Source organism: Schistocerca americana, chromosome 4, assembly GCF_021461395.2.
Source record: "Schistocerca americana isolate TAMUIC-IGC-003095 chromosome 4, iqSchAmer2.1, whole genome shotgun sequence".
Taxonomy (NCBI): domain Eukaryota; kingdom Metazoa; phylum Arthropoda; class Insecta; order Orthoptera; family Acrididae; genus Schistocerca; species Schistocerca americana.
Window position 1 is genome coordinate 408,422,968 of NC_060122.1, and position 144,179 is coordinate 408,567,146.

Consider the following 144,179-nt stretch of genomic DNA (forward strand, 5'->3'; position numbering starts at 1 on the left):
AAATGCAAGACACTAATCTCTGTTCATCAATTTCAGTAAGAAATGGTGCGTGTAAGAAATAAATTCAACAGAAATGGGAATTTCACCTACGGAATAAACGAAAGAAGATGCAATAACTTTATGAGGAAGAGTAAATGGATCAGGATTAACAAGCATTAACAAGAATATACTATACTCATCGTAGAATAGCAGTCTTAACTAATTATTTCTTTCAGAATACAAGGTGATTGATGCAGGCTGTCAGACTGAACTACACTTCTTAGTTTTAGTGATGAAATATGCTAGAGATAAGGAATAGTTGTATAATGAGTAATGAAGTGATTTTTTTACAGATGATAATGAATACTGATGAATAATGATGAAGGATATGGTATTATGAATAATGAAGTTTTTATTTACAGGTGATGATAATAGTGAAGTTATGATAATATGGATAATGAAGTGATTGATAATGAAGTTTTTTCTTTACAGATGAGGATAATGTTGGAGTTTTATATTTATGCTATGTAGTTATTTAAGTATTTGTTGCAGTTTGTTTTGACAGCAGGTGTTATATTGCATAGTAGGATGACGGAAAGTTTTGGAAAGGACAGCTATGGAACACATTTTATACACATTTCACTACCTGTTAATTCGAAGTTCACTACTTTTCAGCATAGTGTGTGTTTCTTCTTTCAGGTCAATAATCCATTTTGTATTTTTTCCAGGAGATGCTTGTCATGATACTTACTAAAACTGTTACTTATTATACCTGTTCTAGTACTTGCATTTTTATTTTTTTTACCCATTTGTGTTTACCATTTATAAGTGTAATCACATATACTGCCTTGTTACATAACCTTGCTACAGCTGACTCATGACGAATGACGTTACCTATCCTCATTGGCAGCAATAGGTCAAAAGCAAAAAGTGTCATGCCTCAGCAATTAATTATCGATCCCAACGCAATGCATTGCTAACAAAAAAAAATGTATTAACAGTCCCAAATAGTGATACCAGTTTGAGAAAATTCTGAATAATACTGATTAGCTCTGAATAGTATGTCACTTGAGTAATGACTTCTTAATGAGACAACAAAAATACACATATATATAAAATAATGCTTAGTAACTGGCTAGTAATTGCCACTGTTATTGTAATGAGACTACTTATAATCCCCATGATTATTAATGCTATGACTATAATTAACTGATTTTTAATAATGACTTCGTAATGATCTGAATAATACTGAATGAGGAACAATGCTTTATACTATTCGATACCTGATGGCCACTGAGTGCCAATAATTAGTGTCACTTAATGAATTGTTATTAATTATGCCATTAATTAGCTCTTGTTTTCAATGTTCATACTTCGTAATTGGAAATGAATGTGACTGTTTAATAATGCTTTGTAATTAGAAGAAGGCTAATGATTCTTACTAGATTGGAATGACACATAATTAATTAACTATGCTATTGTTTAATAATGCTTTGTAATTAGGAAAAAGCTAATGATTATTACTATTGGAAGACAAATGATTAATTAATTATGCTATACTTTATAACTGGAAATGAATGCAATTGTTTCATAATGCTTTGTAATTAGAAGGCTAATGATTCTTACTACATTGAAATGACAAATGATTAATTAACTATGCTTTATAATTGGAAATGAATGTGACTGTTTAATAATGCTTTGTAATTAGGAAAAAGCTAATGATTATTACTAATGGAATGACAAATGATTAATTAATTATGCTATGCTTTATAATTGGGAAAGAATGTGATTGTTTAATAATGCTTTGTAATTAGGAAAAAGCTAATGATTATTACTATTGGAAGACAAATGATTAATTAATTATGCTATACTTTATAACTGGAAATGAATGCGATTGTTTCATAATGCTTTGTAATTAGAAGGCTAATGATTCTTACTATATTGAAATGACAAATGATTAATTAACTATGCTTTATAATTGGAAATGAATGTGACTGTTTAATAATGCTTTGTAATTAGGAAAAAGCTAATGATTATTACTAATGGAATGACAAATGATTAATTAATTATGCTATGCTTTATAATTGGGAAAGAATGTGATTGTTTAATAATGCTTTGTAATTAGGAAAAAGCTAATGATTATTACTAATGGAATTACAAATGATTAATTAATTATGCTATGCTTTATAATTGGGAAAGAATGTGATTGTTTAATAATGCTTTGTAATTAGGAAAATGCTAATGATTATTACTATTGAAATGACAAATGATTAATTAACTATGCCATACTTTGTAACTGGAAAAGAATGCGATTGTTTCATGATGCTTTGTAATTAGGAGAAGGTTAATGATTAATACTATATTGGAATGACAAATGATTAATTAACTATGCCATACTTTGTAACTGCAAAAGAATGCGATTATTTAATAATGCTTTGTAACTAGGAAAAGAAGATTACTGATTCTATGTAAAACAATTAATGAACATTTTTCTGTAATACTACATACATGGTACAGAAATGTTCAATAACTGGGCTATGAATGCCGCAAACTACTACTGTAATTGACAATATTATGTGACTTAATGTCCTTCACCTTATGAGCTAACTACCCTGAATTACTGCAGTTCTCAGTCTGTCGGTCAGTCGTTGCGAGTCTGTAGCTCTGTCTAGTTGAGGGCAGTACTCAGTCAGTGGTCGTCGCGAGCAGTAGCTCTGTTCAGTGGCGGGCAGTACGCTAGTAGTCGTCATGCAGAGCGGTCGGTCAGTGGTAGCAGTCCAGTGGGATTGCGTGATGTGATCTGGCGACAACACTGGTCAAGATGCTGAATGAGGTATACTGTTAATTAAGATAATCATCGGATAATGTAAAGTTTAATTATTGTAACTAATTTTCAACAAGTGCCCCCAATAATAACTTTGATTTCAAAAGCAATTTTACATAAAATTTTCATTTAATTGAAGTAACTATTTCGTTCCACTTTCCCTAAACAAAAGTTTCAGTTTTCAATTAGATTACAAAAAAAAAAAAAGGAATATTATTATTTGCAATGCAGTTCCTCCAAGCGGTGCGCAACAACAAGAGCAGAAATTTGACTAGGTGTTGCAATGAGGTAAGAATTTAATTTTGATTTTTGCACAGGGCCAAAGACCGATATTTCGGTTTAATTGAATTATCATTATCACTGAATGGACTTTAATTTTTATGAAGAACTTATATTTGAGTCAGATCGCGATTCTCACTTTTATTGTCATTAAATTTAATTGCTAGGGAGGTTACGTTTGGCTCCTATTCATTTATTATTTCTGTCTTTAAAATTTCAGTGGAGAGGTTACACTTAGCGCAATGTCCATTGGCATTCCTAAATAATATTTCTGTCATGTAAAATTTTGTGGGGAGGTTACAATGTCATCCCATCTAATTGTCTTCTGATATAAACGGGCACAAAAAAAACCTTTACACTATTGTTCCGGTCAATCCATCAATCACTCTTATACGAGAATACTCTCTTATTTAGACGAAACCAGTGAAATTTTTTGTATCCCTTCGCTAATGACGGTTTATAATTACTTTTCGTTCAACGACAAATACTATAGGCTAACCGACAGCTGGGCTGCGGGTAGCTCCTTAGCAGCTTTCATAGACGATGTATTTATTAACAGTTTTAATAATAACAAAGAGAATTCCAAACAAGTCCTTTTTTATCATCAAAGTGTATTTAGATTTGCAGGTACAACCCAATGGAGGTAGCATACAGTTTGATATTTACCGAGAACGTATTACGAGCGACATGGAGGTACGTGATCTTCTTGTCACCTGTTCTATTAGAAACTTACTTTCTTCAAGGTTATGATTCACTGGATTTGTGAACTGCCATTATCTCCAGCCTTCGCAGCGAAAGAGCTATGTATTCTTAGGTACGTCGCCGTTCGCAAAGGCTATAACCCGTTGGTATTTGATAAACCGTACAGAAAAAAATACTACACTTAATGAGAACATCTCTCTTACATCTCCATCCGCTAGCTCAAAATTATTGAAAATCTCTTTCGTAAAAATTCTTTCGCACGACCTAGTCAAACTCTTTCAAAAATTCTGTATTAATATTGCATATTCATCGCCTAACAAAAACTGTTACCTCCATAATGAACACCCACATACAGACAAATGTAGCGTTTCTGGGGTATAAATGATTGACTGCAGAGACTGTGATGCACCATATATTTGAAAAACAGGCAGACGTTCAAGAAGAGATTCCGCGAACATTTATTGAACGAAAGGGGTCAAATGATATATCACTCAGCATTCATTGAACACCTAAATGCTAGTCGTCACCATCCCCCGACCTTAAATACTTCAAGTGAACTTCATTTTCAAAAAAAGGGAAAAAATTGAACCTACTCGAAGAGATGGAAATGTCTCTACATTTAACTTGTAGTACTGGTGGGCTTCAGAATGATCAGTTGTTCAAAAAGAACCATACTTTTTATGAAATTGTGATACCTGTCATAAAATGTCAAATTTGTTCCCAGTTTTTTTCCTTATTTTCCATAGCGTACTAATACGATTTTAATGCACTGGAAGTTTCATGCTCATAATTTTATTCGTTATGTTTTATTTACACTCGTTTGAAACTGCTTGAAATCCTTTACTGTTTTCGTGGCAACATTTCTGTTATTATATTTCTTAATGTCAGTTTCCTTTAACTTTTAAGCATTATGAATTTTCATCCTACGCGCCATCATTATTTCAGTTAGGGGGCTAGCTTATCACTTTCACTTATTGCATGTAGCCGCTTCTTCTTACACCTTAATTAGTTTAAGTTTTACCGACACTAGAGCCTTCTATTGTTGTACTGCCCTACTAGTGCCTGAAACGTGGTTTTCCTCCCTACTAGTTCGGGAAATGTGGTTTTCCTCTGAGGCTGAGGAAAACCACGTTTCCCACGCTGGTAGGTACTCTAATTTCAATGTGGCCGTCTGTTGGACTGTTTAATCACCTGATATCCAAATCACTCAATGTACGTGTGACTCTATGCTGCGTTCACCTGTTCGCTCTGACTGTTTTTAGTTATTTCTCGTTCCTCTGTGCACTTTCCTCCCATTTATGTTCGTCTTGATACATTTATCTCCAATTTTCATCCTTTTAAGTTTATGCACTTGGTTTGGTTCCAGTGCACCTTGTTCGATCGTTCTCCCTTGAGATGGTTTGTTATCTCAGTTCTGACTAACCGCCCTACCAGCGGGTAATACGGAACGCTTTGCTAGTCTTTCGTGAATGTTAATTTGCTCTTTTAATTTTATTAAAATAATTTCTAAAAGTTTGGCGCAGCTCAGTACCGTTCCCATTAACTTGCACTTTTATATAATTACATTCTCGCTTTTCTTTTTCTTCTAGAATATCCGACGAACTTTAATCAGGCGAAACGTATTATTTGTGTTAAAAATAACATTGCAACCGTGACTGTCTTCTTTAATACATTAATAGGAGTATGATCCTTAGACACTAATGTGTAGTCAGCTTTGTGAGTTTCATTTCTTAAGACTCCGGTTCACTCAACTGTGTCCGTATGTTAGCGTCAAGCTTCTACGCGTGATCTAAGTAGCTTTAAATTTAATCTGCTACAGCATAATAAAGTACAAGATCTCACATTCCTTATTACGTAGCCGTGCGGTCTGTGGCGTCTTGTCACGTTTCACTACTCCCCCCTCTCCCTCCCCCTTCCGCCCCCGGTCGGCGTTTCGAGTTCTCCCTCGAGTCCTCATTCGGGCATGGGTGTGTGTGTGTGTGTGTGTGTGTGTGTGTGTTGTCCTTAGCGTAAGTTAGTTTAAATTAGATTAAGTAGTGTGTAAGCTTAGGGACCGATGACCTCTGCAGTTTGGTCCAATCAGACCTTACCACAAATCTGCAGATGTCCTTATTACGTATCAGTAGGGAGAGGCAATATCAACGCCCACTCTGTGCCACGCCCAGATTTGGGATTTGCTCCCCGTTGGAAGCTCGGATTTGCTAGAGTTCACAGTGATGTAAATACTTCCCTGAAACGTTCTTTTTTTAACATTGTTAAACAGTGGAAATGTGTCCTACAGGGCACCCTGAAAATAGCTATTTATCGAAAAGTAAAACAGGAACAAGAGGGAAATGATGAAAGGAGATGAGGAAAGAAATGAAAGCCTTTTGGAAGAAATCGTGTCCACTAAGAGCCACTTAAATGAAATACAAACTACAAAATGATAAGGTTTAATAGTTGTGTTCGAATTAAGTGAAGGAGTGCTCCTAAGGAGATATACGGCAGTATTCTTAAGATAATACGCATGCGGGAAAAGCGAGTAACAGGAGAAACAGTGCGTTTGCTAGGCGCAGGAACTAATGGCAGATTTTACGCCCAGAGATCGGCATCATTGGGGTTAATCGTGAGAAATGATTATCCGATGGTCTACTTGCTGGGATAGATCCACCAGGGCTGAGTGCGGCGGCACAGTCCCAGTACGAGAGCTCTCCGGTCAGCACTCCACTGGGCGACGATCCACTCCAGCCTCCTCGCGCCATTGACAACACTTGACGCCGCCCTTCCCAGCGCAAGTCAACGAGCGAGTCTATTGTGCCGCATGTGTAGCGGCAGCTAAAGCACTGAGACATTGTGCAGAATATGACGTCCTCACTCTAATGGAGCAAATACGTGTGCGTAAACTTAATAGAGAACGCCAGGATTCATATTGATAAATTTTTGGTACAGACATAGCTTAATAAATTAAAGATAAGTGTGTAGTCTCAGTTTAATTCGATCTTCCAATAGAGCCGTATAGGTAAATGATCGTCTCAATTTTGTCTTTTTGAGCTAGGTCTCTGTACGTTAGCATCATCCCTAAACATTTAATCCACTTGGTATTTTCCTTTTCTTTCCATTTTTTAATTTTTATTTTTTCGAGTCACCAGTCTTCTGACTGATTTGATGCGGCCAGCCACGAATTCCTCTCCTGTGCCAGCCTCTTCATCTCAGAGTAGCACTTGCGACCTACGTCCTCAATTATTTGCTGGATGTATTTCAATATCTGTCTTCCTCTACAGTTTTTGCCATCTATAGCTCCCTCTAGTCCAGTGGAAGTGATTCCCTAAGAACTTAACAGATGTCCTATCATACTGTCCCCTTCTCCTTGTCAGCGTTTTCCACATATTCCTTTCCTCGCCTCGCAGAATCTCCTCGTTCTTTGCCTTATCAGTCGTTCTAATTTTCAACATTCTTCTTTAGCACCGCATCCCAAATATATCGATTCTCTTGTGGTCCAGTTTTCCAACACACCATGTTTCACTACCACACAATGCTGTGCTGCAAACGTGCATTCTCAGAACTTTCGTCCTCAAATTAACGCCTTTGATTGATACTAGTAGACGTCTCTTGGCGAGGAATGTCCTTTTCGCCGGTACTAGTTTCCTTTTATGTTTCCCTTCCTCCGTCAGTCATGGGTTATTTTGCTACCTAGGTACTACTTCGTGATCACCACTCCTAATTATATGTTTCTCCTTCTTCTCATTTCTGCTACTTCACGTTACTTTCATCTTTATTCCATTTACTGTTAATCCATATTCCGCAAGCATCAGACTGCTCATTCCATTCAGCAGATCCTATAATGCTTCTACACTTTCGCCGAACCGAGCGAGGTGGCGCAGTGGTTAGCACTCTGGGCTCCCATTCAAGAGGACGACTATTCAAACCCGCGTCCGGCCATCCAGATTTAGATTTCCCGTGATTTTCCTAAATCGCTCCAGGTAAATGCCGGGATAGTTACTTGATAGGGCACGGGCGATTTCCTTTCCCATCCTTGACGCAATCCGAACTTGTACTCCGTCTCTAGTGACCTCGCTGTCGACGCGACTTTAAGCCCAATCTTCCTTCCCGTTGTTTCTCACTTTCGCTGAGCATAGCAATGCCATCAGCAAATCTTACCATTGATATGCTTTCTCTTTAAATTTTAATCCCACTTTTAAACCTTTCTTTTATTTCCCTCATTGCTTTTTTAAAGTATAGCTTGGCCAGTGGCTGTGAAAAACTACATTCCTGTCTTGTAGCCATTTTAATCCGAGCACTTCGTTCTTGGTCTTCCACTCTTATTGGTCCTTCTTCACTCTTGTACATATTGTATATTAACTTATCTCCGCATATCGTACCACTATTTTTCTCGGCATTTTGAATATCTTTCAGTATTTTACATTGTCGAACGCTTTCTCGAGGTCGAGAAATCCTATGACCTTGTTTGGACTCTTCTTTAATTTTGCTTCCATTATCAACAGCAAAGTTTCAATAATCTCTTTGGCCAAACTGAGCTTCATCTACTTGCTCTATGATACCGTTTTCTATTACTGTTTTTGTTGCTATTGGATTTTTTGCACAGAAAGCGATGACTTTTATTTTTTCTATTGAAATCTGCTTGTTATATACCTGATATACTTAATAAATATTTTGCGTACTTCATGGCCAGTCTTCTGTAGCGCCTCTTCACCGATCAAGATTAAAACTTGATCATCTGCAAATAGCGTCATCATTAGATTATTTTGTTGGTTAATGTCATATGCGCAATTCTGGAATTTAAGTTTCGATTGCTGTACAGGTTCGTCATTGCATGAACTATAAATTAATATGCCCTGTTCGCGCAGAAAAGTGGTAAGACTTTACCTTCCTCGTTAGGAAATCCAGTATTGCACGTCAATTTATCTGTGACTAAAATGCTCAGCTGTGAAGGCCGCAATCTCATTACATCAGCCGACAAAACGGAAACCGACATCACTGCCCAATCCCAATATCGAGTATCAGTCCTTTTGTTATTCTGATTTAGTTACGATCCACTAACCGCGATCCAGTATTAGAATTTAAAAGCGCTTTGGGAATACTTAAGATGAATTTAGGGAAAAAGGATCGCGGACATTCCACCAGAATTTCTAAAATCATCGGGGGAAGTAGCAACAAAACGATTATTCACGTTGGTGTATAGAATCTTCACAGGTGATATACCATGAGACTTTCGGTAAAACGTAAGCTACACAATTCTGAAGATTACAAGAGCCGGAAAGTGCGAAAATAATCAGCTTAACAATTCAGTTTAACAGCTCACGAATCCAAGTTGGTGACAAGAGTAATATACAGAAGATTGGAAAAGGAAATCGAGGATCTGTTATATGACGATCGTTTTGACTTCAGGAAAGGTAGTGGGGCAGTTATAACGTTGCGATTGATAATGCAAGCAAGACTAAAGAAAAACCAGGGAACATTCATAGGCTCTGTCGAACTTGAAAAAGTGTCTGACAATGCAACATGGTGCAAGGCGTTTGAAATTATGAAAAAAATGGAGGGAAGCTTGGAGACAAATGGGTGATATACAATACGTACAAAAACCAAGAGGGAACAATAAAACTGAAAAACCGAGAACGAGGTGCTGAGATTGAAAGGGACAAGGATGTGGTCTTTCGTCCCTTCAGTCTACATACCGAAGAAGCAATGACAAAAAATAAAAGAAAGAGTGAACAGTAGGATTAAAATGAAGGTGAAAAAATATCACTGGCAAGATTCGCAGGTGACATTGCTATACTCGGTGAAAGAGAAGGAGAATTACAGGACACATTGGATGGAATGGACAGTCTAAGGAGTACAGAATATGTGATGAAAGTGAATCGAAGAAACACGAAACTAATGAGAAGTAGCAGAAATGACGACAGTGATAAATTTAACATCAAACTGGGGACCACGAAGTAGACGAGGTTAAGGTACTGTGCTACTTAGGCTGCAAATTAACCCAAGATGGACGGAGCAGCGGGAACATAAAAATTAGATTATTATTGGTAAAAATGGCATTCCACACCAAGAGAAGTCTACTAGTATTAAAGACAGCCCTTAATTTGAAGAAGAAATTTATAGCAATGTGCGCGTCGACCACGGCACTGTATTCCAGTGAGACATGAACTGTGGAAAACACAGACAGAAGAGAATCGAAACATTTGAGATGTAGTGCTACAAAAGAAGGTTGAAAATTTTAGTGGACTGACGAGGAATCAAGAGGTTCTGCATAGAACCGACAAGGAAACGAATGCATGGAAAACAATGACAAGAAGAAAGGATAGGATGATAGGAGGTGTGTTAAGACATCGCTGTATAACTCTCATGGTACTAGAGGGAGCTACAGAGGGTAAAAGCTGTAGAGGAAATAAGATATTTTAATTCATCCAGCAAATAATTGAGGACGTAGGTTGCTACTCTGAAATGAAAAGGTTGTCACAGGAGAGAATTCGTGGTGAAACCGCATGAAACTAATCAGAAGACGTGATACAAAAATACGAATTTACGGGGAAAGGGAATACGCCAGTTTAGTTCTGGAGCACTTGAGATGTCTGTCATCAGCCCTCCTCCATCCCCTCCCCTACCCTGCCCAGTCTCTGTCTCCGTCCGCTGGCAGCGAATCGCGAGGAGAGCTACAAGGAGGGGGGGGGGGGGGGGGGTGGCGGTGCCTTGCCTCGGTGTCTGCCTTAGTCCCGGTTACGACCAGGGCCCTCATCAGCCCGCCGGCGCGGCAGACCCGTGACCGGCGGCCAACGAGCGGCCAAGTGCCGGCGCGCGTTTTACGCCCTCGCCGGAGTCGCCTGCTCGCCCGCCCGTCCGCCTTCCCCGGTCGCAGAGACGCTGATGGACGCCGAACCGAAGCACGCGCCGCCGCCGTAAAGCCGCTGCGACTACACTGTGCTGCGAGCGAGCGGAGCGGGGGCCTGCTGTTTGCACTGCAACGTAAATACGTCCCGCCGGGAATAAACAAGTCCGAGGGCTGTATAAAATGAAAGGCGGAGTGGCGGCGGGGGAGCAGGCGGTCTGGCAGGCGAGTGAAGAAGTCGCGGATGACGAACGAGGCGAGTACCGGCTCTGTCAAGTTACTGAGGAAGTGAAGCATTCTGCCACAGCAGATGGGGGAGATCGTATTTTTTGGACTCAAACACCACTGTCGTTACGAAATTTTCCTGTCGCCCTTATTTATATAATTTCTCTTCCTCTTTCTTTTTTTTTTAGTTTTTAATATCTATTTCACATGAAATACCGGGTGGTTATAATTAAAGTGCTGCTATTCACAGAGGTCCAATGTGGGCTGTAATTATCGTATGGCAGCGAAACTCGGTAGATATGCTAATCCGTTAATGCAGGGCCGATTAACGCTGGAAAGCAGTTAAGTTCCAGTTTTGGCCACCAAGTGCAAATCGGCCGCTGTAAACTCTTCGTATGACCTATGACATTCACGCTACCATATGACAAGCCATAACGTGAGTGAATAGTGGCCGGCCGTTGTGGCCGAGCGGTTCTGGGCGCTTCTATCTGGAACCGAGCGACCGCTACGGTCGCTGGTTCGAATCCTGCCTCGGGCATAGATGTGTGTGATGCCTTTAGGTTAGTTAGGTTGAAGTAGTTCTAAGTTCTAGGGGACTGATGACCTCAGATGTTAAGTCCCATAGTGCTCAGAGCCATTTGAGCCAGTGAATAGTGTTTATTTTATTTATTTATCTTATTTATTCCAGTCTGCTGTAGTATGTTGCCCATAATTTAAATACAGTCTGTATTTATTTTTACAGAAATCATGCAATATACATTAATACTTCATCCTCCACATTTTACCCCCGCCACCAAAACTATTTCAGACATTACGGCTATCGAGAAGAGGGACGATGTGCTATACGAATTACGTTGCTGGACAGAGTATCGCCGAGTGAAAGGTATGAGGAGAGCTACGACGTCATTAAATTGTTTAAAGAAGATCACACTGAAATTCCAAACCACGGGTGAGCTTGGTGTCACATCTGGAACACGAAGCCACCCTATCGTGGTGGAAGTTATTGACGAGATTGCTGTAGCTGTAACTGACCATGCAGCATATGCCCCGGGTAGCACTAGTACTCGAGCAGTGTCACGAGAATTGTCCATCCCCTGGAGAAGAGAAACTTAGTACTCGAGCAGTGTCACGAGAATTGTCCATCCCCTGGAGAAGAGAAACTATGTCCTATAGTGAAACTGTTTTACGTGAATGGCAGCAATTACACTGCTGGAATCACAGAGTATCGACGAGTGAAAGATATGAGGAGAGCTGCGATGTCATTAAATGCTTTAATGTAGATGACAATGAAATTCCAAACCACGGGTGAGCTAAGTGTCGCCCTGGAAGAGGTAGGCGTCTTATCCCAATGCAAGGTATTGAGGACGTTGCTGTAGCTGTAACTGACCATGCAGTACGTGCTTCAGTAATTGTTAGTGCTCATGCAGTGTGACGAGAAGTGTCAATCCCATGGGCAATGGTACAGAAAGTTTCGAGGTCTATTTTACACTGGCATCCGTACAAGATCCAACTGAAACGTCATGATTCCCAGCAATGTCCCGAAATTGATCTTCGGTCTCTGGCACCGACCGACGTTGATGACTTGTGGCCGCGCAATATTCAGTGGAGTGACGAGGCACATTTTACACTAGAGGTTGCAGTGAATACACAAAGCTGCCTTATTTGGGGTGCTGTTACTCGCGTGTTGTGCACGAAGAGCCATTGCACTCGCCGTATGTAACTGTGTAGTGCGCATTCACGAACAACTTTATTATCGGTCCATTTTTCTTTGAAGAGAATACACCCAGAGGGCGTGTCAAATATACCGTGACGTCTGCACGTTTCGAGACCTCCTTGAACAGCATATAATTCCTGATTTAGAAGGGCACAACAACAAGAGTAAACAGAAATTACTTTGTGGACCACGAAACAAGTATTTGAGGAAAAGACTTGCCAAATGTTACATCTGGAGCGTTGCACTATATGGTGCGGGGACCTGGACACTGAGAAAGGAAGATGGAAGAAGATTGGAGGCACTAGAGATGTGGATATGGAGAAGAATGGCAAATCTGAAGACCGAGTAAGGAATGAAGAAGTATTAAGAAGAGTTGGAGAAGAAAGAAGCATGCTGAAATTTATCAGAAAGAGAAAGCTGGATTGGACACTGTTGGAGGAGGGACTGTTCATTGAAGAAAGAAATAGGGGGAATGGCGGAGGGAGGGGGGGGGGGGCAGGAACTCATTCCTCAGATTCCACCAAAACGGCTGCGAGAAACTGTTGATCACTTCGTTTTACGGTTGCAGCATCTCCCGACGTCTTCGGTGCTCAAAATGAACAAATTGTGCAAGCAGCAGTTAAAAATAAAAATCAACATTGTGTCTTCCTCACTTGCTTCACCTTTTCTGCCCATATCCCCTTCGATTACAAATGGAAATATTTCTATGTACTTCTTGCAATCACAGCACCAGATCTGCTCCTAGCGGCCAAAATTGAAACTTTTTTTTCAGCATAAATCGGTTCCGCATTACAGCTTTAGGATATCTACCAAGTTTCGCTGAAATATGATAATTACAGTCTTTCCAAGAGAAGCTATGGTTTAATTTTGACTACCCACTGTAAGGTGCGTCTCAAAAGTTTGCTGAATGGTCCCATGTTTTAAGAGCCGCGCTGGTTTAGAGGAAGCGCCCGCGCAAATGCATTGAAAGACACGTAAACAAGCACTCTGTATCGCGCAAATCACCGAACTTTAGAAGTGGGACACGATGCGAACAAGCTAAACGAGTCACAATGAAAACTATTGTCACTGCAAGATGGACAGCAAAACGTAAACGTTGTTATCGTCGTCGCCGACGATTGCTTGTTTACAAAACACTTGTAAATGTGGACGGCACTCTTGGTGCTTCGACATCTTCCTCGAAGGGGAAAAAGAACGAAGTAAGGGGAGTAGGTAAAACTGCTCAATTTCTTCTTATAAATGGACCTACTTTGTTTTGTGGCGCGAGGTTTAATTTCTCTTTAATGAAGAGTTCTACTTCTTCGGGTTTAGGTAATGGATGGATAACAGTTGCTTTCGTTGCATGTTACAGTGCAGGGAGAGCTGGTTTGGAATCCTTTGAAACTAGGGAAATCTTAGCTTACAGAACTATACCTGTTTCTGAGATTATTATCCCTGATGAGATAACATAAAGTTCAAAAATGTTCAAATGTGTGTGAGTTCCTAAAGGACCAAACTGCCGAGGTCATCGGTCCCTAGACTTACACACTACTTAACCTAAATTATCCTAAGGACAAACACACACACCCATGCCCGAGGGAGGACTCGAACCTCCAGCGGGAGGGGCCTAACTTTTGCTTCAAATTAGAGAAAACGGTGATGGAGGTTCATGGAATGTTAGTGCAAGTGTGGAATGTTAGTGCAAGTGTATGGTATTGAAACAGTGAGTAGAAAGTGAGTTTTTGAGCGGTTTAAACGCTTGAGAGAGCAGAAGGAAAGTTTCGAGAATGAGCCGAGTTCGAGTCAACAGCCAATACGTACAACCTCAGACTACGTAGAACGAGTGCGATGAGTGCTTGCAGGTGATCAGCGACTGTCTCTGATGATGACAACAGAAGACTTGAATGTAAGCAAAGACAGTGTAACCGTTACTGTTCACTAACATTTGAAAAAGTGGAAAATCTGTACCGCACACGCTACCAGACGAGCAGAAGCCAACTGGAATGGAAACTCCTGGAGATTTTTGGGAACCATCATTACGGCTGGTGCTATAACACGGTTCGGATACGAAGCAACAGTCAGTGAGATGGCGTTAATCGTCTTCCCCGACTCCCAAAAAATTCGGCTCACAAAATTCCAGGTTAAGATGATGTTGATCGCCTTTTCCACAGCAGTGGCTTGATGCATCGCGAATTTCTACTCGAGGATCAAATTATAAACGCGGAAGTTTATGCAGGAGGTTTGAAACACATCCGGCGGGTTCCTCGGGAAATAAAACGTAGTCGTCAGTCCAAGACAACGCCCGTCCGTAAGTCTTGTTTCCTACGTTTTCTGAGACCATTCGCCCAACTTTTCAGTCCTACCTTGAATACTAATGAACCAAAACATAATGGCCGTCTTCTTCAGAGCATGTTTGTCAGTCTTTTGAACGGTATACATAATTCATTCGGGATATCGGGAATCCGACAGTTTGGTAATATGTTTGTGGAGGTATGTGGTATTAGTTGTTTACGCGCAGGTCACTTAATTCGCGTGAATAACTGACCGCTGATTCGCGTAGGCGATGATGCTGCCCGATAGCGACCCAGATGGGTTCCGTAGGGTTTACATTAGGCGAATTAGGTCTCCGAGACATCGACGAGTGTTCACTATAATGTTCCCCAAACCATTTTAGTAAGGTTTTGGCTCCGAGACACGGACCATTATAATGCTGAAAAATGACTTCGTGGAAGACGTCAAGCGTGAAGAGACGCAAGAGGTTCTCAGCTTTCGGCTTGTTTTGGGTTACTACCTCAGGTCCCATGGAAGCGCAGGAGAACGTCTCCCGTAGCATAATGCTGCTCTCACCATCCTGCGTCCGTGCGGCGCTGCACGTTTCGAGGCACCGATCACCTTGATGACGGCGTTTGTGCAAACAACCGTCGACCTACTGTAGCAGAAATGTTGTTCACCCGAATAGTCGAGACGTTTCCACTGATCGACGGGCGAACAGGAGTGGTCTGCTGCGAAGCCCCGTGTTCAACAAGGTACGATGAACGGTGTGCTCCGAAACACTTGTGCGTGCATCAGCTTTATGCTCTTACGGCAAAGATGTCACAGATCACCATCTATCCTATTTTTCAGACCAGACAAGCCTCCGAACCCCACGTTCTGTGCAGAGTCGTGGCGTTCAACCATTTAGCATGTAGTGGTAGTTTTACTGCCTTTCACCTCTTTTCGTAGACGTTTACAAGACTAGCGCGTGAACATTCGACCAGCTGCCCCGTTTTCGACGTACTCATGTACACGCTCTGCGTAATAATAATCTACCCTTCGTCAGAGTCGCTCATCTCAATGCGCTTCCCCTTTTTGAGCCCATATCTCCGCTAGGGTGATCCACCTTCCGTGCCCTCTCCGCTTACGTACTTCTGTTACGCGTCACGTGCTCGCAACGTCGCCAGCTGGCAATCAACTTCGTATTGGGGAGTTATTATAATATTTTGGTTTATCACTTCACACAAATGCATGTAAGTATTGCACAAGTATATCTTCTTGTATGAGCTCTATGCCCAGAGATTTTAAAATATGTGTAAAATCTGAGATATACGAGGGCAGTTCAATAAGTAATGCAACACATTTTTTTTCTGAAACAGGGGTTGTTTTATTCAGCATTGAAATACACCAGGTTATTCCCCAATCTTTTAGCTACACAACACTATTTTTCAACGTAATCTCCATTCAATGCTACGGCCTTACGCCACCTTGAAATGAGGGTCTGTATGCCTGCACGGTACCATTCCACTGGTCGATGTCGGAGCCAACGTCGTACTGCATCAATAACTTCTTCATCATTCGCGTAGTGCCTCCCACGGATTGCGTCCTTCACTGGGCCAAACATATGGAAATCCGATGGTGCGAGATCGGGGCTGTAGGGTGCATGAGGAAGAACAGTCCACTGAAGTTTTGTGAGCTCCTCTCGGGTGCGAAGACTTGTGTGAGGTCTTGCGTTGTCATGAAGAAGAAGTTCGTTCAGATTTTTGTGCCTACGAACACGCTGAAGTCGTTTCTTCAATTTCTGAAGAGTAGCACAATACACTTCAGAGTTGATCGTTTGACCATGGGGAAGGACATCGAACAGAATAACTCCTTCAGCGTCCCAGAAGACTGTAACCATGACTTTACCAGCTGAGGGTATGGCTTTAAACTTTTTCTTGGTAGGGGAGTGGGTGTGGCGCCACTCCATTGATTGCCGTTTTGTTTCAGGTTCGAAGTGATGAACCCATGTTTCATCGCCTATAACAATCTTTGACAAGAAATTGTCACCCTCAGCCACATGACGAGCAAGCAATTCCGCACAGATGGTTCTCCTTTGCTCTTTATGGTGTTTGGTTAGACAACGAGGGACCCAGCGGGAACAAACCTTTGAATATCCCAACTGGTGAACAATTGTGACAGCACTACCAACAGAGATGTCAAGTTGAGCACTGAGTTGTTTGATGGTGATCCATCGATCGTCTCGAACGAGTGTGTTCGCACGCTCCGCCATTGCAGGAGTCACAACTGTGCACGGTCGGCCCGCACGCGGGAGATCAGACAGTCTTGCTTGACCTTGCGGCGATGATGACACACGCTCTGCCCAACGACTCACCGTGCTTTTGTCCACTGCCAGATCACCGTAGACAATCTGCAAGCGCCTATGAATATCTGAGATGCCCTGGTTTTCCGCCAAAAGAACCTCGATCACTGCCCGTTGTTTGCAACGCACATCCGTTACAGACGCCATTTTAACAGCTCCGTACAGCGCTGCCACCTGTCGGAATTCAATGAAACTATACGAGACGAAGCGGGAATGTTTGAAAATATTCCACAAGAAATTTCCGGTTTTTCAACCAAAATTGGTCGAGGAAAAAAATGTGTTGCATTACTTATTGAACTGCCCTCGTAGTTGAAGGAAGGTGAATGGAGAAGAGAGAGAACAGAGAGCGCTGACGTGAGATTTTCTCGACATCGCATGTAAGAAAATATGATCGCGCCGTTACAAATCTATATCGGGCACTGCGATCAAATATGGCTGAAAAGCGGCGATTGTGAATAAATTGAAATATTAACCTTATCTTGATAATTTACACTTTACAGAAAAAGTTGTTTAAGCCAAGCCATTTCGTCGAACAAATTCGTCTATAATTATTTTTTTCTATTTTCCGCACAGCATCAAGACAGACGCTAATCTATCTACGTAAAATCTGGAACTGCAGCATCCCTCGCTGTTTTCATACGGCACGGGACAGGAGAGACCTTAAGCATCGAGAAACATTGACAGCAATAGTAAACAAAATAAAGTGTCACATGTACATGGCAAGGACGAAATTAAAGCTTTTTTTTCTTTAATGATACAAACTCGCAGGCGAAATAAAATGGACAATGGATATATACATTTGGTTTCTGAAATAATTGGATTACTTGTTGATGATGCTGGATGCCTCGCAGCCCAACAGATGACCACTGAAGGAGTTAAGTATTGTCCATGGGAAATTGCTAGTGCGTGACGAGGTTTAATGTCACGATATTTAGTCGAACGTCGTCATAGGCGATCGTACATGACTTCATCATCCGAACCGAAACAGAAACTACAATCCATGAAGTAGCGCCGCACCACACCTCCGAGGTTTCATCTGTTTGGCCCAACGAAGGTGCACTCCCCGGGAAGCAGTACGTGGTTGATGGGAAGGTTATTGATACAGCAAGACGGCTACGAAATCGATCAGTTGAGTGGTATAATGGGATCATACAGGATCTCCATCAAGTTGGTGTAAGGTTACCGCATTGAACGAGAGTGATACTGAGAAACAGGTTTTTGTAGTCAAAAGTGGGGAATTATATAGTGCATTTGAATCCTGAATAAAGCCAACCAACTGTCAGAAAAAAATGTGACGCGTTACCTATTGGACGCCACTCGTAATTACGTCACATCACTCAGGTGAGCTGCTGCCGTCACATCGTTTTATATATCTCTTCTGCAGTTTTTGGTCTTTCGTTTGAAGCGTTTAAGTTATCAAGATCACAATCTGAGCAAAAATGGACAAGCTGCGACACCAAGTAGTTGTAATTTGTCTCTCGTGGTGTTCATGGCATCACAAATGTAATTAAAGGTTCAAAGTACAGAGGGTACCAAAAAGAATCATCCGATTCGGCACGCCTATATCTTTTTTCATGCCATTTCATGGAAAAACTGGTAGAAGCCGACCACGGGGAAGATCAGTTTGGATTCCGTAGAAATGTTGGAACACGTGAGGCAATACTGACCCTACGACTTATCTTGGAAGAAAGATTAAGGGAAGGCAAGCCTACGTTTCTAGCATTTGTAGACTTAGAGAAAGTTTTTGACTATGTTGACTGGAATACTCTCTTTCAAATTCTAAAGGAGGCAGGGGTAAAATACAGGGCGCGAAAGGCTATTTACAATTTGTACAGAAACCAGATGGCAGTTATAAGAGTCGAAGGGCATGAAAGGGAAGCAGCGGTTGGGAAGGGAGTGAGACAGGGCTGTAGCCTGTCCCCGATGTTACTCAATCTGTGTATAGAGCAAGCAGTGAAGGAAACAAAAGAAAAATTCGGAGTAGGTATTAAAATCCATGGAGAAGAAATAAAAAGTTTGAGGTTCGCCGATGACATTGTAATTCTGTCAGAGACAGCAAAGGACTTGGAAGAGCAGTTGAACGGAATGGACAGTGTCTTGAAAGGAGGATATAAGATGAACATAAAAAAAAGCAAAACGAGGATAATGGAATGTAGTCGAATTAAGTCGGGCGATGCTGAGGGAATTAGATTAGGAAATGAGACACTTAAAGTAGTAAAGGAGTTTTGCTATTTGGGGAGTAAAATAGCTGATGATGGTCGGATATAAAATGTAGACTGGCAATGGCAAGGAAAGCGTTTCTGAAGAAGAGAAATTTGTTAACACCGAGTATAGATTTAAGTGTCAGGAAGACATTTCTGAAACTATTTGTATGGAGTGTAGCCACGTATGGAAGTGAACCATGGACGATAAATAGTTTGGACAAGAAGAGAATAGAAGCTTTCGAAATGTGGTGCTACAGAAGAATGCTGAAGATTGGATGGGTAGATCACATAACTAATGAGGAGGTATTGAATAGGACTGGGGAGGAGTTTGTGGCACAACTTGACAAGAAAAAGGGACCGGTTGGTAGGACATGTTCTGAGGCATCAAGGGCTCACAAATTTAGCATTGGAGGGCTGCGTGGAGGGTAAAAATCGTAGAGGGAGACCAAGAGATGAATACACTAAGCAGATTCAGAAGGATGTAGGTTGCAGTAAGTACTGGGAGATGAAGAAGCTTGCACAGGATAGAGTAACGTGGAGAGCTGCATCAAACCAGTCTCAGAACTGAAGACCACCACAACAACAACATTTCATGGTGTTCAGTATGTCTCCCTTGAGTTGCACAGCTTATCTCAATGCGGTATTCAGATTGTTCCCATACTGCAGAGAGCATGTCTTGAGTTACAGATTCCACAGCTGCTGTTACGTGATGTCTCAGTTCATTCACTGTTGTTGGTAACGGAGGCACATAAACAGAGTCTTTTATAAACCGCCTATAAGATATAACCACGTACAGTCAGGTCGGGTGACCTTGGAGGCCAGTAATATAAGGCAGAATCATTTGATCCAGTACGACGAACCCATCGTCCAGTAATTCTTTGATTTAAAAATTCCTGCACCTCCAGATGCCAGTGTGGCGGTTCCCCATCCTGTTGGTAAATGAAGTCGCTATGATCAGTCCCCAACTGTGAGAATAGAAAGTTTATGCTGAGCTATCGAGCTGCAGGTTGAAAGGATTTCTGCGGACTTCTTGTGAAACTACAACGGATGCGTTCGACGTCTGTGTCAGACACTCGGGTACGGCCCCGCGATCTGCCTTTACACAAACAACCTGTTTCTCGGAATTTTTCATGCCATCATATAATGTACTCTACGCTGTGGGAGGATCCACACCATACCTAGTACAAGAGTCAAGCTGAACTGTAATTACTGAATCGCACTGCACAAAACGTAGAACACAAAACACTTTCTGTTGTCCCGACACTATTTGTACTAGAACTGAAGAGGGAACACACTGCTGCTACCTAGCAGCAACCATGTAAAACTCGACATTTTGCTCTTGTTCACGAACATATCTAAAATAACATAATAGTTACGAACTTTTTTTTTAAATCGGATGATTCTTTCTGATGCATACCGTGTATGGGCTGCAGATCTAGTCTGTTGCCACGACCAATATGGACAACAATGGTGACAGCGCAGGCGCTCGAAGCATTCTTTCAATGGATACCTGTTTGATAAGGAAGCATGAAACTGCTGTTTCTCTACAGAATTTTGATACCGTCGATTAAATGTTCAGCAGATTGTGGTCACGTATTGAACACATTCGTAGACTTTCTCCAAATCCTTGAATACAGAGTGAAATGGTGCCTTTCGTAACGGAGAGTAGCGATTAAGGCGTAAGCTGTATCTCATAAACGAAAGCACGGTAGTTGGCACAGCGTTGTTTGGCGGCGTGGTTGCGACAGTCCAAAAATGTTTCTAATATTCCGCATATTCATAACACGAGAGGAGGAGGAGGAGCAGGAGATTAGTGTTTAACGTCCCATCGACAACGAGGTCATTAGAGACGGAGCACAAGCTCGAGTTAGGGAAGGATGGGGAAGGAAATCGGCCGTGCCCTTTCAAAGGAACCATCCCGGCATTTGCCTGAAGTGATATAGAGAAATCACGGAAAACTTAAATCAAGATGGCCGGACGCGGGATTGAACCGTCGTCCTTCCGAATGCGAGTCCAGTCATAACACGAGGCGGACAGTATGGTTGCTGGTGCATTCAGCTGGGTTATCAGTGATCCCCTCGGTTCCACAGTGATATAACAACATTAGAGATTCGCGTTGATATGCGGAAATTCTGAGCTACGTGTACCGAGAAATTTCTGTGTAAGAGTCTGGTGTTCACTAAAGCTTCAGCTAAAGGTTCTCGAAGTTGAACACCACGCATCTTTTAGGCACCTGTGTACTGGAAAGCATTATTCCAAGTGGCCATCAGCGATATTGGTAGTTTATCACGGCCGTCCTTTACATGACCGCTTATCGAGGTCGATAACGCACGCTAGTGTCGCGGCAAGCGATGTGAAGACAGCCTGTTCGAAACCAGGTGGCAGAAGTTTACATTCCCAGTATGTCAACGTATGAAATGCTTATGAGAAACAAGTGTTATTGAGAGGGGATGGTTCTGGAAGATAAATCGTAGGCTTTAACATCGCATCGATGGTCATGTTGCTGGAATGTATCACAAGCTTGTGACGTACAGTATTTGTCATTTCATGTGACATTTTGCACGTGATTTTTGTCAAGTTTTATACATATTTTATCAAGTTTTATCCCTTTAATACCTTTTACCAAGTTTTATATACCATTTTGAGCGGACAGGTTTTGTATAGCCAAAATAAAGTCCTATATAAACCGAACCTAGTTGCAGAATAACAGGTAAAGAAACACGTTCAGCTGTTGTACGTTCAATGATATTCCTCTAATATCTTACACTTGTCAGCGACCCCTTACGCAAAATCTTATATTATTTTATAAATTAGATAAACATATGCAAGCTGTATGCTAGTATAGTAAAGGCAACACACACTTACGCTAGCCACTACTTTAAGTTAACTTAAATAATGGAGGTGCTGCCGGATTTCAGTGAAATGTTTATATTTTATACACTTAATAGCCAAAGAAACTGGTACACCTGCATTATATCGTGTTGGGCCCCATGAGAACGCAGAAGTGCCGAAGCATGACGTGGCATGGACTTGACTAATATCTGAAGTAGTGCTGGAGGTAATTGACACTGTCAACTCTACAGGGCTGTCCATAAATCCGTAAGACTACTTTGGGATGGAGATCTCTTCTAAACAGCGCGTTGCAAGGCGTATGCTCAATAATGTTCATGTCTGGGGAGTTTGGTGATCAGCGAAAGTGTTTAAACTCAAGAGAGTGTTCCTGGAACCACTATTTGGCAATTCTGGTAGTGTTGGGTATCGCTTTGTCCTGCTGGAATTGGCCAAGCCCATCAGAATGCATAATGGACATGAGTGGATGTAGGTGATCAGACAGGATGCTAACGTACGTGTCACCTATGACAGCCGTATCTAGTTTTATCAGGGGTCCCATATCACTACAATTGCACCCCACACCATTACAGAGCCATCACGAGCTTGAACAGTCCCTTGCTGACATGCAGGGTTCATGGATTCATGAGGTTGCCTCCATACCCGTACACGTCAATCCGCTCGATACAACTTGGAACGAGACTTGTCCAACCAGGCAGTATGTTTCCAGTCATCAACAGTCCAATGTCGGTGCTGATGGAGCCAGGTGAAGCGTAAATCTTTGTGTCGTGCAGACATGAAGGGTACAAGAATGGGCCTTCGGCTCCGAAAGCCCATATCGAAGATGTTTCGCTGAGTGGTTGGCACTCTGACACTTGTTGATGGCCCGGCATTGAAATCCTTGGTCCCATTCTTGTAGGAATCTTTTCCGTCCGCAGCAATGTCGGAGATTTTATGTATTATCGGATTCCTCTTATTCACGGTACACTCGCACCCCACTTCATCACTACGTCGGAGATGCTGTCTCTCATCACTTGTGCGCCGACTATGATATGACGTTCAAACGCACTTAAATCTTTATAACCTGCCACTGTAGCAGCAGTAGCAATTGCGTCAGACACTTGTTGTCTTATATAGACTTGCCGACCGCAGCGCTGTATTCTGTCTGTATCTCTCTATTTGAATACGCCTGCCTATACCAATTTGTTTCGCGCTTCAGGGTATTATCTAAGGAAAAAGCCTTCCGATGAAGAAATATTGTTGCGTCAGATTCTCAATTCCATGAACCAAGTTAAGAAGCTCCCCCCATTGTTACTTCGCTGTCTTTCTTCACAAGAACTGACCAGTCCATCCTGTCAACAGTAATGCTGAGAAACGTCGCGAGTAATATTTCGTCAGGCAGATCGGTCAGTGTTACTTAACATTTATCAACCACTAATGACAATAAGCCGGTTGACAATGACAACAACAATATATTGTTAATCACAGCCATTCTTGCTGTCACTCAATTTCAATCAAGCTCTCGAAGTCATTTCAAATATAGTGACTTCGGCATTCTAGGGCGTGTTCAGTGGCAGTAGTTAACCAGATTTAAAATAAAGTGATAAAAGTTCGGCCACTTTCGTGGATGTGTTACTGACGCGCAGTGGTAACAGGGGATTTCATGGGACTGATTCACGGAGTGTCTCTCCTCCTTCGAAATAACGCAGTACAAGTAAGGGTAAAGATCTGGATTTAATCAAAGTATATACACTGTTTTGTCGCATTTTGTCTGTTACTCGAGAGTGTGGGTGGGAGGTGCGGAGGGGGTGTGTGTGGAATAACACACTTTGTTTCAGAAGGGGGCGCGATGGAAAACTTCTGAGATAATCTGCTGCTATAGGATATCATCATAGTATTTGCCCGTTAATGAACACAGAATTACAAACCAAAGTCTACGATCTTGCATGAAAATAGCATCATATAATGTTGTAAACATTAACATGGCGTCTGTTCACGCAGATGTGTTTACACGGAATGGATTGCGTCCTCAGGATGTTCGTCTACTTGCAGATGATTTTCAGCCATTGATGGATGTCATGTTTCCAAATAACGATGAATTCTTTTATGAATGTGAATGCTACATGTCGCCGGATCACAATTGTTGGCGATAGAAACGAAGAGCGTTCTGGACTATCCGAGCGAATGGTTTGGCCGCCCATATCGAACATTTATGGGACATAATCGAGAGGTCAGTTTGTGCACAACCTCCTGCACCGGCAACACTTTCGCAGTTAAGGTCTGCTATAGAGGCAGCATGGCTCAATAATTTTGAAGCGGATTTGCAGTCAGTGCCACGTCGAGGTTGCTGCATTACGCCGAGCAAAACGAGGTCCGACACGATATTAGGAGGTGTCCCACGACTTTCATCACAATGTATTCACAACTGGCTGGAAGTCATTTAGAGTGCGGTGCGTTTTCTTTAGTCACCACTGAATTTGTTTACTGAAACGTCACCGTTTGGCCGGCCGTAGTGGCCGTGCGGTTCTGGGCGCTACAGTCTGGAGCCGAGCGACCTCTACGGTCGCAGGTTCGAATCCTGCCTCGGGCATGGATGTGTGTGGTGTCCTTAGGTTAGTTAGGTTTAATTAGTTCTAAGTTCTAGGCGACTGCTGACCTCAGACGTTAAGTCGCATAGTGCTCAGAGCCATTTGAGCCGTCACCGTTTGTTTCCGGTTACGGCCACGCATGGACATGTGCAATAATATCGTGGCCAGGAAGTAACGTCAACATTCATTTAGTGAACACTAGACGGGCATTGTATAGAAAGATACGTACTACTCAGCAAGTTGTATCATCAATAGGCTTCCAGCAGAATTGTGTAACTTGAGTGTCGCGCGGGGTAGCCGCGCGGTCTGCAGAGTCTTGTCACGGTCCGCGCGGCTACCACCGTCGGACATGGGTGTGTGTGTGTTGTCCTTAGTTAGTTTAAGTTAGATTGGGTAGTGCGTAAGCTTAGGGACCGATGACCTCAGCAGTTTGGTCCCATAAGACCTTGCCACAAATTTTTCTTGTAACTTGATTCGTAAGTCCCTTCTGTTCAAATCCAAGTTGAAAGGTTTCCTTCTATGCTGTCCAGACGTTCCTTGCGGTAGTTGAGGACTTTTCCTTTTAATGCGTTATTTACGCCATCTTGGTGAAAGTTGACAATTTGAGAACCGTGACTGTAGCACGATTACAAGATATATAAATTGAAACTAATTTAAGAATGTGGAGCAGCCACAAGTAGCATAGAATTCTTCTTTATTTTTACAAATGTCGCTCGTCAGACGAGAGTCCGCGAGCCTCTTGAGAAATTTAGTAATCAACGGCCACGGGTTAAACGTTTCTGACTTCGGCGCTGTACACACCCAGAAAAATTAAACGCGTGGCCTTTGCCTGCTAAATTTCTGAAGATGCTCGCGTCTGACTACCGAAACATGAAAAATAGAGGAAAGCTGTGCGTGACTTGCGGCTGCTTCACAATCTTATTTTCTACGGTCGCTGGTCTCCCTGCAGGCGATGCCCGTGCTCACTAAAGGTAAATATTTTTTTTTTTTTTTTTTTTTTTTGTACATATTGAGCGTGCGTGCTGCCATAAAAAGTAGAATGGTGCGTGGTCAAACAGGTCGCCGAGGAAGTTATCACCACTCTCATGGTGCACGTGGCAAAATGTGAAAACTACGTAAATGTGAAAACTACTGTATATAAATATACACGATATAAGCTTTTGCCACATTTCAATTTTGTTAACCTTAGCGGCATTTCATGTATGTTTCTGTAAAGGCAAAAAAGGAAGGATAACATCACTCATAAGTTATCCGAATTTTGAAGGAAAAGCTTTTGTTTGTCTTAGTACAACAAAAGCAATAATGAATACAAAACGAGGCCCTAGCAAGAAAGCAAAACGATGTGTGAGAATCATCTGAAGGTAGTTTTGTTATAGATCCAAAATCGTTAATGGTTTGATTTAATTAAACTTTTCCAAATAATAGTTGTGTGGTTGCTCCTTCAAATTACAAATCTTATAAAGTATCAGTTTGCTGTACAATCTCAAAATTTTCTGTGTTTCATTATTTATTTAATAGTTTTATTGATAAATTTTCTGACCATAATTGTAGGCTACATACTGAGCCGTTCCGTGACCATATAGCTGTTATTTGCATGGATCCTGGGAGCCTATACATAAATAAATATATTACAATCAATGTATGGAACAAGAACACTGTGGAAGTAGTTAGCACTAGCAGGAACGTTAAAATAGCCAATTAACCTTCGCGATCTAGAAAATTTCATTAGATACAGAGGAAGAACTCCGAGAAGTACGAAGCAGTATTGTACGCCATTAGCGAAATTTGGAAGACAAACTGAAGTAAAAAAATAAATTACGTAATGCAGAGTAGGTTTCCTTTGCAAAAGAATCCTAGCTATGTAAACATACAGTGCTGCCTTGTACTGAAGAAAAAGTTTCTGAATGCTGGCTTCCGGTGTATTGCACTGTGCTAAGGGCAAAAAATTATAGAAATAAACAACTCCTGAACAGGTCTCAAAGACCCAACGGTACCGACCGGCCGCCGTGTCACCCTCAGACCTTAGGCGTCATCGGATATAGATACGGAGGGGCACGTGGTCAGCAGACCGCTCTCTCAGCCGTTGTAAGTTTTCGTAGCCGTTGTAAGTTTTCGTAGCCAGTGCCGCTACTTTTCAACCAAGTAGTTCCTCAATTGGTTTCACGCTTGCCAACAGCACTCGGGAATCACGGACGGTGACCTATCCAAGTTCTAGCCAGGCCCGACAACGCTTAACTTCGGTTACCTGACGGGAACCGCTGTTACTAATGCGGCAATAAGGTTGGAGAGAAAATTTGTGGGAAATCTAAATTTAGTGCGGTAGAGACATGTTAAAATATATCTGTACCGGTAAACTTGGAAATCTCGTAATATTGGTAACAGTAGGTGACCCGAGTGGTCAGTATAACTATTAAAAAGTAGCCGTAAGCTGTAGAATGTTCTTTATTAACTTCAGAACGGAGCATTTCACCCGGATAGTGCGTCATCAGGTTGTGTTAAAAGATCAGAAACTGTCTGCCAAAAAGCATCCGTCAAGAAGGCATGACACCGCGTTCATTCTTGACGAATGCTTTTTGGCAGACAATTTCTGACCTCTTAACAAAACCTGATGATGCCATATCCGGACGAAACGCGTCTTTCTTAAGTTAATGAAAAACAATCTGCATCCTATGACTGTTTTTTTTTTTCATAGTAACAATAGAATGTTTGCTGTACCACCATACCAAGACGGAATGGAATAATTTTTATGTACAGTATGACTGATTACAACAAGGAAAAACCTAGTTCGATCCCTGGTGTCACCAAAGGACATTTTCTCTGTAATACTAAGACGAAGCATTTATTCTCGTTGGAGGAAATAGTGGAATGGATAGCGGAGGAAAGCTGATCAGTAAAAATGAAATGCTCCTTAAAACGTACACGGATGCCAGATGAGAAAAAAGTACTTTTTATTTAATCAAAATACGATCCTATTATTTCAGGATTTTTGTAGCGCTAGTCCCAAATGTAAGGATCTGCACGTCACAACTACATCTGCTTCACTGCCCTGCCATTCATAATTAAGTGCCTAGCACAGGGATCATAGATTTACGTACAACTATTTTTCTACGGTTCCACAGTCGAACAGTGAGGTGAGGAGCAGATATAACGAAGGGATTGATAGGAAAACCCCATCGTTATAAAGTGTCGCCGCGGACGACAGTGAATAAAGGTGTATCACCTCTGACGCTCTGTTACTGCTATCCACGCTCAGCGACGGCAAGGCTCCAAAATGGGAACTAAATCGCACTGACTGACGGTACGGATCAAAACCAATCCGCCGTGCAACATGATGGTCACTACGGTTGTGGTGCACTAGAGACGCAGTAGCTTCCGAAATAAAAGAGTGGCTGGCAAAACTCATATTACATCCACAACGTGTGAGAAAGAAGCTGTTTCCAAGAAACTGTTCTACTGGAATACTGAGACGGGAAAAAAATCGAGTTTAGTTTTATGTTATCCCGTGGGACCCGTGTGTTTCTTCCCTCCTCCCCCCCCCCCCTCCAACCCCCCCCCCCCTCCAAGGTCCACCCTTCTCCACAGCAATACGTCCTACTTTCTGTAAGTTACAGCGCCAATCTTCTTTTACTGTAAAACGATCCATAAAGAAGGAGGCCGATTCAATCTGCAATCGATAGACTACAGCCATAATGTGGGCTGGCGCAGTCGGGCCGGAAGACAGGGAGCGAGCCATGGCGGCAAGGTCCCAGGGGCGGCGTGGCGTCCATCCTTTTACGGCTCGTCATCTCAATGGACAAGCCGTAAACGTCGGCCTTCAGAGCAAACTTTTCCTCGCGGTAGCGCCGCTGTCACGAGGTGAAGTGGTCCCTTAATCCCACACACCCAGCACTCGCTGCGTGCTAAATGACCCCGTTCAGAAAACGAGGTAAGAGCTGTTTTAATGGATTATTAATTTTAAAAATGAATCTTCACTCTGCAAAGGAGTGTGGGCTGCTTTGAAACTTCTCCCCAATTTCAATATTTTGTTTGTACATGATCAGAAACATTTTTTTTTTAATATTTCACGAAGCGTTTGTTAAAAGATCTGCTACAGTTGCAGGAGATATGTTTGGCTACTAATTTCGAACCAACTACTTCATTCGCAGGTCTGACCTGCTGAGGCTACACTGAAAGTGCCTGATATTCATAAAAAACATCATAACGACAATACTCGCTTTACAAAGGAGAATCTTGTTTCGGACTTGCTAAGTAGACACTTGTTGATTGTGGTGGTCATCTGCGATTACTTCATAAATTATTGACTGCCATGTTGATTTTTGTTATTAAGAAGGGACACTTTCAGCGCAGACTTACTAGGTCAGGGTTGAGAATGAACAAGATTGTTCGAAACTGGTCGCGAACCATTTGTCCTGCTCTGTGACAGAATTATTAATAAACGCTTCATGAAATATATTGAAACTGATCATAAATGACAAAATTTCATTATACTAGTTCGCATCATTATCACTAGCCAATATAATTGCCAGTGTTAATCGCTACTTGTATTATTATTTTTCAAAAGGACGAAATGGAGATAGAACTTGGCATAAACACGCTAGTGGCAAATGCAAACTGATATAAGGCGAATGATGTGAAGAAAATGTTCTACAATTCGAAAGATAAGAAGGGAACTAACCACTATAAAAGGGTGATAGTGATAACAAATATGCAGCAGTGACATACACTGGTACACGTGGTAGGGCAACTAGAAAATCTGGAAAGGGAAATCTATCCATAGTGGGAGTCAGGGAAGTGAAATGGAAAGAAGAGAAGGACTTCTGATCAGATGAGTATAGCGCAATATCAACAGCAGCAGCATAAAGTGGCATAATGGGAGTAAGATTCGTTACGAATAGGAAGGTAGGGCAGAGGGTGTGTTATTGCGAACAGTTCAGTGATAGGGTTGTTCTCATCAGAATCGATAGCATACCGACACCGACAATTATAGTTCAGATATACAAGCCGACGTCGCAAGCTGAAGGCGAAGAGACAGGGAAAGTAAATGAAGATAGTGAACGGGTAATTCAGTATGTAAAGGGAGATGAAAACTTAATAGCCGCTGGGGCTGGAATGCGGTTGTAGGGGAAGGAGTAGAGAAAAGGGTTACTGGAGAATATGGGATTGGTACTAGGAATGAGAGAGGAGGAATACTAATTGAGTTATGAAATAAATTACAGCTGGTAATAGCGAGTACTCTGTTCAAGAGGAGGTGTACTTGGAAAAGATCGGGAGAAACGGGAAGATTTCAGTTAAATTACATCATGGTCGGGTAGAGGTTCCGAAATCAGGGGATTGTAGGCGTATCCTCAGATCACAGTGTAGTTGTGGTGAAGAGTAGGTTGAACTTTAAGAGATTAGTCAGGAAGAATCAATGTGCAAACAAGGGGATACGGAAGTACTAAGGATTGATGAAATGCGCTTGAAGATCTCTGAGGTTACAGATACTGGAATAAGGAATAGCTCAGTAGGCAGTACAGTTGAAGAGAAGCGGACATATTTAAAAAGGGTAATCACAGAATTTGGAAAGAAAAAAGAAGGTAAGTGCAAAGAAACAGTAGGTAACAGAAGAAATACTTCAGTTATCTATGAAAGAAGAAAGTGCAAAACTGTTCAGAGAAATTCAGGAAAGCAAGGAAAAGTTATTTAAAAGGCAACCTCTTCTCCATCGGGAAATTCCTTGTTCCGGTACTTCTACGTTCTGGTATTATAACTAAAGATGTCCGTGTACATACGACTTATATTTTCCTGATATTAAGATTATGGATCCTTGCAGAATGCTCTTTAGTCCAATAAAAAAACTGAGCGGTGTAACAACCTAGCCAGTAAACGATATTCTCTAACAGAGCAGAGGCATATTTCCCAGCAGAAAACAAAACGAGCCCCTGCAGGTGCACAGATTGATGGTTACTCTGAGCCAATTTGTGACCAAGTCACTTTGCAATTCAGATTATTTGGTCAGCATATTTCCATTTTGTTTTTCTTACAGTGGTATTTGAAAGTAAAAGTGCTGTCAGTCATCAGTCCCAGGTATTTCGGAGCGAGACCACGGTGTAGTCCTGATATAGTGGGTGCTCATCTTGTCGGTCACGCTGTTGATACTCTAAAATTACGAGAAACAGTGGTCATCAGTTGTCAAAATTTATGCAAGGTGTGTGTAAAAAGTAATGGGTGTAAGGTTAATTAAAATTATGTGCATTAGATAAAACTTTTACTGCCCCTCTTAGTTAGCTACAGAGTTATGTCAATTTATCGCATAATCGCCGTTCCTTTCAGACCATGTAATATCACACTACCACTTCCAGTCCCTCTGCGTACGAATTATACGGTTGAGAACTGAACCAAATGACAATGGTGGTTTTGAATTCCTCGTTATCTTTGAATCATAGTCCAACAAGCAATTTTTTGCAACGCACGAAAAGAGAAATATTCGCTGAGTGTGAGGTCGAGACTAGAGTCGGTAGTTGATAACTTACCAACGTAGATGGTGTATAGAATTGGTTTTTTCTGTTGGCCCACAACTATTTTCGACGTCGAGCTTACACACAATTTGTCACATGCAAGTTCTTCGCAACACTTGTGTGTACCGTCCAAAATGAAGAAATTCATCAACCAGCGCACAAATCGTGCTGAAGTTTTTTGTCCGGTTGTTGTAGGATTTCATCGGTCTGAAGACTGGTCTTTCTCGTCGTCTCTTCATCATGCAAATTTTAGGTTCATTTTTATGTTTCTATATCATCGTATAACCTATACTTCATTCGTTACACTATGCCTTCAAACTAAGTACCGTATAATGTCTGATTAACATGACCGCCTGCAGATACATTTGCACAAAAATCGAACAACGGAATGCACTTCATAACTGGCGAGAAGAATCATTTCAGAAGCCACTGTTGTTTGCTTTCCTACATTGTCAGACGACTACTGAATGAAAACAAAGGTTTACGTAGTTTTATAAACAGTAACTGGATGGTATTTCCTGCTACAACTTTGTTATCAACTGCCAATATTTAAAAATAAAAAATGTCGATTTTTCGTCGTCACTCTTCTGACTCGTTTGGTGCACCCTGCTACAACTTTGTTATCAACTGCCAATATTTAAAAATAAAAAATGTCGATTTTTCGTCGTCACTCTTCTGACTCGTTTGGTGCACCCCTCCACGAATTCGTCTGTTGTGCAGGCTGTGCAATGGACAGTGTCCATCCAAGAAAGGCACTTGCACCCATTGTCCTCTGTTATTTGTTGGATGTAATCCAGTCCCTCAATTCCTTTACAGTTACTATCATCTACAGCTCCCTCGTCAAGTACTATGGAAATTATTTCCTGATGTCTTAACACAAGTGCTGTCAACCGTCACTTCTTTCTGTCAACGGTTTCAAGTGTACGTTTCCTCGTCGATTCGCCTGCGAAACACCTCATTTTTTATCTTGACAGTCTACCTGATTTTCAGCATCGACTACCATGAAATAATTCTAAGAACTACGCACAAATATCATAAAATGCACCACATTGGAATTCCGACAAGATATTAAAACCGTACATGGTCTTTAGTTGTAGGATCGGTTACTAGTCATGTCTTCAATAAGAAACTCTACCAGAGTTGATTAACCGGTGGAAAAGATTCAAAACTACCATGCCAAGACTATGGAATGGCTGGCACAGAACGTCCATGTTTTACTGATGCCCATACGTCATGTTCCGTGCCCCTTAAAATTTAATGTATGCGCCAAATACATTACCTAATGACAAATAGCGGAAGTACATTTCTGAGTCAACATCTCACACCGGTAAAACAGGTTCACCAAACACCCATCCCTCTAGTTTATCACAGCAGATTCCGGCTCAGTAAACAGCTCCGATGTCCGTTTGGCAGAAACCTGCAAAGAGTACGCGGTCTCGATCAATCAAGTTCCCTCCATTCAGAATCTCGTCATTCATGTATGCCGTTAATATCAGCACCTCCATCAATCATGGTTAGTCAACTCATGAATAAAACATTAGGAACACCCGTTAAGCGGGATAGATAATCAAAGCAATCGCTTTAATTATGTCTGATTTTGCACTTGTAGCATTGGTCATATGGGAAATGAATCGACCGACGGACACCGAATACTACATGCACTGCAGAAAGGTAACTAGCTGCAGTGCTTTTTCGCTTGTGATTGATAGATTTTTAAGCGTAATTTTATCGTCTTTGTTATTCGCTATTCTTCCGTCTACAATTAGAGAGATTTTTCTTTCCAGTCAGCAAATATTCATTCCCTCTTGTTCCTTATGATTACTACGAAGTAGCAATAGCAAATACTATACAAAACCAGGAATTGCAAATACATTTGACAACGGACCTATTCATGGAAGTAAGAGCTACTCGAAGGGAAAATAGGCCTTAATTTTTTAAGAGTTGTGCGTTGTACTTGTTCTCGGGTGAGGCTTTCTATCACACTATATGTACATTTGTTCGACGTCTTTGTCAATGAGGCAGGACTAACAGCCTGCAGAAGGAATTAATTTTAACAAATGTGTCGTCTTCTTGATATTCATTTGACATGTTTCGTCTGTTGAGGGTAACAGTTTCTCTCCTCGTGAGCGTCAAGCTGAGAAACAAAGGGTGGTGTGGAATCTATTGTTGAATCGGCCAGGACCATATGCTTTTGATGTTACGGTCAATGATCAGTAACTTTGTCCATTCCGTTTTTGCTTGGATGGCGGCTCTACTACGATAGTAACTGTACGGTACATGTACGTCTTGTAAACACTCCTCCTTTCGGTTTAGCTTATAAAAAGGCTTGTGTCGTGTATTTCTGACTAACGTACCACGTGTCTTTGTACTCCTAAGGGGCTATCTGTTACTCTGATGGACTTGATTTTTGAATTAATTATCGAGACTTGGAACTTAAATATTCTCTCTTATTTCAACATCCCTGATCATTTTATTCTGCAGGGACTACATATTCGCGAGTGGCGAAATGCAGCCTTCCTCTCTGATAGCAGTTGTATTTGGTAGTTATCGACTAAATTTCATATCATGGATTGCATCTCCTGCTCCAAACACGTATTCCCGCTCTGTTCCATGCATGTCACACCAGGTAAGGTAAGTCCTGATGCAGCTGTAACCCAGAGAGACGCTACACATGATTCTACAGAAGAGCACATGTCTCAGGGTTTTTTGACTGTTACGAGGGCTATTCAGAAAGTGAGGAACGATCGGTCGCGAAATGGAAACCACTGAGAAACTCCTACGAGGCTTTTCCCAGACGTTTTGGACAGTGTCTCTAGTATGCCTGTCGATCACATCAAGACGCTCTTTTCAGTTGTGAGTCCACTAAGAGCAAGTTAAGGCGCCTTTGACAACAATGTCTTCCGCCAGGTAGGAGGGCCTTCTGAGAGGCTTCGCTTTAATGCATGCAGCCCACCTGCCACGCACTTCCTTCTTCATGGCAATTCTCAGTCGTACTTTGCAGGGGCAGTGAAGACCCTCCTGCAGCCTTTTCGATGGGAAGTGTTCAGTCACCAACAACACAGCCGTAATTGGCTCGTCCTGAATATCATCTCTGTTAACATGAAACGCAGTATACGAAGACAACGCTTGGGTGCAGGCTACGCGCTATCGATCAGCATAGAGAACTATTGGAAAGTACAGGCGGCTACCTTCTTTGACGATGGTGTTGAAAATTTGGTATAACGCTCCGTCAAATGTCTAAGTCGGAGCGGCGACTTTGTAGAGAAGTACCTGGAAGGTGTAGCTAAATGTGCAAAGAAAACAGTTTTGATTTTCACTATGGTTTCCATTTCGCGACCGATCGTTCCTTACTTTCCTAACAATCCCCGTATAATTACAAAGCGTGGTTTACATCCCCAGTGAACTGCGAGATACTATAAATCCAGTTGCTAAAACACATTCACTATTGGTAGAATAACACAGATGGTTCTTCATGTCCACTTGTGTTCCGTTTCCTGGAGCTATGCTTGTGATTTTGCTTTGAAGCATTAACGTAGGTGTGTTTTGCTGACTTAACTTCTATTAGTCTGGTTACAGTCATTAATTAATTATCTGGGTAACTACTTTGTCCATTATAAGGTTTAGCGAGTTCAAATCATGACATGTTGGGATTCACTTACACTACTTACCTAAATTTTAAACGGAGCGGACACCTTACAGGGTTCAATTCATTTCCCTGCAGAACCCGTGGGACTGCACGTCTGAGAGGTACATTGGTACGTGGCCGCCTCCACCTTGTTCCTGGACGACCATGTGGCATCAGACAAATGGTGAATACCTCGTTGAGAAGAACACATGGCTCCGCAATATCCTTTGTTTCAGGAGTGCTAGTTCTGCAAGGTTCGCAGGAGAGCTTCTATAAAGTTTGGAAAGTAGGAGACGAGGTACTGGCAGAAGTAAAGTTGTGAGGACGGGGCGTGAGTCGTGCTTGGGTAGCGCAGATAGTAGAGCACTTGCCCACGAAAGGCAAAGGTTCCGAGTTCGAGTCTCGGTCCGGCACACAGCTTTAATTTGTCAGGAAGTTTCATATCAGCGCACACTCCGCTGCAGAGTGAAAATTTCATTCTGGATACAGGGTAAGTCACGGCACACATCAAGTCTATAGCCGAGTTCTTCCCAAACGTTGAAAAGTGTGTCTTCAGTGATTGTAGAAGCAGTTGCTTCAATCCGGTTTCTTAATTCAGGGAGGTCTGCTGGTAGCGGAGGCACGTACACACGATCCTTGATGAAACCCCAAAGGAAAAAGATTGCATGGCGTTAGGTCGGGTGAACGTGGAGGCCATGCAAAGCAAGCTCTGTCATTGGGCCCCTTGAGGAATATCCAGCGCTTGGGTGCAGTGAAATTCAACCGATCACGTACTTCGCTATGCCAGTGCTCACATTGGACATTTATAAGGTTATTGGTTAAACTGTTCGAGTTGCTCTTTCATTTGACATATCATTTATAACTGTAAGTTTAATGTAATAAACATTATAAAGCGTTAAAACCCCGATATTCATTTATAAACACCCTGTATAAAAGAGAGAAATACACTGCGCATGTCATTGGGTAGAAGAAGTTTTGACACAGCTGCGTTGTTCATTTGTTGCAACACGGCGATCACACCACAAGAGGAACCATTTCGTGTGTTGGAATTTGCGTGACGTCAATCAATTGATCAAATGCGACGCCCACTCAAAAGTCGATTTACCAAGAAGCTGCCTATGCCCAAGTACATTATTTGATCGCCGTACAAAATTCTTGGAAGTTGCTTGCATGTGCAAAGGGAAGAGCACTGGACGGCCACGCACATCTGTTGAATAACTAGAGCGTGTCTGAGATGCGTTCACACGGAGCCTCCGGAAGTCCATAAGACGGGCACGCCAGGAACTTCATTTTCCTCAAACAATGATACTGTGTGTTCTGGAACAAAGCCTGCATATGAAGCGTTACAAGCTACAGTTACTACAGCAACTGCATCCCGGCGACCGTAACGGAAGGTACGAATTTTGCAATTTAGTTCTCGAGGATATGGCAAGAGACACTATTCCGAATGACTCATCTTTTCGGACATATCGATGTTTCTCCTATAGGCCAAAGTAAACCGCCATGATGTGAGAATTTAGAGGTCACAAAATACTGCCGTCGTCGTCGAACATGAAAAAGACTCATCGGAACGATGTGTTTGCTGCCGTTTCTAACATCTTGCGATTTTTTTCTCTGCCGCTACGTAAAAGAGTCTTTGTTCCATCTATGGTAGTTCTGAAATCTAATTGTTGATGCTGTCGATTCAATGAACAGGGACCCGTTGATTCGTGTGTGGAACGAAATGGGCTGCCATTTCGATGTTTCTCGAGCAACGCATGGTGCTCAGTTTGAGTGTATAGTATAGTGATAGAATATTAATCACTGAACCGTCCTCCACCCAGTGAGATGTCCAATGTGTTTTCATCTTTCATTTAATCTGTGAACTCGTTTTCGATCGAAGGCCGGAACCGCCCGCATCTCGTGGTCGTGCGGTAGCGTTCTCGCTTCCCACGCCCGGGTTCCCGGGTTCGATTCCCGGCGGGGTCAGGGATTTTCTCTGGCTCGTGATGGCTGGGTGTTGTGTGATGTCCTTAGGTTAGTTAGGTTTAAGTAGTTCTAAGTTCTAGGGAACTGATGACCATAGAAGTTAAGTCCCATAGTGCTCAGAGCCATTTGAACCATTTGAAGGCCGGAACCCGAAATAAATTAATATGGCTGAAAACCATTTGTGTCTTTAATTGATAAGAAATCTTAAAGATCACGTGTTACTAGGATATCTTATATTAGTATCGATGTCTGAAAGCTGACGCGGTGCTGTGACGTTCTTTCTATTGGATGACGAGCAAGACGATGACGGTAAGGGGCGAGAGAAAAAGCTGTAACGTGAGAAGGGAAGAGGGGAATATGTAGTGATTTGGAAACAGGAAAGAGAGAGAGCGTGTGTGTGTGTGTGTGTGTGTGTGAGAGAGAGAGAGAGAGAGAGAGAGAGAGAGAGAGAGAGAGAGAGAGAGAGCGCTGTGATATTTATTTATTTGATGAGATGAATGGTTCAAGGACAGTAGCTCAACGATCAGCCGTTTATTTTCTACAATGGCCAATCAAGATCTGGTCAGATACATCTTAGTGTGAAAGGTTAGGAAGGTGACGTTGAAAAAATTCATATGTTTATACAACTGAAATCACTTGTATATTCTGTGAAGGCTGCAGTAAAATAGTTGTAAGTTCCTACAACAAAATAAAAAAAGCATACAGTCACTGCCAGTTGTTAAGAACAAGTAGTGCCGTTACCGGTTTCCAACAGCAAGTTTATCGTCAGAGAGTCGTTCACGTTTAGAATTATCTTTAGCTTATGGTGTACATGTGATTATGGCGACGTTTGCTTGAGTGGTGGCGCCCCAACGAAATAAAAAAAGCATGTCATAAATTATTATTTTTTAACATTCATATAGGTACTGTAGTGTCCCTGACTAACACATTCTGTGGCACTTTTTTCTCTTTGTATAATATCATCTTTGTACGTACACACTCGGTTGGTCGAAATGTTTAGGTTTGTGGGGCTCTACACTGCCTGTACCGTCAAAGTTTAGAAAAGTGTTAAAGCTTGTTTAGTACTGAATGAAATATGAACGTCTACAAAAGCAGTCAACAAAGATATAAAAAATGCTAGGTTTTTGACGAAAGAGATACAAAAGTAAAGCAGCTGTTATCTTAGAAATAGGTGCGCTTACCGTAAAGTAAAGCAAAGATTTTTCTGGTTGATTTATAGAATCGATCAGTCACGAGACAAATCATGAGAGTTTCCGAAAAATGTCATCCACACAATACTGGAAGTAACGAGGATAGATAAGTATGAGCACTACCGTACGATCAGTTTAATAGCTCTTGCATCCAAGTTGCTGACAAGAATAATACACGGAAGAATGGAAAAATAAATCTCAGGATCAGTGTAAAGAGGATCAAACTGACTTTAGGAAAGGTAAAGGCATGTAAGAAGCAGTTCTTACACTAAAGTTGATAACAAAAACAGCACTTTAGAAAATCATGAGATGTACAAAGGATCTGTTGAGCTGTAAGAACCATTCAAAGAAATGAATTGGTCCAATAGGTTACAAATTATCAGCAAAAACAGTGTAAGCTTCGATTTAAGACGGGTAATATATAACATGTCAAAGATCCAATAGCGAAAAATAAGAATGTAAGACCAAAGACAAAGTACTGGAGTTGGAAACGGTATAAGATAGGTATACAGCTTTGCAGCAAAACACTCGTTCGACCTATACTTGAGTATTGCTCATCAGTGTGGGATCCGTACCAGATCGGTCTGACGGAGGAGATAGAGAAGATCCAAAGAAGAGCGGCGCGTTTCGTCACAGGGTTATTTGGTAACCGTGATAGCGTTACGGGGATGTTTAATAAGCTCAAGTGGCAGACTCTGCAAGAGAGGCGCTCTGCATCGCGGTGTAGCTTGCTCGCCAGGTTTCGAGAGGGTGCGTTTCTGGATGAGGTATCGAATATATTGCTTCCCCCTACTTATACCTCCCGAGGAGATCACGAATGTAAAATTAGAGAGATTAGAGCGCGCACGGAGGCTTTCAGACAGTCGTTCTTCCCGCGAACCATACGCGACTGGAACAGGAAAGGGAGGTAATGACAGTGGCACGTTAAGTGCCCTCCGCCACACACCGTTGGGTGGCTTGCGGAGTATAAATGTAGATGTAGATGTAGTAGCAAAAGTGGCGGAAATAAACGAAAGGCTTAAGACCGAGATTAAAATTCAAGTGAAATGATATCGATGATAAGATTCGCTGATGACGTCGCCATCATTAGTGACGAAGAGGAATAATTGCAGGACCTGTTGAACTGAACGAGTTGTCTAGTGAGCCCACATTTTGTGCTGAGAGTAAATCGAATAATGCCGAAAGTAATAAAAACAGCAGGAATGATAATAGCGACAAACTTAATGTAAAAATTGAGTGCAGCTTTGTAGATCGAGGATTGTGCTACATTGCTAAGAAAATATCACATGACAGAGAAAGCATTGTAAAAAGAAAAGAGGAGAGACAAAGAGTGGATTGCTGGACAAAAGAAATCTACTAATATAAAACGTAGGCTTTAATTTGAGGAAAAAAATTCTGAGGATGTTCGTTTGGAGCACTGCACTGTATGGGTATGAGTCATTGGCAATGGGAAAACCGGAAAAGAAGAGATGTGTGGTATTATAGCAAGATGTTGAAAATTAGGTTCACTGATAAGATAAAGAATGAGGAGGTTCTTCTTAGAATAGGCATGTAGAAAAACTCGAAGATATCATTGATAAGAAGAGGAGAGATTATGGTTGAACATGTGTTAAGAAATCAAGGAATAATTTTCGTACTGCTAGAGTGGCCAATAAATGAAGACGTTCGGTGTAAGTGAGCTCTGGGATGAAGATGTTAGCACAGAAGAATTCACAGTGGGCTGCATCAAATCAATCAGATGACTTTTCCATAAGTCGTTTTTAGGGTTCCTTACCTCAGTTCGTAAGAACGAATAATTTTTTTGTCCGCCCGTCTGTCTGTCTATCCGACTGTTAAAAAGCCTTTCGCTCAGAAACGGACAAGCATAAGACGTTGAAATTTCTGACACTTACTAAGATCTACAATCCCTTGGCCGAGTAAAATATTTGATCTCCTTAGTAATGCAGTTGAAAGATATTGCTATTAAAATCACATATGTTGACACTCGCAAACTCACTCATCGAAGTCTGTAAGGTAATTCTCGTAAACCTATAATCATGAAATTGGGCAAGAAACAAGGTTTAGCAGTACAAGTAATGGAAAAGACATCCGAAATTAGTAACGGCCAAATCTTTTTGCCATTACGACTTATGTTAAAGTCCATCTCTGCCATTAATTGTGTGTTAGTAAGAAAATAAAAAATTATTGATTATATCTTCTCTCTACATATGTAATTACTTTTATAATACGAAGTCCCTTGCTAGCCTCTTTTTTATGTTTGGAAGGTAAATAAGGATATTTTCTTAAATCAAATGGTTCCAAATGGTTCAAATAACACTGAGCACTATGGGACTCAACATCTGAGGTCATCAGTGCCCTAGAACTTAGAACTACTTAAACTTAACTAACCTAAGGACATCACACACATCCATGCCCGAGGCAGGATTCGAACCTGCGACCGTAGCAGTCACGCGGTTCCGGACTGAAGATCCTAGAACCGCACGGCCACCGCGGCCGGCTTTCTTAAATCTTCTGTCTCTACATACACTATGCTATCAAAAGTATCCGGATATCCCCACAACATACGTTTTTCATATTAGGTGAATTGTGCTGCCACCTACTGCCAGGCACTCCATATCAGCGACCTCATTAGTCATTAGACATCGTAAGAGAGCAGAATGGGGCACTTCGCGCAACTCACGGACTTCGAACGTGGCCAGGTGATTGTGTGTCACTTGTGTCATACGTATGTGATCGAGATTTTCACACTCCTAAACATCCCTAGGTCCACTGTTTCCGCTGTGATAGTGAAGTGAAAACGTGAAGGAACACGTGCAGCACAAAGACGTATAGGCCGACATCGTCTGTTGACACACAGACCGCCGACAGTTTAAAAGGGTCGTAATGTGTAATAGGCACACATCTATACAGAGAATCACACAGGAATTCCAAACGGCATCAGGATCCCCTGCAAGTATTATGATAGTTAGGCAGGAGGTGAGAAAATTTGGATATCATGGTCGAGCGGCTGCTCATAAGCCACACATCATGCCGGTAAATGACAAACGACGCCTCGCTTGGTGTAAGGAGCGCAAAACATTGGACGACTGAACAGCGGAAAACGATGCGTGGAGTGACCAATCACGATACATAATGTGGCGATCTGATGGCAGGGTGTGGGTATGGCGAATGCCCGGTGAACGTCATCTGCCAGCATGTGTAGTGCCAACAGTAAAATTCCGAGGTTATGGTATGGTCTTGAAAGGAGGATGTAAGATGAACATCAACAAAAGCAAAACGAATATAATGGAATGTAGTCGAATTAAATCGGGTGATGTTGAGGGTATTAGATTAGGAAATGAGACGCTTAAAGTAGTAAATGAGTTTTTCTATTTGGGGAGCAAAATAACTGATGATGGTCGAAGTAGAGAGGATATAAAATGTAGACTGGCAATGGCAAGGAAGGTGCTTCTGAAGAAGAGAAATTTGTTAACATCGAGTATAGATTTAGGTGTCGGAAGTCTTTTCTGAAGGTATTTGTATGGAGTGTAGCCATGTATGGAAGTGAAAAGTGGACAATAAATAGTTTAGACAAAAATAGAATAGAAACTTTCGAAGTGTGGTGCTACAGAAGGATGCTGAAGATTAGTGGGTAGATCACATAACTAATGAGGAGGTACTGAATAGAGTTAGGGAGGAGAGAAATTTGTGGCACAACTAGAAGAAGGGATCGGTTGGTAGGACATATTCTGAGGCATCAAGGGATCACCAATTTAGTATTGGAGGGCAGCGCGGAGGGTAAAACTCGTAGAGGGAGACCAAGGCATGAATACACTAAACAGATTCAGAAGGATGTAGTTTGCAGTAGGTGCTGGTAGATGAAGGATAGAGTAGCATGGAGAGCTGCATCAAACCCGTCTCTGGACTTAAGACCACAACAACATGGTATGGTCGTGTTTTTCATGGAGGGGACTTGCACCCCTTGTTGTTTTGCGTGCCACTAGCACAGCACAGGCCTAAATTGATGTTTTTCTGCACTTTCGTGCTTCCTACTGTTAAGAGCAAGTCGGGGATGGCGTTTGCATCTTTCAACACGATCGAGCACCTGTTCATACTGCACGGTCTGTGGCGAAGTGGTTACCCGACGATAACAAACCTGCAATGGACTGGCCTGCACAGAGTCATGACGAAAATATAGAACACCATTGGGATGTTTTGGATCGCCGACTTCGTGCCAGGCCTCACCGACCGACATCGATACCTCTTCTCAGGCCAGCACTTTGTGAAGAATGGGCTGCCATTCCACAAGAAACCTTCCAGCAACTTATTGAACATATGCCTGCGAGAGTAGAAGCTGCCATCAAGGCTAAGGGTGGGCCAACACTATTGAATTCCAGCATTACCGATGGAGCGAGCCACGAAGTTTTATGTCATTTTCAGCCAGGTGTCCGGATACTTTTGATCACATAGTGTACATAATCTGAAGTTCCTCACATGCCTCTTCTTGTATGTCCGATGCAATCTCTGCTCTTAGCATCTGCTGCACAGATTATGATACGTTCTTGGAAATCCCGGGACCGATATATTTCCAGTGTCGATATCGATAAAAGGCAAAAATCTACCTGATTCTCGATCCCCAATATGGATGGAGTATCTAAATATACAGTGTGTATCAAAAAGAATCATCCGATTTTAAAAAAATGATAACTATTATGTTTTTGAGATACGTGCATGAACTGTTGGACAAAGCAAACCCTCAAGTTTTACATGGTTCCCGCTAGGTAGCAGCAGTGTACGCTACTTCCATTCTAGTAAAAATGATGTCGAGACAACAGAAAGCGTTTTGTGTTCTGCGTTTTGGACAGTGCGGGTCAGCATTGACTGTTCAGTGTGATAGTGTGGATCCTCCTACAGCATAGAACATTAGACGATGACATGAACAATTCGGAAAAACGGGTTGTTATGTAAAGGCAAACCGCCGGTGCGTCCCCGAGTGTCTGACACAGACGTCGAACGCGTTCGCCGTAGTGTCACAAGGACTCTGCATAAAGCTGTTCGCTGTGCATCTGCCGGCCACTGTGACCGAGCGGTTCTAGGCGCTTCAGTCCGGAACCGCGCTGCTGCTGTGGTCGCAGGTTCGAATCCTACCTCGGGCATGGATGTGTGTGATGTCCTAAGGCTAGTTAGTTTTAAGTAGTTCCAAGTCTAGGGGACTGATGACCTCAGATGTTAAGTCCCATAGCACTTGGAGACATTTGCATTTGAATTTTTTCGTTGTGCGGCTCGACAGCTCAGCATGCCACCGATGTCCGTCTGACGTGTGTTGCGTCGGCGTTTACACGTGAAACCGTACAAAATTCAGTTACTGCAAGCTGTTTGTGAAGGTGATGAACAACAACGTGTAGAGTTCTGTAATTTCGTTCTTGACAAAATGGAGGATGATAGTTTTCTTCCATGCTTAGAGTTAGTGACGAAGCTACATTCCATTTAAATGGAAAGGTGAGCCATCGTTATGTGAGAATATGGGGTACGGAACAACCACATTAAGCACATTAAGTAGTACAACATGAGAGGGATTCTCCAAAATTTTAAATGTTTTGTGAAGTTTTGAGGAAAAAGGTGTATGGCCCATTTTTCATTGCCGAGAAGATGGCAAATGGTTCAAATGGCTCTGAGCACTATGCGACTTAACATCTGAGGTCATCAGTCCCCCTAGAACCTAGAACTACTTAAATCTAACTAACCTAAGGACATCACACACATCCATGCCCGAGGCAGGATTAGAACCTGCGACCGCAGGGGTCGCGCGGTTCCAGACTGAAGCGCCTAGAACCGCTCGGCCACGCCGGCCGGTTCATTACCAAGAATACTATTACAGGAAGCACGTATGTCGTTATGCTTGACACCTTTCTTCTCCCACAGTTGCAAACTGATTCGAATGACTTTATTTGTCAACAGTATGGCGTTTGGAAGTGAGGGATTTTTTTAAATCAAACGATTACTGAACGATGGATCTGTTGCACTTGATCATATGATTCAGCTTTACATTACTGACTTCCAAGTTCACCGGACCTGTCTGTATATGATTATTTCTTGCGGGGGCTTATAAAGAACTCTATGTATGTACCTCCGTTACCAACAACAATGAATGAAGTCAGACATCGCAGCAGCTGTGGAAGCTGTAACTCACGCTCGCTGCCGTGTCGGAACCATCTGAATACCACATTGACTTACGCCGTGCATCTCAAAGGGGGAATCTTGAACATCTATGAAAAGATATGTAAAAAAACTTCTTAGGTTTTCCGTCCAGCAAAAAACTAAATTCATTGTATATTTTATTAGTTTCAGAGATACAGACTGTAACACTTATATCGATTAGGAGTAGGTTAATTTTTATGTGTGTCTCTCCACTTTATGAAGAGCATATTCTGTGTTGTTAAGACTCCTTGATGTGTGGCAAAAAAATTAGAGTTCTGTAATGGATAAATGAGAAAAGCCAAAGAATATGTTGAAATTTTAAATTATTATGCCTCGGGCGTGAATATGTGTGATGTCTTTAGGTTAGTTAGGTTTAAGTAGTTCTAAGTTCCAGGGTACTGATGACCTCAGAAGTTAAGTCCCATAGTGCTCATAGCCATTTTTTCGCTCCAAGTGACAGTGCAATATTGTGTAAATATTATTGCAAAGAACACCTGTTTCACGGGTAATTAAAGTTCAAGCACATATAAATTTTTTATGAACAGATTTACGATAGTACTGTTAGAAGCAAAATGATGCACATTTTCAAAGAAGGTGTAGTTTGTGTACTCATCATGACATGTTCCCTTTTGGAATTAATGAAGCCCAGTCTTGTATCTTATTGCCTTGCAAAGTAATTTAAGTGAACGATTAGCTTTTAGAGTTAGTCTTTACTATTGTAATGATCAAAATGCTTTGACTAGTGAGACTACACTAGTTTATGGGCTCCCACCATATTCTCCCTTATTACTTTTACTAAGGAAAACTGCTATCTGTAGAGGAGCTTAAACAGTGTGTTTATGATGTTATTCCCCTTTTTTCTGCTTTTTCTTTTTTCATGACAGTCAAGATAGGAGCCCCTCATGTCCCAATGTAGTTCTGCACTTCATGCAGTACATTTCCGTATTTGATTAAGTAATGCTCTTGAGTGTGGCTGTCATTAGTATGAGCTTGGTGCAAATTTTCTCCCCATAATTTACTGGTGTGTGTGATATTGGTAACTCCTACTACACACAGTACAGAGTGCACTGTGTCAGTTTGTGTCCTATTTGCTGTTCAAAGGGAAATCTCAAGAAAATTAACTTTGATAACCAATAATCCATTTTCTCAAAGATGTATTTCCAAATTAATGTGCGTAATTGTGCTGGCGACCATTAATTTTTTTAATTCAGTTATGAATGTACCACTTTCGTTGACTCCCAAGATTAAAGCCCGTTTGGTTTTTCTGTTAATTTCACCGAATTCAAAATTATAAGCCGATGCACTTGTCCATTAGACAGACTCGCTGTGCCGACCGCGGTGGCCACGTGGTTCTAGGCGCTGTAGTCCGGAACCGCGCGACTGCTACGGTCGCAGGTTCGAATCCTGCCTTGGGCATGGATGTGTGTGATGTCCTTAGGTTAGTTAGGTTTAAGTAGTTCTCAGTTCTAGGGTACTGATGACCTCAGATGTTACGTCCCATAGTGCTCAGAGCCATTTGAACCATTTTTGAACAGACTCGCTGTCGAACTGCGAAATCCTCTCAGAGGGTAACATTTTCGTGTTTGACGGCACGTTAGTGTTATGAGACGTGCCAAATGTGGTGATTGTTTTGATAAACCCTGTGTAATTAAGTTTGTACGTTACATTCAGGGCTCAAGCTCTCCTCTCACTTGGCCATTTTTTTATGCAGTAGGTCAAATCCTCTCGCAACGAGAGACAGCCAATGTCGCATGATCGCTATAAGGATACCCTACTGGTTCGCAATCGCTAATAACGGGTTTTTGGTCTTCATAAAGAGCTATTCTGAAAGTATCTGGTAACTGTTAATTAATAGCAGGTAATCGCTGTCGCACCACGCCAGTTTTTGACAAATACCATAGTAGGATGTTTCTTCTGTGGCCCAACTCCGTCGCTGCCGCTCCGACTGGAAAACCAACAGCGCATAAAATATTCACTCTTGAAATCTGTTTACTGGTCGTGCATTCGGATGCGCATAACGCCGTCCCGCTCGCGCTCGACGGCCGGCAAAAGCTCGTCTCCGCCAAATAAAGTCGGGTCCGGAGTCGGAGGGGTGCCTCCCTGCGGCGGGTCGTAATCTCCGTGGCCTGGCTGTAAACAAGTCGCTTTATAGCAGGCAATCGCATGTGTCGTTAGCTTGGCGGCCGGCCAAACTGCCGCCCAGTCGTAAACGATGGCCAGGGTCCATCTTGCTCGCATATTCCTCCGCTCCGCCGGCCTGCTCAAATGGCTCGGATGAAGCACGCGCGTTTTAGAAGTTGTCCCGCCCGCCTCGAAACGGTGCCTCCGACTGACCCAATTTTGTACAGACGCTCACTCTCGGTTTGTCAGAGAGAGAGGGCTGGAAATGGGGTTCTCGTAGTTTCCCTGTGTCTAGCCGGGCCCTTAAGATAGCGCCATCAGGTCTTTCTCTCTCTATGTCCACTTGAATTTGTTTCGAGCATTTCGTGCCGACGTGTATTGTGTAGGCGACGTGTTTGCTTTCACGATAGGCTATAAAACTTGAAGTGCTTGAGGAACTCTTCTCAATGTAATTCCCGTAACTTGATGCAAGAGATTCTCCGAAATGCCGCGCGCCGCTGAAATGTCATGAGCCGTTGCCAAGGTCGGCCGTTTCCGCCGTGAAGTTTAATTCCTTTGGTGGTATGCAGATATGAACAATTATTATGCCATGATGGTTCCTAGAAAATACATTTTGTATTCATAAAGACAATGGAAGTAAAATACGAAAAATATATTACGTAACTAGAATATCACATATATTACTTCTCAATGGGGTTCTTGTATCAGTACGCCATATTTCCCGTATTTTTTAATCGAAATTAATGACTGAGACATCATTTTCAAGATTTCGTTCACCATTAATGACGACAAGTACACAATTAGTTTAAAGCTATTGTATACGTTAAAATTATATATTCTAAAGACCTTTCTTATAAAGCCAGTGTAAACGGTGCCATCTATCGACAATCTGTTTAACTAAAATGCACGAGAGATGTTGCAGTTGTCTGGTTTCCTTACGCACCATCTCTGTCATTCACGCCGGTGTAAAAAATGGAGAAGGTGCCATCTGTTGCCAATGTAATTTTACTATTATGCACAACAGCGGTTGGAGTTGTTTACTTTCTGAAAGAAAGCACCCACTGCGCAAATAAACTGAATTATATCAGAGATAAGTACCGTCTGCCTTCAGAACTTAATAAATTTACATAATTTATTTAACTTATAATTCGTCATTACTTCACAACTTGTGCAATGTTATGTTACATCTCTCCCAATTTCAGTACCATTATTCTACATCTTAATTTTCGTAACTTAATTCTTCGTTACTTTACAGTGTGTGCAACGTTACACTTCTCTTACCTTAGTACCATTAATCTAAGCTCTATTATTTTATTTACAGTAGTTTTATTACGAACCTACTCAGTGCCATAGAAGTCAATGAACAGACTCTTTCGCTGTTCTATTCAAAGTCGGCGCAATGGTTCTCACTCTGTCCAACTTGAAAAAATTAACAGCGTTAAATTGTACCCCGTAGAATTTTTGAACTTTTTAAATTCGTCCGGTTTCCTGCCTCATCTATTGCTTTTACAAAAAACCCTTTTACTACGTTAACTTGAAATCTTACCGATAATCTGGCATTAATTAATGTTCTAATCTTAGTGTTACATCTCGTAGGCGAGTACGTCGTTACTGCTAAATCCATTGACTTCCCTAAAACAGTGGTCATACCACGCATTGGCCTCACACTGTCTGATCCAAACAATAAGACGTAAATTGCCATCATTATCTATTTGCAGGGTTCTATTAAAAATGTGACCTCGTAAAAAGCTATACAAAAAATAAAACGTTGCATAAAACATAAATAAAACAAATAACCTCGGAGCTTTCAGACACCGAGGTTATATATACACGAGGAAACGGAAAATGTGCTTCGTACACGATGCAGAAGGAAGCACCGCTACTCTCGTTAAGCTTCATCATCCAGGTATGTCTTCAAGCAAGTTGTACGTTATTCTAGCGATAATCGGTCGTACTCAAAAATGTTCAAATGTGTGTTAAATCTTATGGGACTTAACTGCTAAGGTCATCAGTCCCTAAGCTTACACACTACTTAACCTAAATTATCCTAGGGACAAACACACACACCCATGCCCGAGGGAGGACTCGAACCTCCGCCGGGACGAGCCGCACAGTCCATGACTGCAGCGCACTAGACTGCTCGGCTAATCCCGCGCGGCAAACGGCCGTACTCTACTCAGCTCAATGAATGGTTAACTCCTACTGCCTGTTGATGATCCAGCTGCGTGGAGGGTAACGTAGGGCACTCCCTAAGTAATTACAAAAATATATTCTTACAGCGCCGTTCTTGTAGGTAGTTCCAGCCGTCCAACGTCCAATACATCTTTAGGTTCATCGTGAAATAAACATTGCACTGCTTGCCGACGGGCACACATGACTGCGGGAAATAGAGTTCATCCGGAAAAAGTAGAAGCCGAGGTGCGATATGTTCCGGGGCCAGCTGTAGAAAGTACGACAAAATTTGTTGCACCAAGCGCCATACGTCTTCTGCCGCGCTACATCTGGGATGGTGCTCGTCCGTGTCTGATACTCCGCAGTCCGCACTTACAAGTGAGTCCGCCATCTTTATCCTGTGAAGACGCAGTTGGTTGATCTGTTTACCGTTGTCTTGGATGTATCATGTTGATCGCACCTCTGCATCAAGTGTAACCGCGTGTATCGTCCGCCACACCACCTTCCAACTAACATGGGGATTCTTGGCATCCACAACGATTAGTGGACGCCTCTGTTCTAGGACGCGATATACCGGGTGATCAAAAAGTCAATATAAATTTGAAAACTTAATAAACCACGGGATAATGTAGATAGAGAGGTAAAAATTGACACACATGCTTGGAATGACATGGGGTTTTATTAGAACCAAAAAAACAAAGTATTGCTAGACGCGTGAAAGATCTCTTGCGCGCGTCGTTTGGTGATGATCGTGCGCTCAGCCGCCACTTTCGTCATGCTTGGCCTCCCAGGTCCGCAGACCTCAGTCCGTGCGATTATTGGCTTGGGGGTTACCTGAAGTCGCAAGTGTATCGTCATCGACCGACATCTCTAGGGATGCTGAAAGACAACATCCGACGCCAATGCCTCACCATAACTCCAGACATGCTTTACAGTGCTATTCACAACATTATTCCTCGACTACAGCTATTGTTGAGGAATTATGGTGGACATATTGAGAATTTCCTGTAAAGAACATCATCTTTGCTTTGTCTTACTTTGTTATGCTAATTATTGCTATTCTGATCATATGAAGCGCCATCTGTCGGACATTTTTTGGACGTTTGTATTTTTTTTGTTCTAAAAAAATCCCATGTCACTCCAAGCATGTGTGTCAATTTGTACTTCTCTGTCTACATTGTTCCGTGATTTATTCAGTTTTCAAATTTATACTGACTTTTTGATCACCCGGTATCTTCCGCGTCGTCACCTGTTTCGTCGGTGGTACTGCGGTATGGATATAACTGCGTCCAATGTAAAAGTGACCGAAGTAGTAAAAAGGTGGGGGTATGTCTTACGTCATCAGTGGTGGCGTTAGGGAGAGCAGCGAAGCCGTCACACTTTCTGGGTGGTGCCGCCACGACCTGACGTGCGAGGTTACAAACAGGGCCACCGCTCTGTCGTGTACAGTGATTAGGTCAAGATCTCTCCTGTCTGGGGGAAGGATCAGCGATTCATAACTGACTTTGGAGGGCATGCCTGTACTGACTTAGGCTCCGAATGACGCTAATATACGTCGAACCGTCAGTAGCGGTATCGAAAGTACACGCGGTATGTATGGAACGCGCGACGCTAGGTAAACATTGAAGAGGTGTGTCCTTTGAAGAATGTCTATGGTCCGCAGACGAAGGTTGAAGATCTGGATCCGAATTTGTTGCAATAAGCGGTGGTAGTTAAGGGCTGCAGTGCGCCGTACGTCGTCGTGAAACTGTAATGTGAGACATTTGATAGGACCGCTAAGCTGTAGGGCGTCGACGCATGCTAGAGTCAACCCGTCTCCTACGTTTATGGCGACAGCTTTGGTGGCGTTAAGACAGTTGCCCTAAGCCATTCCGTATTTAGCAATCCATTCTAAAGCGCTGGTTAGATCGTCGTGGTTGCGGAGTACGAGAACCAGGTCGTCTGCTTAATGCTGTACAGCGAAATGCGACGCCATGTAAGATGTCCGGTGAGGCTTTGAAGGAAGCCGCAGAGGAGCGGTTCCAGTGCCACAGCATAGAATAAGATCTACAGGGGCATCCTGGAAATCGGGAGGGCCTGTGTGAGACGCCCGTTAACGAGCGCCTTGGAGGTCGCCCCTTGGAGGAGACGCGTCGCGACCTCTATGAATTATTGAGGTTGCCTCATGTGTTGGAGATCGAACGTCAGTTACACGTGATCCAATCGATCGAAGACTTGGTTAAAATCTACCGCGATGCGGCATGCCCTCGCTAGGGCTATTACGTCCCGGTATCGACACAGTGCTGTGTGTATGTTATTGACACCCCCTACAGAAGCCTGAAGACTGATCTGGTGAAATGACGCGACGCAGGGTCGGTAGTGTACGGTTTGCTAATAGTCTGGCGAATATCTTCATGTTGCAGTTGACGACTGCCAGCTGGCGGCAATCATGTATTCGAGCGCCACATGTCGGTTTGTGAACCGGAATAATCATTCCTTCTGCGAAGGCTGCGGGAAGTGGCACCGCGGGGACGTAGGCTCCCGACAGATTTCTGTCAAGTTTGGAACCAGTAAATGTTTAAAATTTCTATAAAACTTCACAGGGAGCAGGTCGGGGCCAGGAGACTTGTTTGACCCTCCTTTGTCTATGACGACGTTGTCCGTAATTTCTTTCAGTAATTCAGTTTGTAACTCCTGTGGAACAGTGCCATAAACCTGTCGTGAGCCTCCTGTCATCATCTTTGCGTCGGAACACTTAGCTAAATGAAGTCGTGCGTAATGGTCGAAGAAGGTTGCACCAATACTGCATTGTATGGTGTCGCGACGGTCGTCCTCAGTGGTTTGTGAACCGGAATAATCATTCCTTCTGCGAAGGCTGCGTGAAGTGGCACCGCGGGGACATAGGCTCCCGACAGATTTCTGTCAACTTTGGAGCCAGTAAATGTTTAAAATTTCTATAAAACTCCACAGGGAGCAGGTCGGGGCCAGGAGACTTGTTTGACCCTCCTTTGTCTATGACGACGTTGTCCGTAATTTCTTTCAGTAATTCAGTTTGTAACTCCTGTGGAACAGTGCCATAAACCAGTCGTGAGCCTCCTGTCATCATCTTTGCGTCGGAACACTTAGCTGAATGAAGTCGTGCGTAATGGTTGAAGAAGGTTGCACCAATACTGCATTGTGTGGTGTCGCGACGGTCGTCCTCAGTGGTGTGAGCCTATATTAGTGCCAGTCTTAGCTGTTTACGTTCTCAAATGACGTGGTACATGGTGGGTCATTCCGTTGCTAATCTGTCATGTGTTCGCGCTCGGACAGTCGTCCCTTAGAAACATCGGCGTATATGGGCTACGAACTGTGCCTTTGCACGCTGCACTGTCATCTGTCGTTACGGTGTGGGTGGCAAGGAGGCACAATCGCGAAGGATGGTGAAATGAAAACCGAGGGTGCGCCGCCTCCAAGCAGCACTCTCATGACCATAGGTAATCAAGGTTCTCCGCAGGGCCGGCATGGCGCAGTTTAACCACCAACTGATCGATTTAGGATACATTGAGAGGTGGCGGACGCACGAACTCCACGTGTCCTCGATGGCGCTCCGACTATCCGGAGAAGCGAGATGAGCGAGGTTTCACTTCCAAGTACATCGTCTGCGACACGCCAGTTGGCGACGAAGGCTGAAGGAACATATATAAGCCTCGTGATCAGAAAAAGCTACTCGCCACACCTCCGCGTCACTCATTGTTGCTGCAAGAGAGCGGAAGACGTAAATCCTATCTTAGGCGTTTGGATGCTATTGAAATCACCCCCTACCACCAAGTCGTCGTGCTTGTTTCCAATAGGTGTGCCACTCCTTCCGCGAATAAGAGCGATCGGTCCATACGGCGATTCGTCCTGGATGGGAAGTACACATTGATAAACTGGACGCCTAGCACCGTTACGGCCATTCCTCTAGCATCGGGGAGGTATCGAACTTCGTCCGCCTCGAGGACCTCCCTGCGGAGAAGTGCGACACCGCTGTTAATCGGCAAGGCGTGGGACACATGATCCGTATAACCTTACGTACCCGGGAATTCGTCGACGAAGACCTCTTGGAGAAAGACAATATCAATTTTCAAATAACTTCCGGAAATTCAGCCAGGTAACACTTTCAGCGACCGCCGATATTTCGGCGGGAGAACACCCCGCCATTTTCAAGGCAAACTGCAACGGACAGGCGGCGTACATGCAAATTTAATACCTCGGTTCTCGGACCCAAGCAGGAAAGATAACACACACACACTGAACACTAGTGCCACCAAAGATGGCCAAAGTCAGAGCTATCGATAGTGAGACTATGTATTCGCAGGTGAGGTAGCATTGAGTCTGTCCCTCTGTTTCTTGACAAGGGAGAGAGCCGGATTCCAAACAGAGTTTAAACAGAAACCCCCATCCCTGTTAACAAGGTTGCTCGCTAATTTAATCTCAACTGCCTCCCGAATCACACTGTCCCAATAGCTGGACGTGCATGCCAATATCTCGGTGTTATTATATAACATGGAGTGACCAGTATCCAAGCAATGTTCGGCAATAGCAGATCTATTTGGCTGCTGTAATCGTGTGTGCCGTTTATGCTCAGTACATCTGTCCTCCACGGTCCTGATAGTTTGACCAATATATGCCATGCCGCAGCTACAAGGGACACGATATACACCCGCCTTACGCAGTCCAAGATCATCCTTAACGGAACTCAAAAGTGCTCTAATTTTAGATGGAGGTCGAAAAACACATTTCACATCGTATTTCCGTAAAATACGACCGATCTTATTTGACGTGTTTCCTACGTAAGGCAAGAAGGCAGTAGACTTAGGTGTTGACTCAGAATTATCATCAATCACCTGATGTACAGTTGGTCGATAGCGCAACGCACGTTCAATCTGTCTATCACTGTAACCATTTTGACGAAATGTAACTTCAAGATGGGACAGCTCAGCTGGCAAAGTCTCAGCGTCAGAATCGATATGTGCCCTGTGTACCAAGGTACGAAGTACCCCTTCACGCTGAGCCGAATGGTGACAACTATTAGCTTGTAAGTACAAGTCGGTGTGAGTACGTTTCCTGTAGACTGCATGTCCCAATGATCCATCATCCTTCCTCCTAACCAACACGTCGAGAAAGGGAAGGCAACCATCCTTTTCCACCTCCATCGTAAAACGAATGTTCGGGTGGATCGAGTTCAGATGTCCTAGAAAGACATTCAAATTCTCCCTACCGTGAGGCCAAACAACGAAGGTATCGTCAACGTATCTATAGTAACAGGCGGGTTTTAAAGACGCCGACTCCAATGCACGTTCCTCGAAGTCTTCCATAAACAAATTTGCGATCACAGGAGACAACGGACTACCCATCGCAACTCCATCTGTCTGCTCGTAATACTGGTCATTAAATAAAAAATAAGTGGATGTCAACACATGCCTAAAGAGATTAGTTAAATCAGCACCAAACCTGGCTTCAATTAACCGCAACGAATCAGACAGAGGAACACGAGTGAAGAGAGAGACCACATCGAAACTCACTAAAATATCAGAGTCATTCAGCCTCAGTCCCTCCAAACGACGTAAAAAATCAGCTGAGTTCCTGATATGATGTTCACACCGTCCTACTTGTGGACTCAACAGAGAAGCAAGATGCTTGGATACACAATATGTCGGGGCGCCGATGTTACTCACTATAGGACGCTGAGACTTTGCCAGCTGAGCTGTCCCATCTTGAAGTTACATTTCGTCAAAATGGTTACAGTGACAGACAGATTGAACGTGCGTTGCGCTATCGACCAACTGTACATCAGGTGATTGATGATAATTCTGAGTCAACACCTAAGTCTACTGCCTTCTTGCCTTACGTAGGAAACACGTCAAATAAGATCGGTCGTATTTTACGGAAATACGATGTGAAATGTGTTTTTCGACCTCCATCTAAAATTAGAGCACTTTTGAGTTCCGTTAAGGATGATCTTGGACTGCGTAAGGCGGGTGTATATCGTGTCCCTTGTAGCTGCGGCATGGCATATATTGGTCAAACTATCAGGACCGTGGAGGACAGATGTACTGAGCATAAACGGCACACACGATTACAGCAGCCAAATAGATCTGCTATTGCCGAACATTGCTTGGATACTGGTCACTCCATGTTATATAATAACACCGAGATATTGGCATGCACGTCCAGCTATTGGGACAGTGTGATTCGGGAGGCAGTTGAGATTAAATTAGCGAGCAACCTTGTTAACAGGGATGGGGGTTTCTGTTTAAACTCTGTTTGGAATCCGGCTCTCTCCCTTGTCAAGAAACAGAGGGACAGACTCAATGCTACCTCACCTGCGAATACATAGTCTCACTATCGATAGCTCTGACTTTGGCCATCTTTGGTGGCACTAGTGTTCAGTGTGTGTGTGTTATCTTTCCTGCTTGGGTCCGAGAACCGAGGTATTAAATTTGCATGTACGCCGCCTGTCCGTTGCAGTTTGCCTTGAAAATGGCGGGGTGTTCTCCCGCCGAAATATCGGCGGTCGCTGAAAGTGTTACCTGGCTGAATTCCCGGAAGTTATTTGAAAGTTGTATACGACAGGAGAAACTCAGGTCTGACAATATCAATGTCTGCTGCACTGAGCATGTCTTGCAGCAGCGGCAAATTCGTACGTGTCCGAATGGTGTTAACGTTTGTAACCTCCCTACAAAAATTTCTTCACATTTAGTGTAACCTCAAAGAAGAAAAATTCCTAAAGTTCTCAACAGTAAAGAAATATAATTATGTCGTTCACATTCAGTGTAACGTCCCAACAAGAAAATAAATTCTGTAACCTGGTAATAATACAATGTAACTAACCTCTCAATTAAATTGTCGCTCACTTATAACTTTTCAATAATTGACTGTGAATTTAACCTGGTAAATTTTGGACGTCAGCAGTGCTGCGTCATGGCCCTGAATGATCATTCTGAATAAAAAAAGAAAAATTCTTACCTCAATGAAGTCGCCGAATAACGCATATATATCTGCTCTTACAATAAATTTTTCTGGCACAGCCCTGTGCAATGCTGGCCGATAGATTTGTCATTTATGAAAGGAAACAACTGATTTTTCTTTTGCAATAATCGTGACGCTCATGGATTGGAGAAATTAGTAAATTCTTTAAGTTGAAATGAATGGTTGTTAAAAGTTACTTTTTATGAGAAACATTATTATTATGAGATTTTTAAAACATTTACACGGGACTTGAGATAACATTACTACATATGCACGAGGCTGCTTTTACCTTATACAATAATGCTCAGGCTCCGGCATCGCTGCCCTACGACCGGCCCAGCCAACACGATACACCAGACCAGACTGCTCGCTAGCAACAGCTTACTGCTACAGCTACACAGTTCCTACTGCAGTCAACACTGCTCTCTGGTCTGAGATTCTCTTATACCTTACATGTCGCAGGCAGCGCGTGAGCAATACATCGAAATTACATCTTCTCGGACCTCTTACATAACCCTCCACTGGGGGGGGGGGGGGGGTGGCAAAAATTTGGCAGCGATGGTGAGGCAATTGGACTTGCCATGAGCAACAAATTTTTCTAAAATCTATTTAGTTACTAAGTCTACAGTCACAGAGTATATACATTATTGATAAGTGCAGAACATATTAAGTAATGAAATAGAGTGTACACGCACAGAGTACAGAATATATCAAGAAATGACAAAAAGTATACACAATGAGTACAAAAGATATTAACAAATAACAAAGTGCACACGCACTGTATATTCTTTAGCATTTTTACATAACATATCATGAAGTGAAATAAAGTGCACACGCACTGAATACAAAATATATTAACAAATGACATAAAGTGCACACGCACTGTAGAAGTCTTTAGCATTTTACAAGAACTGATTACCCTAAAAATGAAATAAAGTGCACACGCACTGTAGAAGTCTTTAGCATATTTACAACATATCATGGAGTGAAACAAAGTGCACACGTACTGCAGAAGTCTTTAGCATATTTACAACATATCATGGAGTGAAATGAAGTGCACATGCACTGTAGAAGTCTTTAGAATATTTAGGACGACTGATCATATTAACAAATGAAATAAAGTGCACACGCACTGTAGAAGTCTTTAGCATTTTACAAGAACTAGGAAAGGAATGGGAAGGATTGCATCATGGTTGTAGCACAGTAGGTTGCACGTAGTTGCACCGAAAGTCCATATCTTTCTGCAGAAGCACAACACCAAGTGAGACAATCTGAAGTTCTCTTCCCTGAAGTATTTATCAGTGTAGCCAAGACACTGAAATGTTGTATTAATATTCAATGTTATCATTTTGGTAGTACATTAGGTACACCAAACAGTAGGACCATAATAACATCTCCATCGTTCAAGGTGGTGGACAGCATTATGTGTCAACACCACATTCTTGTAGAATCCATACTCTTTCACCAACGTAGAATTAGTGCAAAAACCAAATATAGTGCTCCATGATCATGAGGATGGACAGGACAAACAGATATTGCAGTAAATTCTGGTAATTAGGTCAGAAGGTGAAGGACATTAAGTCTTTTGCTAGTCATCATTGAGAATTACACTAGCCTATCAACTGATTTGAGTAATTGTTGGCACTCATTGCCTAGTTACTAAACGTTTCTGTACTATGTATGGAGTATTACAGAACAGTATTCATAAGTCATCTGATTACACTAAATATTGGCACTCATTCGCCAGTTACAAAGCATTGTTTTATGCATTATTCAGAAGTCAAGGTCTATTTTTTTTGTGCTAGCAATGCATTGCGTTGGGATCGATAATTAATTGCTGGGGCATGAAAATATTTGCTTTTGACTTATTGCTGGAAATAAGGATTAATAACGTCATTCGTCATGAGTCAGCTGTAGCAAGGTTATGAAACAAGTAGAGTATATGTGATCACAGGTTTAATGACTAACTGCTTATAGCACATTAACTTTATGAATAGCTTCTCCTGGAAAAAATACAAAATGGATTGTTGAGCTGAAAGAATAAATGCATATTATGCTGAAAAGTAGTGAACTTCGAATTAACAGGTAATGAAACGTGTACTCAGTATGCATGTACTCTAGCTGTCCTTTCCAAACATTCAGTCACTACACCATGCGACATAAGACATACCGTCAAACGGAACTGCAACAAATACTTAAATAACTACATAGGATCTCTTAACTAATAGTAAATATATAAACTTCATCATTATCATCACCTGCAAAGAAAAACTTCATTATTCATATTACAATAACTTCATCACTATCATCACCTGCAAAGAAAAACCTCATTATTCATATTAGCATATTTTTCATATAATTATTCATCATCATTTATTATCATCTGCAAAAAAGGACACTTCATTATTCGTTATTCATATTACCATTTACTTCATACAACTATTCATACTATAGAGTTTCTTATTTCTAGCATATTTCATCACTAAAACTAAGATGTGTAGTTCTGTCTGACAGCCTGCATCAATCGCCTCGTATTCTGAAAGAAAAATACTTAGTAAAGACTGCTATCATACGATGTGTATAGTATATTCTGGTTAATGCTTGTTAATTCTGATCCATTTACTCTTCATGACAAGATATTGCATTTTCTTTCCTTCATTCTGATGGTAAAATTTCCATTTCATAGTAAACCACTGTTGTTATTTAATTTATTTCTTTTACACGGTATTGCTATCGGAAAATGATGAATAAGGATTAATATCTAGCATTTAAATGATATACCCATTAGATAAAAACTTGTTTCTAGTGATACAACTAAGCATACAGCATAGCATGACAGGAAACGTATTAGGTCAAAAACATAGACAGTTTTCAAGTGCAAAAAATGCACACACAGTGTCATAATGTAGTGGCAAAAGTGTAGAATAGTCAAGATATTGAGATATCATAAGAAAAATGTCAAATTCAACGGGTGTTTGTTATATCTTAAAGATTACATAGTGCGTAAAGACAAAAATTCTACTTTCGGTAGGAAAACAATCATACATACACAAAAAATGGACAATGTGCACGGTCTGATATATAACGACAACAAAAGCGACCTGCTAACCTTACCTTGCCGGGCACTTGCCAAGAAAAAATATGATAATCATCAGTAAGTAGTCACATAGACAGAATTGCATAAGTGGTCACAAAATGTGTAAGTTTATCTGGAAAAATGTGCACGGTCTGATGTGTAACGACAAGAAAAGCGACCTGCTAACCTTACCTTGCCGGGCACTTGCCAAGAAGAAATATGATAATCATCAGTAAGTGTTCATATAAATATCTGCAAATGGCATTACAGTGTGATAAATCATAAAGTATATTCATTCAATAAAGGGTTTAATATTGGAGGCATTGCCTTTGCTTTTTCTGGTTCTCAAAGTTTCGACGTGTACTACACTGGGGTGAGGAATGCTGCGAATTCGATATAAATCTGCGTATAGAAGCTCAAATTTACTGCATCTACTCTTTCCTCTGTTGGATAAATAGTGTGAACGTACTAATATCTTCTGTCCAACGTGAAAGTCACGGCGTGTACAAACCTGTTTCTGCTGTCGTCTCCAGCGCTCTGCGGCACGTTTGATGTTGTTTAGCGCAAAGTCAATTATTTAATGGTGGCGTAGTCGACGAGATGTAGGAAAAGATACTAGTTCTTTACTTTTGTTGTGTGGTTCAACATTTTTCAGTGTAACAGCCGGAGATAGCATAGTAGATTCATTTGGTATGGAGTTAATTACATCCTGGAATGAGAGTATGTGTGTATCCCAATCAATATGTTTTTTATGGCAGTATATTCTACATAGTTTACCAATTTCTTGCATTAGACGTTCACACGGGATTCGAAGAAGCGTGATACTTGGATATATAGATCGGAGAAATGTTTATTGTTCGTAACATACGTGTCCATATAGCAGATCGAAACTGCGGTCCATTGTCGGAAATTACTTTCAATACATGCCCTACATGAAATAAAAAATATTTTACAAATGCATTCGAAACAGATTTAGCAGTAGCTTTGCGTAACGGAGTGAAGGTGACAAATTCGAAGTGAGTTCAACAGCGACAAAGATGTAGCAAAAACCTCTATTAATTTTGGGAATCGGTCCAAAAATGTCTACAGCGGCCATGTGTCTCAATTTAACGGGTACAATAGGATGTAACGGAGGAATATGTGAAGTCGTGTCTGATTTAGCTTTCTGGCAGATTTTACATGACGCTAAAACTCGTCGAATACGTTTCTCCATGTTGGCAAAATAACGGTTCGGTCTCAGTATAAGAAAACATTTTCTGGCTTCGTAATGTGCGTAACTTAAATGAGTATACCAAATTAATTTGTTAACAAGCTCGTCAGGAATACATAATAACCAATTCTTGCTGTCAGGGTGAGAGCGGCGAAACAGAATGTTATTGCGTACAGTGTAATGGTTTCTGATGGTAACATTATTCCTATCTTGCCAAGGGCGTTTAATTTCTTTCCATACGTTGTCTTTGCTCTGCTCTTGTACTATGTCTCGTAATGACGATGAAATGAAGTTTTCAAATGCGACTTGTTGAATATACATGACGCTAAAATTCGCTTGGCAGAAGTTGGTTGCAATGTCTTGCTGATTGTTGCTGAGAGAACGGTATAGTGCGTCTGCTACAACATTTTGTGTACCGGGAATGTGAGCAATTGTAAAATTAAATTCCTGTAAATAAAGTTTCCATCTGCTTAATCTGTCGTGTGTAAATTTTGCTGAAAGTAAAAACTGGATAGCTCTATTATCTGTGTAAACGTTCGTATGTCTTCCATAAAGAAAATGCCTAAATCTCGTAAATGCCCATACAACACATAATGTTTCAAGTTCTGTGACAGAATAATTGCGTTCAGCAGGTGACAGAATGCGACTTGCAAAGGCGATGTTTTTAATTACTGTAGTACCGTCTTCTTCAATTTCCTGAAAAATGTGTACGCCTAAAGCGGTGTTAGAACTGTCGGTGGCAATGGAAAAATTTCTAGTAAGATCTGGGTGTGATAAAAGTGGTGCATTCAACAAAGCTTGTTTTAGATTGACAAATTCAGACTGTGCCTGGCTATCCCACGACCAAATATTGTTTTTACCCGTCAACTGGCATAATCTAGGGGTGTCTAAAGCAGCTTAATGAATAAATTTACGGAAAAAGTTAATTAATCCCAGAAAGCTGCGTAATTGTTTCTTCGTCGTAGGAACAGTAATGTCACGTAAAGCTTGAAGTTTGTCCGGGTCCGGCGCAATGCCTTCTGCTGAAATTACATTTCCAAGAAAGTTTGTGGAAGTTTTACCAAAGTGCGATTTGCTAAGATTACCTGTGAGTCCTTGTGCACGAAAAGTTTGTAACAGTTGTTCAAGAATCAAATTGTTTTCAGTCCAGTTAGCTTCTGCAATAAGAATGTCGTCTACATACGTTGTGATTCTGTCTTTAAGTTCTGTCGGAAGTATACTATTCAAACCGCGAATAAATGCTGCTGAAGAAATTGTTAAACCGAACGGTTATTTGCAAAACTGGTAACAGTCACCAAAACAGAGAAACACTGTGTACTTTCTGCAGTTCGGATGGAGCTGAATTTGCCAAAATCCCGATTTCAAATCTAATGTGGAATAAATAGCAGTACCATGAAATTTCTGTAGAAGTTCTTCTAGTGTCTGTGAGCGATCTGTTTCGTTAATAATAATGTCATTGACGTGACGCGAATCAAGTACGAGCCGAAGTGAACCATCCTTTTTCTTAACAATATGGAGCGGGTTTATGTACAGACTAACTGCCGGTTCAATAGTACCTTGGTCAAGCATAGCTTACAATTCTTTCTTAACGTGTTTTCTGTGAATATACGGAATGGGATAATGTTTGGCTTTAGATGTGTCGTGCCGTTTAACTTGAAATTCATACATGAAACCGGACGTAGTGCCATGGACGTTGTCAAAAACTGGAGCTTCCTGTAAAAGAATATTGCGTAGTTGAGTACGTTCGTCGTCTATATTTGCACTGCTCTGTTTAATTTTATCAGCAATCATTTGCATAACGTCATAGTCAGCTTCGTCTGGTGTATTATAGCTGTGTACGTACGTATCTGTGAACAATGTGGAATGAAAATCTATGTTACGTGATGCAGAAATGACCTCTGTCCGATTAATTGTTTGTTCTTCCGCAGATAAAGAGTGCTGAAATTCTAATGCCAGTTGTACATTTTCATCCTTTAACATTAAATAGGAATTTTGAAAGTCAATAATTGCGTCAGGTTGTACCAGAAAATTCGTACCTAAAATAACGTCTGTTGTCAATAAGGGAACAATCCAAAAATTTGAGTGGAACGTATGACCTGCAATACGAAATGATATGTGTGTCTGTAACTTTACATCTACTCCTTTACCAGATACTGCTCCTGTTACTTCAGTTTTGCCTAATGGTGACGTATGATAAATATTCTCTTTGTAGCATTCATTGAGAGTTTCCTCATATATAACTGACATAGATGATCCAGAATCGATTACTGCTGAAAATGTGTATGATCCAATCTTCACTTCAATGACAGGGTGAGAAATGGTTTTTTGAATAACTGGTTTTTCATGCAAAAGTGTGTCTCGGATGTCGTCAAAAGTAATAACATTTTCGTGTACAAGATTCTGTCTATCTGAAGTATTGCTTACGTTGCTGGAGGATGCAATCTGTACTGTATCTAGTCAAATTCTATCTGACGTGCTATTATTTGCGGGAGGATGCTGTGGCGTTTCAACTATTTGTACTGTTCTGCTATTTCTTCCTGACATTAGGTTCGGGATGATATCTAATGTCTGGTTCGTTCATGATAGTCTGTTGTTGCGGATGATTCTGCTGCTGGTAAGACCGACTGTTATGCTGAAAACTGTGCTCATTTCTTTTACGTCTGTCATGATAGTCATTACTATACGGCGCGTTACGATAGGAGTTAAAATGATGTGTTTTCTGTACGTAGTGATTTCCTTGTTGCTGTGCGTTACTATTTGGCAGAGCCGATGCTATACGTGTAGTCGGCGAAACATTAAAGCTTGGTTGACCTTGTACATTACATTGTTGGTTAGGTATGCTAACATGCTGGTTTTGTTCCTGTTGTTGGGAAAAACCTCTATTGTTATCAAAATATGGTTCCTGTTGCTGATAATTCTGTCTATACTGATAATTAAAATTTTGTCCATTATTAAAGTTCTGGTGGTTGTCGTTCCTGGAGCGTCTATTACCTTTGCTATTGAAATAGCGTGGCTGATCGTAATTACTGTATGTTGCTTGGCCTTGGTTATGATGTGAAAAATTTTTGTTTATGAAGGAATAATCTGATTGCTGAACTTCCAAAAGCTGTAACAGATCTCTGAATGCCGAAATATTTTCTTTCTGCTGACCTGTTAAAAGTGACACTCTTAATGATCGTGGTAATTTAGAAATGCTTAATTGAATAAGTGCAGATTCACGGTATGGTTCACTTAAGTACTGGTTTTGTTGGACCATGTGCTCAAAAAATTGCGTGACAGTGGAAAAATTTGAGTTCTCATAATTCCGTAAACTAATTAATTGATCCTTGATTCCGCGCTGTGTCGTCTTCGACCAATACGCTGACAGAAAAGCATTCTGAAATTCTTCTACCGAGTAACATTGTCTCGCGATCGGTCTCATACGAGTTGCCGGTTCGCCTTCCATAAAACTGCAAATAAATTAAAGCTTGTGTGTTACGGGCCAAGTTGGTGGAAAAGCAAAGCTAAATTGTTGTATCCAATCCAAGGGGTGAATCTGTGTTCAGTGATTTTTAAATACCTTAAATTTTCTCACGGATAGAAAGTGCTTGTAATCAAAATTATCGTCTCTGTATATCTGAACAGGTTCAGGATTGTATGATAATCTATTTGTCTGTGACTGTTCGGAATCTGGAATATTCGGAATGTGGCATATGCTGTGCCGTGTTAAAGGCTGAAACATTTTTCATCTCTGTCACTTCTTGCTGTAAAGATCACAATTTTCTACGTAATGTATTATTCGACGAACCTATCTCACCGATTGTCTGCTGTAAGTTTTGGAATTCGGGTATTTGATTGAACGAAATTGGTGACGTATCGTCTGATTTAGTGTCGTTGTTATTTTCGATAACCTCAATACGACTGGCCAATTCATCAAATTTTTCAGTCAGTGCTTTTACGTGATCGTCGTTTTTAGTGTCACAAGCATTAATTTGTTTTTGTATTTTACGTATGGTTTTGTTCAATTTCTTAACGTCTGCTTTGATGGTATCGGGATCCTGTATTAGTTCTAATTGTTCAAGTCTGTTGGTCACTGTCTGAAAGTCTAACGTGTGTGTGTCTGTTTTTGTTTTAAGATCGGAGATTTCAAATGCAATTCGTTGTTCAACTGTTTGATTTCGTCTGATACTGTAGCAATATTGTTGTATACGTATGTTTTTGCTTTCGTAAACAATTTACGCCCTGTCTCTGTGCAGTAATTGTTTCCATGACTTTTTTCTGTACTTTGTTGCCGGCCGAAGTTCTAAGCGCTACAGTCTGGAGCCGGGCGACCGCTACGGTTGCCTCGGGCTTGGATGTGTGTGATGTCCTTAGGTTAGTTAGGTATAATTAGTTCTAAGTTCTAGGCGACTGATGACCTCAGAAGTTAAGTCGCATAGTGCTCAGAGCCATTTGAACCATTTTACTTTGTTTTGTTCCTGTATAAATTTACGGTAACGCGTTTCACTGTTTTGTAGGTGGTGATTAAAAAATTCGTCAATTTGTCTGTTCTGTATGTCAAATTTCGTGTCTACTTTCGCATCCAGTGTGCGTGAAATTTCTGATGACATTAATTTAAACTCGTCGCGTAACTGTGTTGTGTTTTCAGAACATTGTTTAGCGACTGCACTAATTTCATCTCTAAGTAATTTAGTTGTGGCTGCATGTGTATTATTTAATTCTTCTGCCACAGATCTAATTTCTTCACTACTGTTCCTAGCACAAGCCTTAATTTCCTCGCGTAATTGTTCTTTAGTATCATGACATTGCGCGGCAACGGCTGTAGTCTGTTCACTAAGTTGTTTGAAATTGTTGTCTTGTTTATCATTAAGTTGTAGCAATACTGCCATAACTTGATCCATGCCAAAATTAGCGACTCTATTTTCTATGCTGTGTGTTGGTGTATCTGCATTTGTCGCGTTTTGTATAACCATTTGGTCATTCTCTTATTCTTGAAAAGGTTTGCCAATCGGACGTGCACTGTTGGTCACTACATCGCAATCAAATAAATCTGACGTATTCTGAATAGATTGTTCATCTTCGTGAGAAAAATTTATCTGTTCACAATTCAAATTTTGCAAACCGGGTGTGTCAAACTGGGCAGCGTTCATTGTATCGGAACGTGACGCGTCATCAATTGTTAAATTTACTGTGGACATAATTGAATTTGTTTGCCCATCATTAGGATTTAACTCAATACTAGTGATCGGCAGGCACTGATTATCTGTAATTAGACGATTATCACTATTACACTGAGTGTCGCAAGTATTATCGGTCAAATTATTCGAGTCGGCTATTTCACTTATTGCACATCGCGATGTACTGTTAACAGTTTTTCGTGGCATTTTTCACAAATCAAAATTAAGCACAACATGAAACAAAGACGAAGCAAAAATGGAACAAACACAATTACAACAAAGAGCAATAAATTGCCGATGATCTGTGAAAGAAAGAGTGACAAGTTAGTAAATGCGTTGCGCCAGATGCAAACTACATTTAAGTAAATATGAGCAGATATATGACTACTTCTCAGAAATTCACAAAGAAATACGATCTTGGCCGGTTGTCGCCAAGTGTAACCTCCCCACAAAAATTCATTCACATTTAGTGTAACCTCAAAACAGAAAAATTCCTAAGCTCTCAACAGTAAAAAAATATAATTATGTCGTTCACATTCAGTGTAACGTCCCAACAAGAAAATAAATTCAGTAACCTGGTAATAATACAATGTAACTAACCTCTCAATTAAATTGTCGCTCACTTATAACTTTTCAATAATTGACTGTGAATTTAACCTGCTAAATTTTGGACGTCAGCAGTGCTGCGTCATGGCCCTGAATGATCATTCTGAATAAAAAAAGAAAAATTCTTACCTCAATGTAGTCGCCGGATAACGCATATATATCTGCTCTTACAATAAATGTTTCTCGCACAGCCCTGTGCAATGCTGGCCGATAGATTTGCCATTTATGAAAGTAAACAACTGATTTTTCTTTTGCAATAATCGGGATGATCATGGATTGGAGAAATTAGTAAATTCTTTAAGTTGAAATGAATGGTTGTTAAAAGTTACTTTTTATGAGAAACATTATTATTATGAGATTTTTAAAACATTTACACGGGACTTGAGATAACATTACTACATATGCGCGAGGCTGCTTTTACCTTATACAATAATGCTCAGGCTCCGGCATCGCTGCACCACGACCGGCCCAGCCAACACGATACACCAGACCAGACTGCTCGCTAGCAACAACTTACTGCTACAGCTACACAGTTCCTACTGCAGTCAACACTGCTCTCTGGTCTGAGATTCTCTTATACCTTACATATCGCAGGCAGGGCGTGAGCAATACATCGAAATTACATCTGCTCGGACCTCTTACACGTTGGCGGTCGCTAAGCCACAGGTCTGTAGATTATCTCCTGCAATAGCGCCGCCGTCAGCGTCGCCGTAAATCTTGTGGCCTGTCATTTGCAGGCCGCGCCCGCGCCGTTATCAGCTGCTACTCAGGAGGGGCCGAGGGGTGGAAGTAGAGACCCCTCTCCTCTCCTCATCCACCACAGTGGGCACAGAATCGTATTGTCCGCCCAGGACCCGTAAGTTAACTGTGGCTGAGGTAGGACACTACACTTGATAGCTGAGTGATCAAGGTAGAATCCGTAGTTGTATCTGGCTGCGTACCGAGGCCGGGAGCTGCGGAAACCGCGCACACTGCCCAGTGACTACTGGTCCAAAAACATTGTCCCGCGATAAACTGCTTCTTTCTTTTTTTTCTGAGACAGCCAAAGGAAATGGACAAACATGTTACTGGACGTTTTAAATCAATAGTTACTTGTGTTTTACTAATGGGATTTTTTGGCAACTTATACCGTTTACACCCTCTACAAATGACTAAAGCTTTGCGAAAGTTGTAAACAATTTTTATAAAACAAAAAGTGTGTTAGAGGAACCATATATGAATGCAAGAAGACTGGGCTCCAGACAACCACGTGGCGCTACAGAGAGGGAAGCCCATGCTGCTCGGTTTATGGCCTTGGTGCATCGTACCGTATATGCAGCAGCAAATCTGAACAGCAGTTGGCAGCATAGGCCGGCTGGGGTGGCCGAGTGAGTCTAGGCGCTACAGCCTGGAACCTGGGTTCATCGAACGACGAGCTACTAAGTGTCATTCACGGTCAACACTCCAAACTACAGTAATCGGAAGAAATGAAGGGTTTCAAGGTGAGTCATGCCAGAGTGCAGTTTAAATTAAACCTTTTCCAGTAATCTAATGCAATGTAATCAACAAGTACGAGAAGGCTGTGCATAATTGGTCTCGAAACACTGGTAATAACTTTCTCTGTATCAGTGTAAAAGGAAACTAAGGTAGGTATCAAAAATCAGCAATTTCATTGCAATGAATACTGGCCAAGGCAAGTAAGTGCTCCATTCGACCTCAGCTTGACACGTGATCAGTCCCCTAGAACTTAGAACTACTTAAACCTAACTAACCTAAGGACATCACACACATCCATGCCCGAGGCAGGATTCGATCCTGCGACCGTAGCGGTCGCGTGGTTCCAGACTGTAGCGCCTAGAACCGCTCGGCCACATCGGCCATGTGATAAATAAGAAAGATAAAATAATTACATATCTTTCATCACAAAAATTTATTCGTATCACTTCGCAACTGCAAACCTCATATGCGTGTCTTTCTCTTTGTATAAAAAATTCGAGAAAAGTCGTTGGATGAGTTGCACACCCTTCATGTTCGTCACGAGAAGGTCGAATGGTGTAGCGATGAGTATGGAAGAAGAGGGAGTGTCAGAAAAATGCCATTATTCGCATCACGTTGTTTTTATTTTCTTTAAATGTTGGAGTTTCCTTCTCGCGAGGAGGAATGGAGAAGTCAGGGAAAGCAACAGGTGAGGCCGAGCCTGTGTCACCCACGTTTCCCGTCTCGTTGGCCGTCAACTGGAGAAGACGACCACAGGAAGCAATCGTCTAGAGTGTACAACATCTAATTTTGTGTCCTAGGTGACATCTGTTTTCGTACGTGGGTTTCTGTGTCCGGAACAGCGTGAGGTTCCCGCACCGTATCCCCCTCAGGGAAAAATACTCTTTGACCCTTTATTCTAGCCCCTTTCTACTTTGTACCTTACACTCTCTTCGCCCCGAATGTCTTTTTGCCACTAAACCGCGCTGTTGACGCGCAGTTGTCGATACGGTGTTGCAAGAGGAGAAGTACGAGGCGTCCGTTAAAAGTTTTTGTACATGCTCTGGCTGCAATTCTACACATCTACACTAATGAACAATATGCACATCTGCTGTATGTTTACGGCTTCTGCGGTAATAGTGGTCCTGCTGCTGTCGAAAAATACCGTCGGCGCTTTTCGGCGTCGAAATCCTGCGGCTGCAGTTTTCGCTTGTTTTCGGCTACCCAGAGTAACAGCAAATCAAGGCCAGGTTGGCTGACGTTACAAGGCTAGATCAGTCAATCATTCTGACTGCTGTAGGATCGTAAAATAAAATATTGCCATTGAATTCCTCGCAATCATTTACTACCTGACAATGACCGAGAAGAACGTGGTCTGAAACTTGATATTTAACTTGATGCGGTTGGATGCTCAGTGGTACTGTATTAAGTTGTAAGTCTTGCCACTGGTTTGATTTAGTATTTCCTCTCATCCTATTCTTTTCTCCCCTCATTTCCAGCTGTCTTCTACATCTAACGTCTTCCAGAATATCTTACACACTGCTGACAAGAAAGGAAGTACCTAGAACGGATAGAATGAAACGAATCGAGCCCACTCATCAGTGTGACTATACCGCCCCTTTAATCTGGAAGAATGGACTGATCCGGTATGGAAGGGTGACAAATGTCATTCTGTCCTCTCCTAATGCATATTGACCCACAGTTTCTGTCACTGATCCTTGATTTCTAAGACTCTGGCACTGGGATAGAGTTGACGTCCAAGTTGGTCCCAGAAACGTTCTTTTGGGTACATAGCTGGAGAGCCTACTGGCCACATGAATACCTCAGCATCACGCACACTCTTCATAGAGGCACGCTGCCATCTGTAGACGAGCACTGTCCTATTGAAAAATGGCACCATTAACCTGTCATATGAGAGGTAACATATGAGGAAAGATGATATCGCCGGCCGAAGTGGCCGTGCGGTTAAAGGCGCTGCAGTCTGGAACCGCAAGACCGCTACGGTCGCAGGTTCGAATCCTGCCTCGGGCATGGATGTTTGTGATGTCCTTAGGTTAGTTAGGTTTAACTAGTTCTAAGTTCTAGGGGACTAATGACCTCAGCAGTTGAGTCCCATAGTGCTCAGAGCCATTTGAACCAAAGATGATATCCGTGACGTGTACTTGTGCCCTCAGATTTCCCTCACTCGTGAAGACACGTCCTGTATCTCCCCACACAATGACGTCGGCACTAACGCCATTGAGCCTCTTCATAACAATGGAAGATTGGGTCTTCTTCCCAGGTCGCCACTCTAGTTGCCGATGACTGTCAATTTGGATAGTGCAGAACCGCTGTTCATCGCTGAACATAGTGCGATGCCTTTCAGCAGCAGTCCATACTTGCCGGCCATGTTACTCATTCAAACGCAGCCATTTGTGTTGCAATGTTAACGGCAGTCTGCACGTGGGACAGTGCAAATTCGGCTACTGATATTCTCCGATCAATGTTGCTGGATGGCACAGTACATTGCATGGAGTCCATTACATGATCTCGGATGGCAGGCACGGGTAGGAAGGGATTACGATGAGCCTACTGCGCAATACTGCGTTCCTCTCTTTTGATGATCAGACGTGGTCGACCAGAATCTTGACGACAAGTAATACTGCCCTCACCGCCCAGTGGAGTCCAACGTCGGGACACTGTTACAACCGAATGCCGCACATATCCAAATATGTCACTGCTCGACCAGCTTGGGGGCCCAGAATGAGGCCCCTTTCACACCCAGTTCAGGTGCTGATAACGCTGTCTCATACGAGTACGTGACATCTCATCTCTGCGTCCTTCGGAGTGAACAGTCTGCATCTGACGCTGTTCACACCACTCGTATAGCCTACCAGGCCTGGTAACAACGTTAAATACCAATTGCACTAATGGACCCTGGTAGCAGTTCTATCGTCCACAGACAATGGCAACGCCAATCCGCTGAGGTTGCCTAAATACATGCACGAAGTTACACTGACATCCGACATTGTCTTCGGGGTACCGTTATTTTTGTCAGGCTGTGGGTATTGGCCCTATAACGTTTCGATTTACGTAATTGACATTTATGGGAGCATGTGATTCTGTGATCGATAAGTATAGCTTTGTTTCCATCAATAACACAGTAACTTCTAACACAAATAGATCAGTTTTTCAGGTTACCTTCCATTGGGAAAGTGGGTTCACTCAGCGACTGTGATATTGTTTATAAATTATAGAGCGGAGCAATCAGACGTCCTTTTTTTTGCAGGTTTTATTTGGCGAATCCAGATTTCGGCTAGTGCCTAACCATTATCTAGTCTCGATTCATGTCAGTTCCCTGTTGTTCGGGCGTCAGTCACAGTTCTTTGAATACAGTATCTGCCAAAACAACCGGCAAAAAAGAAAAAAAAAACGACGACTGATTGCTGCGCTCTATAATTTATTATAAATTTTTAAGAGCTTTCTTCTGCTGTGGCGTTCTGCTTATATTCTCTTTGTAATTTTATTCCCCTTTCCCCTACTGAAGTTTTCATTTCACTTGCTTTGCTACATCTTCATCAAACACGTAGGAGTAATCTTAGGCATCCTTTCATATCTATATAAAGTTATCATTATTGGTCTCCCACACGTAATCTCCCCCTCCTTCCTAATTACAGTTATTGTGCAGATATTTCTATTGGTGACTGAAGACGGTCTACTGAAGAACATTACTTCAGCATTTGTGTCATTTTCAGACTAATAATTATAGCTGTTACAAGTCGTATGTTAGTAAGTTGGGTAGTACATCCAAGTACATGTGACAGGAGCAAGCCATTAATGCTTATTTTCCCTGGGCAGTAGATCCGGTGTTCACGTGTGCACTCGTAGACACAAAACGGTTGGTCTATACTCACCATCGCGGTTCCCTTCGCAGACCAGGCATGGTTATGCAGAAAACATAAGGTCGTAAAGTTTGTGACGTGTTTGTGGGAAGACTGTCCGATGCGGTATCCTGTATGTACTTCTTGGCCGATGGCTATGTTAGAGCGTATTAGGAGTCAACATTTCTATTCAGCCCATACTGGAGGACCAGTTAACCGTTACAGAATTTACACGAGAATTTGACTGAAATAAACTTTATACTTAACATTAATGTGATAACTGATGGTCTTTGCTAGTAGCACGGCAAAAATGGAAATAGCTGAGTCTAATTATGATGTAATAGACACCATATATTAGTAAAAGTACTGAAGATCTTGCTATCTAAAGTGTTAATTAGAACATGACTTTCCATAGTACATTTTCCTGTACGACTGATTTGGTGAGGGGGGGGGGGGGGCGGGGAAGGGGCGTGGCGGGGAAACAATATCAATCACGTTATGCACTAGCATATGTACGGGATTACAAACTCAATAATACGCAGGTTGAAAAGAGCAGAGATGCGGAGACACAAAATAGCAAACCCTTTTCATTATGACTGCTAGTAAATGCACATTAGGCATAATTAAACAGCCACATTAACGTCCGACTTATAGCTTTATGAATATTGAGTGGAGAGAACAAATCCACATTGAGATTATGTATGCCATACAAACAATATCTGCGTAAATTTGCTGCTCGATGAGCTTAATGCGACCGCTGTCACCGAGAATTCAGTGATGAAGAGGTTTTGAATCTCACGTGACGGGTTCGCCGCTGGTTGTGTTACGATTGCACTACCTATCTTCTCCAGAGTGCTCCCCTGCAACGTTAGTTGTGGCAGTCTCAGTAGTTCAGGACCACGACTGAAGCACGACGTTCAAACATCTGCTTCTTATTCGCATCCGAAGGCTATAATATGTGGCAGTAATATAACAGTACTACTAAACAAAGGAAAATAAAGCAGACGAATGAACTTCACGCGTCCTCTTGCAGGTCAGTTAACATCTGAAAACGGCATAACAGCCGAATATGGCCTATAGTCGAAGGATACAATAATTACAGTCGACTGTGGAAACATTGTCAATTTATTAGGTTTGTTACAAAATTCGAATCGCAACCGTTTCAACAAATTTCATTTCCATTATATGAAATCAAACGGAAACCTGTGTGGACCTCCGTGGCTGACGTTAGGTTCACTTCTTACAAGGAAACCTCCCCATCGCACCCCCCTCAGATTTCGTTATAAGTTGGCACAGTGGATAGGCCTTGAAAAACGGAACAGAGATAAATCGAGAAAACAGGAAGAAGTTGTGTGGAACTATGAAAAAAATAAGCAAAATATACAAACTGAGTAGTCCATGCGCAAGATATGCAACATCAAGTACAGTATGAGGTAAGGAGCGCCGTGGTCCCGTGGTAAGCGTGAGCGGCTGCGGGACGAGAGGTCGTTGGATCAAATCTTCCCTCGAGTGAAAAGTTTAATTTTTTATTTTCAGACAATTATTATCTGTTCGTCCGTTATGTTTTCATCACTTTTTTTGGAGTGATTATCACATCTACAAGGAAACCTAAATCGGGCAAGGTAGAAGAATCTTTTTACCCATTCGCCAAGTGTACAAGTTAGGTGGGTCAACAACATATTCCTGTCATGTGACGCACATGCCGTCACCAGTGTCGTATAGAATATATCAGACGTGTTTTCCTGTGGAGGAATCGGTTGACTTATGACCTTGCGATCAAATGTTTTCAGTTCCCATTGGAGAGGCACGACCTTTCGTCTACTAATCGCACGGTTTTGCGGCGCGGTCGCAAAACACGGACACTAAACTTATTACAGTGAATAGAGACGTCAATGAACGAACGGACAGATCATAGCTTTGCGAAGATAAAAAAAGTAAACTTTTCACTCGACGGAGGACTTGAACCAAGGACCTCTCGTTGCGCAGTCGCTCACGCTAACCAAGGGACCACGGCGCTCCTTAGCTCACACTGTCCTTGATGTTGCCTATCTTGCGCATTGTCTACTCAGTTTGTATATTTTGCTTATTTTTTTCATAGTTTCACACAACTTCTTCCTGTTTTCTCGATTGATCTGTGTTCCGTTTTTCAAGGCCTATCCACTATGCCAACTTATAACTAAATCTGATGGGGGTGCGATGGGGAGGTTCCCTTGTTAGGTAACAGTACCACGCGCACCCAACAGTAGAGCTGCGACGTCTCTAAACGATAATATTCCTATTATTAAAGTTTTCACTTTAATGAAATACGTATTTGTTTGACGAAATGGTTCACTGTAATTAAATACATATTTGTTTAACAAAATGGTCTGCAGATATGAGAAATATATGTCACAATATAACAAAAGCATGTAACTAATACAAAATCAGAGCTAGGGAGGGTAATTAAGTTTCAATGATCCGTCAATTTCGTGGTCGTTAGAGACGAAGCTTGAGGATAAATGCGAAATAAAATAGAAACCATCCAGCCATTTGCCGTAATAGACGTCGGGAAGCCACAGAAAACTTAAATCTGGATGGTAGTCAAAAAATTATCATGGAATGCACACCACCTTACCATACAACAAAATCCCGAAACAGACTAAAACTGTTAGCAGGCTGCACATGGGGTCTACATCTTCCTATTTTTATCCTTATCTACAAAACCCTCATCCATCTCATCCTAGCGTACGCCAACATTATCTGGATGTCTGCCTTCCCTAAATTCTACTGCAATCCGTCAAAATTCTGGAAAGGTAAGCACTCCGCCTCGCCTAAACCATCCGCCTACCTTCCCCAACACGCGTCCTGTATCAGCTCATCGACTTGCAACACCTATTCCTAAAGAACCTCAGGATCCAATGTATTAATCGAAAATCCCACTCCCAGTACCCAATATCTCATCCAGAAATTGCCTTTCCAGGTACCCTGCCGGCCGCGGTGGCCGTGCGGTTCTAGGCGCTTCAGTCCGGAACCGCGGGACTGCTACGGTCGTAGGTTCGAATCCTGCCTCGGGCATGGATGTGTATGATGTCCTTAGGTTAGTTAGGTTTAAGTAGTTCTAAGTTCTAGGGGACTGATGGCCTAAGATGTTAAGGCCAATAGTGCTCTGAGCCATTTGAACCAGGTACCCTGCAGTACCACTACATAGATATTCCGCCATCCATGCATCTTTGTGTCGTATCCGTCATCTCCTGTTGGAATCTTAATCAACTCCCATTCCCTAACGATGAAATCGACCTCGAAATATGAAGACAAGTTGGCTGTTTTGAGAAACAGAACAGTAAAATTTCAATAAAACCTCATAAATAAGGTATTTTAAGCACACGGAGATTTTTCATCGAGAAAAGTCATGGTTTACAATAACTATCATTTTTAAAGTGGAGAATTCTACCCAAAATTTTATTGTTAAAAATTCGTTAATGGGTACTTAACATTGTTTAATTGGAAACTGAGTGCGTTAACATCCGTTAGTGCTGACTTACCACTGTTTACTTGGTGGGAGACTTAACGAAACGTTAGTCCAAAACCTCTTAGAAACACGAATTTAAACGACCCAAGTTGTTTCAGTTTTTGATACTGAGATTAGTATTAATTTTTGCAACACCTGTGTATAAAGACCTCAAAATTTAACCTATGATCCAGCAGAATATATAATTAATTTCAGCAAGCACCTTACTATTGTGCATAAACGATGTTATGGATGGCAAGCAAGATCTCTGCCATCAAATTGTCATGGAAATTCACATGTATTGTGGTAACGGTCAGAAATTAACATTTTTTTCTCGCTTACTTGATTAGAAACTACGTTTGAAGCGCTTTTGCATTCGGGAAAGCATTCAGAATCTTTATTTGAGTCTTAATTATCCATAACATCCTCAGATTCATCAAGATCGCTCCCGAAACGCATTTTCCTGGTACGTATACAACACGAGTTCCTACAACTGTTTCTAGCAGTTACTAATATTTACATGCACACTTCTCAACAAAGTTGCCATTCATGAGAATCTGAAATCCATACAATTTACAGAAGTGGACGTGTATGTACATAAATGTGTGTATGAACGAGACGCATTCAATAAGCAAGGCAACACTTTCTTTCTGAGAGCAAGTTGGTTTCATTCAGGATTCCAGTACAAGCTATTCCCCATTCCTTTGTCCACAAAACTCTATTTTTCAATATAATCTTCTTATACCCCTTACTGGGAGGGAATGTTCAAATATGTGTGAATTCCTAAGGGACCAACCTGCTGAGGTCATCGGGCCCTAAACTTACACACACTACTTAAACTAACTTATGCTAAGACCATACACAAAAAAAATGGCTCTGAGCACTATGGGACTCAACTGCTGTGGCCATAAGTCCCCTAGAACTTAGAACTACTTAAACCTACTAACCTAAGGACATCACACACATACATGCCCGAGGCAGGACTCTAACCTGCGACCGTAGCGGTCGCGCGGTTCCAGACTGTAGCGCCTAGACCACACACACACCCATGCCCGGAGGAGGACTCGAACCTTCGGCGGGAGGGTTCGCGCAATCCGTGACATAGCGCGGCCACTCCGAGCGGCTGGGAGATAATGTATGTCCTCATGTTATCACTCCAGTGGTAATAAAGCTGTCATATCTCGGATAATCGCAAAACTATCATCTAACATGAATAAAATTCATCACTACCATGTGTTGAATGCAATAGCTCTTTTTCTCCTCTAGTGACCGTTACCACTGTTTATTGCCGAGTTCTTCATATACCCTCCTTCCCAGTCCTAATCACTACGCTCGAAGCCATACTATCCTACATTTTTCCCACCCTCCCTCTTTCGACTACTTCAACGACTTTTAGTCAATTTCTGTGGTTCCACGAGCTGCCATCCTACAGGGTGTTTGTAAATGACTATCGGGGTTTTAACGCTTTGTAATATTAATTACATTAAACTTACAGTTATGATATGTCAAATGAAATAGCAACCCAAAGGATTTTACCAAGAACCTAACTAACCTAAGCACATCACACACATCCATGCTCGAGGCAGGATTCGAACCTGCGACCGTAGCGGTCTCGCGGTTCCAGACTGTAGCGCCTAGAACCGCTCGGCCACTCTGGCCGCCGAGAACTTACTATCCAAATTTGTAGATGGTTTGAGGAGGGAAATAAAAGCCACTGCCTCTTTATGGTTCAAATACTCCATCATCACACTGTAATCCTCTGTATATGATGTTATCTGAAAGGCAAATCTTCCACACTTTGCGAGAAAGAGGAGGAATTTGACTGTTTCATAAACGACAATTCCGCGAGACGTGTGCTACTCTGCGCCCTGAGTCCCCTGGAATGGAAGGATACACGCTCTCTCGTAGCGCAGCCCGAGCCGCTCTCGCCGCCGGCCTAAGCGCCTTCCTCCCCCATTCCCGCGGCCTAAGCTTTCCGCGATCAGCCGCTGCGCGCGCGCTCGCACGCCCCTCAGCTACAATCGCCGCGACGCCGCGCGTGCGATAGGGAAACACGTCAAGTGCGCCGGCTCCATTTATGAAAACAGCTTCCCTGCTGAATAAGGCGGCTTTACTGGCGGTCCGAGCCGGGGGCGCCGGATGTAATGACAATCTCCCCCTCCCCGCACCCCACCCCACCACCCTCTCCGCCGCTACACGCACGGCGAGCCTGAAAGGGCGGCAGGCAAGGTGGGCTTTGCGAGCTTCCTCGGAATAGCGCCTCTCCGATTCCCATCTGCACAGATATACGGCGCCGAACATAGTGCGCTGTTTACGGACAACAAGCGATCGAGACTGAATTTCCTCGCCCTCTATAGAAGTGCTGAAGTCGTCCTTTGTCAGAATTCACAGAGGAAAAAGGATGGTAGTATTTACGGCGTACAATTATAAATTGTGATTTACGTAAATAACTTTCGCAAGGAAGTATCACCAACTCCACCTCGTATTTTAAGGGGGAGGAAGCACACTTCCAAGATACCAGCCACAGCACTGAGTCCGGCCCGAATATTTGCGTCATAATTCTGATAGTACGCCCTTATGACCTTCCGAATGCACAGTTTTTAAATTTCGCTCTCACTGGTTATTTATCATTCGCTCCGTACCACTATAGCCACTTAATATACGAACGCGAGGTACTGTACAGTGAAGTGAGTAAGAGGACTGTCAAATACTGCTGTAACACTGATAACATGCTTCGTTCATTATGTCAAGTTTTCTAACCTGTATCTTATGCCAAAGAATTCCTTGTTTTGGACATTTTTGTGTTCCAATTCACAAAAGCAGTGAAACGGAATGAAACGAGTAAGTGTGTCATTAAAGAAGTAGCGGACCGTTTTTTCATTATTAGTACCACTGTTGGTGCATTATTTTCTTCAGATTTTAAAGTTGCTATTGTTAAAGTGAAGTACATACCAGAAGATGCGCTTTTCTGATTGGCACGATTAAATTGGAAATCGTAAATAATTAATTCCTCAGTTGCTTGGTTTACACATTTTGCTTTCGAGGCGTATATATAACGCTATCATTTCAATACAATAATATGTTATGTACTATACTCATATCAATTACTTATTTTCCGCGTAAAATAGTATGTCCTCTCGAACTAGATTTCATAAGACTGGCAATGTGTCCACCTCCCCTCATCTTCCCTCGCCTTCAATGAGGGTTCTGGTTATCACTCGACAGCGCAGTACATAGAGTTTGGGCATTAGGTCGCTGCAGTGGGAGGCAGTTTGTGACAAACAACCAGTTGTTTGGTTTGTTGATTTTCGGGGTATGGGGGATTTGGTAAGGGACAAGACAATGAGGTCATCAGTCCCTCGTTCCAAAAGTGGTGCTTCTGAAAGTAGAAGCGTCCACCAACAACGTTTCCCTATGTAGTCGGGAGATTCATAGCAGTAAAAGCGACAAGACTAAAAACATAATGGACATATTTTGTACTGCCAATAATAAAAGCACGATGATGGAGATATGGAAATCAGCCAGTGGGCGCCCACGGGGTCTGTATGCGACAGAGAATGTCCCACCCACAGCTGTCCCACTCCCGATCCACTACAGTCAAGATCGACCACTATTCAGCAAAGTGCGATCCCCCAGAACGGAAAATTGAGCACGGCAAAAAGGAAGCGAAGAAAATATAATCTCTCTTTTAGGGATGGTGGAATAGCCTGGTCGAGGAGGTGAAGTCGGGGACCCTCCAGACCTAGCATACAGTGGGAGACATCCTAACCACAACCATCTTGGCGTTCCTCTGGAAGTAGATCAAAACCTTATAACTGAAAATAGAAACCAGTTTCACCGAGGAAACTGAGCAACCATCCGTGAATCATCAGCCATTATTAGAAGCAATGAGTCCAGAGGTCCATTCTTAGCACTGAGGGCCAAAGGAGGGGGCATTTGACCAATGTATGAGCTATTGTCTGTAAGGTTCCACGTCCACAATATGGAGCGGGGGGGGGGGGGGGGGGGTGACTCATTACACAGAAGACAGCTATGGGTTAACCTAGTATTACCGATGTACAGCCGATATAGTACTGTGGATTCCTTCTGGGAGAAGAGGAAGGAAGGCACAATGCTGCAGGCGTCTCCCTGTTTGTGCGCAGTTTATTGCGTGGGCTGTATCTACCAGATGTCATTCCACTTCTGACTGAGAAGAGAGCTTTAGTGCACCTGCGAATCCAAACGTTGGGTCAGCAAAGTGAACAGGGAGCGATTAAGTGCTCCTCTTGCCAAACGGTCGACCAGTTCATTCCCCAGGATACCCACATAAACTGGGACAAAGGGAACTGAGCAGGCAGCACGACAAAGGTCAGCACCATGGTCATGAATAGTGCAGACCAAAGGGTGGCAGGAATAGCATCAGTAAATATCCTGGAGACTATTCGTTGAGTCAGTACATGTTAAAACACGGCCAAGGAAGGCCTGTTTAATAAAATGGAGGGCTTTGCTACGGGCTGTCAGCTCTGCTGTAAATGCGCTACATGTTCCCAGCATCAAATGGAATTCCATATGGCAGGAAATGAAAATGCATATTCTTCTGATCTACAGATTTAGAGTCGACTGCGTAAAAGCTGGAAGCACCCTAAAAATTTTTGAAGAACTGGACAGACCCTTAAAGATCATGGGAGGTTCCAAGACATTAGGACCTTAGAAGTGACTGGTCCTAATCTGTGGCCTCGGCACCTTCTAAGGGAGAGCGCACAAGGAAACATTTGGAGCATAATCCAGGGAGGGAAGACAGAGATTTCGGTAGAGGAAATCGAGGCACATTCCGACTGGTGTAGGAGCCCAACGACAGGTATCAGGCGGACGACACCCCTCGTGATATTTAGGAGACCAAGAGCTGGTACTGTGGAATCTCAAGAGAGTACACCATCCCTTATTGCAAGGAGAATGTCTCTGGGACTGGACCGAAAGGCACCAGTGGCCATATGCACGCCATTATGGTGGACTGGGCTAAGCTGAAGGAGCTACTGAACTGTAACTGGCAATCATAGTCCATTCAGGACGAGACTGGTAGCCCAGTAAATATGGGTTAAAGTAGCACAATCTGCACACTTAGCTGTGGGAGCAAGGAAGCAGAGACCTTTACGCTTTTGCATCCAGTTCTTGGTCAGAATGGACTGTATTATGATGGCAGAAATGCATGAATAGCGTTTTTGTAGGAGAAAACTTTAAACCATAGGGAAGAACCAATCCAAAGACCTGCCAAATGGCACCCTGGAGCTGGCGTCCAATAAAGGCTAGCGGGTGGGAGCTATCTTAAATGCCAAGATCGCCCTGGCTGACATCATTAAACTATTAAAGGCGTTGAGGAAAGGAGTGACAGTCGATACAGAGGGACACCATACTCTTGGACCTATGGAGAACTGAATGAAGTGCTGACACTAATCAGGAACAACTGATGGGATAAAAACTGGTGAAAGAAAGTGGGTAGAGGGCTACGGAAGCACCAGACATAGAGGGTGAGTGAAACATGATGACGCCAAGAGATATTAAATATTATGAAGGTCAAAACAGACACCGACAAGTTACTGACATCTAGAAAAAGCCTGTGGAATCGTTGTTTCCAACCTAAGCAGCCAGTCGGTTGCGGATCGTCCCTCGCAGGAAACATACTGATAGGAGGACAAGAAGCCATGAGATTGAAGATCCCAGCATAAACCACGGGCAACTATCCATTCAATCAGCTTGCAGAGTATGTTGGTCAGGCTACTCTGCTGATAACTTTCGAGAGACGTTAGGTTCTTGCCTGGCTTAAGGATATGAACAACTATCTTGCCATTACGAGGGAAGGCACCTTGGATCCAAATACGATTGGACTCTTAGGAGATGTTACCTTGGGGGAACGTTCAGAAGCTGGATCATACGACTGAGAGTTGAATCAGGGCCTGGGGCAGTGTCGTGGGCCAGGGCAAGAGCCTGTAGTAGCTACCAGTCAGTGATGAGTTCATTATGGGATTCAGCTTGGTGGGGAGCGAAACATAGGGGATGTCTTCAACCTGTCGCTTCTGTGTGGAAAGGTAGCCGGATAGGAAGTGGTTACTGACTCTGTCATGAAGTTGGTTCTGCAGGAACTGATAAATTGGTACAAAGATCGTCCTGTAGGACAAGATCCAGACAAGCTGTTGGTGGCCCAGAAGACTACAAAGCTTGCCCACACCAGAGATGTAGAAACATAAATTTCCACACAGGAGACTTTCAGTATTCGATTAAATAAGGAACTTTAGCACGAAATCTTTTGAAAGTGATAAGACTCGTCTGTCAAGGATGTCGTCTGAATCGTTGTAGGCTCATTGATGCAAAGTATGTGTCCGTTACTGCACTGGTCGATGGTGAGCGGGCTGAGGGACTTGTGGAAATGGGAATAGCAGTTCCTGTGCTGTGCAATATCGCTTCTTAGACACCTTGGAAAACCTCCGCAATAGAAACTGACAGGGAGGCGGTGACTAATACTGGTGACATACGAAGACTAGTTGACTCTTTGAAGCGCTCAACATGGTAGTTAAAAAAATGGCTCTGAGCACTATGGGACTTAACTTCTGAGGTCATCAGTCCCCTAGAACTTAGAAGACCTAACTAGCCTAAGGACATCACAAACATCCATGCCCGATGCAGGATTCGAACCTGCGATCGTAGCGGTCGCGTGGTTCCAGACTGCAGCGCCTAGAACCGCTCGGCCACCCCGGCCGGCCGATATGGTAGTTGTTCTGTCTGGCAAGGAAACAACAGGATTACTGGAAAGTGGTCACTGTCACAAAGGTCGTCTTGTTGTAACCAGTGCACCAAAGCTACAAGGTTAAGGAAAGACATCCCTAAATCGATAGCTGAAGTGAATAGGAGAACCATGAATGAGGAGGCACACGTCATCTGTGAGAGTCTATTAGAAGGTCCCTGCCATACAAAGTGGTTCTCCCAAACAGGGCATGCTGTATGTTGAAGTCCCCAAGCAAGAAAAAAGGAGGGGAAGTTTTTAGATTAATGCAGTCAATTCAAGACAAGTAAGTAGTGTTCCTCAGGAAGGTAAACGCTGCAAATGGTAATCACTGTGTTCGTTTGCATCTACAACAAGGCATAGAGGAGAATCAATTCACCAACAACTTCTGTATGAACCACCTTACTGACCCCTCCAGCTGCCCTCTTGGGCACAATGTGGTTCTGACAGAAAACTCAATAACCATGGAGCATTGGAGAACGGTCACCTGTGAAGTGCGTTTCTTCTACACTGCAAACTGTGGAAGAAAAGGAAATAAGTTATTGTAGTTCCAGAAGACAATAATAGAACCTGTTGCAATTCAACTAAATGATCACATGACGCAGATGAAATATGAAGGGACCAGGAGAGCCATTTGCACCACAGAATCGCTCCTGTCACTGTTGGGTATGGAATGACATCCACAAACAATGACTGAAAATCCGAATGTGTGTGTGTGTGGGGGGGGGGGGGGGGAGGGGGGAGAAATCTGGCGTTTTCAGGTGCTTCGGAGGAACCTCGTCCAGATTCTTGCTCTTCTTCTTTTCTTCCTTTGCTGGGTTAGCAATGCTCTTTCAAGGGGCTATACTCATTGAGTGTGGAGGGAGATAAAGCGCAGACAGCCCTAGGCTATACAGACCTTAGCTTCTTCAGCCATTCTTTGGCTTTGGGGTTCCGCTTAGGGGTTGCTAGGGAAAGGGATTCCACGAAGGAGCCATGTCACTGGCAGACGCTGAAGAATGAGAATGCTTTTTTGACCTGGAGCAGGAAAATGGTTTCTAATGAAGATACTGTTGGAACCACCAGAGAGGAGTTACGGGGAAGGCTAAGAGGACGATGGTCATGTTGTTATCGTAACTGATCAACGTATCCACAGAATATAGGTATTCATATTTTTTACATGTCTCACAGTATGACAGATAGTCAATAGATACATATTCCTGGAACTTCTTTCTTCAAAACTGAACATACTGGAAAATGGGGAGAGTGATTTTCTGTTCAACGTCACACAAAGCTCGATGTTCACAAGGACTACCTTCATGGAGTGATGGTCCACAGCTGTCACATTCTGAGTCTGACATACAGCAGAATGATGTATGCCCAATACATAAACATCTATAGCACTTCATAGACGAAGGTACATATTGTTTCACATCACATCTGTACACCATGACCTTAACCTTCTTCAGGAGCACATTCCCTTCAAAGGCTAATGTAAAAGCGCCTGCAACTGTGCAGTTATCCTTGGGGCTTATGTATGCCTTGCTGCCGGAGATTAGTCCAGAACGCCTCATCTGTTTGGAGCGTAAGATACCTGTAGAAGATTCCTTAACCATATTCAAAATTTTTTGTGAGGGAGTGGTCACAAGTACACCACCTAGACGATCCCAAGCTTGAAGGGCTATAGATTGGGCAGCAGAGGAAGCTTTAATTAATAATGAAACTTCTAGCATTTTTCCCAGACATTCAACTTTCCCAAATTTGTCCTCAATGTTTTCAACAAAAAATAAAAAGACCGCATTCTGGATGTTTAGCTCCCAGACGCCTGGTTTGACCCTCTTCCCATGGCATAGCCAGGGAAGGAAACGTCGTGCTCAACTTCCGTGCGAACTTTCCAGCTCAGGCACCGACTGTGCGATCCCTGCACTCTCTCCCCCCCCCCCCCCTACCCTCCCCACTATCCCACAACGGAATGGCTAAAGTGCTGGATTTTGGGAGTAGTACCTTTGAAAGAAAGGAAGGCACAAGAGTTGGAATATACGCCGGGCTCAGCGACGTTATTTGCATGATCAGTACTTCTGTAAAATTTGGGAGACGAGTAGCAAATCAAACACAATTAGGGGACCATTTAGGTAAGAATGAAAAGTTATAGACTAACGGAATGGTAGAAAACGAGTATCCAAAATCACAAACTAGATCTGAGCATAATCTGTATCAACAAGACAATCCAACGGAAAGGCAGAGAGAAAAAATAATAGTAGACTTTCAACTCGAGAAAGCAAGTATCGCTGCAACAGCTGGAGCCTCGAGGTAGCCAAGCACGTACTCATGAAAGAGATGTGAGGTTCCTTGGGGGACAAACAACGGGTGCTTGCCAAATTTACATTCAGAAGCCCATAGCTGCGTACTATTAGAATTACAACCGAAGTTTTCATGCGTGATCGCTTGCTGGGGCTGGTATCTTGTAGGTGTACCTCTTTCTCTTTAAAATAAGAGGTCGAGTTGCTTCTGTTGGCGATGGTGTCAATCTTCGGCGACCAGGAACCATGCAGATGATGCATCGATGTCTCTACCAGCGTCCATATACTTTGTCAGGTGCTGCTTCGTTGCCTTGGAACGGCTGCTACAGATTATTAAATTGCGGCACCACACAATCAGCTGGCAGAGACGCTCACACAATGTTAGTCGTATTTGCATCAGACAACGTTCCGAGTGCCCTGCTACTAACGATATTTTAAGTAACGCGGGCCTTTTTTTTATTTTTTGTTTTATTTTCGATGCCAGAGTAAGAACGTTGCCGTACACGCCGATGTGAACAATTTTATGATACCCACCGATGATCGCTTGAACAGAACTAGTGATACTGAAATACACCTTTTTTTCAAACACGATTATCTCTAACATCCCATAATAAGACTGTGCGACATATTACTCGGAAATATATAATCAGGAAAATTGGTATGCTAAATTTCACTATTTTGCATTAATTCCCTGAAACCAAACCACAAATGCACGATTAGGAAATCGAAAATCTGTGTTTCGCAATAAATTAGCCCACTATTAGACACGTGAATTTAATTCTAATTAACCGGTATAAAGTAAATAAATTGTCCGCGGTCACAAAGTTGTGCTGTTACAGTTCAGTACCGTTACGTACACGTCTCTCAACGGAATCTCAATTAATTCCAATAAAATATGTCTCTCCACAACTATCCGCGATAATTCACACTTCCCTATACTAAAAGCATCAGTGCAAAACCAAATTTTCGCAAAAAGGCTAATATCTACTTAATATCAGTTCCTCAAGACAACAATTCTCAGTCTCGCGTTAGTTTTAATACGATCATATTTGAAGGGGATTAACATAAGAGTGTTGCGGCTGAAAAAATCGCTTAAATAGGAAATACGGAGCTCTTACCAAATACATTTCACTACGAAATTTTACTATTATGCACTCTAGGACTCCAGTCTTCCATTCATACGCTAACCGCGCTCACCGGAAATGCACGAGAAAGCATGAGCACTGACGTACAGACGAACACTTTCTGAGTAACGGAGTCTAGCAGCGGTGTGATAAACTGTTGTCCATCATTCGGCTACCAAGCGTGCCTTCTGATATGCTCCCTGTCAACACTAGGTAATTACAAACAAACAGATTTTGAAGTGATACTGAAACCATATGAAATTTCAATCTCTGTTGGTCCATCATGGTTCAAATGGCTCTAAGCATTATGGCACTTAACATCTGAGGTCATCAGTCCCCTAGACTTAGTACTACTTAAACCTAACTATCCTAAGGACACCACACACATGCCCGAGGCAGGATTCTAAGCTGCGACCGCAGCAGCAGCGCGGTTCCGGACTGAAGTGTCTAAAACCGCTCGGCCACAGCAGCCGGTGGTCCATCATGATCAGTAATTTTCAACCGCTGTTCCTTCGTATGAAGCAATTGTATAACGATTGGATTTCACGATATCCAGTGATTTATGGCGCTATACAAGTTTGTTTATTTGGATAGACGCGTATGGTGCCTGAAGATGGCAAAATGAAATGCCAAACCTGGTGGCTTTTAGAATAAAATAAAATAACTTCAAGTATACGCCTGTTGGTGAATTTTATTGACATTGAAAAACATGAAATTTCTCTTCGGAACTGGTACTGAAATGGCTAGTTTCTTAAGTTGCAATGCTGAGAGTAATTTAAGGCTTCGTAGGAGGGGTTGTTTGTTCCCTGGTGTCACTGCTCTGTGAGACGTCCAGAACAGAAGAACGGACTATTAAAATGACAATTGGTACCTTCTAATGTGGATTCATGTTCTTTTTCCCATCTTTATTAGGCTTACTCTCAATCTGCACCGGATCAAAGCTATAAATTTTTTTCATATGGCTTGTGGACCCAGATGCTCCGTCTAAATTCATATCAAGCATTGTGACGAAACTACTAAGAGCTAGCTCCGACTTATAAAGCACTTCCTCTGCCGTTTAGTTGGGCTACCGTCAGTCACTTACACTATTCCCCGTATCGGGATTAGTTCCGAGTAATTTTCCTCCAATAAACCTTTTAACGGATTTGATGTCTTGAGTCTCATCTTACCTTGTCCTAACCTCATCTATGTACACCTGCAACGGAGACGCAGTCTGTAACGTACACTGAAGAGCCAAAACAACTGGTATACCTACCTAATATCGTGTAGGGCCTCCACCAGCACGCAGAAGTGCCGCAACACGACGTGGTATGGATTCGACTAATGTCTGAATTAGTGCTGGAGGGAGTTGACACCACGAATTCTGCAGGACTGTCCATAGATCCGTAAGAGTACGAGAGGGTGGAGATTTCTTCTGAAGAGCACGTTGCAAGGCATCCCAGATATGCTCAATAATGTTCATGTCTGGGGAGTTTGGTGCCCAAGAAGAGAGTTCTGGAGCCATTCTGTAGCAATTCTGGACGTGTGGGGTGTCTCATTGTTCTGCTGGAACTGCCCGAGTCCGTCGGAAGGCACAATGGACATGAATGGATGCAGGTGATCAGACAGGATATTTACGTACGTGTCACCTGTCAGAGTCGTACCTAGACTTATCAGGGTCACACATCACTCCAATTGCACACGCCCCACACCATAACAGAGCGTCTACCATCTTGAACATTCCCCTGTTGAAATGCAGGATTCAGGGATTCGTGAGGTTGTGTCCATACCCGTACACGTCCATCCGCTCGATAAAATTTGAAACATGACCAGGCAACATGTTTCCAGGCACCAACAGTCCAATGTCGGTGTTGACATCGTAGATATTTCGTTGACTGGTTCGCACGCTGACACTTGTTGATGGCGCAGCACTGAAATCTGCAGCAATTTGCGAAAGGGTTGCACTTCTGTCACTTTGAACTATTCTCTTCAGTCGTCGTTGGCCCCGTTCTTGCAGAATCTTTTTCCGGCCACAGCGATGTCGGAGATCTCATGTTTTACCGGATTCCTGATAGTCACGGTACACTCGTGAAATAGTCGTACGGGAAAATCCCCACTTCATCGTTACGTCGGAGGTGCTGTGTCCCATCGCGCCGACTATAACAACACGTTCAAACTCACTAAAATCTTGATGACCTGCCATTGTAGCAGCAGTAACCGATCTAACAACTGGTGTATACAGATGTTCCCGATCGCAGCGCCTTATTCTGCCTGTTCACGTATCTCTGTATTTGTATACGCATGCCTATACCAGTTTCTTTGGCGCTTCAGTGTATTTGACAGATACTAGCCCTGCTTATCCAGTCATTACATCACTCGTGCTGCTTTTTCCCGTCACAATGAACCGTTCCTGAACATCTGAAGTCATACTGCTTAGTAGAAACATTCATAGATTTTACCACTTTTATATGGATGTGTTTAAAATTTATTAATCTATGTCGGTACTCGGCAAGCCTCGTTACTGTTGCGAAGGATAATATCATTTCATGAAGAAGTGTAACTAACCTCCGAATTAACTTCATTTCGATTTTCTTGTCACGGTAATTTGACAAGATCTGTGCCGTGCCGTGGATCGATAGGTTGCTTCGCGCCCTCAGGTGTATTCATCTTTGGCCGGGGAGCGTGGCTAGCGGCTTGAAATGCTGCTCCGGGAAGAGGCTCGCGCTCTTAGAAGTTTGGCCGTCGGACGGAGAGGTTTGCTGAGGAGCCGGGAGTGGGGCCGCAAATTCACTCGCGGCTGGCTCTAGTGACCTCACGTTCTGCGACCGCGGCTCGTCACCGGAATCCTCCCTGCTGCACGCGAGGCGTGATGGTCACTCGGACTAGGATGGATCAGAGTGGGTCCGACTGCGAGGAGTAAGCCGTCTGACTTTATCGCCGCAACAGCGTTCTCGTGACAGCTGCTAGCAGAGCGGGAGTCCTGCCACTGAGGGAAGGCGGCTCTCACAGCGACGTCAACCTGTGTCCTCTACCAGCTTGCCGGATATCACGGCTGAGCGCGTTTTGGAACTTCCCTGGGGTTACCTCCATTGTGTCGCATGTTGTGGTCTGGGGGGCTAGGCACTTTGCTGTGCTTCCAGAGTCTTTAGGGAATTTAAACGACGGTGTTGTGTTTTCTGCTTCTCGTATTACTTGTTTGGGTAAATTTGGATTTTCCGGGACCGACAAGCCTGTTTTAAATTGTAAAATTTGTATGCGGTGCAACTCACACTACCTTAAAGTGTATTGTTATGTTTTTAAGAACTTGTCCCTTTAAATTTTGTGGTTCATAAAAGAATTCTGTGATGAACTTCATGCTTGTGCTGCGTCTGAATGGGCTGTCTAAATAGGTTGACCGCTAAAACACTGAGTTAATTAATTCCGTTCCCTTTCTGTGTGTGTTGACGAGAGGTGTGATCATTACTTGGCACAGTAACTTGGGCTAAATGTTAATACGACGAATCGGGTGTCCGTGCAAATTGTGTTGGGATTTAGCTCACTTGTTAAATAACTTTATTTTATCGAAGGTATTTACTCTAGGGTTGCTTGGATGCCCGCTCGCTCGTTATTTAATTGTTAGCTCTAGAGTAATAGATTAATTCAGGCTGTGTCCTGTATTCAAAATGTGAGAGCGTCTGTGTTTATGGAACTTTGTAGTATCTTAAATCGATATCAGGTATGCTTTTAAATTGCCTGTCAGTATTGTTGAGTAAACAGAAGTAAGACATAGTGCGTTCGGCAAATTTTGGACACCGTTGCTATTAATTTTTCTGCGTATTTATTTTGCCTTCTAAACTTGCTGATAATTTGTCTGAGGCGCGTATTTTGCTCGCAGTTTTGATCATGCTTGTGGCATTGAATTTCTTTACGGTCGATTGCATTCAGGGACAAATTTATTTTTTAAGCTTATGTGTGTCCCTGTTTGCCCAGTCCTTCCGTCGCCAAAGCAATTAAGTGGCATGCCGCGTTTCAGGACCGAGAGGACGTATTTTGTTGCCTCAACCCTCTTAACGGTAGGTTTGTTTATAAATAATTCTTCTACTACTAGTTTTTTGTGTGTATTATGACATTTCTAGGTGACATTGTCGATGTATGAGTGTCTGCTTCATTTCGTTGACTTTACTGCAATATGTAAGAAACACGAGATTTTTAGTTGGGCATCTTGTGGAACCGAGCGAGGTGGCGCAGTGGTTAGCACACTGGACTCGCGTTCGGGAGAACGACGGTTCAATGCCGTCTCCGGCCATCCTGATTTAGGTTTTCCGTGATTTCCCTAAATCGCTTCAGGCAAATGCCGGGATGGTTCCTTTGAAAGGGCACGGCCGATTTCCTTCCCCATCCTTCCCTCACCCGAGCTTGCGCTCCGTCTCTAATGACCTCGTTGTCGACGGGACGTTAAACACTAATATCCTCCTCCTCCTCCATCTTGTGAAGTCAATGGCGAAGTTTAGAAGACTGTATTTACAGTTCTCTTATGATCCATTTGTATTGAGTCTAACACACACTAAACATCACACACAACTTGCTGTACACTTTATATATTGAAAATATCTTTCACAAACAAAACAGTTACAAAGATGTTCTTATAAATAATCAACAGAGATAACATTATAGGTCTTCCACAGAGTATGATATGCTTTTGTACACAGGTTATTCATCTTAACAATTTGGATCATAATTTAATTATATCGATTTTACAATTGTGCTTATTTCTATGTCTTACTATTTTTATTTAAGTATACTGTCGAAACATCTGAAGAAATTCACTGATTCACTTTCATGTTTTTCGTTTAATATTTTATCTTCATATTTTTTGTAAAGTGAATATATCTCCAGTTCTTCTAGCAAATCCGTTTTATGTCATTTATTTAGTCTGTGGGGAACTTTGACATTTTGCTCTGTTTTTCCAAATGACTCTCGTGTATTAGGTGTTCCGTATTATGTATGTGTATTGCTATGGCTGATGTAGTGCGTATGTTTTGTGTGTAGGCTTCAATGTGCTCTGAGTACCTGGTGTTGAAATGTCGTCCTGTTTGTCCTACGTAAAATCTGATTTGATCCATTATAAATGGTTCTGAAAGCCTGCGACGTAAGAGGACACGTTTATGGATATTCGTAGTTTGCAGAGAAAGAAAGCAGGACCTTCAAGAGCCACCAGGACGCTAGAAAAAGTTGAGGAAATAACGCTAGCGACTTTGAATTCCCGAAGTCGATCTGGACGCAAGCTTACAGCCGCTCTTGCAATTTCTGACAGCACAATAACACGAATTGTTCATGAAGACGTCAAATTTTACCCATACAAACTAGCCATGGTGCGCACACTTAATCCACGCAGTTCTGGTTCACGAAAAAATAAACCACCTTCATGACGCCGTTGTGTTCTTCAGCAACGAGGCACATTTTCGTTTGGTTGGATGCGTGTGTAAAAACTTGCGTTATTGTAATGACACGGACCACCGAGAACTTCATGAGCAGCCCCTGCACATAGAACGTGGAATCCTTGTTGTGCATTAACCAAAACTGACATTATTGGCACATGTTTTTTTGGAGAGATGGATATGGCACTTACGGTCACTTCTGAGTGTTATGTCCAGATGATTGAGGATTTTTATTCTTCCTGTACCTGAAGAAACGGATGTAGGGAATGTCTAATTCCAAAAAGACGGCCCACGTCAACCACTCCCTTGCGTGAACACGTCCCCGACCGTCACATCTCTTTGAGAGACGATCTTCAGCGATCTTGGGTGCTAGTACGCTCGCCAGATTTAAATCCCCCACTGCTATTTCCTATGGGCCTGTCTTAAGTCCTTGTTGTATACCAACGGCCCACTGACCCTGTGTGAGTTGCAAAACAGTATTCTTTGTGGTACTGTCAACACAGACAGAGAAATGCCGCACGTGTGGACCGAAACTTACGAGTTCGTCTCTCAAAATGCACTGAGCATAACGGAGGTCATCTTCAAGGCATCTGTTTCAAAACCTAATGAAATAAAACTTTAAATACACCCACACATAAGGACAAGAGAATTAAACTGGTATCTCCAGTACTTTCTGTTTTGTAATTTTTTTTAAATAAGGAAGTTCCCGCGCATCTTGGTGAAAATAGTATCAAAATCCTTACATAGTTACTGAGAATAGCCTTGACGTACAGACTTAAAAACGTGGCGAGGGAGTTTTTAATATGTCCTGATGCCACTGAAGTTTGATAAGAATGTCTGTGTTGCTCTCGCGCGTACTAAACGAAACGGTAACGAAATTTATCACACTTTTTCGAAAGTTTCCTGTTTCATCTATCAGTCCCATTAATCCAAAGTAGTTACACGTTTGAATTACTTTATAATAATGGATAGGCTATGACAATGTCACTCTATTGTTAGAAAAGCGATTGTTTGAGTGCACTGGTGCAATCTGTAAACGGAGTTTAACATGTGCTGTACTGTGTGCTGTACGAGCTATTGGACTGTTATGATAAAGGGTACGAGTGCAACGAATGGTTAAGATTGTCAGAGATGTAAGAATCTTATACAGAAGTTTCGAAATAGTTGAGACAGCTGGTAATAGATGGCGTTGTAAACGCGGTATGTAGTTCGTATAAAAAGTGCGCAGCAGCTCAGAACGATCAGTTCCACCGCTAAAACGTGAAATTAGATTAGCGCACCGAAAGAAGAGATCGAAATGTATTCCAGTGAACCACCTTCTTTTCTGGTACTGGAATACCACAGGATGGAACACAGTCCTTTAGCAACAAGGCGCAGTTTTCAAACACAATTTAATATTCCAAAAGGACTCGATGCGAAAACTATTCACAAGCCCTTCACCAAATGCCAACGAACAGCAAGCCTGATCTAACGGGGTATGTTGGCCCCACACAAACTGTAATCGCTCCTGAAAATGTCGCCACCATTTTTGGATTTATTCAGCAAAATCCCAGGAAATCCGTCCCAAGAATTGCAGCGAAGACTTGTTTGAAAGATTCCAGCATGCAGAAACTATTAGACAGAGCCTACATACGTTTCCATTCAAAATCCAAAGCCACTTGGCCTTACCTGTACTAACTGTCCAAAAGAAGATTAATTTTGCTTACCATATTTCCACAATATCTTATAATGAATGATTAGATGTTGCCTCGTACCTAGATGAAGCACTCGTCCACATGTATGGAGTCGTGATTAACAAAACTGGCGACTTAAGAGTTCAAAAAAATTCCAATTTATGTGAAGTGACACCATCGTATTCTCCCAAAGTTACTGCTTGGTCTGCGGTACGCAGCAGAGGCATTATTGGCCCCTTTTTCGTGCGATTACCGTTCATTAGAGAACGTTAGGCTGCAATATTCGAAACGTTTGTCGCTACACAGCTAGCGACAGAAGATCGATCAAGCACCGAGTGGTTCATGAAGGACGGAACCAGACCACATCCCACCGAACAGGTGTTTCGTATTCTTGATGAACACTTGGGGAATAATATCTGGGAGTATGCGTACGGAACGATCTGAAGTGGAATGATCATATAAAATTAATTGTTGGTAAGGCGGGTGCCAGGTTGAGATTCATTGGGAGAGTCCTTAGAAAATTTAGTCCATCAATAAAGGAGGTGGCTTACGAAACATTCGTTCGACCTATACTTGAGTACTGCTCATCACTGTGGGATCCGTACCGGGTCGGGTTGACAGAGGAAATAAAGAAGATCGAAAGAAGAGCGGCGCGTTTCGTAGCGGCAGACTCTGCAAGAGAGGCGCTCTGCATCGCGGTGTAGCTTGCTGTCCAGGTTTCGAGAGGGTGTGTTTCTGTATTAGGTATCGAATATATTGCTTCCCCCTACTTATACCTCCCGAGGAGATCACGAGTGTAAGCTTAGAGAGATTCGAGAGCGCACGGAGACTTTCCGGCAGTCGTTCTTCCCGCGAACCATACGCGACTGGAACAGGAAAGGGAGGTAATGACAGTGACACGTAAAGTGCCCTCCGCCACAAACCGTTGGGTGGCTTGCGGAGTATAAATGTAGATGTAGATGTAGAAGAGAGTCATCGTGTCGGATTATTGCAAATTTACTGGCGTAGGGATGGATTGGCCTCCAGAATCGCTCAATATTACTTCCTCTCACTACTTTTTATATGGCGAGTTGAAAGACGTTGTCTGGCGGAACCATCCCTCCGCGCTGGGCGAGCTTCAATCGGCGATCTGTGTGCCATCTGAAAGCGTTTCTGTTGAGACGCTTCAGGCAGTGATGGCAAATTTCAATTTCCGTTTGCGCCACCTCCGTACTGCGAGTGGTGGACTTTCCGAAGAGACTGTGATGTATATGCAAAGAGAGCTTGCGGAGGACGAGTTCCATAATGAGCGCTCTTACTCTACGAGCTGCACAGTCTACAGCGCCACCTGTAAGACGCACTTCCATTTCGAAACTTCTGTATAAAATTACACAGCGGTATCTTTTGTGGCACTCATGTATCGCCCTTAGTTTTCGAGATATTTAATTTTGAAATCCGGGATTTCTTCGTTGTAAGAGTACGTATTCGACCGTAATTAATAAGTGAAGCAGCTATTAACCACGTAAATAGTACAGGATCTTTCAAAAAGTTTCATCAGGTTTCACAAGGCTGTATCCTGTCACGAATGAAATTAAAAAGTTGGGGTACATTTTAACATTTCTATCGGAACTAAAAGTTCACCTGAGCGCCAAATGCAAGTTGCCCGTTCATGTGCGGTAGGAGTTTCTCTGCTACAGTTAGCTCGCTCACTTCCTCGTTAATTACCGAGTGTCGAAACTAGATGGCGATAAAACATTGAGAAGAGATTACATTGTCTGTGTTGTTAAGAAGTACGATGCTTATCCTTCGGATATGCATGTTTGTCCGAAGGAACAGTCACTACAGAGACGACTGCCGTCATGAAATATTCGTATATGAATATGGACAACCATCAGCTGTATAATGGATGGACGACAAGGAAAATATCTGCCGGATAGGGACTCGAAACCGGATATCCCGCTACACGCGAGCGGTCTCCTTCACGGCTTCGGCTATCCGTGCACGAGTCCGGGCCACACCCAAACATCTGTATGTCGTCGTTCATGCGTCACAATCTGCAATCGTTCTTATCACGTAATTCCCGTACAGGGGGAAGATATTTTATCTTCAAGTTGACGAAATATGGACGTATGAGTCGCCATGAAGCGGGCTTGGATAGCCCAATGGTAAAGCGACCCGCTCGAGATAGATGGGAAATCTGATTTCGAGTCCCGCTCCTGTGCAAATTCTCGCTGTCGTTATTCCCTCATACAGCTGATGGTTGCCCATACTCGAAACTGTGAATACATTTCATGTATTCCATAGCGGCTGCAGTCGTCTCAGTGCCTGTTCCTATGCATGTGCAGGTATGTCCAAAGGAATACAGCATCGTACTTCTTGACAACATAGGAACTGCAATATCGTATTTATCCACCGATACCAAGCAACGACACTACCCGCGAGGGTAACCGATAGTGCTAACGGTCTGCTTCCTGGACTCGGATAGGCGCGCCGGCCCCGAATCGGATCCGCCCGGCGGATTAACGACGAGGGCCGATGTGCCGGCCAGCCTGGATGTTGTTTTTAGGCGGTTTTCCACATCCCGCTAGGTGAATACCGGGTTGGTCCCCATGTTCCGCCTCAGTTACACGGCTCGCAGACATCTGAACACATTCGCACTATTCCATGGATTACACTCGACGCAGACAGTTGGGGTACACTAATTCCATCCCAGGGGGTACGGAGTGGCGGCAGGAAGGGCATCTGGCCACCCCTTAAACATTAACATGCCAAATCCTATTAATACGGCTTACCCTGAGTAACTGCGGGACAGGGCTAAAGCAATAGATGGATAGAACACTCAATTAAAATGTCCTCCTGCTACACGGGAAGTACGTAATGTGTACGAGTGCAGATCGTGACGCATGAACAACGAAATATGGAAGACTAGATATTGCTGTGCGTCGTGCACGGATAGCCAAAGGGGTTTTGCAGACCGCTCGCGTAAAGCGGGAAATCCGGGTTCGCGTCCCGGTCGTCATTCTATTTATACATCCGATGGTTGGCCGTGTTCGTAGCTCTGAATAAATTTCATCCACATACAAAAGAAGTTTCTCTCTCTCTAAGCCGTGACTTCCTGCGATACTCTCGGCTGGGTAGTTTCTTTGTCGAAGTTACGCGCTTTGCGGCGTCCTGGTTGGCTAGCGCCCTCTATATAGGATGGCCACGGCTGAGAGGAGAGTCTCGGGTGGGGCGTGGCCTACGGGTAAGACAGGCCGCGGCGCGTACGTCTCGAAGGTAGTCCTGCGCTCGCTTGCTCGCTCAAAAAATGGTTCAAATGGCTCTGAGCACTATGGGACTTACCTTCTGTGGTCATCAGTCCCCTACGGCCTGTCTTTCTCGTGGGCCTCGCGGGTCGGGGCAGCGACGGACACTCAGTCGGCTAGAGATGGGTCGAACTCGTTCATTCTCGTGAACTACTTCATTCATTTCACTCTTTGCCGTGAAGCATTCAAATGAAGTAGTTCATTCATGAAGTACGGAAGCCTGGCGAAGTTGCCCAGTTCGCCGCTCAGCCGCGGCTACGCTCGCTTCGCCTCGCTTGTACAATAAAGCTTCGTAATACTTCATAATTTTACCAACAGATGGCCGAACTATGCAGTAGCGCACACGCAACGTTTTGCGTCTTACAGCGTCTGACGTGAGTTAACTTAAATAGAGCATGGTCGAAGGGGACAAAGGAAAGATAAACAGAGAAGCATGTCACATATAGAGAAGGTATTACGTTTAATCTTGCTCGACATTTTCTCATGAAGCGCCAAAATAAGTCTTCATCTGCCAAGTGAAACCTTATTTGTTTTATTCATGGACTGAAAACTAGGGCTACCAACGAAATGCAGTCCAATTTTATGTTCCTTTTAAAATTTAATCCAGAATGAAATGAGTATGTTTACCACTGTCACAAAGTCTATATACCTATGTTACGTAATTATTCAGAAGTTTTCCTGTATATTTTAATTTTGTTGAGAATAATAACCCTCTAAATTCAAAACGTAAACTGTCACCTGTAGTCATTGGTACGATTTCAGGTAAAATCCCTCATTATTTTATTCGTAAAGCAGTTTTTCTTTCTGTTCACGCTTATACAATGGCTAGCAACTCACGATCGCCTAAAAGTAGTGAAATTTGGGGTTTCTTCGCCGGTTTAGGTGATGGGAAAGCAAAGTGCAACTGTTGCTCTAAGTGTATTTCACCGCGCGATTCGTCGACAGGCAGTAGAGGGAGGACTGAAGTGAAGGAAGAATGAGTGACGTAGCGCCGATGTAGTGGAAAAGGGGGAGTGGAAGAGAGTGAGTGAACTAGACAAAAGTGTGGAGTGTGCTATCTGTGAAGAGTTTGAAGTGCCAGTTCATTGAAATTGAGTGGTTAGTTCACACTTCACTGGAGTGAAGCGTTCATTTGAACGACTCGTTCACGAGCTCCCCATCACTACAGTCGGCTGCAGTGACAGAGGGAAGACAGCGCACGGGGCATCGCGAGTAGTCAGTCGGCGCTTGGTGTACTGCGAGGACGCACGGTGTTGATAATCCAGCGCCTGGGTCTGGCGGCGAGCGGAACTGGAGTGCGGAAGCAGTCACCGGTCAACATCGGCTATGTTTAAGAATCGTGTCTGTATCAATCCTGAGGAGAGCGCGGGAGTTTACCTTGGCGTGAATGTTAACAGCGAACTCCTGCATTAACTCTAAACGTTGAGCCATTTTGTGGTGGAACTTTTGGATGCGACTGTTCCGTGTAGCCATTTTGATTTTCGCCAGTCATTCCTAAAAATCACTTGGACGTGGTTCCGGGATACTTGGTATTAGGAGGCCATGTAACTGCGCTGTGCCCTGGTTCCGTTGCATTTATCTTGAACTACAAGTGTGGCCGATATTCGGCGATTTCTTTTTTATTATTATTGTTAAGATGTTAAGTGGACAATTTATTGCATCAAAGTTTATTCTGTGTATAAAACTTCAACTGCTAATTTAAATTGGAATTGCAAACTTTTTTCTTGTTGACAACTATAATAGTACCAATTTGGCGCCATCAAACTGTGCTTTGGTATTTAAGGGTGTGTGCGGATTGTCTGGTCTTTATCACCTTGAGTTAGTTGTGGTATATAAATCTGTCAAGTGAAATTTCACGTCATTGGAGATCGTTCAAGGAACTATTGCTTTAGTAGTAACTGCGGTTGTCACACTATAACGTTTAACAATTCTTCCTGCATTTGGCACTACCCATTGCTTGGCTGTTTATTTTAGTATTTTGGTGAACTGTGTGTTAATACTGGATGTGTGTGTTCTAGAAGTCGTTATTGGTGTGTACAGGCCCTCCTGCCTATTGTTGTAACTTGAGTTCTCGAACACGGAATTAACATGCGCGGCCGATGTGAACGCCTAACGTCGGGAGTATGCTGATTGCTGCGTAGATCTTTTAGGCTATTATAACATCAAATTGCCAAATGTTTTCCGTAATAATTAATCCACGTGTTTATGGGAACGTGCTATTTGAGTATTTTTTAAACCTATTAGCTTTTACGACTATTGTGTTCAGATCTGCAGTTTTGTTAAAGTTATATTTGTGTTAAGCAATTTTTTGTTAATTTAAAGTTGGGGGCCACAAGGCTGATTTTCTTTTAAATTTTTTTTTAATTATTCTCATTGCTTTTACACAATTGAATGACCGGTGTAGATCACCACAATTTGTAAATGCTAATTAATCATTGTGTTGTGGCCAATGCTCTGTTTCATTTAACGTGGTGGAAATAACTTTTTGTATCCACAGATGGGATCAGCATTCCACTCCGGCAGCCTATGTGCCCTGCTTACCAATCCTATACCTTACCACTCTCCATTTGGATCGATGCAATTCAGTTACAGCTGCAATAACGATGGGTCGTAGGGGCGTACTGATCTAATAACATTGGTCTCCTGGGTTGCTTGATCGCGCGGTTTGTGACTTTTATTTGTGGAGGATTGTGAAGGAGTTCGTCTATGTGCATCCCTTTCTTATCACTTCGTGTGAACTGAGACAAAGCGCAGAAACAGCAGTTAATTCATTAACTCCAAGACATGGTCGTAAACGTGTAGTACGGCATTGACTGTCGCCAAATTTTTGTCACACTTCTGGCGAAGGGCCCATTGAATATTTATGGCAGATTAATGAAAACTTTGATCCTAAATGTAACTGTACTTCTACACAGCATATAAAGTATATACCGTTGCAAAATCTGATGGTTCTTTTAAAAATAGCAACATTATAATACCATGCGTTTGGTCAGCATCTTTGCTACACCTTTGAGTAATACTAAATCTTACCATATCTCCTTTTTCATTTTAACCATACGCCTGTGAAGAAGCTACCCCTGTAACCTGCCTCTTATTTCAAACCATTCTTCGTTCGAAGAAAAATGCTTTATCTTTCTTAAACAGTGTGGCTGCCGTTGGATCATATCCCAGCTGTTTCCGTTCTGTGCAACAGTGAACGGGTAACGCTCTAGCATTCTAAAAAACCATGTTTTACCGACTATTTATATTTTTTCTCTCTCTCTGATCTGCTAATTTTGCCTATTATTCCTTGCTCATCCTCTAACAATCAATTTCCTCAAAACGATTGTTTCGGTACTACTGCCACAAATTAATGTCAGATATTACAAACATTTTACAAGAGCACAACGGGGACCTTGTTTAACACAGCGTTATTCAGTCTATTTCTTAAATTATATAAGGCCTATATGAGACTGTGCATGTGGTTGGATGCCTGGTTGGGTATTGCTCATGTACTATGTAAATTGTAACTTTCGATCACAAAGAATGTGTGGTTAGATGTAAGACGGCATGAAAGCCCTAATCTAACCAGCTGAAAAAAGCATACACAAACAAATTAAAATTCATCCTATTTCTGTCATCATTCATTTAGAAGGTTTAGTCTAGTAAAGTTGGATAAATCTCCTTGAAAACACCATATAATGCACTGAGGAACATGAGGTGATGTATTTATATTAACATTGAGCAATAAGAAACAAATAATATATCGGCATCTATTCGTACTGTTTTTCGATTTGCAGCAAAGTCGTCGCTATGAATATCTACTTCATAACCAGTATTCTAATTACTTTACAAGATGAGCCGAATCCTCATCAAAAAGATATGAATTCTCCACCTTTATTTGCGCTTATTTCAAAGTGGAGCAAAAACCCGATTTAGTAGATGTTTAGCGATAAAAAATACGGCTGCCGATACAGCAGGGCATTTATTAAATTTTGATGTGGTGCGTGGGCTAATGACGGCGGTCTTTGGTTGGCGGCGCGGCTCCCCCCTCGTACGCGAGTGATAATAATAATGCCGCGAGCACTCAATTTAAAACGTACTGGTCCGCGCGATGCGATGCTCCGACACAGTACAACACGGAACGTGGCGCTCATGTGAAATTCACCGCGGCGCTGAATATTATATCTGAGGCCGTGTGACAGGCATTCCGGGCTCACAAAAATGGTGCCGAAAAAATTGGCAGGAGGAGCGGAGGACGGGGAGTCGCAGAGAGTAGTGACAGTTGGCGGTCGTGGTGGGGAGCGAGGAGGCAGGGGGGAGAGGGGGGGGGGGAAGTGTAGCACTAGGAGGCGGCCTGACGTGACGAACGGTTCCGCGGATAAAATAACGAAACGAGGACGCGTATTCTACCGGCTCAGCGGCTGCCTGCTCCGTTGGGGCTCCATCAATATTGACGCGGCAGCGGACCGCAACTTGGTGTGGATTATGCAGCCCCGTTAGTTCTTACAGTTTCGTGCTTCCTCTGGTCCCCTGACCGTGTCCGTCGTTTCACAGGAAGACCATTGCCCGGCTGTGTTGAGTGAGTGTGTGTGCGAGAGAGAGAGAGAGAGAGAGAGAGAGAGAGAGAGAGAGAGCCTCTGGATAGCTGCTAGTCTGCGTCATCAGTGTGCAGAGATGTGTTTTGTCAGGGTTTCCAGCCATGTGAAGGAGCGAGCCTGAACAAACATTGAGTCTGCAGATAAATGACGGCAGTACAAAGGAGTCGAGCAAGGGATATCAACCGGACCGTTTCCCTTCTCGCTTTCTCTGTGGCTACCGCACGTTGTCCACTCAGTATTACTCACAGTCCATTTTTTGTGTTTGTTGGGAGAGATTGTTAATAAAACACAAATGTTGCTGCTCAACGAAAATCTACGTTGCCCGACGGAATTAAATGATAACTTTTTCGAAACCATTTAACTGTCTCGCATTGCGACCTATAAGTTAGAAATCTGGTTTAAAGCTGCCTACCACATTCCTCTGTAACAGTGCGAAAACGTGGTGTCCCGCTACGTCATCCTTGGGCTCCAAGATGCTTCAAACAGCAAAGTGTCGACACATCGTAAAAAGGGGTCACAGCTCAGAAGTTCATGAGATGTGTGAAGTGGGTTAATGATGTCACACTGACACCAGATTAACAACCACAATTCTGCCCAACGCCACCATGGACGTGTCGGAAGATAGGAAGGTCGTCACACGCCTGCTTACCCTCATTATCCCCTTCTTTTGACGCATCTATGCTAGAGGTCAGCGCCCAGCGTTCAGATCCGGCGGTTTTCTTATGGGTGCCCGAGGAAATTTCAGATAAATAACTGCTCAGAATCGAAACAAAAAGGCCTCAGAGGGTGGCATAAAGGACGTCAAAGAAACCACTCTTTGCCTTGGGTCGTAGATTCCCATACATTTCGCGGTCGAAAATGACAGTTCGCAGTGTGATGAGAAACAGGATGACGTTCTTGCGCTGTTGACACCGCCTGGGAGATTCAACCCTTCTCGGCGGACATCATGTGGCTTAAACCCGCTAAATATGATTTCATCATTTTGGAGTGCAGTGCGACTGCAGTTTTTGCTCTATTTTACACGGTGGAACCACTAGGGACCGTTCGAGACAATTGGACGTAATTTGAACATGATCTGAAACGCTAAAGGGTCCTTCCGCTTTTTCAGAGTAACTGTTTCACGTACTTCTGTGGCGTGATCTCAGAGTGGTGCGATGTTGACACACGCGTGGATGAAAGGAGAAAAGGGTCTCCCTAAGACTCTGCAATTCGGCAGAACCCTCGATGGCACCCGCCCACGTTTACTGAGAATTTCAAAAATGTACCTACAGAGAGGAAATCTGCGAAGTAGCCGGCGCCAGCAGAAATAAAACAATTTGGCACAGTTCCGAGGCCAGTTGTAACCTACAGACTCGCTGGAGTATTTCGAAAGTTTTCTGTACAAAAGCACAACGTGGTATTTGAAGCGTTGTCGACCTAGGGGTGATGTTGCAGGGTGTTTTGGAAAGGGAGACAACAAGTGGCCGTTTCATTTGGCAGTTCAGTGTACGAGTATTCTTGAGGTAGCGGAAGTAGGCCATTTCATGTTAATTGAAATAGGCGAAGTTCACAATGAAAACTGGCAAGGGTACAGTGGTTGATGTATGCAACTATAGACGGCCTGAAATTTCTTGGGAGGTAAACACTGTGTAATGAACAAGGAAAACAGAAATACAATTCACTGAGGAAGGGAATAAACAGGAAGTGCAGAGTAGCTAAGACGAAACGACTGCACGAAAAATGTGAAGAAATCGAAAAAGAAAGATTGTCGGAAGGACTGTTTCACCAAAAAGTAAAGTCGAAACAACCTTCCGCGAAATTAAAAGCAAGGGCGATGACATTAGAAGTGCAGCGTGAAGTCCACTGTTAAATGCAGAGGAGAGAGCACATAGGTGGAAAAAGTGCACTGAAGGCTTGCATGAGGAGGAAGATTTATCTAGCTTCATAGAAGAAAAAACAAGTGTCGATTTAGAAGAAATAGGAAATCCAGTAATACAATCAGAATTCAGGATTGGATAACTTAAAATCAAATGAGGCAGAACGAACAGGTAACATTCCATCAGAATTTCTGAAGTCATTGGGGGAACTGGCAACAAAACGACTATTCACTTTGTTGTGTAGAATGTATGAGCCTGGTGACATACCGTCTGACTTTCGGAAAAATATCATCTATACAATTCCGGAGACTGCAAGAACTGACAAGTGGGAGAATTATCGCACAATCCGCTTAACAGCTCATGCTTTCAAATTGCCGACAAGAATAATACACAGAAGAATGGAAAAAATTGAAGATGTGTTATATGACGATCAGTTCGGCTTTAGAAAAGGTAAATGTACCAGAGTGGCAATTCTGACGCTGCGGTTGATCATGGAAGCAAGACTAAGAAAAATCAAGGCACCTTCATATGAGTTGTCGACACGAAAAAAGCGTTCGACGATGTGAAATGGTGCAAGACGTTCGAAATCCTTACTAAAATAGGGCTAAGTTACAGGGAGAGACGGATAATATACAATTTGTACAAGAACCAAGAGGGAATAAGAGTGGACGATCAAAGCGAAGTGCTCAGTTAAAAAACGATGTCAGACAGGGATGTGGTCTTACGCCCCTACTGTTCCATTTGTACATCGAAGAAGCAATGACGGAAATAATGATTTAGGTGTGGGATTAAAATTCAAGGTGAAAGTAAATCAGTGATACGATTCGCTGATGACATTGCTATCCTGAGTGGAAGTGAAGAAGAATTATCTGATCTGCTAAATGAAATGAACAGTCTAATGAGAACAGAATGCGGAATGAGAGTAAATTGAAGAAAGACGAAAGTAATAAGAAGTAGCAGAAATGACAACAGCGAGAAACCTAAAATCAGGATTCATGATTACGAACTAGATGAAGCTGCCTTGGCAGCGAAATAACCAAAGATGTAAGGAGCAGGGAGGACATCAAAGGCAGACTAGCACTGGAAAAGAGGGTATTCCTGGCAAAGCGAAGTCTGCTAATATCAAACGTAGGCCTTAATCTGAGGAAGAAATATCTGAGCATGTACGTTGGGAGCACAGCATTGTATAGGAGTGAAAAATGAACTGTGGGAAAACAAAAACAGAAGAGAATCGAAACATTTGAGATGTGGTGCTACAGACGAATGTTAAAAATTAGGCGTACTGTTAAGGTAAGGAATGAGGAGGTTCTGCACAGAATCGGAGAGGAAAGGAATATGTATAGCCGCATCAAACCAGTCAGAAGACTGATGAATCAAAAAAGGAGAAAAAAAAGAAAATGAGCCGGGACTCGAACCTGGAACCTTTTCATTTCACGAGCAAGAGTTTTAGTGACTGAGGTGTTCAAGCGCGGCTCACGGCACTTCCCACAGTTCCATTCAGTCGGTGACGCACTTGTTGCGAAAGGCGGAAGATCGAGGCCCGATCCGGCGCCCGCGTTTTAAGCTGCTAGGAAATTTTCAATCAGCACACACTCTGCTGCAGAGTAAAAATTCATTATGATAGAGACATTCCACTACCTGCCGATATGTGCGTGAATTGAAAAAAAGAGAGGAAGAAAAGATAAATCGAGTGAAATCAGAATTTTTTCTGCAGGTGGTTTCCAAAACCTCGTGCATAAGAAAGTATTCTGAAACAATTTTATTTTTGACGTCCAAAGAACTTTTTCATATCAGTTGATGTAAATACTTCAATGATTCCTGATGATGATCGGTTGGCCGAAACTGGTAGTTAATAAATGTTTGTTACACCAGCAACTCCTCTGGTTCTAAAATACGAATTTGTTTCAAATAAAATCAGTTTTAATTCATGAACGAAAAATAGGTATGACGACATCTTACCGAACGGCCTCGTTGCTTAGGTAGGCCACATTGGAAGAGGAGTGTTTTTGGTTGGTACAACAAAATATACCTTTTTTTTAATAGTCATCAGTCTTGTAACTGGTGTGATCCGGACCGCCACGAATTCCTTTCCTGTGTTAATCTCTTCATCTCAGAGTAACACATGCAACCTACGCCCTCAACTGTTTTGTGGATGTGTACCAGTCTCTGTCTTCCGCTACAGTCTAGGTAAGAGTCAAAGTTATCTCATACGCAAAGGAGATTCGATTTCAGAGAGCCGCAGAAGCTCTGCCATTTCAAGTGCGTATCTTCGAAGTCCGGACAAGCACGAATGGCTATCCTTTCATGAAAACAAAATAGGCTATTTATTCTTCAATAACGGCGGCGGAAACATGAAAAACTCTTGCACATCACTAATGCATCATCTGTACCAACACAGTATTTTCCGTCAAGTCTCGTTGACTCGGATATCAAGGGACCTCGAAAAAGAGTAATGGGAGAGTTCGATTTAACAAAAGTTTAAATGATCAAGGTGAAATCGATAAAAATTCGAAATAAGGATATCTCTATCAAAATAATATGAAAGAACGGTTAAAAATCAAATAAAAACAGTCTCAATTGCATTTTTAGATTTTTTTGTTTGTTAGCAACCGGTTTCTGCCATTTTCCAGACTATCTTCAGGCTTTTCCCCGCCATTATGGTGCTGGTGGCGATAGACGGAGCGAGATCCGTAGAAGTAAGGTTGTGACGAAAGAGATCTAGACCATCTTTTTTTTTGTTATTAGCATTTTATTCCGAGGGCTGTGTTCCAATTATAGAATGCTTTCTAAAATTTGGAAAAATAACAGTACTGTATTGCCTGACCACAACATTATTGTGTTTGGCTTCCCGTGGCCATTATCGGAAACAAGGGGGTTACTTTACAGTCAAGAATAGTGTGGCGATTAAGGAAAACGTATCGCATTGTGAATGATTTCAAAACAGTTGTGCATATACTATGACGTGGCACAGCGTGTCCTCGTGAAACATTACGATAAAAAACTCACGGTAATCCGACTGAAGCACCCTCTCTCTGTGGTGCAATAATATTGTAGTCGCCTAGTACTTTCAATGAGATTCGTGTTGTTTGCAAAGAGAAGCAGAAAGTGACAGAACTGAAGGTAGTTAATTCTCTTTTACCTTTACGACTGATTTCCTTTTTATTTTAACATTTTAAACGAAAGGCACGTACAAATTTTCGAACATACATAAAACTTTTTCCATGATCTTTCTGGCGAGTATCTGCTATTTATTCAGTCGATATTGTGGCTAAAACCTAATAGCACTCATCTTCAAGGCGAGTCGCTGGCAGAATATAAAGCAGTTGAAACACTACTCTGGAGAATTTATACCATTTGTTACAGCACAGTGGAGAAGAACAGGAAAATAGTCAGTCTCAATCTCATTGGATTTTTATTATTCTTGCATACCCAGATTTCAGCTATAAATGTTCAATATTAAACTACACACTTAGCAAAAAGCGTCATTTGTTTCACGTTTCATTACGAAATGTGATCCAAGAATTCTTCTCGGAAGTGAAATTTCCGCATCGTCATCATTTTTATCTTAAAATTCCGTGTAGTGATCGGGTACAGATTCAGAATTGCACTCTACGTAGCTGAAAACTAGTTTCGTGTTCTTATATTTCTGATGCCTGCCTCATGTTTTCAAAAATGGTTCAAATGGCTCTGAGCACTATGGGACTTAACATCTGTGGTCATCAATCCCCTAGAACTTAGAACTACTTAAACCTAACTAACCTAAGGACATCACACACATCCATGACCGAGGCAGGATTCGAACCTGCGACCGTAGCGACCACGCGGTTCCAGACTGAAGCGCCTAGAACCGCACGGCCACACCGGCCGGCCCTCATGTTTTAATCTCTTGTTCTGTGGTTTTGTATGAGATTAAATGTCAGCTACGTGGAGTGTAATTCTGAATTAGAACCGAATCCACAGTCTTCATCAGTACATGGAACTTCAAAATAAGAATGTTGTCGAAGCGGAAACTTCACTTCCGAGAAGAATACGTGGATCAATTTCCGAGCATGAAACGTTGAAGAAATTAACATGAAGCTTTCTGCAAAATGTGTGGGTGAACACCGAAAATGGCAATTTATAGCTGAAATTTGCACATGCAAGAATAATAGAAAAGCAGTGGGAGTGCGACTGATCACGGTGTTCTACAGTCGCGGTGCACAACCATTCCTTGCGGAGTCAAAGTTGCTTATACTGCAGGAACTCTAATCCACATGACACTACTGAGGAGTACCGTGTCTAGTGGTTTTTTACACTCCACGTTGTTGTGTCAAGTGGTTTAAATACTACCTGTCGGTCGCTCATTGCGAGCTCGCTGAGCAGAACTAGATAGCGATATAAAAGCTTGACCTTACCGCATTGCACTGCACTGGAAAACGTACAAAGGCAGAATAATGTACCGTTCCACATGATTTCCCAGTCTCTCGATGCTATTATTTATCTCTCGCTCTTTGTACTTTCTTGTTTTTTTATCTGCAGCATCGTGCATTGCTCTAGCATAAGAGCAGAACAGCCGCCGATAAATGGAGATCATTAATAACGCGTGTCTGTTAAAGCAGATTGATGGCTGCAAGTGATACTGGGACTCGCTGTCTGCCCATTCCGAGTGTGTGTGTGTGTGTGTGAGAGAGAGAGAGAGAGAGAGAGAGACAGAGAGAGCGAGAGAGAGAGGAGGGAAAGAGAGAGAGAGAGAGAGAAAAAAAGTCAGTGCGTGAGTCCGAATATAGCTGCGGCATTCCCACCGAATATGAAAACAGAGAAGGGCTTCGCCGTAACGTGGATGCCTCCGCCGCATGTGTGGGGCACATTCTGGCCGCGTATTAGCTTTCACAATAAGGTAAATGGCGCCTTAATGAGCAGGTTAGAGGTAACTCACTTAGGACCGTGCCGCCGCCGCCGCCGCCGCCGACACCATCCCCTGTCATCACTGTTGCCCATTTTTGTTTAATTATCCTCCTTAATCTAATGAGCACATTAATTAACTCGCTTCCGCTGACAGCGATACGTGGAAGGGGCGGAACATTAGCTACGCAGACGCTTGGCAGTACGCACGTCGTAACACACAAGTTTTCGGAGAATGAAGCGACTTCGCCGGCTTTGTCGCTTGAACATCTTCAGTATGTATGATAATGATGTAGGCCAAGGCAATGAATTAAAATTTGTACAAGCGCCAGTATTCGAACCTCGTTCTTTTGCTTACTATACAGATGCGCTATCTGTTACACCATATTGGCAGTGCTTCTAACACACCTGCACGAACTACCCTAGAATGTCTCAATCACCGACACAAATTCCAACCCTCGCTCAGCCTATTGCTGTTCTTTTTTGTAAGCTCGCAGCAGTATTGCTGAGGCTCTCCGATAATGGAGCATTTTAGCAATGATCGAAATGGGGTGAATTGTGACTATATCTCAGGTGTTGGTGATACATTAATCAAATGTAGTTGTTATTCCTGAGACATATTGAGTCCCGCTTTCACCTATGATAATGATGTAGGCCAAAGTGATGAATTAAAATTTGTACCATTGTCTAGTATGCCGGCATGGTAACTCAGCGTGTACAGTCAGACGCTTAGCTACTCTCTGTAATAACAAACTGAGTGGTGAACGGATCAACGAAGAACCCAAACGGGCGTCACCGGACGTCCAACCCGAACAAATTCAACGAACAACATAGAACAAAATGGGATCAACCAAACAAAAAAAAGTAAGTACCTGCCTACTAAACAGAGGATCTGGGTTCAAATCCTGGTGCTGTCACAAATTTTAATTCATTACTTTCACCTATACCATTACCATAGATAAATAGTGATACTCATGCCTCAGAAATACCAACTCCATGTGATTAATATATCTTCATTATGCGTTCTGTAACCCAGGTCTCACCATAGTGTAGGGCAATACTTGTGATCCGTACAGAATTTTTACCCATAACAACATTGACTTCAAAGTTTTCTGGGTGTGGTACCGTGTCATATTGTGTATTTCGCCCATGGGGTTGCAGTGGTCTTCTTATGGGTCTACATCATACAGAAAACTTTCATGTTAACAGGCTCTTGCCGCAGAAGCTTATGAATTTACATCATAAAAACGTTATTCATATGGGAATCCACTGCGAATCACAATTCGTTAATAAAACTGTATCGTTTTACGAGTTTCGGTAAAGAACCACCATCAATACCAAAACATGAAATAGATGTCTCGCAGAGCTGTTACGTAGAAATAATCAGGAGGTGTTGACAAACTCTCCCGGATAGCGGTGCGGCTTAAGCAACCGCTTCCGGGTAGGGAGATGCGGCAGCCACGGATCGAGTAAGCCCGGCGGATTAGATGGTTCAAATGGCTCTGAGCACTATGGGACTTAACATCTGTGGTCATCAGTCCCCTAGACCTTAGAACTACTTAAACCTAACTAACCTAAAGACATCGCACATATCCATGCCCGAGGCAGGATTCGAACCTGTGACCGTAGCGGTCACGCGGTTCCAGACTGAAGCGCCTAGAACCGCACGGCCACACCGGCCGGCTTGGCTGATTAGAGACGATGGTCTGTGTGCCAGACAGCCAGGATCTGGTGTACAGGCGTTCCCCACATCTGACTGGGTAAGTACCTAGCTGGTACCCAACTGCCACCTCTTTACACGTTTCGCAAACATTTAGATTCCTTTCACATGTGTAATACTTCGTGCAGACAGTTGGAGTACGCACATTTTGTATTGGAGGTGGGGGGGGGGGGGGGGGGGGTAGCAGGTACCGAATGGGTCATCCGGCATCCCTTAAACTAACCGTTCCAAATTCGTTACATAACCATACTAACCCTGCGCAGATGCAGGACACAGACACAAGAAAAGAAGAAGCGTATCAGCAAGTGTTAATAGAACTGGTGACTACTAGCTGACAAGATACCTTGTATTTATTTCTTTTGCTTCTGAAGATCGAAACGCTAGAGACCATTGGACTAGAATGTGATAGCGGACCCTTGCATTTTGTTTGCGCTGACAGACTGCTCAGTAGTGTAGTCTGAGTGTTAATGTGTGTGTGTGTGTGTGTGTGTGTGTGTGTGTGTGTGTGTGTGTGTGTGTGTGTATGTGTGTGTGTACGCGCGTGCGTGCGCAGGAAGAGAAATATGTCATATATATTTTCAATATTTAGGGTGTATGTGGCTTTGTATATCTGGCTTTTTAGTATATCCAGATATTTGGTTTTTCACATGTTACTTCTACTGGAATGTGTACACAAAACAAGCTTAATAAGTACCGGTACTTCAAAGTGTTACAAACGAGCAAGCTTATGTTGTAGCCTGCAAAAGAGAGAAAAATACACAAGAATCGAAAAAATAATGGAGAAGCAGATGATATAGTTGATAATGTTCGGCAAATTCGGTGTCCTCTGGGACAGTTTCAAAGGCAGTGGGCTGCCTTCAACTCGTTTTGCAGTGGGATCTTAGTTAAAATTTACTTGGAAATATGATAAAATACTGATAAATAACGTTGGCAGTCACAGAAATAAAAAAAAGGTACACCTGAGCTGTAACACTTGCCTCAAAGGAACTGAATGCCCCTTCACATTGCTCTTCAGAATTAAGATCGTAATTTATACCAAGTATCAAATACAGTTCGTTATGATATCTACGAAACGCCTGGACCAAATCCATGGCACCTACGAAGAAAGTCTGTGTGTACTGACACTGTAATGACATTGTAAACCTACAAGACGTTTTGCGGACAAACCTACAGAGTCGCGAGATCACGTGACAGCGATGACAGTGTATACTGAGAACACAAAATCTGTTCCGCTCATCTGATTGCTAACTCCAGAGATATTTCTACTCAGTGAAGAAATCCAGCGGTGGTTAGAAAAGGCGGTGCAATTAATGATAATCTTTTACGTTAGCGTTTACTTATAAGCACGAGCTTAACAACTACTTAATTAGAACTCAAGCTAGTGAAAGTGTAAAAATGTTATTACAGTCGAGAAACAACTGATTTGTAATAAAACATAAGGAAGAGAAAAAATTATAACCTGTTAACTTTAGAAAATTCTGTCATACAAATACAACGAGCAAAGTATTTGAATAACGTTATATAATAATTTATTATTTCATATAGACAGAAAAAAACAGAACACAAATTAATCTTTATTAACTAGTTTTGAGTTCCAGATAATGAATCTGTAATTGAAATAGTTGTCGCAGTCGTTTGTTACCAGGAGCCATTACACAAGCAAGAGTCTAGATCAGTGGTGGTCAACCTTTTGTACCTACCTCCCACTTTTGTTTCTCTATTATAGACAAAATTTTATGACTACCCACCAGCTCCGGAGCAATGGTGATTTGCAAAGTAGGCAAGTAGTTTCACGGTATGAAACTTATAAAGGAGAGTACCGGCAGCTTAAAGCATGATGAAAATATCTTTGACCTCAACTACCCATAGTGAAAGCTGGAATGCCCACTAGTAGCGGTAGGGACCAGTTGACTACCACTGGTCTACACAATCATTTGTGCTTGCAAATCTGTTAGTAAATACCCGTATTATAAAATACACAGTGCTAAAACAGCAACAAAAATAACTGGTTGAAAAAGGACTCCGCCTTACTGCAGTTCAGCATCTCCTTCGTAAGTTAAACGCACAGACTAACGCATTTTTAATTTTAAGGTAGAACAATGAGAAATATTGCTGTAAAAACAAATTAATATAGCCCCACCCCTTGTTACAGACTACGGCTTTTGGGAAGCTTCCATTGGTGGCAAAGTAAACACTGGAACCGGTAATCTCATCGCACTTATTCCCAACTGAGAACCCCTCTATGACAGTCAAGTCGCCTGGATGCAAGGAATCGCACTCTGTATGACGGGCTGCATCTCAAAAAGCTCAGTCTATTCCTTAGAGAAATTCAAAAAGGAAGAAAAAATTTGAAAGTCATCTGAGCACAACATAACTTAGGTTACACAGGCCAACGATGGAAAAACGTTTTTACTGAAAATAACTTATTCTTATGTTTTTTATGGTGAGAAATCCAAATATGATACCTAAAAAACTGTATCATCCACCATTTCTTCACATTTTACATTTAAATTTATTAAATTAAATGATTTTTTAAAAAATTTAGCAGCTTTTATGTAGTTAAAATAATGTAAAAAGTAGTTGTAATGAATGTAGATGACGTTGGTAGCACTCAAAAAACATTTGCTGGCAGAAAAAGGTCGATTCCATTTTTGTGTTAACATATGGTGTTTTGTTTACTGTCAACCTAACCTCACTTTCCCATCTCCTGTACATGTGTTCAGTACAATGTCTAATCGTGCTTGTAAAAATTCTGCTGACAGTTTTTGTTATATTTGTGGTGAATTTGTGATTAAAAACACTAAAGTAACATTACAGACTTTGTGAAAAAGGATAATCTATCATACTTTGGATCTAAACTTGGTGAACAACACAAATCTTGGGTACCGCATAAGGTATGTTATGTGTATGTTGAAGATCTGAGAAAATGGTCCAAAAAGGAGAAAACAGCCTTTATGTCTGCTGTTCCTATGATACGGAGGGAGCCAAGAAATCATTCTGATGATTACTTCTTTAGCAGTGTTGATATTACTGGTCATAATTCGAAAAACAAGATGGTAATAAGCTACCCTAACCTTCTGTCCACCATCTGACAATTAGGGCATGGTGTAAATATGCCGGTTTCTGAACTACCAGATGATTTAAATGCTATTCCAACAGAAGTATTTTCTGATGTACAATCTGATTTACATGAACCAGATGATGATGAATTCCACTGTAATACAGAAAGTCTAGAGTCGAAATTGTTTACTCAGACCGAGATTGACGATTTGGTTAGGAATCTGGGCTTAACGAAAGATAAAGCTGAATTGCTTGACTCAAGATCAAAAGAAAAGATCTTATTGGCAGTTGGAACCAGCATATACATGAACAGAAAGTTTTTTCAACACGAAGGTGGTTTAGTGTACTGCTCAGACATTCCCAGTCTGATGAATGAGTTTGGTATTGAATACAAAATGGAAGACTGGAGGCTGTTTATTGGTTCATCCAAAACTAGATCAAAGGCTGTTTTATTACACAATGTTAACATGGATGCATCTATACCTGTTGGACATTCTGTACATATGAAAGAAAGCTATGAAAACCTAGAAATCGTCCTAAATAAAATAGGCTATTCTGCTCGTGGTAGGATGATATATGGCGATCTGAAAGTAACATGCATGCTCCTTGGTCAGCAAGGTGGCTTTACCAAATTTCCATGTTTCTTGTGTGAATGGGATAGTAGGGCTAGGGATCAACACTGTTGCAGAAAGAACTAGCCTGTGAGGGAGTCTTTAAAACCTGGCGAGAAGAACATTCTACGCAAAAAACATTGTAGATCGAAACGTACTCCTTCCACCCCTGCGTATAAAGTTTGGCGTAAAGAAACAGTTTGTAAAGATGAAGCATGTTTTACGTATCTCTGCCAAAAGTTTTCACACTTTTCAGGAGGTAAAGTAAAAGAAGGCGTCATTGTCGAACATGAAATTAGAAAATTGATGTTTGATGTTAATTTTGAATCCACAATGACCTTAAATGAGAAAGAAGCATGGGTATCATTCAAGCAGGTCGTTACAAAGTTCTTAAGACATAAAAAACCAGAATATGTTTCTATGGTAGCTACAATGTTAAAGAAGTTTAAAATTTTAGGATGTTTAATGAGCCTGAAAGTTCACTTTTTGAACAGTGACCTTGATTACTTCCCGGACAATATGGGAGATGTTTGTGAGGAGCAAGGAGAGCGTTTTCGCCAGGACATTAAAGTGATGGAAAAACGATACCAAGGCCGCTGAGTCACCAACGTGATAGGGTTCTGCTGTTGGTCACTTCACCGAGAAGTTCAGCAAGCGGCTCATCGTAGAAAAAAGCTACACAAGAAGCTTCAAAGAAAAAAGCGATAGAAAACACAAACTAATTGCAACTGACAAATGAAACCTCTATTAACACATATCATTGTTTTAAGTAGTTTACTGTAAATAGAAACCACGCTTATGTTGTAATAAAGCGTTTCATTAATTTCCCCGTTTACCGTATAGCTTAGGATTTTTATACTACATAGTAAAAAACCTATTGCTCGAAAAGTAGGTGTGATACAAAAAAATTAAGGCTAGATTTGGGTTCAGCTCATAAAAATCTATAAAGATGAGCTATCAAAGTAAACAAAGTTTTTCAAAAAAATTTTTCGTTGGTCTGCGTAATTTATCTTGATTTAACTGCACTCTGAATATGTGACACACTATTTGAATTTCGTATTGTGTTGTAAGATTGAGAGAATGAATGGGTTGTACGCAGAAGTTACGTTACCTCTGTAAGACCGGAAGTGTATATAGCATATTGGTAGAGAATCTATTTAGTGGGAGGGCAATGGGGGAAAGGAGGAACGAGTGTGGGGGAACTGCGTTTCTGAATAAACGATAATATACTGTTCTGTGCAGGTCATTCAGTTCAGGAGCAGGCGCTGCTTCAACTCATATAACCAACAAAATAGTATGAGGAGTACACTCCGAGCCGGAAACCACCAGCGTTTTAATGTGATCAGTGTAAACGAGAGTTGCAAACTGCGTGATGTTTGTGCTAAAATTTATATTTTGTGCCTCAGTGTATTTACATTTACTTACCTGTGATTAAATCGTTATTAACTCTTAAATGGAAGAAATGGTTCAAATGGCTCTGAGCACTATGGGACTTAACATCTGAGGTTATCAGTCCCGTAGAACACAGAACTACTTAATCCTAACTAACCTAAGGACATCACGCACATCCATGCCCGAGGCAGGATTCGAACCTGCGACCGTAGCAGTCGCGCCGTTCCGGAATGAAGCAAATTGAGGATGTGTCGTCACACTTCCATGGGACCATTTTACTTACGATCTGTCTAAGAAGTATCAGCGTGTTCGTGTTTATGTTAAATGATAGCTCTACATTTTTAGGATCTCCTCACTATAGATCCATGGAACTAGCTGATATTGTAATTATTTCATTAAAATCCCATATTAATTGTGTATTTCGTTAGGTGACCACTGGTGGAACACTGCAGTCGCCAAACAGCGTTCCGCACGCCTCCAGACCGGCATCCCCCACACCACCGGCTCCTGCTGTCACCAAGGAGTAAAACAAATCGTCCTATGACGGTCTTATAAAAGACTAAAACTGGTCACCAAACCAAATATACAGTTAAGTGCGATCTGGACATTTATTGAAATAATTTTAATACCGATCGCTGTTTTCGTGACCACAATGTTCCAAAAAATTCTTAACTGGCAGATAATCGAATGAAATCAATTGAAAATGATATTTCAGACATAAAAAATGTCGCAAGCAAGACTTAATCCCACTGTTCCCATTTCGACAACCACAGGTTTAGTCTCGGGTTTTGCTCACCACGGAAGTAAACTGTGCTCTTAAACACACCTTCATTCGCCCTAAACCAATACGTTTCAGAGTTTGGTGAGCGTACTGGCCACCCTCACTTAGTACATGAAATATATTCGCAGTTTCGAATACGACCAACCATCAGCTGTATAATGTAATAATGACAATGAAACATTGTACCGGACCGGGACTCGAACCCAGATTTCCTGTTTATCGCCATCGGTCGCCCTACCATTAGGCTATCCGAGCACGACTCACAGTCAGACTCAAACTTCCATATGTCGTCCACCTTCACTATTATAGTACATTATACAGGGTGATTCAAAAAGAATACCACTACTTTAGGAATTTAAAACTCTGCAACGACAAAAGGCAGAGCTAAGCACTATCTGTCGGCGAATTAAGGGAGCTATAAAGTTTCATTTAGTTGTACATTTGTTCGCCATTTCAGCCAATAAAGTTTTTGGTCCCTTTTTCTTCGAAGGTGCTACTGTAACTGGACTACAGTATCTGGAGATGTTAGAGAATTGGCTGTTCCCTCAGCTCGAACAAGAAGCACAACAATTCATATTTCAGCAGGATGGAGCGCCACCACATTGGCACTTATCTGTCCGTAACTACCTGAACGTCAACTACCCGAGGATCGCCAGGCAGCCCGTGACAGAGCACGTCATCACTGGCCTCCAAGAAGCCCTGATCTTACCCCCTGCGATTTTTTCTTATGGGGGTATGTTAAGGATATGGTGTTTCGGCCACCTCTCCCAGCCACCATTGATGATTTGAAACGAGAAATAACAGCAGCTATCCAAACTGTTACGCCTGATATGCTACAGAGAGTGTGGAACGAGTTGGAGTATCGGGTTGATATTGCTCGTGTGTCTGGAGGGGGCCATATTGAACATCTCTGAACTTGTTTTTGAGTGAAAAAAAACCTCTTTAAATACTCTTTGTAATGATGTATAACAGAAGGTTATATTATGTTTCTTTCATTAAATACACATTTTTAAAGTTGTGGTATTCTTTTTGAATCACCCTGTAGTTTAGTATAGTCTCATGAGCTGTGTGCGTCTCGCTTTGGTACCGTTGGTAGGTTCGCATTGAGTAATAGGGATAGTGAAGTCTCATTTTCTTCTTCTGTTTACTGGTGCCACTACGTTTGCTAGCGCTGTCTGTCCGCGAGTGGCAGCAGAAGCGTTCATCGATATCTAGTACCCGTGCTATCTTTGGTAGGACGTGAAGTGTTTTACGGGTCGGGTGCGTCGGGAGTTTGGTTGGAATGGAGGAGCAGAGAGGCCCGGCAGTGCGAGGACGTGCCGGGACCGCTGGCGGCATGCAGGCACTGCCGGGCAGTGGGGCTATACCTGCGAGGGCGACAACCTCGTTGTCCATCGGACCCAGCACGTTGAGTTGAGTGAACATTAATCCAGTAGTGAAACGTCCACTATTTTGTGATCACACTGTTGGTTTGTGTGTTGCTGCTCGAGGGTTTCCGTAAGATGAACAGCAGCAAGAGGAGGTTGTCGAGTTGGCGGAATCTATTAGCCGTCTTCTACTGCCTGTTATTAGTTTCTGAATTTTTGTGGTATTATTTGGTGAAGTGCAACCAGCGGGATTGACTGCCTAGTAGCCGCTAACGCTCCAGCTACCTGCCCTGGAGGTTTGCGTATTTTTGCGGCAGTGTACTTTTCCTCGTCTTGCCGATGCTGTCCGGCATGATGTGTAGTTCGACAGCCTCCTTGATTGCGGTGTGGGTTGTAGTTTCTTTCGTCTGCCTTGGTTGTAGTGGTTCCTTCTGCCTTTTGATGTTTTAAACACCGTATTCTGAAGATGCAGTGCTGTCTGTCACTTCGACCTTGCTTGAATTATTCCAACGTTGTACTGATTATCACACGTTAGGTGGATTTGGTAAAAGGATTGATCGGCGTTTAAACCGTCGCTAGTTTGAGTTGCCATCCTATTAGATGAGCATAACTGTTGGCTGCCTGTCTCACCACTTAAACCGCTGTAGGGACTTTTCTCAGGTCGATCGGAGGAGTACTGTCTGTGGATCACTCCCTTTTTTATTTGGTCTGATTGTGTCAATTGTTTAAAAATAAAATTTTCTTTTAAGTATTCCTATTGCTTGTGGCCTTCAGCCGACAAATAATTTTAATTTTTCTTAATAAGGCCTTCAGCGGTCAGTATAGCTTCTGTTACAGGCAATTTGTTTTTTGCATGATTGTTTAAAAATTATTTTGGTATTTTTAACGTGTAATTGTCTACCCCATTGGTGATTCAGTGCTTCAGCCGTTAATTGTTCTGAAGTATTGCTTGTGCCCTGCAGCCGAATTTTCCTTAATAAGGCCTTCTGCTGTCAGTGTAGCATCTGTTGCAGTCAATTCTTTTTAAAAATGATTGTTTTAAAAAAATTATTTCATTAAATAAAGTGTATGTGCTTACTGTGCAGCCAACGATAACTGATTAGGCCCCGTCCACACCTTTTCCTGCTTTCCCAAAGAACCACGTTTCAAGTAACTTGTCAGGTGTCGGCGGAAAAATAAGATGATGCAGTAAATAATCTTCACGGGCTTTGCCGCCGGATCACGTTGTGCGAATTCCACAGTATTTCCTCGGAGCAACTGTCCGACATCTTCAGTTGGTTCAACCTTACTTGTGGCTAGGTACGACTGACGGTATACGCAAGTCGACGCCCCGTGGATGCTCCGAGGAAATATTGTGAAATGTGCGCAACGTGAACCGGCGGCAAACCCGTGAAGACTATTTATAACATATCCGCCGGGACAGCTCGAAGAGTCACACGGTAATGCTGTTTAAAGGCGCCACGGCTCTGATGAGCTGCCGACAGACATGGAGGGAAGCGCACTCACAAGACCGCGGGCGGACACCTGATCGGCACGGATCAGCAGAGCCGGTGCGGGGGTGTGGGCGACGCCCCGGCCCGGCCCGGCCCGCCGCGTCTATTTGCGCACTTCCGGCCGCGGCCGCAACCGCGCCGACAGCTGCGTGCAGCGGGCGCCCCAGCTGCGGCGGACGCAACGTCTCGTCTTCCGCTGATGCGGTCCACTGTGCTGGGCGAGCTGTAGCATCTGCCCAGACAAAAACGCTAACACACTGGGCACACTTCGATATGAATCTGATCGTTAACAGCTTGCTGTTCACAGACATCTACACTACTGGCCATTAAAGTTGCTACACCACGAAGATGACGTGCTACAGACGCGAAATTTAACCGACAGGAAGAAGATGCTGTGATATGCAAATGATTAGCTTTTCAGAGCATTCACACAAGGTTAACGCCTGTGGCGACACCTTCAACGTGCTGACATGAGGAAAGTTTCCAACCGATTTCTCATACACATACAGCAGTTGACCGGCGTTGCCTGGTGAAACGTTGTTGTGATGCCTCGTGTAAGGAGGAGAAATGCGTACCATCACGTTTCCGACTTTGATAAAGGTCGGATTGTAGCCTATCGCGATTGCGGTTTATCGTATCACGACACTGCTGCTCGCGTTGGTCGAGAGCCTATGACTGTTAGCAGAAAATGGAATCAGTGGGTTCAGGAGGGTAATACGGAACGCCGTGCTGGATCCCAACGGCTTCGTATCACTATCAGTCGAGATGACAGCCATCTTATCCGCATGGCTGTAACCGATCGTGCAGCCTCGTCCCGATCCCTGCGTCAACAGAAGGGGACGTTTGCGAGACGACAACCATCTGCACGAACAGTTCGACAACGTTTGCGGCAGCATGGACTATCAGCTCGGAAACCATGGCTGCGGCTACCCTTGACGCTGCATCACAGACAGGAGCGCCTGCGATGGTGTACTCAACGACGAACCTGAGTGCACGAATGGCAAAACGTCATTTTGTTGGATGAATCCAGGTTCTGTTTACAGCATCATAGTGGTCGCATCCGTGTATGGCGACATCGCGGTGAACGCACATTGGAAGCGTGTATTCGTGATCGCCATTCTGGCGTATCACCCGGCGTGATGGTATGGGGTGCCATTGCTTATACGTTTCGGTCGCCTCTTGTTCTCATTGGCGGCACTTTGAACAATGGACGTCACATTTCAGATGTGTTACGACCCGTTGCTCTACCCCCTCATTCGATCCCTGCGAAACCCTACATTTCAGCAGGATAATGCACGACCGCATGTTGTAGGTCCTTTACGGGTCTTTCTAGATACAGAAAATCTTCGACTGCTGCCATGGCCAGCACATTCTCCAGATCTCTCAACAATTGAAACCGTCTGGTCAATGGTGGCCGAACAACTGGCTCGTCACAATACGCCAATCACTACTCGTGATGAACTGTGGTATCGTGTTGAAGCTGCATGGGCAGCTGTATCTGTACACGCCGTCCACGCTCTGTTTGACTCAATGCCCATGCCTACAAAGGCTGTTATTACGGCCAGAGTTGGTTGTTCTGGATACTGATTTCTCAGGATCGATGCACCCAAATTGCATGAAAATGTAATCACATGTCAGTTCAAGTAAAATATATTTGTCAATGAATACTCGTTTATCTTTATCCGTAACGTTCGGTACTCGGTACTCCGTATCGAAGTACAAGTGCTTTGGTATTTACAGAATTTCAAAATTTTGCTACGTGGCTGGAACAGCAACCCTGGAATGAAATGTTTTTGTAGAAATAGTAAACAGCCAGTCAGCTGCAAATTGGAAGGATTCTTAACATCCCTCTAGTATCGTATCAGCGTTTATAAAAACGTCTTCTTCAGAAGGAAGTATTGACAAATGGATTGTATGAGGGTTGGAACTTAAATAGTGGCAACTATTTATTCACAAACGATACAAAAGAGTAACATGTTTGCACCTCTTACTGTCCTTCAAAGTCGTCACCAGCGTTGTGTAGAACCCGTTGCCAGCGATGTGGAAGGCGTAAAATACACCGTTAGCAGAGCATGTTCTGTTGATGGTGCGGATGGAACGGTCTAAAGTTATGGTGATTCTCGTGTACGATTGTGATGGTGTTATCCTAACGCATTACGTTCCTCCATGGCAGACTGTCAGTGCACAGTATTACTGTTCATTTTTGGAGCATCACCTGCGACCAGCTTTTCGAAAGAAGATGAAAGGTATGTGCTGAGATTCGATCAGGATAGAGCCAGTGAAAAATGTGGACGAGTAGTACATCTTCGAGTAGTAAGATCTTTGACAGCTAACAGAGCTAGGTGTACGCGGTAAAAGTTTGAGTAGTGGTGAGGAGATGCGCAGAGACAGCAGACGTGTTTCGAGTCGGAGCTAGATGCCTGCTGGAGGCAGCCGGGTCGTGACAGCATCAAAGTAAGAATTGGCGCTACGCACATAATAAGCTATATATTGAGCGAAACTCGGCATGTACCTGGCGAAACTAGAAAGAATAATCAATAAAATAGGTTTTCTTTGGTTAAATAATGTCTAAAAGCTAGATAGAAATCCCATTGTTGATGCAATAAGCGTTTTGTGAAATTTTCTCGTAAATCCATGTTATAGAAGTTTTTTTTTTAGTTTTTCACATGTGCCTTAAAAGTTTGAACAATAAATATTTGTTAGATAAAATTAGAGTTTCATCTCACACCTTATCTCGTTCTCCGCATCCTGTGCTTGCATTGAACCAAAAGGTACATTAACGTTAAGTTCCCAGGAGTAAAGCTAATAATTTTATTTATCAGAGTAAAATAATCTATATGCCATTGCACAGTTGGCAAATTATTCAGATCAGGACAGAATTTTTATTAAGTAACAAACAGGGCCAAAATGAGTAAAGTTATCTAGAATGACAATTTTATGCCATTGCACTATGGCTGAGTTGAATATATGTTTTATTATCGGCTAAACGGGAAGGAGCGCACGAGCTAAGTCCACAGACGCAGTCATATGCAGGTTGGTGACTTTCATTTATTTTTACCACTAAACTTTCATGCAGTCAGATGTGTATTTTGAGTATTAATTTTCCAACAATATTTTCATACAGTCAGATAAAGTTCAGTTCAGTTAAATACGCAGTCAGATCCAAGTTTTATTAAAGACTAAAGCAGTCACGTGCAGATCAGTCTAGTTTAAATAGAGAATTTTTATTAACAACACTTTCAAAGAGGCAACACTTTCTGTGCAACCCACCCATCATTTTGCACAACAATGCGCAGGCGCCTACAGAGCAAGCTGCGGGTGCTCTAATCGGTCGATGGGACTGGGAAATACTGTACCATCCACCATACTCCCCGGACTTAAGTTCTTGTAACTCTGATTTGATTCCAGAGATGAAGGAATCACTTCGTGGATTTCGGTTCAGAACTGTTCCCTAGATTCGACAGGCAGTAGACCGCTCCACTCGCACCATAAACAGAACAGGCTCTGCTAACGGTATACTACGCCTTCCACAACGCTGGCAACGGGTTCTGCACAACGCTCGTGATTACTTTGAAGGACAGTAAAAGGTACAAACATGTAACTCTTTTGTATCGGTTATGAATAAATAGTTGCCATTTTTCTTTTTAGGTACGAACCCTCGTATGTTGTGGCAGATGTTCGTTAAAATAACGCCATCAGCCAAATATAAAATTTCACCTCCGTAAAAGATTGAAATATGCAGAGTATGGTGGTTGTTGTTTGGTATTTGGCTAAATGGTTGAAATGGCTCTGAGCACTATGCGACTTAACTTCTGAGGTCATCAGTCGCCTAGAACTTAGAACTAATTAAACCTAACTAACCTAAGGACCCAACCCCATGAACCATGGACCTTGCCGTTGGTGGGGAGGCTTGCATGCCTCAGCGATACAGATGGCCGTACCGTAGGTGCAACCACAACGGAGGGGTATCTGTTGAGAGGCCAGACAAACATGTGGTTCCTGAAGAGGGGCAGCAGCCTTTTCAGTAGTTGCAGGGGCAACAGTCTGGATGATTGACCGATCTGGCCTTGTAACATTAACCAAAACGGCCTTGCTGTGCTGGTACTGCGAACGGCTGAAAGCAAGGGGAAACTACAGCCGTAATTTTTCCCGAGGACATGCAGCTTTACTGTATGATTAAATGATGATGGCGTCCTCTTGGGTAAAATATTCCGGAGGTAAAATAGTCTCCCATTCGGATCTCCGGGCGGGGACTACTCAAGAGGACGTCGTTATCAGGAGAAAGAAAACTGGCGTTCTACGGATCGGAGCGTGGAATGTCAGATCCCTTAATCGGGCAGGTAGGTTAGAAAATTTAAAAAGGGAAATGGATAGGTTAAAGTTAGATATAGTGGGAATTAGTGAAGTTCGGTGGCAGGAGGAACAAGACTTTTGGTCAGGTGATTACAGGGTTATAAACACAAAATCAAATAGGGGTAATGCAGGAGTAGGTTTAATAATGAATAAAAAAATAGGAGTGCGGGTTAGCTACTACAAACAGCATAGTGAACGCATTATTGTGGCCAAGATAGACACAAAGCCCATGCCTACTACAGTAGTACAAGTTTATATGCCAACTAGCTCTGCAGGTGATGAAGAAATAGATGAAATGTATGACGAGATAAAAGACATTATTCAGGTAGTGAAGGGAGACGAAAATTTAATAGTCATGGGTGACTGGAATTCGTCAGTAGGAAAAGGGAGAGAAGGAAACATAGTAGGTGAATATGGATTGGGGGGAAGAAATGAAAGAGGAAGCCGCCTTGTAGAATTTTGCACAGAGCATAACTTAATCATAGCTAACACTTGGTTCAAGAATCATAAAAGAAGGATGTATACCTGGAAGAATCCTGGAGATACTAAAAGGTATCAGATAGATTATATAATGGTAAGACAGAGATTTAGGAACCAGGTTTTAAATTGTAAGACATTTCCAGGGGCAGATGTGGATTCTGACCACAATCTATTGGTTATGAACTGCAGATTGAAACTGAAGAAACTGCAAAAAGGTGGGAATCTAAGGAGATGGGACCTGGATAAACTGAAAGAACCAGAGGTGGTAGAGAGTTTCAGGGAGAGCTTAAGGGAACAATTGACAGGAATGGGGGAAAGAAATACAGTAGAAGAAGAATGGGTAGCTCTGAGAGATGAAGTAGTGAAGGCAGCAGAGGATCAAGTTGGTCAAAAGGCGAGGGCTAATAGAAATCCTTGGGTAACAGAAGAAATATTGAATTTAATTGATGAAAGGAGAAAATATAAAAATGCAGTAAATGAAGCAGGCAAAAAGGAATATAAACGTCTCAAAAATGAGATCGACAGGAAGTGCAAAATGGCTAAGCAGGGATGGCTAGAGGACAAATGTAAGGGTGTAGAGGCTTGTCTCACTAGGGGTAAGATAGATACTGCCTACAGGAAAATTAAAGAGACCTTTGGAGAGAAGAGAACCACTTGTATGAACATCAAGAGCTCAGATGGTAACCCAGTTCTAAGCAAAGAAGGGAAGGCAGAAAGGTGGAAGGAGTATATAGAGGGTTTATACGAGGGCGATGTACTTGAGGACAATATTATGGAAATTGAAGAGGATGTAGATGAAGACGAAATGGGAGATACGATACTGCGTGAAGAGTTTGACAGAGCACTGAAAGTCCTGAGTCGAAACAAGGCCCCGGGAGTAGACAACATTCCATTAGAACTACTGATGGCCTTGGGAGAGCCAGTCATGACAAAACTCTACCATCTGGTGAGCAAGATGTATGAGACAGGCGAAATACCCTCAGACTTCAAGAAGAATATAATAATTCCAATACCAAAGAAAGCAGGTGTTGACAGATGTGAAAATTACCGAACTATCAGTTTAATAAGTCACAGCTGCAAAACACTAACGCGAATTCTTTACAGACGAATGGAAAAACTGGTAGAAGCGGACCTCGGGGAAGATCAGTTTGGATTCCGTAGAAATGTTGGAACACGTGAGGCAATACTAACCTTACGACTTATCTTAGAAGAAAGATTAAGAAAAGGCAAACCTACGTTTCTAGCATTTGTAGACTTAGAGAAAGCTTTTGACAATGTTAACTGGAATACTCTCTTTCAAATTCTGAAGGTGGCAGGTATAAAATACAGGGAGCGAAAGGCTATTTACAATTTGTACAGGAATCAGATGGCAGTTATAAGAGTCGAGGGACATGAAAGAGAAGCAGTGGTTGGAAAAGGAGTGAGACAGGGTTGTAGCCTCTCCCCGATGTTATTCAATCTGTATATTGAGCAATCAGTAAAGGAAACAAAAGAAAAATTCGGAGTAGGTATTAAAATTCATGGAGAAGAAGTAAAACCTTTGAGGTTCGCCGATGACATTGTAATTCTGTCAGAGACAGCAAAGGACTTGGAAGAGCAGTTGAACGGAATGGACAGTGTCTTGAAAGGAGGTTATAAGATGAACATCAACAAAAGCAAAACGAGGATAATGGAATGTAGTCAAATTAAATCGGGTGATGCTGAGGGAATTAGATTAGGAAATGAGACACTTAAAGTAGTAAAGGAGTTTTGCTATTTAGGGAGTAAAATAACTGATGATGGTCGAAGTAGAGAGGATATAAAATGTAGACTGGCAATGGCAAGGAAATCGTTTCTGAAGAAGAGATATTTGTTAACATCGAGTATAGATTTAAGTGTCAGGAAGTCGTTTCTGAAAGTATTTGTATGGAGTGTAGCCATGTATGGAAGTGAAACATGGACGATAACTAGTTTGGACAAGAAGAGAATAGAAGCTTTCGAAATGTGGTGCTACAGAAGGGTGCTGAAGATAGGGTGTGTAGATCACGTAACTAATGAGGAGGTATTGAATAGGATTGGGGAGAAGAGAAGTTTGTGGCACAACTTGACTAGAAGAAGGGACCGGTTGGTAGGACATGTTTTGAGGCATCAAGGGATCACAAATTTAGCATTGGAGGGCAGCATGGAGGGTAAAAATCGTAGAGGGAGACCAAGAGATGAAGACACTAAGCAGATTCAGAAGGATGTAGGTTGCAGTAGGTACTGGGAGATGAAGAAGCTTGCACAGGATAGAGTAGCATGGAGAGCTGCATCAAACCAGTCTCAGGACTGAAGACCACAACAACAACAACAACAACCTAAGGACATCACACACATCCATGCCCGAGGCAGGATTCGAACCTGCGACCGTAGTGGTCGCTCGGTTCTGTTTGGCATTTCCCCACCAATATGTGCACTAGCTGTGCAGTCCCTCCAGGAGTTCCCAAAGAATTTCCGAAATACTTGGGTGTTGTTCGAACGTATAACAGATTTGGCAACCCACCTCTGATTTGCTTCGATGTCTTTCTTTACTCCGAACTGGTGGATACTCCAAACATTCAAGTACACAGAAATGGCTTGCATTAGTGCTTTAGCCACAGTCTCCTTTACAGATAGACCACAATTCTCTAAACTTCTCCCAATAAATCAAAGTCGAACTGTCGCCTTCCCTATCGCATTCCTCACATGCTCTTTCCACATAATATCGCTTTACAACTTTACGCTCAGAAATGTAATTGAATTTTACTGTTTCAAGCAATACGCCACTGATGCTGTATTCGAACATTGCGGAATTATTTCTCCTACTCTACTACATCAACTTACATTTTTCTATGTTTAGAGCTAACTGCCAGTCACCATCTCATCATCATATCTGACACATCTTGTATCCTCCTACAACCACTCAACGGCGACACCTTCCCGTGCACCACAGCGTGATCAACAAACAGCCGTAAACTGCTGTTCACCTTGTCCATCCTGTCCACCAGATCACTGATGTATATAGAGAAAAGCAGCGGTCTATCACGCTTTGCTGAGGCATTCTTGACGATACCCTTGTCTGTGATGAAAATTCGCCGTCGAGTGCAACGTACTGGATCCTAATAGTTTAGGTGTCTTCGAACCACTCACGTATCTGTGAACCTATTCCGTACTTTCGCACCTTCTTTAACAGTCTGCAGTGGGGCACCGAGTCAAACGCTATCCGAAAATCTGGGAATATGGAAACCCTGCTTGTTACCCATCATCCATGGCTCGCAGCAAATCGTGCGAGAAAAGGGCAAAATGAGTTTAGTCCGACAGATGCTTTGTTTTGACGTGTAGCTGTAGAAACTACAGCTGAAATGTCTCCCCCTTTCTTTGGGAAAACTTGATATATAGGATGAACCAGAACTCCACCGACAAAGTATCAGGGATAGCTTCTGAGTTGGTAGTTGGTAGGTTCGGGGAAGGAGACCAGACAGCGAGGTCATCGGTCTCATCGGATTAGGGAAGGACGGGGAAGGAAGTCGGCCGTGCCCTTTGAAAGGAACCATCCCGGCATTTGCTTGGAGCGATTTAGGGAAATCACGGAAAACCTAAATCAGGATGGCCGGACGCGGGATTGAACCGTCGTCCTCCCGAATGCGAGTCCAGTGTCTAACCACTGCGCCACCTCGCTCGGTAGCTTCTGAGTGTTTTAGTTCACGCCGCCCACGGTATCCGGCGGCTCGTTTAGATTTACAACTTAATTATGATTTATCCGGTTTGTTAACGTTGTCACCCATGTTTCTGTGACAATACTTTCACAACAGTGAAGAAGCTGCCATCTGCAGTACCCGAAATGTACAAGACAGAGTAATACACCAACCAGCAGATGCAAAAGTAATGTGATGCGGCTGTCGTCAGTGAGGGAACAGCTCACGATATAACAGCCGTACTGGTTTTCCATTGCACTCATCCCAATACGAGGTGCGTATCGGCCAACTCTTCGTCAGTAAGCCTACCCGTAGCACTGCTGTGTATCGCTGTTGACGCACAACTAGCACAGCCGGGGAACAAAACCCCAGACAAGCCTGGGCAGTACTGAATGGCTGTGAGCACTATGCGACTTAACTTCTGAGGCCATCAGTCGCCTGGAACTTAGAACTAATTAAACCTTACTAACCTAAGGACATCACACACATCCATGCCCGAGGCAGTATTCGAACCTGCGACCGTAGCGGTCGCTCGGCTCCAGACTGTAGCGCCTAGAACCGCACGGCCACTCCGGCCGGCTGGGCAGTACTGAATGCAGACTTACGGACAACGAGTTAAACTAGCCATTACTGTTTTCAACATCAGATAGTGTGGTCGAATGGAAACAAGACACACGGCGCATACCGTCAACATCTGCACGACTCAGGACCATTTTCAGAGCAGCACAGGCACGAGTTAACTGGGGCAAGAAAGCAAGCAAAACGCAATAATTCTGTATAGAGCCTGCAGAGACCAAGGGTTCCTTGTACAAAAATATTCGGAAGTTATGCCTGGACAACCTCTCAAAGTTCCTCGTTGGAGCTCTGGTTCACGCTGTGCAGTTAACACCGTCCATTAAGTTCCTAGGTGAATTTTATTCCTGGCATATGAGCGCCGTCAGCACAGTAACGACGTTGACATCTTGAACTGACAACCGTAAACAACAGCTGTGCATTCGACCAGTCAGTTTTAAGTAGTGGGCTTGCGTCCATTGCGTATCGACGACGTTGAGTCAGAAACGGCAATGTGTTAAGACATTCTCCGGAATAAGGAAGATAAAAGTGTGTGCAAAGTTTTCCCGCACACCTTGACTCCAGAACAAAAAAACACTGCGATTTAATTAAAATTCAAAATGCGCACAATTGTTTTCTGGAAATAATCATCAGGGATAACAAGATTTAGTGTTATCAATACCGAACCTTTATCAAAACTAGACATAATTGTCTGAATGGGAATTCCGCTATCGTTCATTAATAAAATATGACGTTTCAGTCTTCGATTGCTATATTTTATTTTCAATTACCGGTTTCGGGCTAGCTGCCCATCTTCAGATCATATATTGTAGTTACAGAGTAACTTGTCGGTACAGAACACTCGGTTCGCCGTCATAAGTCACTTATGACAGCGAACCGAGTGTTCTGTACGGACAAGTTACTCTGTAACTACAATATATGATCTGAAGATGGGCAGCTAGCCCGAAACCGATAATTGAAAATAAAAGTATAGCGATCGAAGACTGAAACGTCATATTTCATATTTTAATACCGAACCTACCACAAAGCAACATAGTGTAGAAACTCAGATGAAGGGTGAACGCTTTGACGTCATAAACACTATTCTAGTCAATGTGAGGCCCAAGTTGAACAAAATCCAAAAGAAGGACTTTTCTGAAATTTCAGTGCTGTTTTATGAACTTTCTGTGCATTAAAGGAACCATTATAACGTTTATTTTTTATCAGTCCAATCTAGAAATTTTTGGGGCTGACGGGCTACGTAACACGAAAGCTTCACCATATTGTACGTTTACGTTGAATTTCTAAGACCAGTGATAGCAACACACAAACAACTATTAATTCAGCCGTTGTTACTCTGCAGTATTGAAGTGACAACTGAGTAACTGCCAATTTGTTTTTCAGCAACTCGCTTTTAAATTTTTTTTCCAATTAGATATGTCCCACGATGCTCACTGTCATTCTCATTTGTTTCACCGACAGTGGCACACTTACCTCTTAATACGAGTTGATGGGTTTAAGGGTATTATCTTGGTTATCGTCGAGCTGTGATCGGTGAAACTCGAGAGACAATTTTGGAGATGGTGTGACTCCGTCGTTCGGACATCTCGTGTATTCCCCGTTTGCAAATGAGCAGCATAACATTGTTGGCACATTCTGCACGTAAATGCTCTATTTGGCAATGTGACACAATAGCTATACCTGCAAATTTTGAACTATGAGTAATTTTATTGATCATGAACTTACTAGCATGGGTTCACTTTAGAACTTGAGTAATTGCACAAAATGTGGCAGTATTTATTATCACCAAGTTTCGTTTCCGTGTACTTACGATTGAAATACTTAAACAGTAGGTAACTTTTGTAAATACGTGTGTTCCGGAAGAAGGCCAGTTCCTTACCTGGCTATAATACTACGCAGTACTACGGAATGAATAACAATATTGTGAACAGTTTCAAACATATCCTAAACGCTCGTAGATGTAACATCGAAAGATATACGAGTATATTACCAATGGCATCCATACTACCCTAGCCACTTGTCCGTTAATTGCGTGAGTGGGTTTGGAGAGTTCACTCGCGACTTCCACTTGCAGGCTATCTAGATTAAGACCTTCGGGTAGATATTTCTTTTATTGAAACAGAATTCAGCAGATTTTCGTCTTCTGCAAGAGTTGGACAAAACGTCACCTGATCTTTCTAAATGATTAGTCCACTGCACAGCTTCATATACACGGATCTGTAACAGGCAGATAACTAATGATCAACGATGATCTATAGCAATGTTTTATTGCCTTTGGCGTTGCAATAATGAGAGCGTCGCTAAGTAGGGAAAGTGAAACACGAAACACTCATTCTACAGCTTTTCAGTTTTTCCTTTTTTTTCCTACTCTGTTCTTTTTCTTTTTTTTTTTCTTTTTTTTCTTTTTTTTTTTTTTCTTCCACTACAATCAGTTCATCTACGTTCAACATATATTTGCTCTTTAAATTACGGAAACGGCCTACGACGATTACCGTAAGACGTTAAATACTAGAAGCATGCATTGAATGTGGGCGAATATCGGACACAAAACTTCTCCAGCGTTTCCTTACATTTTGAGAAAGGAGTTTTGGTATACGAATAGAGCTTAGAATTTGTTGTTTTCTTTTCGTTGACAATGAACCACATTACACGCTGTAAAGGCTCTATAAGTTATATATTTCGGTATTTTCCCGTTGTTATAGCGCTACAATTGAAAGTCTAAGAGGCCTTTAGAAGTATGCAGAGACTATTTGAATAATTTCGAAGGACGCAAAGAAACTCAACATAATTATTCGTAATTATTACTGTAGGTTCCAATTACTTCCTGAGTTTCATCCATACGGACGTTGCAACTGAAAGAGTGATAGGCCTATATAGCGCACTGAAAGAAAAAAATCCAATATCATAACATCAGTAATTGTCTTGTCAGTATTGTCAGTTTGTCTTTAGAAACTGTCTGGCGTATTGGATATAATTTTCACGATTAGTGTGAAGTTTTTGATCTCTGGGTTGATGTGTGTCTATCTTTTTCGTGATTTTCTTGGCTTTAAAGGTCTCGCCACGAGTACGATATAGCGTGCGCCTCGTCTTACGTCGTAAGAAAACTTATTTTAGTTCAGTGGAGCGATTTTAATAGCTCTGTCGCTGGCTGACGTCAAACGTCGTTATTTTTGGTCGTTAGGAGAGATTCCGTCCGATCTTCGACAAGTGTCTTTAGGGTCGCCGAGAAAAACTGACGAGAATAACGAGACGGGAGCCAAGAACGCTGGCTGGTCTGAGACGCAAGGATGCTATTTACGACCACCCCGAAGATTAAATCGGCGTCCATGTTTACAGACTCAGAGTATTAACGCTCCTTACTAAAAACACAGTCCCATAAAGACGGCAAGAGAGAAGAAGAAACAACAGTCAAAGATGGTAAGCTTACCTTCAATGAACGATAAATGGGGCTACGTAGTATTTGTTTCAGAAGTAACTGATTTTCTATAGCCCACGCTTGTTCCAGATCGTCATTAAACTAGTTTTCTTGAAAGTATTCGTGTAAGAACATGTGATTACATACTTAACATGTCGGACATTTCCGGAAGGAATATCTGTTACATAAACCTGACCTACACTGATACCCGCACGCCTGGATGTCGGCATACGTCACGCATATAGTGGTTAAAATCTTATATATATAACTTCTCATGATTATTGATATGACAAAAAAGTTACGTGAATCACAACAAGTAAAATTATTACTTCTATCGACCGAGAGAAGGTCAAGACAAGACGACTTTATATGATACATTTTTTTTATATCTGTATACGTTTCTACCTATGTATGTGCCTAGGTGTACAACCATCTATCATACAACGATCTGCCTCTGCCATCGCGTTACTTCAGTACATGCGTCCCATGTCTGACTATGACTTAATAGCAAGCCTCTACATCACCAGCATGACACTTTTTTTTTAAAAAAAAGCCTCTAGCGAAAAAATGCAGTGCACCATACAGGCGACTATGCAGAGAACGAAAAATGTGTCAACAATACGAAAAGGGGTCCAATGAAGTAATAGATGCAGAACAATCATCCTTTAAATTATTTCGTATAAAAAAGTGTAACTTTCTCAAGCCCGTATCGAAAGAAGCATGCCAATCGAGTTATGAAGCCACCAACATGGACGCGTGTGTATCGCACAGTGGTAGTTGTGTCACTGTATTCTGCAGATGTTAGCTATAGACACTCCCCATGAACGAGTTTCGGATAGGAAATAAACGTACATTTTATGTAAAAACGTCCATCCTGGCATACTGATACACAGGGCTATTACAAATGATTGAAGCGATTTGATAAATTCACTGTAGCTCCATTCATTGACATATGGTCACGACACACTACAGATACGTAGAAAAACTCATAAAGTTTTGTTCGGCTGAAGCCGCACTTCAGGTTTCTGCCGCCAGAGCGCTCGAGAGCGCAGTGAGACAAAATGGCGACAGGAGCCGAGAAAACGTATGTCGTGCTTGAAATGCTCTCACGTCAGTCAGTCATAACAGTGCAACGACACTTCAGGACGAAGTTCAACAAAGATCCACCAACTGCTAACTCCATTCGGCGATGGTACGCGCAGTTTAAAGCTTCTGGATGCCTCTGTAAGGGGAAATCAACGGGTCGGCCTGCAGTGAGCGAAGAAACGGTTGAACGCGTGCGGGCAAGTTTCACGCGTAGCCCGCTGAAGTCGACGAATGAAGCAAGCAGGGAGCTAAACGTACCACAGCCGACGGTTTGGAAAATCTTACGGAAGTGGCTAAAGCAGAAGCCTTACCGTTTACAATTGCTACAAGCCCTGACACCCGATGATAAAGTCAAACGCTTTGAATTTTTCGGCGCGGTTGCAACAGCTCATGGAAGAGGATACGTTCAGTGCGAAACTTGTTTTCAGTGGTGAAGCAACATTTTTTTTTAATGGTGAAGTGAACAGACACAATGTGCGAATCTGGGCGGTAGAGAATCCTCACGCATTTGTTCAGAAAATCCGCAATTCACCAAAAGTTAACGTGTTTTGTGCAATCTCACGGTTTACAGTCTACGGCCCCTCTTTCTTCTGCGAAAAAAACGTTACAGGACACGTGTATCTGGACATGCTGGAAAACTGGCTCATGCCACAACTGGAGACCGACAGCGCCAACTTCATCTTTCAACAGGATGGTGCTCCACCGCACTTCCATCATGATGTTCGGCATTTCTTAAACAGGAGATTGGAAAACCGATGGATCGGTCATGGTGGAGATCATGATCAGCAATTCATGTCACGGCCTCCACGCTCTCCCGACTTAGCCCCATGCGATTTCTTTCTGTGGGGTTATGTGAAAGATTCAGTGTTTAAACCTCCTCTACCAAGAAACGTGCCAGAACTGCGAGCTCCCATCAACGACACTTTCGAACTCATTGATGGGGAGATGCTGTGTCGAGTGTGGGAGGAACTTGATTATCGGCTTGATGTCTGCCGAATCAATAAAGGGGCACATATCGAACATTTGTGAATGCCTAAAAAAACTTTTTGAGTTTTTGTATGTGTGTGCAAAGCATTGTGAAAATATCTCAAATAATAAAGTTATGGTAGAGCTGTGAAATCGCTTCAATCATTTGTAATAACCCTGTAGTTACTTAACGCGAAAGCAGGCTTTCATCAAATTTTCCAACCCCAACTACTACCTGCGTTCATACGTGGCTAAGCTTGTTCTACAAAATCAGCCTGGTTACACTATTAAACAGTGTAATCAATTTGGTTAACTATCTCCTTAGTATCTATTAGTCTGACTTCTAGAAAAGACAGTATGAATTGTAACTCAACTAGAACCACCCAGCTATCGAACTCAGGTACTTACCTATTGATAAAACGTCATGTTGATAGAATTATTACTGGCACATGAACTTACCTGAAAAATAAACGAAAGAAAACTATATTAGTCATCGATAAAGCCACATACAAGATACAAGGATAAAATATGCAATTATTTCGTGTAATGTTGCACATCTTGTATTGGAGATCTTTTACGACACATAGAATGAACTCCCATGTAATTTAAATAATTAGGATTACTACAACTTTCACAGACGTGTATTCCTTCTGCGCACTCATTATTGGTCATGATTAACGTAAGAACCTTAAATGTCTCACAGAAAAGAACTTAAACTCTACAATTTACCATAATAGCTAAAAGTATACGCACGTCATCGGTAAACAGATCAGTCGGCTCAGTTGAAAGATATACTAACCGTAAAAGAGTATCTTTTGAAGAGGTCGAATTGGTATGAACTATCATTTTGCATTTAAAGGCCGGCCGTGGTGGCCGAGCGGTTCTAGGTGCTTCAGTCTGGAACCGCACGACCGATACGGTCGCAGGTTCGAATCCTGCCTCGGGCATGGTTGTGTGTAATGTCCTTAGGTTAGTTAGGTTTAAGTAGTTCTAAGTTCTAGGGGACTGATGACCTCAGATGTTAAGTCCCATAGTGCTCAGAGCCCTTTGAACCATTTTTGCATTTAAAGTGGTGTTTGCGATCAGTCTATTCTCAAATTATAAGTAACAAGTGCAGGATGTATCAGGCGATCAGTGAGACCTGTGTGCAAGATGTCGAATAGAATTTGTCACCTTTACTTAAACAACGAAGATTCTACGAAAAAACCTATAAGTAATTAAAGATAAGAAGTAAGACGTGTACGTACAGGGTGTGGCCAATTTCAGCAATATGGCACGATTATTCGAGCCAAAGAAGTGTAGTAAAAATGGGCTCTTAAGTGCATACTTCAAAGTCTATGTGCACTTCTTCAATAGAAGGGATGTGTTTTACAGTTGCGAAGATGGAAACATGCTTATAGCTCTTAGCAACCATGTTTATTGCACTTTTTTATTTTTTTAACCACATCAAGCATTCCAATGGTTTGGGAACTCGCCAAATCAACCCCGTAGTGAACAGAAAGTTACGTTACCATACAAATAGTTTATTTACCAGAACTTTGAATGTCTGGCTATTATACAGGGTGAATCATGATTAATGGCGTAAAAGCATACAGTTGAAAGTACACGATAATATATGCAAAAAAGTCTCAGTTAATATAGGGTCGGAAATCATATCTTAAGAGCTAGGACCAATTTTTCCATCTTCGATACTATGAAACATATGTCTTCTACTGCAAGTTCTTTGCTTTCCATATTTTGGGAACTGGTAGTATGGACCAAAACAAGGAAAAAAAAGTCCGGTAAACATGTGCTCTGGAATTCATTTCGTAAGAGCTACAAGCACTTGTTCATCTTTGCTACTTTGAAACACAATCTTCTAATGATCACGTGCTCGGTATGCGTTTTAGAGCATATTTTTGCTGGACATTTTTTTCTCATTTTGGTTTATACTACGACTTCCCAAAATATGGAATGCAAAGAACTTGGAGTGGAAGAGATTTGTTTGACAGTATCGAAGATGAAAAATTGCTCGTAGCTCTTAAGGTATGCATTTTCGACCCTATGTTTACTAAGACTTTTTTGCATCTATTGTCGTGTACTTTCAACTGTATGCGTTTACGCCATTAATTATGATACACTCTGTATTTATAATGTAGTCACATTAGCAACGCAGAGTAACAGTTGAACATCAGTATCAACCGTTAGAACAAAGAGGTTTACATTTACGTCGTAAAAGAAATGTAGAATCAGATGCGTAGGTTCTTACACGCAAAAAGAGGCACACTTGGTATTACAGCGCCATCTACCAAGAATGAAAGATAGTGGTATGAGTAAACTGTATTTATTTATTTATTTTTGGTGTAGAATTCGAACATGCAATAACATGGGGGAGGGGGCAGATATTCTATTTCAAAATACGAAGTTGACCCCGCCCACGCAGCATTGTTGGTTAGGTAGCCAGTTGTAGCATTGACAGATGTCTCCTTTACTAATATTAACTTTTCACCTACATTTTTTTTTTTAGGAAGCGCCGTTTTCGAGATATTTGGTAGTTAAAACAAACGCCCTGCGTACATTGTGTACCATAGTTGATAGCGGAAACTGACACGGGTAAAGCAAACAATTATAAAAATAAAGAAGTTGTAATAAGGAGAGGTCCTCAGGCACTACTGAGTTCGACATGGTTCCACTTACTAATGACATTCCTGACAAATTTACTTTTGTGAATGTTGTTTCCCAACGAAATAGTTGTCGAATTTCCTCTGTTAGCAGGTGTCGATACCCGTCAACACTCGCATGAACGTAAAGAATGCTACTGCTGTACCAGCCGGCCGGTGTGGCCGAGCGGTTCTAGACGCTTCAAGCTGGAACCCCGTGACCGCTACCGTCGCTGGTTCGAATCCTACCTCGGCCATGGATGTGTGTGATGTCCTTAGGTTAGTTAGGTTTAAGTAGTTCTAAGTTCTAGGGGACTGATGACCTCAGATGTTAAGTACCATAGTGCTCAGAGCCATTTGAACCATTTTCTACTGCTCTACACAGTAAGACGAGTTGAACATTACGAAGAATTAACGGATAAACACATAACAGATATTCGGAAGCAGAATTCCTTCTTCGCAGAGATCTGTCAGAACTGTATCACTCGCGATACGAATCTACTGATTTTAGAAATTAAGAAAGAGCTACGTTTTTCTGCTGTACTCATTGGATCTGATGATGGCTACAAAACCGAAACTGACCATGAATTTTAACGTAGTATTACGTTACCCAGTCGTTGATTTCTGAAACAATTTTTTTGTGGTATTGCAGAATCGTTCAACAAATTTCCAATTGTTACATTTTAACATCATCCTTCAGAGATGGGAAAGATGTGTTGAGAAAGTGATAGGTGTAGGAACTCGTAAACGAACGATATTAGTATCGCCGGCCGGAGTGGCCGTGCGGTTCTAGACGCTACAGTCTGGAGCCGAGTGACCGCTATGGTCGCAGGTTCGAATCCTGCCTCGGGCATGGATGTGTGTGATGTCTTTAGGTTAGTTAGGTTTATTAGTTCTAAGTTCTAGGCGACTGATGACCTCAGAAGTTAAGTCACATAGTGCTCAGAGCCATTTGAACCATTTGATATTGGTATCGAATAAACATATATTGGTTTGCTAGGCTGATATTGTTAGAGCTGTCCACTCTTACTCCCTAGGGCTGGGAGCGGTGGTAGGAAAGAGTGAAATAAAAGGCATAACTGTGGAAAGTTTTCATCCTAACTTGATACACATGACTTCCTTTGAGTACCAGAGAAAACTGAGAAACGAATTATGGGACATGACAGGCCTTGCAGTATTAACAGACTTCATTCCTTTTCGTATCTAACAAGAGACTGGGATAAATAATTAAATGGGTAGTTAATTAATTTATAAAGCGGGTAGTGATCCATGTGAATTCAATGAACTGTTCTTGTTAGCGTATTTCACCTATTGCCTCGGCTCAGTTAAAAAGATTTTATCAACGCGTCTTTTTATCATCGCGTTTCCGTCGTCACGCGATTTTCGCTCCCTTATAACATGTCCTGTTTCACATTTATGAAACTGATTTGTTATAGAGATCATTTAAGACGTTGAAACAATAAATTGGATTCTTTCTTTATCAGCTATAATTTGAGGTAAGGATCTAGGAATATGAAGTTTCAATGTTAAATGCTAGGTGAAACAAAATTTGCTGTTACCTTATCTGGCCTCGTGGTAATAAGTCTTATAAACTCTGCAGTGGCGTGAAATGAGATGAACGAGACGATATTTTCTTGGTTCTAAATGTTTTCTGCTAAGTGAAAAGCGTATGTATTAAGGGATTTAAAGTGTGGAGCTAGAACAATTCACAGTGTACAACGCGTACAACTAGAATATTGCTTATGAAGGAGATACAAGAAAATTAAAGCATACTGTAGTCTGGACATCGTAACGTAAACATCTTACTAGTATAAGAGATAAATCCGAAGAAAACAGTTATGAACCTTCAATTGATTTAGCAATGGGAGAACGAAACATACAAAGTATGATCGGAACATGTAATATATATCACTGAAAATAATGCATGTAGTTGCTAAGTACAGACAAGGAAATGAAAAAAGGAGAAGGTATTAATTAACAAATCCTTTACTTTACTTTTGGGATGATATTTACTACAGGAGATGTATTTGCATTTTGGGTGTTCATGAAATTTATTATCTTCCAGACTTATTGTGGGTCAATGTACAAAGTATACTCAAGGTAAGAAACTTGGATATTGAATTTTTTTTTAGCGGGGTACTTTTTTCTTTGGGTATGTGTGGTTGAGACGTCACGTATTGTGTTGAAAACAGAATGGTCGTACAATATTATCTGGTTCAAAGAATGTAAGTACCGTCACGTATCCGTTTGTACGTCTTCATAGCATATTGATTTGCTTCTGTGGTATTTTTCTCAGCAGTATTTTATTTCTGCATAAAGTACCGCGGCCAGAAACACTCCTCATGTAATAGTTTACTGCTTCCTCTTTCAGTTCCCCGAACTCTGAGAAACATATGTAGTTTTCGCTCAACACGTGAAAAACATTGTTCCCGTCGTAAGCAGAATGGAAACAGTGCGCGAAGCTGTCTGACGCAGAACACACAATGGAATTCCACTGAAATGAGTTCAGCGCAGTTCTGAAACGGCGGTTTTATACGTGCTTGCAGAGCTAACTGTGACCGTTTTACGCAGCTGCATTTCCAGCACTTCAGTCTAATGGTACACTTCCTCAGCTAAATCGTAGCGTAATGCGTTAAGCTCAGATATATATTTATTCCTTCTTCTCTCCCATAAAAGCTATTGTGTGAAAAGTACTTTAGCTATCTTAACACATTCCCGACGCGTATTAGGTCATTCAGACACTACTGCCTCGAGTATGTTTTCACGGAAATTACTATGGACACAGAAAGCACAATTACACGAGCAGATCTCGATTAGAGCTACACGATGTCACTTTTCAACACAGTCACCAATATTAGTTGTGTGTTTTTGACAACGATGAAGGTGAGCCTACTTGCCGAAACCAGAACCAGCTGAGGCTAGCCACTGTCTTACATCTCTGATAACATCATATGAGTCTGGGAAATGTTGGCCACGTGTCGCGTCTTCCATAGGCCCAAAGACACGGTGAAAGGTGGCTACACTGAGCCACAGCGCCAGAGATTGCGCCAAAGAGTATTATTCAGCCGCCTCCACTGGCAGTGCTTGGGGAGAACTCGTAGTAGTCAGTGCTTGGTGAGAACTCGTAGCAGGGAGTGCTTGTTGAGATGTGCTAGTGAAAAGTGCTGGTCGAGAACTCGTAGTAGGCAGTGCTTGCTGAGATGTGATACTGAAAAGTTCTTGTTGAGATGTGGTAGTAGCGAGTCGGTGTGGAGATATATTGTAATGATTAGAGTGATTTTCGTCAATATATGAAGGTAAAAGAAAAAAATTTTTCCTTTTCTTTTTATGATCTCAATGTCTTAAATAATGCAGCATTACAGGTTCAGTCAACAAAGCATCTGGCTTGTGTTCTTGTATTAGAGTGTAATTCTGCTTTCCTTACGCAATTATAGTATTTCTATTTTTTAATTACTTCAGTATAAATGGTATTTGAAATTTCTTGTCTTATTGAAGAAGAACCGTGCCAGATGTGTACGTTGAGTCATACTTCCACACACAGAACAGTTACTCTTGTGCTTGTTGTTGCGTTGGTTTTAAAGTTGCTGGGGACTTAATTAATTAATTGTATTAACGAAAATTTTCATTTCATTCTTTGTTGTTGTTCTATGCAGTCAGATTGCGTACTAAAACTAGTCAGGGCCAACCGTTTACGAGACACAGCGTAATCGGACATACAGCCACCAAAAAAATCATTTTCAAAATAAATAATTAAGCCCCCATGCAACGGCAGTCTGAAAATGTTAAATAAGCACTGTGCATTGGATTGGCAGGACTGTTCGGCCAAACTAGGCAATGAGTTCCGTGGTCGGAACTGTTGTAAGTGTGAACAGATTTTCAAGAAACATTTTATGTTCATTTGGACTTTCATTTTTTGTCCACAATATTCCTGCTTTTCTTAAACAGCGATTATATTCTCGCAGTGACTTGTGTATTTACACTACGATCAGCTTAGATTAGTCGAAGCTCTGTGAGCTATCTCTTTGTATCTCCACTGATGCATTTCGTATCCCTGTAGGCCTATTTAGGCCGTCAGCCAGTAGGAAACGTTCGTGCGTATGGAATCAAGAGAGGATATACTTACAAATGAATTTTCTCCGCTGTGTTACTGATTTTCTGTTTCGGAGGCAGCTTAATCTATACTAGTTCTTGCTTTGCCTGATTTAGATGTAAACTGTTTTGCAGTTTCTACAGTGTCATGGGTGAGATCCGTACTATTACTTTCCGGGGTGACTAATAGCCGCTGTATATGTTGTTCCCGATATACATTCTAAATATTTGCAGAGTTATCTTGGTATCACTCCGCCTACAGAATTTGCAATGCATCCTACAGCGTGGTGAAATGAAGGTTCATGGTTTGCTCACGTTGTGTGAATTGCGAGCTGACTGTAGAATCAAGTAGTGTCTTTTCAATCCATCCTGTTGCATATTAATACTTATCATCCTCTCCTGCATTAAATGATAAGTTGACTTGCTACAAACCGTTCAACATTATTGACTGACCAATTCATACAGTATATCAGGTATTTACTTACAGTTGTTAAGACTATTAACATCTAAAACTGAATGAAAAGTGCATTTTTCCGCCTTAACTGCATTTATTTAAGTCTATAAACGACTCAAATAAATACAGCTACAGCGGTCTATTCGACTTTTCATTCAGTTCTACATTTTCGTAGTTTTGAGACCTTTATGTAAATGCCTGTTATACTGCAAGAATTTTTCAATGAGGTATGGATAGCTATTGCAGCTATGGCTGCCCTACTACAATTCTTTTCTTGAGGATACGTAATTTACTTACCCTTACCCAGAAATTTACTTTTTGTTAGCTACACTGAGAACCAATGTGGTCTTCGTGAATCATCTGCACTTTCTCTGAGTTATTTCATTCGACCTAAGTTATTACAATTCTGATCTTAAGTAACGCAGTCACATGTTGCCATACTACCATCTTATTCTCATCCACTGCGCCGGGCTTCGTCACATCTATGCTCAGACAGATGAACAGTTAACTGAACTAATCACGTTACCATTGCAAACCATTACCAAAAATACCACATTCTTTGCATGGATCAAGGTTATAGGCTGAGAAAGGTAAGTCCCTGCGTGCTGTTCTGAAGGACAGATGGTTTCTCAATACAGTGGACACTCTTCAGGTACATTAGTGGGATGTTCTATAGAACATATCATAGGGAAAGCGCTTTATTTGCTATAGCACGTGGAGATCTCGTTCGTGAAGCATATCCTCATCTATGTGGTTCAGTGAAGTATTTGAATAAATGTTAAAGTCTGAATTACAGATAAGAGACATCATCCTCCTACTTTGGTTCTTGAGGGTATTTTTGTTCTGTCGATGCAACTACAAAAATCCACGTTTTTCACCAGTCGCGTTTCGCATTATTGAGGTAAAGCATCATCAGTGGTCTGTAATTAAGTTATTTACTTTTTGATTCGCTTTAAGGTCGAAAAACAGTTCGTTAACACTGATGATGCTTTAAGATCGAAAAGGAGTTCCTTAACAATATGTTAACTAGCTGTTTTCCGATCTTAAACCAAATCAAAATATAAATAACTTAATTACAAACTACTGATAATGCTTTACCTCAATAAAGCGAAACGCGTCTGGTGAAAAAAAAATCACCCATTTTGTGGTTGCAATGACAGAACGAGAATATCCTCAAGAATAGTAAAGCAACTACGGACAACACGGTCACAAAAATGAAGAATCCTATTACGGCTTTGGCTGTAAGATAAAGCATACGCAATGTACACTTCTCAGACATATGAATGTGACCACCTGTCAATAGCCTGAAAACCACCTTTTACAGCACAGATCGTTGAGAGACATGCCGGTACATAATGAGACACTAGAAGGAGATAGGTGTCATGAATAATGATTCGATTGTGAGCGAGCAGCTATGTTGTAAGCTGTATTGCAGAAGTTACGCTGACATTGCTGATCTGTGCGAGGGCGCAGTGGAACAATGTTAAGCTTTGGTAGAGCGAGGCTGTCGAAGTTTAGCTGTGTTAGAGTTAGGCTGATAATGTTAAGTAGTGTCAGAGTGAGGAAACTGAGCCAATGTTAGGATTCAAATTTAATATCGCACTTTATCAATTTGTTCAATCAAATTGATTATGAAACTGATTTGTGAAGGAATCACTCTTATGGAATGTCAGGTAAATACAATAATGATGTTACTTTTTTTTTCACTGTTGCTGCGCCATCGAACTAACTTGGTTATTGTACTGAAAGTTTTAGACTTGAGAGATAGGAACATGTATTGTTTGGATATTGAGAAGTTCATTAAATTTAAAATCTGCCTTGAGCACTTTTTCTCAGTATACAAAAAGAAAAAAAGCATAATGTTGTCGTTTATAAGCCTATTTCATTTTCTTACCAAACTTCCCCTACAATTCTTTTTAATGGATCATCAAACCTAGTATGTTCGATTTGCAATTAACAGAGAACTCGTTGCATCTCTCGAGTATCTCTGTGTAGATACATTAATTTGCAGCTTTGCATGCTGGCGCACAAGACAGAGCAATACTGCAACGCGTTATCCAGATTTGCGCAGAATAGAGGCAAGGACAAAATATTATTATTTTGTTTTCATTTATCCAATCAGGGCCAACTTTTATTATTCAGAGACAGTTTTTGTGATAAAATTTTGTAATGCAAATTAGTCTAGGTTTCATGTCCAAGTTAATTATTCAGGCAGTTTATGCAATTCAAAATTCTTGTTGTCAGACTGATAAGTTTAACAGTATGAAATATTTCCCTTGTCATTACGACAATCAATTAGTTTTACAGTTCAAGTTAGCTTTAATATTAAGACAGTACAAGTTTTATGACGACGGTTCATTTATTATTGCAGCTCAGGCTTACAATCAGAAACAGTACTTTAATATTTTTATTTATTTAGATAACTTTCATAGGTATCGAGAGGGGTGTAAAGCAATGCTTACTCCTTCAGATGCGCTATGTTTCTCGTTTGAAGATCCATGGCACATACAGCCAGATCGAGGTGGCCCCACAGATTCTCTCTACTTTTCGATAATTTCATCTCGGGAGTGGAAAGGTCAGTTGAAGATTGTTACATTCATCCACTTTAACTAAACGTTACTTAAAATGATAAATGTAACAACCTTTTGTGGAATGCAATAAGTAGAATTTATTTTTCATATGTGGTTTAAAAGAGGAGTGTCGACATTTAATGATCACTTATTAATATAATTTTGTATGCTGAAACAATACAGCCTGAAATTCGGTGAAAGATTTTGGAAGTGGGTTATAATCAGAGGTTTCATATACGTTTAAATACATAGTGAAAAGATATCATTCGTTTGAAAGTACACAGATGTAATTTGCTTAATGAGTGGAAGTTTTGTCTGAGACTATTACAGACTGCTATAATAAAATTTTCTTATAGAACTTCTTGCAGTACTGTGGTGCTTATTACTGCAGTGTATGCTTTTTCCTCTATTTTGAGATTAACGTTTCTTGCAGTGTTGACTATTGTTTTAATTAAATATCTTTTGTTGTTTGGGACCTATATTAACCCATGTGGAATTTTTTTCCATTTTTTAATTTTCATTTTACTCGAGATGAAACTGTTCATCTGAATGTAATTTGATGGTTTAGATGGTGGTACGGAAAGCCATATCTAGAATTTATGAGGTCTTCTCCAGGAATTTATTGTGTTACAGCGTAGTCAATAATATAAGTTACTTGATGATTCAGTATTTGAGACTGGAGGTACAGAGTTCGACCCCACCCCCATCCCATATGTAAATGGTTGAGAAAGTTGTGTTACAATACTGACTGAGGAGGCATTTTCAAATTAATAATGGGTATTAAAAACAATTAGCTAGCTACAGTCTACCTTACCCATTGTTTTTTTAACTGCGAGACATCCATACTTGGGACAGAAAATTTTGTATAGGAAATTAATTTGGTGTTGTGTTGGATATGTTAAGGGAAAATTAATACTTTTGGTGCATCTGTTGTCACTCAGGTGATGCATCTGAAGAACAATTTCTCATGTTTGTTTAATTATTTCATTTCTAGTATTATTTCAATGAACTCTGAGTACATTTCACGTCATGTTTTGTATGACATTTCATGTCATGTTTAATTTGATTAAATTCTAATTCCGGAGCTTCTATAGGGTACTGACAAAAAGATTTTCGCGAAAAGTATCCTTCTTAAGCTTTTTATGTTGTTCTTTCCATTAGTGTAGACGTCTCTAGACACGGTAGATGGTGAAAAGTTGACTCTTTTTTGTTTGGAAGATACCGTCACGACATTCACGTACAAATTTAGGCGCTCCACAGACTACCTACAGAAATTTTTGAAACAAGCTCGTCTCAAAAAGATCTTTAATTACTACAGCACTTCCGTCATTTAGAAGAAAGAGCTTTCTTACGTACTCGCAGAATAAAAGTTTAAAAAGAGGTCGACAACTCTCTAGATTCCACACATGTGTCACTCTTCACAAGTCCTCCGAATTCTCGTCTCGTAATTGTCAACGCAAATGTAATACTGTTCATTACTGCCTCGTTATGTGGTTTGCTAATGTAGTCTAATCACGTTTCGTCATATTCGTCATGTAGATGTTCCGTCAACGGATGAGGGTTAGCTGCAACGTAGTATCATGATCATAATATCGTAATGTGTTGTAATGGAAATCTACATATCCCTCTAAAAAGAGGGAACAGTCAGCGACTGGGAGCGAATGGAATATCTGTGGAGAGAGGCTTTAATTGTATCGTGGCGAGGAAAGTGTAGCCACAATGTGGCGGGGACAGAGACGTTCTACTTCGTTAATCGAACATTATAACAGGTTTAATAGTTATTTTATGTGAACTTCAAAACTTACTAGTAGGTGGGTCATATGAGATACTAAGGCTCCCGATCTATTTTCGTGGTAGCTACGACTGATAAAGAACAATATCGCAGTTAAATACAACATAGCTTCAATTCACATAATTTTGTTCTCGTAATCATTCGTTGTGCACTTTCGCCTAGTCAACGACTAACAAGGACATGCATGCCAGACTCATAAGACCCTCGACGAGTGTTACAGCTTTGATTACAGGATAGCAGTATAGAAAATTCTGATCATGTAATTCATTTCCTAGACCTAAAGCGGGGTAGATCTGTAGGCACTAAATCAGGTCTGTACGGTAGAAGTGGTAAGAAAGTTCAGTCAAATTTATAAGCGGTCTTCCATGGCCGCAAAACCGTTGAAGTACAGGACATTTACTTGTTACAGTCGGAAGTTTGTCTTCTTCTCTGGTGTGCCTCTGGGAATTTAGTTCTTTAGTGCAGTCACTGCCGTCTTCTACGGTTTTGACTTGATAATTGCTTTAGGCTCCAAGACATCCCAGAGGACAATACATGACCTATTCCAGAAGACTGTCTAAATCACTTTCCCAGAGGATGACCATGTCTTGAAATACTTCTTTGTTGTGAATTTTAAAGTTACTACTATTCTGCCGTCTCCACTCGATGGGCTGTGTTTTGGAAATGAATAACTGTTAAACGTTTTTAAATACTTGATTATATGTCGTGATAGGTAGAAATAAAAGTTTCACACGCAATGAACACAGTTATTGAACTCATAGATCACTATACTCTCGTACGAGGGATGTTGCCCTCTTTGCCACCAGAATCAGAATCGCATGCTCCTTGCTATCTTGCATCCTTCGGACCCACTTCGCGCCATATCCACCACCTACAAAGGGCGCATTCACTACCTTAGTGCAACGTAAAATATACATCTCTGATCACATGTAATTATAACCACTTATTACACGGAAGTGGAGGCTGTGAACTGTATTGTCACAACGTATCTAGTGATGATGGTGTTCACCTTCTGCTTCGTATTGTTCCAGCACATCCTGACATCCTACCAAAATTATTTTAATTCTTTAAGTCGCTGTTACGAAAGTAAAAGTTGACTGAGGTAATAAAAGTTCTTTTCGCGAAACACTTTTGAGAAAATTTAGAGAAACGGGGTTTGCTACTGTCTAAAGAACGGCTTTAATGCCGCCAACACTTAACAAACGCGAAGGGCTCTTATGCAGTCCTATAGACGGTCGTCTTTCCCTCGTTCTGTTTGCGAGAGGAACAGGAAAGGATATGGATAGGTACCTTCCTTATGCACCGTATGGAGGCTTGCGAAGTATATATGTAGATATACACCGAGGTAACAAAAGTCAGTGGACAGCGATTCGCGCATCTACAGATTAAGGTAGTATCGCGTACACAAAGTATAAAAAGGCAGTGCATTGGCGAAACTGTCATTTGTACTCAGCGGATTCACGTGAAAAGTTTCAGACGTGATTAT